A 144179-nucleotide genomic window follows, 5' to 3' on the forward strand; every position below is an offset into this window, starting at 1 on the left:
GTTCTTTCCTCCCTCTTTGAACTTTTTGAGCTTGGACGACCTCTTCCATGCGGCATTGGATTTCCTATGGCCTCTTTGTTTAGGTGGTTCAAGAGCTGCACCATCACTTTCTTCAGAAGAGGAAGAGTATGAGGACGATGGAGAAGAGGGTGACCTCTTTCTCGCCTTTTTCTTCCCTTGTTCCTCCTTGTCTGCACCATCACTTTCTTCAGAAGAGGAAGAGGATGAAGAAGATGGAGAAGAGCATGACCTCTTTCTCACCTTTTTCTTCTCTTGTTTTCTCTAATCCCTCTTTGAATTATAGTGTAGAGAAGTATGCGATGGTATTCTTTGTTTAGGGAGTGTTGGAGAGCGTTTTGCCTGCTGTCTTGGTGGAGACATCTCCGCCAAGGTGGCAGGAGACTCACTTCTCTCTCGTTCTTTCGTGGGGGCTCTGCCGTTGAAACTTGGGTTCTCCTTTGGGAAGGAGATGTGTCATCGAGTAGTAGATTTTTGAGCCCTTCGTATGGATCCTCTTCTTCTTCCCTTATCCGAGAGAGTCCTCTTTTGGAAGTCTCACTAGGAGGCTTCCTAGGTACTCTCTCTTCTTGGTGGGGAGTTTGGAGAATACCATGGGTGCGCAATGCTGCAGCACTTCACCTTGGAGGGATGGGTTGCCCAGGGCTTGTTGAAGCCTAGAAACAAGATAGTTTACAAACATAGGGGCATCATTAGTTGATCTTTCATTAGCAAAATCAAAGCTATCAACATTCTTTTCAATCTCTTTTCCTTTGCTAGCCATACTAGCAAATTTTAGGTGTAAAATTTTACTTGTACTTTGGCACCTTAAGCCCTAGTTGCTACTCCTCTTACCTTCAAAGATAAGTACTCAAGCATCTATACCCATGGCTCGAATATTATTAATTGCAAGGAATAGAAGAGAGGGTTCAACAGAGCCGAGATAGCACCGGTTCTTGTCAAGCTTCTAATAGCTCAATAATGATTAAGCCAAGAAAGCCCCATAGGACTCCATTATTAAGACCATAGCTCTGGATGGTATCCCCGATAACTGCATAAAGCAAGTGTGCTTTAAGGATGAAAAATCCCTATTCTACTTACTCTTTTGCAATTAATAACACCAACCATTTGTAGCAAGCTTGAGGACCTCTCTTCTTGAGCAAGAAAAGAGAAACCAATAGCTCTGATACCAATGTAACATGCACTAGTAACTTGTGTGTAGTGGAAATTGATAACATAGTGAGCATTTCATTAAGAACAAGTTCCTAATGAGCATAGAGAGAGTACTTAATTTGAGAAAGCAACATACCAATTTACACCTAGCTAATTTGGCATTGACAATACTTGAAAAGAGAGAGAAATAGAGCAATTGACAACAGTTGAGGACCGGATTTACATGGAGCCGGTCCCCCCTCCATAAAGGCTTTGTATTATAGCTTCTCCCATCAAAGGAGACTTTTGTACAATACAATTCTTCTGTTCCTTGACAAAACTCGTTGGTGCAATGAAGATGGAAACTTCATGCACCAAATTATGCTTGAAAAACAAACCTAGTGTCCCTATCCTCAATCCCAAGACCTCACACACCTTCAAAAATGGTGAGAGCTAGCAGGGAATGAGGATAGATTGAGAGGAAGAAGAGGTATCTTACAATAAAGAAGTATTCTCCTCACATAATCACTCTAATAGCATAGCTTAGCTTAGTAATTAGCATGCTAGAGGAGATGAGCATGCCATTGAAGCTTGGATCTTGGTTGGATTTGCATTCCATAGCAAAGAGTTGTTGGTGTAGGCCTCTACTTCTCAATGCTTGGAGAAGGAAATGGAGTTCGTCTTGCACACATGAGTTGTGTGTGTGTGTGTGTGTGTGTGTATAGCATTGTGTAAGAGTAAAATGTAGCCTTCTCTCTCATCTTGGTCGACCCCTCTTGCTAATTTCTCATGCTGGCATCTATTGGCTCCTGCATAGCTTAACCAATGACAATTTAGAAGCATAATTGCTAGCCTTGTGACATGTGTCCCCCTTTCCCCTTTTGTGAGAGCTTTAGATAATTAAATAATTCAATTAAACTCTCATTGGACCTCTAGTCTTTTGACCAATAGGAATCAGGCAAGCCATTGGGCTGCTGAATGCTCATTGGACCCCTTGGTAGATTGTACAATAGTCTTCTAGGGAGCTTAACTTCTATTGGTTCTTTTATCAAGCATTTCTAAATTGATTAAACTAAATTTACTATAGCCTAATTCTCATTGGTCCACCTCTATGACCATCCAATAGGATTTGAGGGGAGGTTGGGGGCAACTGGCCTCATGTGTCCAATATTCCCTTTGTGTAAAGGGGGAGCCTTGGAGTGTATGTGTGTGTGTGTGTCTCTCTTCCCCTACAATAAGGGATCGCCCCATCCTTCCTAGGGATGTGGAAAGACTTTTTAGTCTTCCCATGACCATCCAATTTCCCCTTGCATTGGCCATTGGATAAAATATTTAATTTTTGAAACCTTAGCCTATGGAAGTCTTAATGGAGCTTAACCTTAGGTCTTTTTAAGCCCCATTGAAGACATTGCTCTTTTGCAGGCTTACCCCCTTTGGATCCCTGACAGAGACCGGTCTAGCAACCTTACCAATATTCTAGCTTTTACTCCCTTGGTACTTCCCCATATTAAATGCTCAGTTTAACATTAGAAAATCATTTGGGAGTATTATATATTAGTTTTGATGACAGAGATTTTTAAGATACAATCCCAATGACACAACAAAGAAAAAAGATTGAGAAGGCACAAGAAGAAGAAGAGAAGCATGCCACAGGTAGAGGGACCTTCCAAAGTGTCTCTAGCAAAGCCAAGGGCTCAGAATGACCCATAATTTGTAAGAGCCAGAGAAGCCAAATTAGCTGAAAGGTAGCAAGTCTTAAGCAATAAAAAAGAAGGCAAGATTTTGGCTCAAGTAGGGCTCCGACAGGAGTAGAGAAGACTTGTTCTATTGTATTATTGGAAATTGATTTTCTTGGGATTTCTAGTTCGTGCTAATACTTTGCACTCTAGTTTTATATGTGGTAGTGTTTTTGTCCATTGGACACCTTGTTTTCCAAATATGAGCAATGAGGGTGCGGCGTTCAAAATGGTGGGAAATGGTGATTTGCCTACTATCCATATAAATGATCCTTTGCATAGTTGCATACACCAAACCTCAAAGTTCAAAGTGAACTTTGGACAGGATCCTCCACTTCTCTACTTCTCCACTTCTCTACTTCTTATGGAGCTTGGGAAAATGCTGAGATCTTAAGGTATCCACTTGTCATCTTAAGGGTGTGTCCACCCTTTTTTTTTGGGGGAAAATTACCAAAATACCCCTCCAATTTGATGAAATTCCCAAAACGCCCCTCGTATTTCAAAAATTCCCAATCTACCCAGCATATTCTATGAAAATATTTTGTCGTTGAAAAATGGCCGAAACCATCATGACGTTGCAGACACACTTCGTAGCCCTGCAAAAACGTATTGTTTCTCGCTAAGAAATGCCTGAAACCATTGCAACCCTGCAAAAACAAAACGGTGCCCTGCAAAAACAGCTACGAAGAGGACAAATGTAGCAAGGTGGGGTGTTGGGAATTTTCAAAAAATTTAAGGGTATTTTGGGAAATTTAAGGTGTATTTTGTGGGCAGATTGGGAATTTTTAAAATACGGGTAATTTTTCCTTTTTTTTTTTGCTTTGAACTTTGAAGGCAGGTAGTTTCCTATATAAAAAATCTGCCGCCTTCATGGGGGGGGGGGCGGATGGTCTGAAACCACTAGTTTATGTTGTGCCTCTCTCTCTCTCTCTCTCTCTCTCTCTCCCCCCCCCCCCCCCCCCCCACCCACAAACACACACACTCACACACACACTTTTTTTTGGTAAATCTTTGGGACTCTCTCCACACTCCTCTTGATCTTTGTCAGAACTGCCCATGCCTTGTTGACAACGAATTTGCGTAAAGTCCTGCACATGAGCTCGTTGTCTCATCTCGCACAGGTATCTCAACGCTTTGAGTGCCTTGCAGGCCATTGCTATGAAAATATTCAGTTTGCATCATGGGACTGCATGTCTTTGCAGCGCTTGGTTTCAACACGGGTGATGAGCAAAGGTCATTCGTTGTCTGAGGAGTCGTAGCCTTCGAGTTGGTGCCACTCTCTTGCATCCCAAGCTGCCGGAGCCGTGCTCGAGCCAACTTCGATGCCAACTCTGTGTCGCCGACCTGCATGACACTTCTCATGAGTTCAACAATAAGGCAAGTAGAGAACTGAGAGAGAGAGAGAGAGAGAGAGAGAGAGAGAGAGAGAGAGGGTTTTGTGTTAGTGTGTGGCAGCATTGTCTAGGTGCATATGTCTATTGTCGTCTTTATAAGAGCACATTGCGATATGTTCTGTATACTTCAGCTAATTTGATTGTAGGACCTAGGTACTTTACAGTGCTCTCTCTCTCTCTCACACACACACACACACACACACACTTTTTTTTTTTTGTAAATCAATTTGATTTAACTATATGTGGGAAACCTCAAAGAGAGGAAAACCCACCCAAAAGATGTACAAGGAAAGGAACACAACAGTGTTCAGCTGTACAAAATATCTAAAAGCGTTCATAAGAAAGTTGATGTATCTCTGCCGTGATATCACCAACTTCCAAGGAAAACCGTAGAGACTGCCGAAGGGAAATCTTGAAGAAAGGTAAAGGATCCGTGTGAATGCTATGGAACATACAGCCATTACGCTGTCGCCACAGGCTCCAATATGCCCAAAACCTGACCCACATGAAGAAGGGTGCAAAGCACTTCAACGCCGGCGAGAAGCTACCCAAAACCCAAAGCCGCTTATGGAAGACCGTCGAAGGAAAACGTAACCGCATACACGCAGATACCCGACGAAGGAATTCTCGAGTGACACTGCATTCCCACAAGAGGTGACAAACATCCTCCTCGGCAGATAAGCAACGGACACATGATGAAGGGCAGATATGGCGCTCTCGAAGAAAAGTACCCACTGGGAGCACACCAAGTAAACACCGCCAAAGAAACAGCCGCTCTTTCAACGGCAAACGACTTTCCCAAATTGTAGATATAATCCTACGCCACCAAATATCGGATTTATGCATGTGCCAAATAGCGTTGCAATGATCAGCAATCCATGGACGAGGCAGAAGAAGAGCATATGCCCGGCCAGCAGAAATATCTTGAAATGACATGTCCCCAAGCTTCCAGTCAGACATTCGATCACCATCAGCCAAAGGGGAAACAAGCAAAAAACCAGCCAACATTTGTTGTAATTCTCTCCAAAACTGGTGATAGTGCATGCCCAATCCAAAATGGCGAGCGGCAAATGGAAACTCGAAAGTAAAACCAGCTACATCCACCACATCCTCAACCACTCGAATGCCACGGCAGGAGAGAAAATACGCCTGGCGAGGCGAGCGATCGACCAAGGTAAGAGAAAAAACCCGACTCCAATGAAGGCTCTCCGCACGAAGCGAGTTTCCTTCCCTCCGAGCATTCCATGAGAGATGAATCGTAACCTGTTTCCATGCAGAAAGCAAGGTGGAAGAAAGCGGGACTGCCTCCCACATGGATGATTGCCAGTGACCAAATGAAGATGTAACCACATGCTGACTCAAGTGTGCAAACATAAGAGTCCAAGGCTGAGATTGATGCACAAGTGTAGGCAAAAGCATAGCCTTCCGAGCAATGACATGCCTACGCAGGTCCAAAATATTCAAACCCCCAAAGCGCTTTGGTGTACAAAGTTTTGCCATAGATATCAAGCGCAAACCTTTTTTGTGAGCACGCGTTCGCCACAAATGAGACAAAATGGCCGACATGAGAGAGTGAAGACAATGCCTGGGCCAATGCAACAATGGCAAAAAGAACTGAACATATGCCATGAGGATACTCTGAACAATTCGCAGGCGAACATGTAGCGGCCAGGTAGAAAGCTTCCAGTAATGCAATTTAACATTCAAGCGATCCATAACCCAATCCGCTTTCTGCTTGTGAGTAACATTCCATCCAATTGGATAACCCAAATGCCTAGTGATTACATTTGGAAGAACAATCTCTCCTGGCCACAACAGAGCATGCCAATCACAAGAACGAAGCGGTAGAAGCTTTGATTTACGGAAATTGACTTTAAGACCAGCCGCAAGCGCAAACAATTCCAAAGCATTCATAATCTCTTGAACATCATTTTGCTGATTGCGGGGCATAAATAGCGAGTCATCAGCATAAGCCTGCCCAATAAACGTATGGCCCGAAGGTAACTGCAAACCATGAAAACGCTGCGCAGAGGTCAAATGATCAAGATACATCAATAAAGGATGAGAAGCAATTGCATACAGCAAAGCACTAATAGGGCAGCCTTGCCTAACCGAACAACCAAGCGGCCACGATTCTGTCAGTTCCCCGTCCAGAATTCCCGAAGATGTACTACAGTCCTACAAAAAATGAACCACATTGGCCAACTTAGGACCAAACCCTAGGCTTCTCATTGTGGCAGCAATGAAATCCCAGTACACCGTGTCAAAAGCCTTTTCAATATCAACTTGCATGACCAGCACATCTTGTTGGGTATACTTAGCATATTCCATGCCAATCATAAGATTGGCCAAATTATCCATGATTTGACGACGAGGAATAAACCATATTGAGACTGATGAAGTCCTGTAAACAAATAGTCCTTGATGCGATGGACCAACATTTTTGCCAAAAACTTGTATATCACCGGCATCAGAGTTATGGGTCGCCAATGAGAGAACTGCTCACAAAGCGCTTGCTTGGGCAACAACTTAAGCAAGCCCTCTTTCCATGAAATTGGTAGATCCTGTTTTTCCCATGCCGCATTTATCATAAAGATGAGGGGTTGCTTAAGAGCATCCCAAAACGAGAGGAAAAATTCCACAGTAAGTCCGTCCCAACCAGGAGATCTCCACCGACCCAATGCAAGCAAGGCACCATGCAATTCAGCGACAGAGAAAGGGTCCTCAAGGCAGTGTGCCTCCTGCGAGGACAAGATCGGACGAACATAAGAAAGCAACAATTCACACGCTCGACAAGCTGCTGAAGACGGCTGAGATGGAGCAGCAAACACCATACGGTAATGTGAGACCATAGCCTCAGCAAGTTCCCTCTTTGAAGAAGTCCAAACACCCGAGGGAAGCATAACCCGCTTAATCGACTATGAGACTCTTGAATGATGCAAATGCTTAAAAAATTTCTTCGAAGCACACCCTTTATCCATAAAGGCCTGTTGACGTGCACGTGTCTGCCACTTAGCAAGCTTCTGCTTATCATTTTGCTGAATACACACTTTAGCTTCACATAACTCCGTCATGTCTGAGTCAGACAATGGGCGGAAATCAAGCAATTGTTGTAATCGTTGACTAACCTGTTTCGCATCACCGACATTCTCCCGAATTCGCTGCATATGCTGCCTACCATAGTCAGAAATCACAGTTTGTACTCTCATGACAAAACGATACCAAGCAGTATCCACATCAATATGCATATGAGCCAACAGCGGAGGAATAATATCGGCAACCATATGACGAAAAACTTCATGAGTAAGATAGGCATTATTAACATGCAACAAACGTTTCCTGTGAAGAGGCCGATCACAAATAGACTGTCCAAAATACGACGACAGCAAAAGAGGATAATGATCCGATAGCTGTAGAGCATAGTCTATCCTCATGTCACATACAAATTCTTCATACTGTTGCCCATTAAGCAAATACCAACGATCCAATCTTGCTCTATACGAGGAGTGAGCAGCATGCTGAAAGGTGAAACCAGAGGCATCAGGATACAAAGAACGCCATATATCAATCATTTGAGCGGAGGCAACAAAGTGATCCCAGTTGTGTTTCTCCGCAAGCAGCATATGCGAATTTCCTGTGGTACTGTCAAGCAAACCAGGAGTATTATTGAAATCTCCACATAGAAATGCATTCGATGTCCATGGGCGAGAGGAGAATTCCCGCCACAAAGCAGCTCTTTGCCTAGAGGCCGTATATGCATAGAATCAATATCAAGTGGAGGTGCCCATAGACACGTCTCCATCCACTGCCTCCGTACGAGGACCCATCCTCTGAGTCAGGGCAGGAAACGTGTCCACAGTATTCACATGCGATGTGGAAGCCTCACCAAGGAGTACCTCTTTGTAAGAGTGCATCGCTTTATCCCATGTATCAATCAGCGTGCGATTGTCATTACAAGGAAGTTGCTTAAACGATGCATTCTTGTTAGCATTAACAGAAGGAACGTAATTACGCGAAGAAAGTGGCGTGTGAATCTTCAGTGCTTTTTTCGGCACCACCCATGTATTGACATCAACAGGTCCAGCATTTTTGCCTTTAGCAATAGACCCAGTCCCAAGATCAGTACCTTGCTGTACCTTGCCTTTCCCTTTGTCCACATTCGAAGCCACTTTGGCAGTAGAAACTCCACTTTGCTTGGCCTCACTTGTGAATTTCCCAGCATGGATAGACAAAGGAACAATAGAGGGAGGCGGTTGCAAGACCGGCTCTGGACATTCTGATTGCATATGACCAAATTTGCCGCATCGAAAACAAGAATTCGCAAATTTTCCCCATTTAAGCTTAAAGGGACGCTTGCCTACCCACGGATCACCTGAGTCAACCATAATACCATCAGGGGTAATCTTGTCCGTGTCCCATAGAATGCAAAACCTATTGGTATTCGCATCCAATTTTGGAGGACAAATAACCTTTCCAAGCTGCGCAGCCAACAACGGCAGGAAATGTCTCCACGTGCGAGGGAAATCAACAATTTCCACCCACACCGGGCATTTGTGGCGAATAAGACTCTGGTAATCTTTAGTGAGCGCCCACGGGAGAACATGTGTCATCTGCGTATTAAAAAAGAGGGGAGACATCTCAAGCAAAAGATTTCTAGCTTCCATATCTGTGAGCAACACTTCATAAAATCCACGCGCCCCAAAGTAGACACCACGGACAACTTGCCGCTTAAGGAGAAAATCGACCCATTGGCCGACATCCTGCGTAGTAGGCATTTTCCCTGGGAAAAACAGTATAACTGCATTCATTGCGTACTGCGCAACTGGGTCCACGAGGTCCTGTACCGGAATGCGCACCTCAAGGGTAGGCGCCTGACCATTCCATGCTTGTCGAGCCTCCTCAAAGTCCTCGTACAGGCATGCCTTAATCTCAGAGGCTGCTTCCGACGCAGGTTCCATTGCTTTCCGATGCTTAAATACACAGAGCGAGTCAAACATAAATCAAATAAAAAACCCCCTTCTTCAAACTGAACCTGCTAGCGAGAAAAATTCTGCAATTTACTGCGAAGAATACCTTGCAAATGACAGACAAACCACAACTCTGTACATATTCACAGAAAGAAGCAACGAAGGCCCACAGCAATATACATTTTCGATTTTCTGCCAGAGATTCGAACCTATGTGCAAAATGCCCTGTCGGTCCACTGTGGTCACAGTTGCCGTACCAACCCTGCCTCTCTGTCTCTGACAGTAGTGCTGGGCAAAACGGTCCTCAGCAGATGAAGCAGGAGAGCGCGCTGACACACCACACACACGTGCGCGCGCACAAGCATTGTTGAGTCACTGCGCGCTGCTGCAGTAACACCTGAGGGCTGAAGGGCGTAAACGTGCAGGGCAGTCTGTTCGCGTAGAGCAGAGCATGAAGGTCGCGAGGGGGCAAGCTGTTCACACTACACAGAGACCCACAAGCTGTTCGCGCTGCACCTCAGGCATCCACGAGCTGTTCACACACACACACACACTCTCTCTCACACACACACACTCACACACATTTTTTCTTTTGTAAATATTGATTGAATTTACAAGTTGGAAACCTCAAACTGAGCAAAACCCATAATAAATAAGAGGTACAGAAGACGAAGCACCATGAGGCTCCGAAAACTAGAAACAATCAAAGTAAATCTCCCACAATAAGTGAACATTTGAAGTAAGAGAAAGGGTCAATTTCCATGGCATGAAACATTTAAGAGTTACGTTGGTGCCATACCCAACTGAAGAAGACCTCAAACAGAGATTGTGGCGTTTGGGGGATTCCAAAATTGTTTGTGAAAGATTCTGGATGGGAAATAAAGGCTGCAGAGCAGAGGACACTTGCTTGATGAAAGTCCGAGAGTAGCGGCAATCCCAAAGCAAATGCATCACAATCTCGTTAGCTCCATGACATCGAATACAACGAGAGGAGGCCGTCTCTTAGAAATCACCTATGGTCACTCTCCAAGTCTCAATTGTGTTGGCAAAGAATGTTGTCTCGCATCTAGAAGAACCATCTACCTTTCAAATAGCACATTTTCTAATGGCGATGCATGGTGGGTGCTCTACCGGTTGCATCAGATTGCAGCAAAGCACAAACTGACCAGCCGATATACGCTCCGACCTAGTGTCAGGTGCAATGGAAGTGTTTTAAGGATTTAGCTCGGATCTAGTACCCCGCACACACACAAGGGCTACTTTACTTCACTTGAAAGAAGTGATCTGAACTGAGAGAGAGAGAGAGAGAGAGAGAGAGAGAGAGAGAGAGAGAGAGAGAGAGAGAGAGAGAGAGACGACACGGCATGTCGGGTCCCAACCACCCTCAAGGGCCCCCTTGCTTTGTTGCGAGAGCAAGTACTTGCTTTATTTCTTGCACAAATGTTGATACAATGACTAGATGCTGAGATGCTAATGGGTACTTGATACAGATGCTTGGTACTGCTGAGATACTGAAGGGTACTGCGGGGGCTTGGTGCTTGGTACTGCGGATACTGATGGGTACTAAAGCTACTTGGGTGCTAAGGACATGGAGGTCTTGATGATCCCTACGCTAAGCTAGGCAAGAGCCAACCCAAAATGCAAGGGGTTCTAGATGCTAGGATACTGCGTCGACGACGACGACGACGACGACGACAGTGATGGTGACGGCAACGACGGGTACTGGTACTGTGGTGCTAATGGGTATCATTGGAGATGCTTGATACTGTGACAACGATGATGATGACGACAAGCTGATCTGCGATCGTCGAGGACGGTGATGGGCTGAAAATTGAAAACGCTGAGGGTACTGCAACGAGGATCGGGCTGAATGCTGAAAACGCTGGCCTTGCTGGTGTCAAAACGCTGGTCCTGCTGGTGCTTCTGGAGAGGCTCTATCACTGCTCCTCTGCCTTCTACTGGTGCCCAAAGGGCTGCTTTTATAGGTCCTTTACCATTTGCCCTACCTACTTTTAGTAAATGTCATGTCAAAGTCACTTATTAATAAATTACTTAAGTGATTGTTCATATGACTATATGCTTAAGCGACTTAACTGTGCAAGTGAGGGTATGCAACTATGACTTGCCCGATCATGCATGTTCTGCTAGAGGCTCACAAGGGTGCCAGGCTAGGTCCTAAGCTAAGACTGACACTAGACTGTAGCAGAAGCTTGTTGACGTGGTGCAAGTGCAATGCACACGTGACATCCCCCCCTATTAAAGGTGAGGCACAATTGCTGAACTTCTATCTTTGGATTCTTTCCGTACTTCTGATGCTTGTGGATGCATAAGCCGATGAAAACTCCTCCAAACGGGTGGATACTACGGATGTAGGTACTGCTGCGATGTAAACACCGACCAACCGAGGTACTAGGTAGCCTTACTACTATCATAGAATACCAGCCTTGATGCTGACTCTGCCTTGTGAGCAAGTGATACCACTAGAACAGTCCAGTCGTGAAAACATTGCGGGTGAAGCTGAAAGGTAAGGGTGCTTGGAGGTATTTCCAAGGGTTTCTTGTCGACGGAAGTGGATACACGCTACATGTGAATGCGAATGCAGAAGAGAATAGGGATCCTTTCTCCAACTCCTTCAATATCCGCATAGGAGGCAAGCAAATCTTGGTGTTTAAGGTCTGGATTTTTGTGGATCCGATGTCAATCTTCATTCAAGGACATAGCGATGAAGACGGGAGCGCGCCCGATGTGCGATGGACTAAGGGTGGGAGTGGCTAATAAGTCCGAAATCGGTGCACGAAGATTCCTTCAAGGACAGATGGCACTACCGTCCACCTGTGGCTTTTCCCTCCTTCCATCTCTTGATTTAGCCTCATTGTACATATGCTGTTTTTTTTTTTCATTGGGAGAGTCCCCCCCTCATGATTGTTGTAGCCCTCTCTTGTAGAGGTGGTTGTAGCCCTATGGGCAGTTTCATTAATTAATAGAAGAATCTTTTTCTCAGAAAAAAAAGTACTTGCTTTATTTCTTGCACAAATGCTGATACAATGATTAGATGCTCACCGAAGTGGGTAGGATGTAATGGGGACTCGTGAAACCGGCCCGTAGGGCGGTAGGCGTTGGCTTTCACCCGAAATTCTTTACTTTATACACACACACAGAGCACTTTGCAAAGAGAACCTGTAATGGGAATTAACACTTAGTCACACACACAGCTCGGAAGCTAGAATGCTCCGAGCAGACGCCGACAACCTGTAGGCCCCAAAATTGGCGCCCCTTTCGGTATTTCTTTATTCTTTAGGAGGGTAAACTACAAGGTAAGGTCCTGGGAATCCTTCACGTGTATCCACCTAGATACCATTTGATTTGGCCAAATTTCGGCAGCATAACAGCCCCAAAACTTGCGCGAAACCAATTCCCCTGCTGGAACTCGCTTGCACTGTCGTATACCCTCTGATTCCTGTCCAAAAACAGTAAATTCAGCACGCTGTATTTACTGGTTTTTGCCCTGTTTTCAGCCCCAAACAGTCCCCTAACTGTCCTTTGCCAATGGGGCACGATTTCCAATGATCTTGGCGTCCGTACGGCTGAAAAACAGTGAATTTACAGCGCATACACAGCGCTGATTTTGCACCTGTACGGTGAGGTTATGACCCTCACCAGTGCTTGCTTTGGAGCAGCAGTTAGCTACCCGTGTTCCTGCTCAAGGAGGCTCTTGCCTCAGCACAAAAGCATGAACCCACACAGCTGTACATCAGTCAAATGAGTAGCCCTCTTGTGGGGCATCACATAACTGCACGTAGGGGAGAGAGAGAGCAGTGTGTAGTGTGCAGGGCATCACTCCTAGCACCACACTGTACATGAGAGGGAAAGGAAGCACTCCATAGCTCTTAACCTGTGACCAATGCTGAAATGAGGCCTCTCCCAGCTTAAAAATCAGCGCCCATTTTTCTGCAAGAGGAAAGTTCACGAAAATGTGACACTTGGCGCTTTTCAAGCATTTTCCCGTTTCGGGTTCGCCGCTTAAAAATATCCCAACCGACGCGTCAGTTGACTTCGCGGCAGAGTTATAAAATGTTCCCCTAGTCATACCGGAGGTAATGATGCGAACACATTTCCCGGCCCAAAATAGCAGTTCCCTAAATTTTAGGAGATGCTTCCGTTGGGCTCCCACTGGTCTTCTGACCATCTATCCTCATTGGGACCGCATCCAAAAATGCAGTGTGGCCCAACTGTCGGATACTTTTTGTTGGTAGTCCCACCTTGACTTTACGCCTTAATTGAGTTCACTTCCTAGTATCCACCAACTTACTAAGTGCGACAGGGGGACCTATATGATCTTGCTCTGAGCCTAGACATCCTCTTACCATACGAATTCCAGTGCTGACCACTTCCCGTCTGCGGGTGAATCTACCGTTCACATTGGTCATACAATGTCCGACCGTTTGCTACTTCAAAAAGAGGGTCTTAAACAAATAAAATAAACCCCATTGGAAAGAAACCAACAACCAAGGTTAGCAGTTGCCACATCTCTGTGACATGGTTAATAACTGCCACGTCCTCGTGACATACCCCCCTCTTGAAATCGCAAACGTCCTCGATTGCATACCATAAATACACGCCACTGATGATCTTGTGCTATTAACACTCTTTTATCATCGCATGTATCCGCAAGAAAGGTCGTAACATACATAGATACAAATGACTTAATGAGGCCTTCATACTTTTGCCATTTCCATCTATGGCACTGAATTCATATGTACATTTGATGTACTAGCTCTATCATTACCCCTCCTTTGCACACGTTGGGTTGGGGCATAAGTAGGCTGTAACCCAAAGGCTTCAAGGTAAAGCTGCAATACATTTGGTGACTGACAGTTCATGCTCTTCCATCCACTTTGCATCCATAGGTGGATAGTTCTTGAACTTCACCAAATAACGTCTTGCAACTTGTCCTTTAACTTTTTTGTCCTTATGTGCCAAAACTTGCTCAGCTACCAGGATCTCATCAAGTTCCTCAACTTCTGGCTGATCCTCAACTGGCATATCTTCTGGCACATCACCCACGAAGGGTCTTAGAAGACTCACGTGAAACGCATTATGAATCTTCCACGCATCAGGCAATTTCAGCCTGTAAGCCACATCGCTGATCTTGTCAAGCACTTGAAAAGGCCCATAGTAACGCATGCTGAGCTTAGGAAATAGCCGTTCCTTGCCCTTCATCTTCTTTAACCTTGCCTTTTCGAACCTTAAGAGAACCCAATCACCAGGTGATAGTAGCAATTCACGACGGTGACGATCAGCAGCCTTTTTTTGTTTTGCCTGAGTCTTCTCCAAGGCAACTTTAATCTTCTTATACATCTCATCCATGTTCTCAACATATCGATCTGCCTCAAAGATCTTGTCCTTTGTGTGCAAAATGGGAGGAACCTTTTTGCCGCCTTCAACAGTTTCAAAAGGTGCTTTGCCAGTAGACGAATGCACCGTATTATTGTACGCATACTCAAGCATAGGCAAATGCTGTTCCCACTTGCCCTTATTATCTGACACATAGCATTTCAGCAGATCTAAGACAGTAGAATTGGCCTCTTCTGACTGTCCATCAATTTGTGGATGAAACGAAGACGAGAACTTGAGCGTAGTACCCATGTTCTCAAACAATCCTCTCCAGAACAAACTGGTCATGCGAGGATCACGATCACTGATAATCGATTGTGGCATACCATGGTACTTAAAACACATTGCACATGAACAAGCGTGTCATCTGATCAGATTTTATCTTCTTCCTGACACGGATAAAATTGGCTTGCTTGCTGAACCTGCAGATAATGGTCCATATACCATCATTCCCTGTTGGCGTCCTTGGAAGATCAAAGATAAAGTCCATAGCAATGCTTTCCCATGGCTTATCCGAAATCGGCAGTGGTTGTAACAACCCTGGTGCCTTTTGCCTGTCAAACTTGACCTTTTGGCAAACTATGCATGCTCGCACAAAGGCATCCACATCTCTCCTCAAGGTAGGCCAATAGAAGAATGTCTCTACCGCTTTAACTGTTGCATCAATGCCACGATGCCCTGCATACGGTGGGACATGACTCTCTTCCATGACCTTATGTCGCAGTGGCCTAGTGACACAAAGTCTGCCATGCATCATCATAAAACCATCTCTGAGGAGGTAGTGCTCGTGATGTTGCCCCTCTTGTAACTGTTCAAAGATCCTTGCAAAATCTTCATCAACAGTATACTGTTCCTTCATGTCATCTAACTCATGATGATAAGGAATTGACACAGCTGAAATTTGTGGCTTTCTTGATAACGCATCAGCCACAACATTCTTCTTGCCTTCCACATGCATAATCTGGAAGTGGAACATGGAAAGAATGTTTGCCCATCGCATATGCTTTTCGGATAACTTTGACTGTGTCAAGAAGTATCGCAAGGTCTGATGATCTGTTTGGACAACAAAATCAGCACCTAAGAGGTAGTGCTTCCAGCTAGAAAGTGCATGAATCACGGCCAAGAGCTCTTTCTCATAGACTTGCATAGTCCTCTCTCTCTGGCCCTTGCAAAATTTGGCTTTCATAGGCTACTACCCGTCCATCTTGCATTAGCACTGCTCCGATGCTACTGCCACACGCGTCACACTGGACCACAAATGACTTCCTAAGATCTGGCAAAACAATAACTGGATCTGAAGTCAACTTTTCCTTTAAGAGACTAAAAGCTGGAATCTCTTTTTGGGTCCATCTAAAAGTGACCTCTTTCTTTTGCAATGCGTGAAGAGGCGAGGCTATCTCTGCAAAATTTCTGATAAACCTTCTATAGTAGGAACACAATCCCAAGAAGCTTCTGACATCGTGCACAGTCTTCAAGTCTGGCCATGTCTTGATAGCTTCGACCTTTGCGGGATCCATTCTAACACCATCCTTTGAGACTATGTGGCCCAGAAAGTGGATCTCTTCAAGGAAGAATTCACTTTTCTTAGGATTGACAAGTAACCTATGATTGCGCAGCTCTTCGAACACAATGGTCAAGTGACGCCTATGCTCCTCTTCATTCTTCGAATTCACAATCATGTCATCGAAGAATGTTCCAACAAACTGTTGATGCGAGCGGAAAATCCGGTCCATCATTCTGTTGAACGTGGCAGGAGCATTTGTTAGCCCAAACAGCATCACTAGAAACTCATAAAGACCAAATGTCGTTCTAAACGCAGTCTTGTGCACATCCTCTGGGCTTATACGAATCTGATGGTACCCACTCTTAAGGTCTATCCTGCTGAAAATTGCAGCACCCTCTAAACGATCGAGAATATCATCAATGCGAGGAATAGGAAACCTATTCTTGATGGTATTCTTATTCAACGCACGATAATCAATACACATGGGCCATGAGCCATCCTTCTTCTGCACTAGGAGCAGTGGGGAGCAAAAAGGTGAAGAACTAGGTTGGATAAGCCCCTTCTCTAATAACTCCTCAATTTGGCCCATAATCTCTTTCTGCTGTGCCGCACTAACCCTGTAGGGAGGTTTATTTGGTGGGCTACACCCTGGCACCAAATCTATCCGATGGTCCTCAGGTCTCTCTGGCGGCAATTGCGACGGTAATGAATCAGAAAAACAGTCACTAAACTTTTGCAAAAATGCTGACCTTTCTTTATCTAACATAGATAAATTTGACTGATCCCTATCTGAGACATCACGTGCAAAAATCAAGTACACAGAAAGATGATTCTTTATTACAGAAGTGATAGCAGAAGCAGATACAATAGGGACTGACTCTCCTTTAAGCTTTACATCCAAGATGTGAGTTTTGCCCCTATGCTGTACAGTGATCTTTTTGTTGTAGGCATCCAAGACTCCATGCACTCGGAACATCCACGGGATCCCCAACAAGGCGTCACAACCTTCCAGCGGCATGATGTAAAACTCTTCAGTTCCACATACGACTGAATATGCAGACGCAGTTTTCCAATGATGGGAGTAACACACTCTGAGTGGCCAGGACATGCCAACCCTGCCTCTGCGGTGTACCCCATTTCTTCAGCTCTGATGCCCAGCTTCATAGCTAACTCTGGTGAGATAAAGTTGGCTTTGGCACCTGGATCAAAGAAGATGAGTGCCGTCTGATCCCTAACTTTACCCCATGCCCTGGATAACTCACTGGCATCTGTGCTGGGCCTGTCACCCACCATGTCTGGCACTAAATCTGCCGTGGGTTTAGGCTTCTTGCCTTTCTGGTCTTCTTTATCCTCTGAGTCAGCTGGCCTTTTCCTTTGTGAACAATTGATAGAAATATGACCAGGCTGCTCGCATATAAAGCATTTGTTCTCAGCCATTAGGACCTTCTTTTCCTCGAGCGACTTGCGCACAAAAGGCTTCCTTTTCTGTTTCTTTGCCTGCACTCCAGAAGTCCCAGCTGAATCCTTGTCTTTGGTGGCCTGTTCTGACCCCTGTGACGCATCAGGAGCCGTTTTCACAAAGGGCTTCTTCGCTGAATTTTTCTTTTGCTGCCCTCCTTTATCATTGCTCGGAAATCCACTGTCCTCTCCTTTCAACAGGGCAAGACCAGTGTTCGCAACTTCCATAAGCTGAGTAAGGGTAGCCACTCTATTCTTTGTACAGTAATCACGAAGCCCTTTAGGCAGCCCACAACAATACTTCTCTATCTGCTCTGTCAGTGGCACAAATCTGTAGGAGGTCACTGAGAGTAACGCTTTACAAAACCTCCTATTGTACTCCAGCAAACTCTTGCACGAAGCTGAAGTAAGCTGGTGCCAATCTGTCAGGACATCGGCTTCAAATTCATTTGATAGCCAAGCAGATGCAAACATTTGCTTGAAATAAACCCAAGTGGCCGGTGCCTGTCCTTGCATTAACAATGTCATCCACCATGTAAGCGCATTGTCCTTTAAGAAAGTGGCAGCTTTCCTAACCTTCGAGGCCTCTGTAAAATTCCCTCCCGCATAAGCTGTATCAAACTGCTGGAGGAAAGTGAGGGCCTTTGTCTTATCCTCGAAACCACTAAAGGTACTGAACTTTACTGCTGCACCACCTTCTTTGTAAGCCTTCGGCTTCTCTAGTGCCCCCAAGTTTTCATACGGAATGGTCTGCAACATGGGCACTGTACTAGGCATGATCGGCACGCCTTGGCCATTCACATTTTGCGTCAGAGGTGCGATATCTGGCTGCTGTCCAGAAAAACCAGCCATGCCAAAATGACCCTGTGGCACCCCAAATTGGCCCTGGTTGCCGTGGAAACCTTGCTGCATGCCGATAGTACCATACATGGGGTTTGGCATGATGCCTTGCATACCCCCGAACACTGTTCCTGGCATGTACAGCTGACTTCTAGACGCATAACTAGCAATACTTTGGAACACTGATCCACCCCTGAAATACCCAGGATGTACCGTGGGTGGTGGAAAAACTGAGTGCATAGCCTGGTATCCAGCTCCCTGTCCATTCAAGACAGCATGCTGGCTCTGAAAGGTGGCGGGCTGAACTGGCATAACCTGTGGAATAGGCGTTCTAGCCACCTGTTCAAGCACGGGAGGAACCTGCTTTGGAGCCCCCGACTCCGCAACATGCGAGTGTTCCCTTTCCTCCTGCGCCTCATGAAGTACCTGGGCTTGAGCTTCAACAAGCTCCGTACGCGGCGTAGGTTGCCTATTTTGCTGTTGCACTGGTGGCGCTTTCAAGAATTCCATAAACCTCGGATTCTGCACCAGCTGCGAAAAGACATTCACCGCGGCAACTAACTGAGTCTTAAACGCATCATCCTCAAGTTTCCCTGTCATAAAGCCCTGTACTACTGGAGGGACATTCACGTTGACAGGAGGTACAGACTGACGTGGCCGTGAGCTCTCGCCAATCTCAAAAACCATAGGAATCTCCTGCCTGTCCATTGGAGAGGAACCCTCTTCCATAATTCCCTTCCCCTTGTCGGCCATAGTGTAATCCCCGCGTTCTTGCACTGTGTGTCTTTACGCTGAACAATCCAGCCTCACTCTTTGAGGAAAAAGTGATTGATGTCCCGGCAACGGAACCATGAAACCGGCCCGTAGGGCGGTAGGCGTTGGCTTTCACCCGAAATTCTTTACTTTATACACACACACAGAGCACTTTGCAAAGAGAACCTGTAATGGGAATTAACACTTAATCACACACACAGCTCGGAAGCTAGAATGCTCCGAGCAAACGCCGACAACCTGTAGGCCCCAAAATTGGCGCCCCTTTCGGTATTTCTTTTTTCTTTAGGAGGGTAAACTACAAGGTAAGGTCCTGGGAATCCTTCACGTGTATCCACCTAGATACCATTTGATTTGGCCAAATTTCGGCAGCATAACAACCCCAAAACTTGCGCGAAACCAATTTCCCTGCTGGAACTCGCTTGCACTGAGGGAAAGCAAGCACTCCATAGCTCTTAACCTGTGACAGAGACTTGCAAAATGAGCCTCCCAGCTATAAATCACGTTTTTGCCTTCTCTATAAGTAGTAAACTGGCCTCAGAGTGCCAAGTGTCACTCATTTGTGCATTTTCCCGCTTTAGACCCTCGGGTCTAAAAATATCTCACCTGCAGCCTCTGTTGACTTGGCCACAGAGTAACAAAATGATCCCCATGTCAAACTGGACGTAATGATGCGAAGACGTTTTCAGGTCCCAAAATAGCAGTTCCCTAAATTTTAGGAGATGCTGCCATTGTATCTTTCTAGGTCATCCGACCCTCTTTGTACACTGCGGCCACATCCAGAACTGAAATGTAGCCTCTGTAGCAAAGGATTCCACTTTGGCTAGTCAATGACCCCACTTGGCTAACCATAGTCTTTGTCCAACCTTAGTGCTCTCTTGCCCTCAGGCCTGGACTCCCTCTGGACAGTTCCACACTAGCTATGCCATTAATGCAGGGCAGTTAGATTTCCCGAGGGGTGTTTCCAAAAAGTGAAAGTAAATAGATAATAAGAAAGAAATCAACAAAAAGGATCGATAGTAGTCACACGCTGGTGACATACCCCCCTCTTGAAATCTCAAACGTCCTCGTTTGTATCTATGTCGTACATGCTTACTGTCAACACTGATGTATTCAACACCTGTCGACACATATACGACACATACATGCTCATTGTCAACCTTGGTGTATTCAACACCTCGTCGACTCATGTATTGCCTGCGTGTGAACCCTGTCCCAATGACATAGTGGTAGCTGCGCACTCTGCCATTGCTTTGAGTCACTAACTTTCCAATGACAAAATGGTAGCTGCACATTTTGCCACTGTCTTATAGTACACGTTGGATCCCGTAACACTTTCGAGCATACCCAAACCGACAGTTTATGAATGCAGTTACACATGTACTCTTCAATAGAAGCAATCACTGTATCCTTGACAAACTGACAAGAAATACTCACTTCTATAGCACTAACCAAACTTTTGGACATTCCATAAGAGCAATTGCCAAACTGACAATCTGTACAGCTCTAACATTCATGTAACAGGTATTTCATTTGAGCTCACTCTAAATACCATGTACATCATTTGTTTCAGAAGCCATTGTCACACTGACAATCCATGTAGCTTTGAAACTCAAGGGGTCAAGGTAGGTTGCAAACCGAAGGCTTCCAGATAAAGTGATAACACAGTTGGTGACTCTGCAAGTTCACCTTCTTCCATCCACTTAGCATCCATTGGTGGATAGTTTCTGAACTTTACCAAGTAACGCCTAGCAACCTTGCCTTTCACTTTCCTTTCTTTGTGTGCCAAAATCTGTTCAGGGACCAAGATCTCGTCAAGTTCCTCGACTTCCGGCTGATCTTCAGCTGGCATATCTTCTGGCACATCACCCACATAGGGTCTGAGAAGACTCACGTGAAACGCATTGTGAATCTTCCAACTGTCGGGCAATTTCAACCTATATGCAACATCACTGATTATGTCGCACACTTGAAAAGGCCCATAGTAACACATGCTGAGCTTTGGAAACAGTCTTTCCTTGCCCTTCATCTTCTTTAACCTTGCCTTTTCAAAGCGTAAAAGCACCCAATCACCAAATGAATATACCACTTCACGACGGTGACGATCAGCTGCTTTCTTTTGCTTTGCCTGAGTCCTTTCTAAGGCCACTTTGACCTTCTTGTACATTTCATCCATGTCCTGAACCATGAAACCGGCCTGTTCAATCCAAAAAGGGCGGTAGACTTTACTTTAAACCTTGATTTAGCTTTCACCCATTATTAGTTGTCTATTTTACCTGTACTTTCAAGACACAACAAAGGGGAGAGGGATACAGGCTGCTAGATTGCACCTGTATGAGTAGACGGACACCAGATTGGCCCCTAACTTAGGCGCCCCTTTCGGTATTTCTTTATTGTTAAAAAGAGGGAATAAACGCTGTGGTTCCCTACAAGCTGCCCCGCACAAACTCGGCTGAATTTCCACTGTTCCAGCCCGATTTCGGCAGCATAACCGTACTAGAACCCTTCACAGTCAGTATTCCCACGCATTGGCTAACTTTCCCGACGCATACGGGCACTTTGCAAAACCTGGCGAGAATCTGCAGCACGCTGAATTCTCTGTTTTCAGCCCTGAAAATGCACCAAATCACCTGTACAGCGGTCCCCTTGCGTCCCCGAACCTCCTGGGGGTATTAGGGTCCGTTTAGGGCCAAAACCCTAAACCTGCAAAAATACACAGCAGGCTGTAATTCACTGTTTCGGGCTCCGTTTCGCGTGCCGGTCACATCCTTAGCAAGTCCTCGAGCTCCCGCACCTGTAGGGCTACTTGCCCTTTGAATCGGACAAGATTTCGAGCGTGAAACCTCTCCGAATTCACTTGTACCTGCGGGGGGATTAGCCGCTAGCTAATCAAGTACCTGTGCAAGAGGCTCTTGCCTCGGCAATCGCGCATGAACCCACACAACTGTACATTGGTCAAATGAAGAGCCCACTAGAGGGGCATAACATACTGCCAAAGGGGAGAGAGAGGGCAGTGCGTAGCGTGCAGGGCATCACTCCTGGCACCGCACTGTGCATAAGAGGGAAAGCAAGCACTCCATAGCTCTTAACCTGTGACAGAGACTTGCAAAATGAGCCTCCCAGCTATAAATCACGTTTTTGCCTTCTCTATAAGTAGTAAACTGGCCTCAGAGTGCCAAGTGTCACTCATTTGTGCATTTTCCCGCTTTAGACCCTCGGGTCTAAAAATATCTCACCTGCAGCCTCTGTTGACTTGGCCACAGAGTAACAAAATGATCCCCATGTCAAACTGCACGTAATGACGCGAAGACGTTTTCAGGTCCCAAAATAGCAGTTCCCTAAATTTTAGGAGATGCTGCCATTGTATCTTTCTAGGTCATCCGACCCTCTTTGTACACTGCGACCACATCCAGAACTGAAATGTAGCCTCTGTAGCAAAGGATTCCACTTTGGCTAGTCAATGACCCCACTTGGCTAACCATAGCCTTTGTCCAACCTTAGTGCTCTCTTGCCCTCAGGCCTGGACTCCCTCTGGACAGTTCCACACTAGCTATGCCATTAATGCAGGGCAGTTAGATTTCTCGAGGGGTGTTTCCAAAAAGTGAAAGTAAATAGATAATAAGAAAGAAATCAACAAAAAGGATAGATAGTAGTCACACGCTGGTGACATACCCCCCTCTTGAAATCTCAAATGTCCTCGTTTGTATCTATGTCGTACATGCTTACTGTCAACACTGATGTATTCAACACCTGTCGACACATATACGACACATACATGCTCATTGTCAACCTTGGTGTATTCAACACCTCGTCGACTCATGTATTGCCTGCGTGTGAACCCTGTCCCAATGACATAGTGGTAGCTGCGCACTCTGCCATTGCTTTGAGTCACTAACTTTCCAATGACAAAATGGTAGCTGCACATTTTGCCTCTGTCTTATAGTACACGTTGGATCCCGTAACACTTTCGAGCATACCCAAACCGACAGTTTATGAATGCAGTTACACATGTACTCTTCAATAGAAGCAATCACTGTATCCTTGACAAACTGACAAGAAATACTCACTTCTATAGCACTAACCAAACTTTTGGACATTCCATAAGAGCAATTGCCAAACTGACAATCTGTACAGCTCTAACATTCATGTAACAGGTATTTCATTTGAGCTCACTCTAAATACCATGTACATCATTTGTTTCAGAAGCCATTGTCACACTGACAATCCATGTAGCTTTGAAACTCAAGGGGTCAAGGTAGGTTGCAAACCGAAGGCTTCCAGGTAAAGTGATAACACAGTTGGTGACTCTGCAAGTTCACCTTCTTCCATCCACTTAGCATCCATTGGTGGATAGTTTCTGAACTTTACCAAGTAACGCCTAGCAACCTTGCCTTTCACTTTCCTTTCTTTGTGTGCCAAAATCTGTTCAGGGACCAAGATCTCGTCAAGTTCCTCGACTTCCGGCTGATCTTCAGCTGGCATATCTTCTGGCACATCACCCACATAGGGTCTGAGAAGACTCACGTGAAACGCATTGTGAATCTTCCAACTGTCGGGCAATTTCAACCTATATGCAACATCACTGATTATGTCGCACACTTGAAAAGGCCCATAGTAACGCATGCTGAGCTTTGGAAACAGTCTTTCCTTGCCCTTCATCTTCTTTAACCTTGCCTTTTCAAAGCGTAAAAGCACCCAATCACCAAGTGAATATACCACTTCACGACGGTGACGATCAGCTGCTTTCTTTTGCTTTGCCTGAGTCCTTTCTAAGGCCACTTTGACCTTCTTGTACATTTCATCCATGTCCTGAACCATGAAACCGGCCTGTTCAATCCAAAAAGGGCGGTAGACTTTACTTTAAACCTTGATTTAGCTTTCACCCATTATTAGTCGTCTATTTTACCTGTACTTTCAAGACACAACAAAGGGGAGAGGGATACAGGCTACTAGATTGCACCTGTATGAGTAGACGGACACCAGATTGGCCCCTAACTTAGGCGCCCCTTTCGGTATTTCTTTATTGTTAAAAAGAGGGAATAAACGCTGTGGTTCCCTACAAGCTGCCCCGCAAAAACTCGGCTGAATTTCCACTGTTCCAGCCCGATTTCGGCAGCATAACCGTACTAGAACCCTTCACAGTCAGTATTCCCACGCATTGGCTGACTTTCCCGACGCATACGGGCACTTTGCAAAACCTGGCGAGAATCTGCAGCACGCTGAATTCTCTGTTTTCAGCCCTGAAAATGCACCAAATCACCTGTACAGCGGTCCCCTTGCGTCCCCGAACCTCCTGGGGGTATTAGGGTCCGTTTAGGGCCAAAACCCTAAACCTGCAAAAATACACAGCAGGCTGTAATTCACTGTTTCGGGCTCCGTTTCGCGTGCCGGTCACATCCTTAGCAAGTCCTCGAGCTCCCGCACCTGTAGGGCTACTTGCCCTTTGAATCGGACAAGATTTCGAGCGTGAAACCTCTCCGAATTCACTTGTACCTGCGGGGGGATTAGCCGCTAGCTAATCAAGTACCTGTGCAAGAGGCTCTTGCCTCGGCAATCGCGCATGAACCCACACAACTGTACATTGGTCAAATGAAGAGCCCACTAGAGGGGCATAACATACTGCCAAAGGGGAGAGAGAGGGCAGTGCGTAGCGTGCAGGGCATCACTCCTGGCACCGCACTGTGCATAAGAGGGAAAGCAAGCACTCCATAGCTCTTAACCTGTGACAGAGACTTGCAAAATGAGCCTCCCAACTATAAATCACGTTTTTGCCTTCTCTATAAGTAGTAAACTGGCCTCAGAGTGCCAAGTGTCACTCATTTGTGCATTTTCCCGCTTTAGATCCTCGGGTCTAAAAATATCTCACCTGCAGCCTCTGTTGACTTGGCCACAGAGTAACAAAATGATCCCCATGTCAAACTGCACGTAATGACGTGAAGACGTTTTCAGGTCCCAAAATAGCAGTTCCCTAAATTTTAGGAGATGCTGCCATTGTATCTTTCTAGTTCATCCGACCCTCTTTGTACACTGTGGCCACATCCAAAACTGAAATGTAGCCTCTGTAGCAAAGGATTCCACTTTGGCTAGTCAATGACCCCACTTGGCTAACCATAGTCTTTGTCCAACCTTAGTGCTCTCTTGCCCTCAGGCCTGGACTCCCTCTAGACAGTTCCACACTAGCTATGCCATTAATGCAGGGCAGTTAGATTTCCCGAGGGGTGTTTCCAAAAAGTGAAAGTAAATAGATAATAAGAAAGAAATCAACAAAAAGGATAGATAGTAGGCACACGCTGGTGACAGCTGCCACGTCAGCACTTGCAACATAAAACACGGAATTCCGTACTGTCTGTCACGTAAGCATGTGAATGCAAATTGCGGGGGTTCTGTATAGCTACCACGTATCAGCTTCTTGCAAGCGATTGTGTGTGCGTGTGATCGTGCTTTATTTTAATGCCTTTAGGTCACTTGGCCCCATTGGACGGGGTCCCATAAGTTAGCGGGAACTCCCCTTTAGAAATAGGCCACTTAGCAAGACCTTGCAAGTCGGTAAAACTTCTTCTGCTTCTTCTTCTTAGGGTTTAGGCCCCTTTGCCGGGATCTGCAAGTTGGCTCCGTTCTTCAGTGGCTCGACACGTCAGCAATTTGTGACATCCCCCCTTCTTGAAAGAAAGTAATCGTCGAAAGTAATCGTCCCACGATTACAACATATCTGCAAAACAACTCAAGTTAGCTCAAAAATTTTCGAGGGACAATGAGTTTTCTCAATCCAGATTGGAGCTCTTGATATCCTAGGTCGTTGGCTTCCCAGAAAAATCTCATCCAATAAGGAATCTCATTCCAGATTGGAGCTCTTGATATCCGGAGTCGTTGGTTTCCTAGAAGTATCTCATCCATTAAGGAATATTAAGTGGTTGGCACATCACAATGCCACACAAATGCTCACATATGCATATTACAAGACATCGAAACATAGAGTCGCCGATGAACACCCCCCCCTCCCCCCCCGCAAATAACCATCCAGGTCCGGGCCATGAGCTATTCAACGACTCCCTCATCACTCCTCCCGCAAATAACCTAAAAAGGTTCGGGCCATGAGATATAGAGGCCTGTTACAACCAAACGCCCCTGAGACCGTAGCCATCGTCGTTTGGAGGATTAAGCATACAACGGAATGCTCCCCAGACATCTCGTCTGCTACGTTCCGAGGTTTTCAAGCTTACAACGAAACACTCCCCAGACATCTCGACTGCGTTGTTTCGATGCTCGGACATACCAAAACAACATTTCTCACTAGTCCACAATCACCAAGCATTGAAACCAGTATTAAAGAATCGGCACCAAGACAGGTTTAAAACAGATACCATTCATTTCAAACAAACTCCAAACAGGATCACCAAACAAGTTCTCAAAAAAAAAATCAAACTTAAATAGTAATCTCGACATCAGTCAAGCTCGAAAAGACGATTGGCTTTCCATCTTGCTTGAAAACTTGCACCAAGATTAGGTTTAGAATTCTTCCATAAGGTTGTAGCCGACCGCAACATGGTTCACAAACTCTTGAATAGTCGAAACAAGCCTCCACAAGTAATGTTCCTATGGCCGTGATGGTAGCTCCAAGATATAGCAATTACACTGGGCCTTCAAGGTTATCAGCTTGAGAAGAGACACCTGATTAGGTGTCGAGAAATTTCATGCCATAATCTGCAAGGGTTTCCGTGGCAAGCATTGTTAAGACTTACACCACTCTGCTGCTTCACATAGGTCTAGGGCATATTTGTAAGGTTGTAGCCGACGGCAGCATGGTTCACAAACTCTTGAATAGTCGAAACAAGCCTCAACAAGTAATGTTCCTGTGGCGGTGATGGTAGCCCCAAGATATAGCAATCACACTGGGCCTTCAAGGTTATCAGCTCGAGAAGAGACACCTGATTAAGTGTCGAGAAATTTCAAGTCATAATCTGCAAGGGTTTCCGTGGCAAGCATTGTTAGACTTACACCACTCTGCTGCTTCACATAGGTCTAGGGCATACTTGTACGGCTAGTATGTCTCCGGGCTGGCCACCCTTAGTCTAGGTTGTACCTGGTCCGTTGTACCTGGTCCGGATGCCTGAGTTTGGGGCCGACCTCCCACTTTTGTCCGGGTGCCCACATATATTTCCATATATCTTTGTTCTGTTGGATCGTGGGGATTTTTATTAGGTCTTGCCCTACCTCCCCTTGGGCACCTATTTATAGGGCCAGGGGGGTACCCACTTCCATCATACTGATTGTACTGAGGGTCTTTTGCTCATGGTAGTCATGGGGGGCTGATCGCCCCCTCTTCACCATATCTTGCGTTTGTTGTCTACTCTCTTGTCACGTGACACATCCAACCCTATGTGTCCATGAACAAAGCTACAACATGACTAGGGTTCAGTCCAGTTCAGTCAGTCTAGGATAGGAAGTGATCTGGCACTTTTGTGAGTCTGTTCACAGACCGTGCATATTCTCTGGTTGCACATAGCATGATCATCAGATTTCGATTAGAACCCATCAGGAGCATTTTTACAATGCATAGACCTATTTTCCCTATTTTTGACATTTTTCACTTATTATTTTTAAGTGACTTTTGTTAGAAACTAGGTAGGGCAATTTTGCTAAGTTTGTATATATAGAAACTTAGCGCTAGCACTTTCTGGCAGAAGAGGCAGCAGGAGCACCTTGCTCAACAGACAACTTCTCAGCAAGACCCCCCATAGAGGCCTAGCGTTTTTGCAAGAGACAGCAAAACCTAGCGTTTTTGCATCAAATCAGCCAGCGTTTTTGCACTTGCAAATTCTCGACGATAGTAGACAGCAGATCAGCCCTGGCGTTAGCAGATTCCCCACAAAAGACGTCAGATTCCCAGCGTTAGCAGATTTCCACCGCAGGAACCAAAATCAGCCCTAGCGTTTTTGGTTTGCAGATCAGCCTCGGCGTTTTGCAATTCCATCGCGACAAAGTCAGCCTTAGAACGAGTGTTTTCAATTTTCAGCAGTCAGTTACCGCAGAAGAAGTCCCAAACCTCGCAGATCTCACCTTCTCGCAGCAGATCCTCGCCCCACGGTGAGATTCATCAAGGTTTACAGTTTCAGCCCGGAAAACGCAGATTTTCAGCATCTACGTTTTCAGCGCGTCGTCGTAGCATCGTCGTCATCGACATAGAGTCAGAATTCAGCAGATAAAGATTTGCAGATTTCAGCCTTTAGCATTTTCAGATTTCAGCCCGTCTCGTCGTCTTCCTCATTGTCGTCGACATCGTCGGCAAGTCCAAAGCATTGTAGAGATTTGTGCAATCATAAGTAGACCGCTCTCGCCATAAAGAGTGGGGCCTTCGGAGGAGGGTTTGACAACACTCTGGTGTCGTATTCTTCTTTCTCTATCTCTCAGTCTCAACACCTTCATTCACAGTGTTCACCACTTTGTTTGTGTCCATTGCACTCTCTCATTAAAGGAACGGAAGGCTCTCCCTTCCGTAAGTAAAAGGAACCTTGAGCACAGTTCGGAGCACTCATCTTGAGCAAAGTTCAACATTCACTTCCGCTGCATCTTACATCTCTCTCTCTCTCTCTCTCTCTCTCTCTCTCTCTCTCTCTCTCTCTCTCTCTCGCGCGCGCTTCCGTACACTCGCACTCACATGGTATCAGTCGCTAGTTGAGTCCAAGGCGCATGTCAGGTTCTCCTCCCAAGGGATCACATCAGTGAGCGTTCTTGGAAAGCTTGATCTGCTAGCGTTTTTGCATCAGCTAGGCCAGCACTGGAGTTTGGAGCACTACTGTTGCGGAGAACTCAGTTTCCGCCTGCGTTTTTGCATTACACAGGACGATCACCTCCTGGCTGCCTAGCGCTGCCCTTTTGGGCACCATCCGTCGCTGGAAAACTCCTCCCTCCATCAGCGTTTTTGCAGCCCATCTGCGTTTTTGGGGAGCACCTTCGTTTTTGGTGGAAAATCTTGCCTTTTCAGCGAAGGGGGGGCAGCGCCAGCATCAGCCCACTTAGATCTTTGCCCCACCGGCTCAGCATCCGGTGCCTTGCTGGTGGGATTCCTCTTCAGCTCATCAGAATGCAGCCATTAACCCCTGCTGTTTTCTCTGTTTTCAGCCCAGCAGGGGTTGTGACATTGATTCCCCACCCTCCCTACACCCTTTGTCACTGCTCCGGACTTTGCCGGGGGCATACGAGCACGCCTAAAATTGCTGGACAGCAGCGTTTTCATCACCTTGCTGTTGCGTTTTTGGGTGGACAGCAGCCTCTTGGCTTTTGTTTTTCACAGAGGATGAAGTTACCTCCTGCCAGAACACCATTCGATGGTGGTTTGTGCGGTCTCTCAGTGACTATTGTAGTACACGACATCGGCTTGATCATCTACGGGCGTACGATCCTTGGAAGATCCATTCATTCCAGCCATCATTCGGCGGTTGCGCACTTCAAAGGGGGTGGTGACTTGTGGTTTGTTGTGAACACACCTATGCATTCATCAGAGGAGTTCACACGAGATATGGCCATGCTCATGGCATATGGGATTCCAACATTTCCAGAGAAGACACCACCATCTTGGGTGGACAGACACTTACAAGTTGACCTCGACACGTTGGATTACTTGCTTACACAGGAGCATCTACATGGACTTATGGAGAGGATCTTGGATCTCTTCCTGGACAAGTTCATTGCTTGGATCTACAGACTAGAGTGGGACTTCAGTGCTTTGGACTCTCTTGGAGAGTTTAGCCGCGAGATGCGAGAGATCAGGCATCACTACGCGACTACATGTGGAGTCACCTGGAGATTGGCTTGGATGGTAGTGCAGTTGCTCTTCTATACTCTTGATCATTTGGATTGCTACCTTCAGAGTCGCTTACACTCACCCTCGGTAACCTTACAACTGACTTATCCTCCGACTTGGGCAGTAGGTCACTCCCAGCTCATTCACATTGAAAGCCACACCGAGATGCGGTTTGGTGGTGTTGTTGGCGTGGATTCTGTTTTGGTTGACATCGGAGGATTGGAGGCAAGAGATACAGGCAAGACGATGGAGACAGATTGGTCTGGCCTTTCCTCTTCTTAGAGGATCTTCACAGTGTAGACTTCTCAGTCGGGCTTCCCTTCTTTATACAGGATGATCATGGTGCAGACAGCTTGGTTTGACCACACCACTTCTCAGAGGCCCTACACAACGCAGATTGTTGAGTGGCTTCCCATTCATCTTGGATTACCCTAACCTACTGACAGGACACCATCCGGTGGTGGTCCGTGCGATCTCTTGGTGACTGCTGCAGCTTACGGTAGCTTCTACAGTACGGAGTGCTTAGTTTGGCTTTCCTTGATTCGGAGGACGTTGACGGCGCAAATTTCTACATCTGGCCTTCTTGGAGTTTTTCACAGCTTAGCCACTTGGCCACATTGGGTTACAGGTTCATGCGTTGACAGGTTTCTAGTCATTCTCATGATGGTTCTTGGGCTTCCTCATTTTCTCCAGACGGTTTGACTACAGACACCACAAATCCTATTGGGCAAGACACTTGCAGGTCTATTGGCACTTCTTTTATGACAAGGAGTTGTTTTCACACTCAATTTGGGACCTTCACACAGAATCTTCCCCCTGTATCGGTGGAGTACAGCAGTTTGCTCCATTGCTTGTGACGGCACTTTACCACGGAGATCTCTCTCTCTCTCTCTCTCTCTCTCACGCTTCCGCACGCGTGCACTCTCACAAGCATTTCAGGATACCCCACTCTGCCAGAAGCCGCACTTCGAAGAAAGATGTCTGAAGGCATATAACTTCGGGCAAAATTTTTTCTTGAAAGCTTGCCAAGTCCTTGGGAATGTGTGTCTTGGTAGCTTAGACATCCACCACTGCATGTCACTGCCTCTGAGAAAAACAACGGCTTGAAAAATCCTCGATCCTTCTCTTGCAGGTGATGTTTATGGCTTATGCCCTGTAAGACAGAGCGATGAAGATGGAAGCGTGCCCAATGTACGATGAAGTAAGGGTGGGAGTGGCTAATAAGTCCGTGGTCGGTCGGGGCACGAAGATTCTTTCATAATATTTTCCTGGAAACTTCAAAGCGCCATCTTGCTCTGTCTACTCTTTGGTAGGACCGGTATGCTTTCAGAAAAGCACACGCCTGAAGCTTTGATACCGCGGGGGATGCGCACCACGTGTGCCAATGGAAAAGAACAGGCTGAACAACTTTGTGCACTTCAAATAACAACTGAAATGAAAGAGATGCGTGACACGAGATGGGGAGTGGCGGACTTCCACCCCAAGAGAGCACTGGCCTCAAACCTTGGCGCCCCTTTCGATATTTGTTTATATTGCTTGAACTCAGTTCAACTCCCATGGCTCTGCAGTGCATCCCCCGCGGGTAGACTGCCAGAGTGAGAGCCCATGGTCATATTTAAAGGCCCTTGGCAGTCTACATGAAAAGCAGTCAAACTCAAAAGCTTATTGTCCAAAAGCAGCCATTGCCAATTGTGGAAATTTGTACAACTGCCATGTCAGCACCTGTAGCGTAAAACGGGGAATTTTGTACTGTCTGCCACTTTGGGTGCTCCCCTTTCCCCCTATCCAACGTCAGCATGTCAGTCCAAATTGTGGGGGTTCCGTACAATTGCCACATCATCAACTTCTACACAAGAGATGTATGTGCATGGGACCGTGCTTTATTTTAATGCCTTTTGGTCATTTGGGCCCCATCGGGCGAGGTCCCATAAGTTAGCGGGCACTCCTCTTAAAAAATAGGCCACTCGGCAAGACTTTGCAAGTTGGTAAAACTTCTTTTGCTGCTTCTGTTTCTTCTTCTTAGGGTTTAGGCCCCTCGGCTGGCATGTGCAAGTTAGCTCCGTTCTTTAGTGGCTTGACACGTCAACAATTTTTGACATACAATCATTGATGTGCAGACTCTCGGGAGAGGTTATTACCAGATAGGGTTTGAGTCTCCAGAGATGGCAGCCAAAGTGATATCGATGAGCTTGCTAGGCATTCGAGTGGCTCGAGCTTACTTCCTTTCTATCTCAGTTTGCTTCCGAGGCTTGAGATGGGAGTATCTCCCCTTACTGTCCAGGATTGGTTTGATGATTGGGACCATCTTGGAGACCGTACACACTTCAACATCAGTTGTGGCCAATGGCGCAAGGTTACCCCTTGTGTGGGTTCTTGTTTGAGACACACATACACTTCCGAAGGTGGTTATATTTCCTCGGGAGAGTGGTGGTTGGATAAGACAAAGTGTGAAGTATTCGGGCCTCCCGAACGAGTGTTTCATTTGTAAACAAATGGGCCATCTGGCATCGTGCCAAGGCCTGTCCACGCAGGAGAGCTCGGCCAGCTCCACAGCCACATGCCCCTAGGGGTAACCCCCCTTCGAGTTCTGAGGTTCCCCCTACCAGGGCTTCAAGGGCCCCCAGAGATCCAGCTCCTGTTAGATTTGCACCACTTTGTTGCTTCACACAAGTCTAGGGCACTTCCTTGTACGGCTATTGTCTCCGGGCTGGCTACCCATAGCATAGGTTGTACCTTGTCCGGCCGCCCACTTGATTTGGGGACCCACCTTGGGCACTCATATATATGGGGCCAAGGGGGTACACATTTCATTATTACATACAGATTAATCATTGTACTGGTCTTCTTGTTCTGGTACTCAGGAGGGTACTGATCGCCCCCGCTTCCCCAGATCTAGCATCTCTCTCTCTCTCTCTCTCTCTCTCTCTCTCTCTCTCTCTCTCTCTCTCTCTCTCTCTCTCTCTCTCGTTTCCGCACACGCGCACTCTCACATGGTATCAGAGCTTAGGCATCTCATGGTATCAGCAGCTTCAGGCTCTCCATGGTCTGCACCTTTTGTAGCATGTTCTTCTCCCAAAGGATCAGACCAGCCAGCGTTTTCTTCAACAGCCAGGGTTTCTGCAAATGGACCAAAAATATGCCAGCGTTTTGCAAAAGCCAGGCAAGCGATGAAATTTGGAGAGTTTTCATTACCTTCGGAATGACAAGGGGAACATTTTAGAACTCTGTCGCGAAGTCAATTGGGCAACCAGTCGGGAGATTTTTAGGTGGAAACCCCGAAACGGGAAATGGCCTGTAAAGGCGCCAAGTGGCACATTTTTGTGCACTTTCCTCATGCAAGAAGAAGTGGCGCTGAATTTGTAGCTGGGAGGCTCATTTGCAAGTTTCCTGTCACATGTTAAGAGCTATGGAGTGCATGCTTTCCACTGTATGTATAGTGGTGCTAGGAGTGATGACCTGCACACTACACACTGCTCTCTCTTCTCCCCTACGTGCAGTTATGTGATGCCCCACAAGAGGGCTCTTCATTTGACTGATGTACAGTTGTGTGGTTTCATGCTTTTTTGATGAGGCAAGAGCCCCTTTGAGCAGGAACAGGAGTAGCTAATTGCTACTCCAAAAGCAGGCACCGGTGAGGGTGATAAGCTCACCGTACAGGTGCAATTTCAGCGCTGATTATGCGCTGTGTTTTGACTGTTTTTCAGCCATACGGACACCAGAACCCTTAAGAATAGTGCCCCACTGCTAGAGGGTAGTTTGGGGACTGTTTAGGGCTGAAAACAGGGCAAAAACCAGGAAATACAGCGAGCTGAATTTACTGTTTTTGGGCCGGAATCAAAGGGTTTACGCTAGTGGAAGTGAGTTCCAGCATGGGAATGGTTTCGGGCAAGTTTTGGGACTGTTATGCTACCGAAATTTTGCCAAAACAGGCGGTATCTAGCTGGATACAAGTAAAGAATTCCCAAGACTCTACTTTGTAATCTACCCTCTTTAAGAATAAAGAAATACTCAAAGGGGCGCCAATTTTGGGGCCTACAGGTTGTCGGCGTCTGCTCGGAGCATTCTAGCTCCCGAGCCATGTGTGTGCTTAAGTGTTCATTCCGTCGCAGGTTCTTTTGCAAAGTACTCTTGTGTGTGTGTGTGTCTAAAGTAAAGTAAAGAATTTCAAGTGAAAGCCAAAGCCTACCGCCCCACGGGCCGGTTTCAGTAGGTACTGGAGATGGATAATAGGGATAGGCATACGGGCTTCAATTGTGAAACATAGGTGGTGGTGGGGGAGGTGGTTGCAAAGGAGGCGTCATAGGTGGTGCAAAATCGGACGGTGCAACTGTAACAAACTTGGGCACCCCAAGTCAAGAACGACACATCAGAGATTCACTTTAAAACGGTTCACAAAAGATGACACGGCCCGGCGTAGTTCTGTGCCAAGAGGTATTGTCCCCAAAGACTGGCGCCCCTTTCGGTATTTCTTTTTATATTAATCTGTGTGCAAAGTACAAGAGAGTTCGCAGGTACTCACTCTCAGATTCTGCGTCCAGATGCTTTGAGGAGTGAGTCCCAAAGGACTTATTTATTGTAAGGTGCAGCGGAATGAATGTTTGAACTTTGCTCAAGATGAGTGCTCCGAACTGTGCTCAAGGTTCCTTTTTCTTACGGAAGGGAGAGCCTTCCGTTCCTTTAGTGAGAGAGTGCAATGGACACAAACAAAGTGAATGGACACTGTGAATGGAAGCGCATGAGACTGAGAGATAGAGAGAGGAAAATACGACACCAGAGACGTAAAACCCTCCTCCGAATGCCCCACTCTCTATGGCGAGAGCGGTCTACTTATGATTGCACAAATCTCTACAATGCTTGGACTTGCCGATGATGTCGACGACGACGAGACGGGCCGAAATCCTGAAAACTCTAATGGCTGAAATCTGCAAATCTTTATCTGCTGAATTCTGACTCTATGTCGGTGACGATGTCGATGACGACGGTATGACGACGACGCGCTAAAAACGCAGATGCTGAAATCTGCGTTTTCCGGGCTGAATCTGTAAACCTTGCGGAAACTGACTGTGCGGCGAGGAATTGCTGCGGGAAGGTGAGATTTGCGAGGTTCGGGGATTCTTTTGCGAGTGCTAAGGCTGAAAACTGAAAACACTGATGCTACTGTGGATTCCGTCGCGAAGATCTGCAAAAACGCTGGCTTGTCTGGCAGATCCAAAAACACTAGGGCTGATCTTTGTGTTGATGCAAAAATGCGGGGGTTCTGCGGTGGGAAACTGGTAACCTAGGGCTGATCTGTTCCTTGCTATCGCTGGGTTGATGCAGATGCAAAAACGCTAGCCGATCCTTGTTCTTGTCCAAAAAACGCTAGCTTGCTGAAGTGATGCAAAAACGCTAGGCCTCTTGGGTTCTGCTGAGAAGTTTTCTGTTGAGCTTGTGCTCATGTTGCCTCTTCTGCCAATTAGTGCTAGCCTAGGTTTGCTTATATATAAACTTAGCAAAATTGCCCTATCTACTTCCCAACAAAAGTCACTTAAAAATAATAAGTGAAAAATGTCAAAAATATGGAAAATAGGTAAAATGCACTGGAAAATTCCCCTGAAGAATTATGATGGATTCTAATGGGAATGCTTATGATCATGCTGTGTGCAACCAGAGGATATGCATCTACACTAAGTGTCTGGACATGCACGGTCTGCCAACAGACTCACAAAAGTGCCAGAACACTTCTAAATCTAGACTGACTGGACTGAACTGAATCCTGATCATGCTGTAGCTTGTCCACGGACACATAGGGTTGGATGTGTCACGTGACATCCCCTTTGAGGTACTGGTACCGAACTGTATGGCGTCAAGGGAGATCGCCAATAACATTCAGAATCCTGGAAAGGACTCTTCGCTGGTCCACTATGAGGTGTGGGTCGTGCAATACTTGAACTTCATAAAGGTCTGCAACGCTTGCTTCTTTGGGCCGCGCCGAAAGCGACACAAAATCTTGTGTGGCTCCTTCAATGCTTCAACTTCGTCGAGTGTCATGCTTCTTTCTTCTTCAAGAATCTCCATGGCTGAAAATTCTTGAAACCATTTCCAACACAAAACCATGAACATACCTATTCCATGTAAAGTGATTGGAAAAAATCCTGTCGTCCTAATAGATTGTGCATGCAATGTAGATGAACAAAGAAACGGAGTGCCAAACTGTTCACCACACACACGCAAACAATGAGATCGAATCTTTCTCTTATGATCTAAAGCAATCAACTGTGGCAATTCACAACGGAAATGCCCATGCTTGGTGCTCATACTTTCATGTGCTCTTTCTACAACTGTGTCGTGCCAAGGAAGAGACACGGAATGTGACTTCCTTGAATGCATACTTTTAAGCTTTTCATGAAAAATCTGCATACATCCGTGCTCATTCATGAGTGAAACGTGCTCAACGTACAATATGTCATGCCTAGGAAAAGGGATCACATAAAGACGTTGACGAAAATATTGGAAACGATCACGAATGAAACACTCGTACAATGCATGCGTATGAATCATGCGAACACATAATACTTCCTGTGAGGGTTCTTTGGATCTAGGCGAATCTGCAACGAGGTTAGCTTCGCTAGAAAAAGCATCAACTAACTCATCATCCTTGTGAACAATCACGTCATCTTCATGCAAATCATCATGCTTGTGAGAAATCACATCTTGATCATGCAAATCATCATGCTTGTCATTGTCATCCAAATCAACATGCTTATCATTGTCATTCAAGTCATCATGCAAATCATGTGTGTCTTGCTTTGGAGATGTAGAGACTGAGAGAGTCTCCTTTTCCTGATTCTGTGCAAAGTGTGCCTGCACACTTGAAAAGAGTCGCAAGAACTCTTTCATGTGTTGGTCGCTCTTCTCTTTTCTTGCTTTGTTTTCGCGATCAAATTCAGCTTGTCTTTCTTTGGCTTCCAATCGTGCTTCACGCCTTATGGCTGCCATTCCTTCTTCGTATTCACGATCTATGTCTGCCCTTTGTCCTTTGTAGGCCTTTCTTTCTGCTTCTCTTTCTGCTTTTCGTGCTTCGTGTTCTAACTTCATGTCCATCACCATCTTGTCGAAAGCCTCCATAGGAGTTAGTACAATCATTGGCGTAGATGGGGAAGGGGGAGGGTCGGAAAAACCTCCTGGTGGGGAAAATTCTTCTTCGCCTCTCTCATGCTCATCACCTTCGCATCCATTCCGCTTCAAGTGATGAACATCCTTTGAAGTCGTGGGTTCTTGTGGGTTCTTGGGGTCTTGGGTTCTTAAGTTCACGAGGAACTTGGGTCCTTGGGGGTCTTGGTTCTTGGGGTTCTTGAGGGTCTTGAGGGTCTTCTTCTGCTTGCAATCTGTGTTTGAGAAGGATCTTCTCTTCACCCAAGTTCTGCTCTTTTCCGTGGGCGCACCCCTTGGCGGCCTCGCGCTCACACCAAGGTTGCTTTTTCCCACCTCACGTCGGTTGGCCGGCCGCTAAGTGCACGGTCCGCTCTCAATGAGTGAAAAGAGGCACAAGGGGAGGCTGGACAAGCCCTTCTTTCCTGGGATTCCTGTCACTCTTCAAAAGCACGATTAGGAATCGACACGCCCAAGCGAACTTGGGTTCGTGCGAACCGCAACAAGCAAAAAAATTCTTGTGATTCTTGTGGTTCTTTCCTTGAGTGATATAGAACACTGCCAAAGCTTTGATACCAATGTTAGGTGCAACGGAATGGATGTTTGAACTTTGCTCAAGATGAGTGCTCCGAACTGTGCTCAAGGTTCCTTTTTCTTACGGAAGGGAGAGCCTTCTGTTCCTTTAGTGAGAGAGTGCAATGGACACAAACAAAGTGAATGGACACTGTGAATGGAAGTGCATGAGACTGAGAGATAGAGAGAAGAAAATACGACACTAGAGACGTATTAAAACCCTCCTCCGACGGCCCCACTCTCTATGGCGAGAGCGGTCTACTTATGATTGCACAAATCTCTACAATGCTTGGACTTGCCGACGATGTCGACGACGATGAGGACGACGACGAGACGGGCTGAAATTTGAAAACTCTAATGGCTGAAATCTGCAAATCTTTATCTGCCGAATTCTAACTCTATGTCGGTGATGATGTCGATGACGACGGTACGACGACGACGCGCTGAAAACGCAGATGCTGAAATCTGCGTTTTCTGGGCTGAATCTGTAAACCTTGCGGAAACTGACCGTGCGGCGAGGAACTGCTGCGGGAAGGTGAGATCTGTGAGGTTCGGGGGTTCTTCTGCGAGTGCTAAGGCTGAAAACTGAAAACGCTGATGCTACCGTGGATTCCATCGCGAAGATTTGCAAAAACGCTGGCTTGTCTGACAGATCCAAAAACTCTAGGGCTGATCTTTGTGTTGATGCAAAAACGCTGGGGTTCTGCGGTGGGAAACTGCTAACGCTAGGGCTGATCTGTTCCTTGCTGTCGCCGGGTTGATGCAGATGCAAAAACGTTGGCTGATCCTTGTTCTTGTCCAAAAAATGCTAGCTTGCTGCAGTGATCCAAAAACGCTAGGCCTCTTGGGTTCTGTTGAGAAGTTGCCTGTTGAGCTTGTGCTCATGCTGTTCTGCCAATTAGTGCTAGCCTAGGTTTGCTTATATACAAACTTAGCAAAATTGCCCTACCTACTTCCCAACAAAAGTCACTTAAAAATAATAAGTGAAAAATGTCATAAATAGGGAAAATAGGTAAAATGCACTGGAAAATTCCCTTGAAGGATTCTAATGGATTCTGATGGGAATGCTTATGATCACGCTGTGTGCAACCAGAGAATATGCATCTACACTAAGTGTCTGGACATGCACGGTCTGCGAACAGACTCACAAAAGTGCCAGAACACTTCTAAATCTAGACTGACCGGAGTGAATTGAACCCTGATCATGTTGTAGCTTGTCCACGGACACATAGGGTTGGATGTATCACATGACATTTATTCTTACAAGGGATGCCCAAAAGCAGAGCGTCAAAAGTTAAACTCAAAAGCTTCTCGAACTCAAAAGCAATTGTAACCAAAAGCTGCCAAATTCAGCCAACGCAATTTCTGTACGCTGCCACGTCAGCATGTCAGCGGAGTTTGCTGAGATTCGTACAGTACTACCACGTCAGCCTGTCGGTGCGTTTCTGGGGCCTGTATTGCTGCCACTTGACATTTCTGTCTTAGGGTATGTGTGAGTGTTTATGTCCGGGGGCCTGCCACATCAACAGTTTGTGACATACCCCCCTCTTGAAAGAATTGTGATCGCCCTCGATTACGCTTGCAAAACAGACAGAGGCCATAAACTGTCCTAGTAGACATCGACTGTTAGTACCGACGCACTAGACATGACACATCTAGCACTTGTACAAGACATTCATATCATTGGACATCACTTGACATCATAGGACATCACATGACAAATCACAGACAAATTCATTCCAAATCTCAAACCATGACCAATCGGCAACGTATTTAGTAATCGCATCTACATCCATTCCGGACCTCACGGATGCACGATCAACTAATCCTTACTGCAATCATATCTATAGAGATTTATGAGACCGAAATGCTGCAGTCATTTCGTCTTTCAGTTCCGGCACTCAAACAAGTCAAGTAAAAATCAATCATTTTCATTTTCGGGAATTCCAGTTATAAAGTCTTACAGCAGAATACTACTCAGCCCTTTATTATCCCTGAGACCCAAAGGGGACATCCGTGACTCTATTCTCCCCTCTTGTGCAAACCTGCTCCACTAGATTCACCCTCACTGAAGTCGGGGTTCTATCAGAGTAGACGATTCTAAACCGAATGCTTCAAGGTAAAGTTCCAAAATCTGAGGAGTATTTGCTAGGTGCTCCTCCTCCATCCACTTCGCATCTGATGTAGGATAGTTCTTGAATTTAACCAAGAGCTGCCTAATCACTTTATCTTTTCCTTGTGTGCCAAAATCTGTTCTGGAACGAGTATCTCCTCGCTTTCCTCCACTTCGGGTTGCTCATCAGGCTTCCCATCATCGGGCACATCGCCTTTGAAAGGCTTCGATACTCACATGAAATGCATTGTGAATCTTCCAAGTATCGAGCAGCTTCAGTCTAAAGGAGACATCATTTATCTTTTCTTTTATCTGGAAAGGGCCATAATACCGCATGCTAAGCTCTGGAAAAAGCCGCTCCTTTCCCTTTTTCTTTCTTAGGCGTGCCTTCTCAAAACGTAAGAGCACCCAATCGTCTTCCTTTAATTTCAAATCGCGACAGTGTCGATCTGTTGCCTTCTTATGTCATTCTTGAGATTTCGCTAAAGCCTCCCGGACCTTGGCAAATGCAGTGTCCAAGTCCCTCATGTACTGGTGGGCTTCAAAAATCTTATCTTTCGTGCTAAGGAAGGGTGGAACCTTCATAGCACCTTCAATGATCTCAAATGACGCCTTCCTTGTCGAAGAGTGGATCGTGTTATTGTAGGCAAATTCCACCAAGGTAATTTTTTTTTCCCATTGAGTCTTCTGATCAGAAATGTAAGACTTCAATAAATCCAGATCTCAGATTGCCCATCTATTTGTGGGTGGAAAGATGACGAGAACTGCAACCGTGTGATGAGCGCGCGGCGGTGTGTGCAAGTGAAAGAGCACGCGATGAAGTGCAGTGTGTGTCCAGAGAGGGGAGGCGAAGAGCAGCAGGAGAGGAAGCGCTAGGCAGAAGAAGAGGGAGAGAGAGAGAGCTCACGTTTTTGGGGAAAACTCAATAAGTGAGTTTTTGGTTTTCCCACTTTTATTATAAGTGACCTTTAAAAAATGTGTCCAGGTTCATATTTGAACCTGGACAAAGTATAAAAATGTACAAAAAGGGGTTATTTAGGCCTTTAACCCAACAACCTCCCACTTAAAGGCATAAATGGCGCCTTTAAGCTACGTGACTCCCACCATCTCTATGCATAGATGATGTTGTGCTTTGGGTAAGCACTTAGTGAGAGCATCGGCTGGATTTTGTGATGTATGGACCTTAACCAATGTAATAAAGCCATCCTCAAGCACTTCTCGTATGAAGTGATACCGCACATCAATATGCTTTGTGCGTGCATGAAACATGGCGTTCTTTGCCAGACATATGGCACTCTGGCTATCACAACTAAGCATAGGTGCCTTGGCAGGCAAACCAAACTCACTGCATAGGCGTGCTAACCAAATAGCTTCTTTGGAAGCCTCAGTGGCTGAAATATATTCAGCCTCTGTCGTAGACAATGAAACAATCTTTTGCAATCTAGAACACCATGAAACAGCACCTCCCGCAAGAGTAAATACATAGCCACTTGTAGATTTCCGTGTATCCACATCACCAGCCATGTCAGAGTCACAAAATCATGTTAGAGTCACAAAATCCCTTCAACTCCATTGGTCCTTTACCATAGCAGAGGCATTTGTTTTTAGTCCCTTTCAAGTACCTCATAATGGACTTCACTGCATCCCTATGCAACTTGCCTGGATTAGCCATAAACGGGCTCACAACTCCCACTGCATGGGCTATGTCAGGTGAAACCGGCCTGTTCAATCCAAAAAGGGCGGTAGACTTTACTTTAAACCTTGATTTAGCTTTCACCCATTATTAGTCGTCTATTTTACCTGTACTTTCAAGACACAACAAAGGGGAGAGGGATACAGGCTGCTAGATTGCACCTGTATGAGTGGACAGACACCAGATTGGCCCCTAACTTAGGCGCCCCTTTCGGTATTTCTTTATTGTTCAAAAGAGGGAATAAACGCTGTGGTTCCTACAAGCTGCCCCGCACAAACTCGGCTGAATTTCCACTGTTCCAGCCCGATTTCGGCAGCATAACTGTACTAGAACCCTTCACGGTCAATATTCCCACGCATTGACCGACTTTCCCGACGCATACGGGCACTTTGCACAACCTGGCGAGAATCTGCAGCACGCTGAATTCTCTGTTTTCAGCCCTGAAAATGCGCCAGATCGCCTGTACAGCGGTCCCCTTGCGTCCCCGAACCTCCTGGGGGTATTAGGGTCCGTTTAGGGCCAAAACCCTAAACCTGCAAAAATACACAGCAGGCTGTAATTCACTGTTTCGGGCTCCGTTTCGCGTGCCGGTCGCATCCCTAGCAAGTCCTCGAGCTCCCGCACCTGTAGGGCTACTTGCCCTTTGAATTGGACGAGATTTCTGGCGTGAAACCTCTCCGAATTCACCTGTACCTGCGGGGGGATTAGCCGCTAGCTAATCCAGTACCTGTGCAAGAGGCTCTTGCCTCGGCAATCGCGCATGAACCCACACAACTGTACATTGGTCAAATGAAGAGCCCACTAGAGGGGCATAACATACTGCCAAAGGGGAGAGAGAGGGCAGTGCGTAGCGTGCAGGGCATCACTCCTGGCACCGCACTGTGCATAAGAGGGAAAGCAAGCACTCCATAGCTCTTAACCTGTGACAGAGACTTGCAAAATGAGCCTCCCAACTATAAATCACGTTTTTGCCTTCTCTATAAGTAGTAAACTGGCCTCAAAGTGCCAAGTGTCACTCATTTGTGCATTTTCCCGCTTTAGACCCTCGGGTCTAAAAATATCTCACCTGCAGCCTCTGTTGACTTGGCCACAGAGTAACAAAATGATCCCCATGTCAAACTGCACGTAATGACGCGAAGACATTTTCAGGTCCCAAAATAGCAGTTCCCTAAATTTTAGGAGATGCTGCCATTGTATCTTTCTAGGTCATCCGACCCTCTTTGTACACTGCGGCCACATCCAAAACTGAAATGTAGCCTCTGTAGCAAAGGATTCCACTTTGGCTAGTCAATGACCCCACTTGGCTAACCATAGTCCTTGTCCAACCTTAGTGCTCTCTTGCCCTCAGGCCTGGACTCCCTCTGGACAGTTCCACACTAGCTATGCAATGCAGGGCAGTTAGATTTCCCGAGGGGTGTTTCCAAAAAGTGAAAGTAAATAGATAATAAGAAAGAAATCAACAAAAAGGATAGATAGTAGTCACACGCTGGTGACATACCCCCCTCCTGAAATCTCAAACGTCCTCGTTTGCATCTATGTCGTACATGCTTACTGTCAACACTGATGTATTCAACACCTGTCGACACATATACGACACATACATGCTCATTGTCAACCCTGGTGTATTCAACACCTCGTCGACTCATGTATTGCCTGCGTGTGAACCCTGTCCCAATGACATAGTGGTAGCTTCGCACTCTGCCATTGCTTTGAGTCACTAACTTTCCAATGACAAAATGGTAGCTGCACATTTTGCCACTGTCTTATAGTACACGTTGGATCCCGTAACACTTTCGAGCATACCCAAACCGACAGTTTAAGAATGCAGTTACACATGTACTCCTGAATAGAAGCAATCATTGTATCCTTGACAAACTGACAAGAAATACTCACTTCTATAGCACTAACCAAACTTTTGGACATTCCATAAGAGCAATTGCCAAACTGACAATCTGTACAGCTCTAACATTCATGTAACAGGTATTTGATTTGAGCTCACTTTAAATACCATGTACATCATTTGTTTCAGAAGCCATTGTCACACTGACAATCCATGTAGCTTTGAAACTCAAGGGGTCAAGGTAGGTTGCAAATCGAAGGCTTCCAGGTAAAGTGATAACACAGTTGGTGACTCTGCAAGTTCACCTTCTTCCATCCACTTAGCATCCATTGGTGGATAGTTTCTGAACTTTACCAAGTAACGCCTAGCAACCTTGCCTTTCACTTTCCTTTCTTTGTGTGCCAAAATCTGTTCAGGGACCAAGATCTCGTCAAGTTCCTCGACTTCCGGCTGATCTTCAGCTGGCATATCTTCTGGCACATCACCCACATAGGGTCTGAGAAGACTCACATGAAACGCATTGTGAATCTTCCAACTGTCAGGCAATTTCAGCCTATATGCAACATCACTGATTATGTCGCATACTTGAAAAGGCCCATAGTAACGCATGCTGAGCTTTGGAAAGAGTCTTTCCTTGCCCTTCATCTTCTTTAACCTTGCCTTTTCAAAGCGTAAAAGCACCCAATCACCAAGTGAATATACCACTTCACGACGGTGACGATCAGCTGCTTTCTTTTGCTTTGCCTGAGTCCTTTCTAAGGCCACTTTGACCTTCTTGTACATTTCATCCATGTCTTGAACATACTTATCTGCTTCAAATATCTTGTCCTTTGTATGCAGTATGGGAGGAACTTTGTTGCCACCTTCAACTATCTCAAAGGGTGCCTTGCCAGTTGATGAATGCACTGTATTATTGTATGCATACTCCACCAATGGCAAATACTGCTCCCACCTTCCTTTATGCTCTGACACATAGCACTTCAGCAGATCTAGGACAGTAGAATTTGCCTCTTCTGACTGCCCATCTGTTTGAGGATGAAATGACGAAGAGAATTTGAGCGTGGTACCCATATTCTCAAACAAGCCTCTCCAGAACAAACTAGTCATGCGTGGATCACGGTCGCTAACAATCGACTGTGGCATGCCATGATACTTGAAAATATTGCTCATAAACAAGCGTGCCATCTGATCTGGCTTTATCTTCTTCCTGACAGGAATAAAATGAGCCTGTTTGCTGAATCTGCAAATAATGGTCCAAATACCATCATTTCCTGTCTGCGTTCTTGGAAGATCAAAGATAAAATCCATAGCAATACTTTCCCATGGTTTATCTGGAATAGGTAGTGGTTGCAATAACCCTGGTGCCTTTTGCCTGTCAAACTTGACCTTTTGGCATATTAGGCATTCTCGCACAAAGGCATCCACATCCCTTCTCAATGTAGGCCAATAGAAGAATGTCTCAACCGCTTTAACTGTAGCATCGATACCACGATGCCCTGCATACGGTGGGACATGACTCTCTTCCATAACTTTGCGTCGCAATGGCTTTGTGACACACAATCTGCCATGCATCATCATGAACCCGTCTTTAAGAAGATAGTGTTCATGACGTTGTCCATCCATTAGTTGCTCGAAGACCCTTGCAAAATCTTCATCATTTGCATACTGTTCTCTCATATCATCAAGTTCATGATGATAAGGAATCGACACAGCTGAAATTTGTGGCTTTCTTGACAAGGCATCAGCCACAACGTTCTTCTTGCCTTCCACATGCACAATCTGAAAATGGAACATGGACAAGATATTTGCCCATCGCATATGCTTCTCAGATAACTTTGTTTGTGTCAAGAAGTATCGCAAGGTCTGATGGTCCGTTTGGACAACGAAATCTGCACCTAGCAGGTAGTGTTTCCAACTTAAGAGCGCATGAATCACAGCCAGTAACTCTTTCTCATAGACCTGCATGGTCATCTCTGGCCCTTGCAAAATTCTGCTCTCATAGGCTACTACCCTGCCATCTTGCATTAGCACAGCACCAATGCTACTACCGCAGGCATCACACTGGACAACAAATGACTTCCTAAGATCTGGCAACACAATGACTGGATCTGAAGTCATCTTTTCCTTTAAGAGATTAAAAGCTGAAATCTCTTTTTGTGTCCATCTAAAGGTGACTGCCTTCTTTTGAAGAGCATGTAAAGGTGAAGCAATCTCAGCGAAATTTCGAATAAACCTTCTGTAATAGGAGCATAGTCCCAAAAAGCTTCGGACATCATGCACCGTCTTCAAATTTGGCCATGACTTGATCGCTTCGACTTTTGCAGGATCCATTCTGACACCATCCTTTGAGACAATGTGTCCCAGAAAGTGAATCTCTTCCAGAAAAAACTCACTTTTCTTTGCATTGATGAGCAACCTATGACTGCGTAGCTCTTTGAACACAATGGCCAAGTGATGCCTATGCTCCTCTTCATTCTTTGAGTAGACTATCATGTCATCAAAGAATGTACCAACAAACTGCTGGTGTGGACGGAAAATTCTGTCCATCATCCTATTGAACGTAGCAGGAGCATTTGTGAGACCAAAGGGCATCACTAAAAATTCGTAAAGGCCAAACGTTGTTCTAAAAGCAGTCTTGTGCACATCCTCTGATCTAATGCGGATCTGATGGTACCCACTCTTTAGATCTATCCTGCTAAACATAGCTGCTCGTTCTAATTTGTCCATAATATCATCAATTCTAGGTATAGGGAACCTATTCTTGATGGTATTCTTGTTCAGTGCACGGTAGTCGATGCACATACGCCATGAGCCATCCTTTTTCTGCACCAACAACACTGGAGAACAGAATGGAGATGAACTGGGCTGAATCAGCCCCTTTTCTAACAACTCCTGTACTTGGCCCATTATCTCTTTCTGCTGAGCCGCACTAACCCTGTACGGAGGCTTATTTGGTGGGCTACTGCCTGGCACCAAATCTATCGCATGGTCCTCGGGTCTCTCTGGCAGTAATTGAGACGGTAATGAATCGGAAAAGCAGTCACTATACTGTTGTAAAAACATTGACCTTTCTTTATCTAGCACAGATAAATTTGATTCATCACAATCTGACACTTCACGTGCAAAAACCAAGTACGCAGAAAGATGCTTTTTCATTACAGAAGTAATAACAGAAGCTGATACAGTAGGAATAGACTCCCCTTTAAGCTTTACATCCAGAATATGAGTCTTTCCCCTGCTCTGTACAGTGATCTTTTTGTTGTAGGCATCCATGATTCCCTGTACACGAAATAACCAAGGAATACCTAACAACACATCACATCCGTCCAGTGGCATGATGTAAAATTCTTCAGCATCTACATAGGACTGGATATGTAGACGCAACTTTCCGATGATGGGTGTCACAGCCTCTGTATGGCCAGGACATGCCAAACCTGCCTCTGCTGTATTACCCATCTCTTCAGGTCTGATTCCCAACTTTGAAGCCAATTCTGGGGAAATGAAGTTGGCTTTGGCACCTGGATCAAAGAAGATAAGCACTGTTTGATCCCTAACCTTTCCCCATGCTCTGCAAAGCTCACTTGCATCTGAATTTGGCTTGTCGCCCACCATATCTGGCACTAGACCAGCCATGGGCTTCTTTCCTTTCTTGTCTTCCTTGTCTTCAGAATCAACTGGCCTTTTCTTTGTAGGACAGTTGTAAGCAATGTGGCCAGGCTGCTCACATATAAAGCATTTGTTCTCTGTCCTCAGGACCTTCTTTTGCTCTTCTGACTTGCGAGGAAAACGTCTTTTCCATTTCTTTGCTGGTCCTTTTTCTGATTCAGCCGTAGCTTTGTCTTTCCCTGCGTTGGCTGACTCCTGAGTCCCTTTAGGAGCCTCATTGGGAACGTGCTTCTTGGCTGAATTTTTATTGCCTGATCCTACCTTGACGCCAGTGTTAAATTCACAATCTTCTCCCTTGAGCAAACCATTGCCAGTGTTTGCTACCTCGATGAGCTGCGTCAAAGTAGTGACTTTTGTCTTCGTACAGTACTTTCTCAATCCTTTAGGTAGGCCACAACAGTATTTTTCAATCTGTTCTGTCAATGGCACAAACCTATAGGAAGTTACTGGAAGTAGAGCTTTCCAAAACTTCCGATTGTAATCATCCAGATTTCTGCAAGTGGCAGCATTAAGCTGGTGCCATTCTGTCATGACATCTGCTTCGAAATCATCAGATAACCATGCTGCTGCAAAAATCTGCTTAAAGTAAATCCATGTGGACGGAGCTTGCCCTTGAAGCAATAAAGTTGTCCACCATTGTCCCGCATTCCCTGTCAAGAAAGTGGCTGCCTTGCGGACCTTTGAAGCCTCTGTAAAGTTTCCCCCTGCATAGGCCTTGTCAAACTGCTGGAGGAATGAAAGAGCCTTCTTCCTGTCATCAAACCCTGTAAAGGTCGTGAATGACACTCCTTTGCCACCTTCTTTGTACGGAGTTGGCCTCTCCAGCGGCGTTAAATTGTCATATGGAAGTGACTGAAACATGGGAACACTATTAGGGTTCATCTGTGTTCCTTGGCCGCTATTAACTTGACCTGGAAATGCCATATTTGGCTGCTGATTTGTAATTCCAGCCATACCAAAACTTGCTTGTGGCATCCCAAATTGTCCCTGAGTGCTTTGAAACCCTGGTTGCATACCCATGACACTGTACATGGGGTTAGGCATCATCGTTTGAGCACCCGCAAACACTGTTCCTGGCGTATAAAACTGATTTCCAGGTGCATGACCAGCCATGCTTTGGAATACGGATCCACCTCCAAAATAGCCAGGGTGTACTGAAGGTGGTGGGAAGACCTGTTGCATAGCCTGTAAGTTGCTTCCCTGCCCATTAGAACCAGCTATAGGCTGCTGAAAGGTGGCGGGCTGAATTGATACAGCTTGAAAAATTGGCATCTCAGCCACTTGTTCTTGCACCTTAGGCATAGGTTGTGGAGACTGCATGTTCTCCGTTAAGTGTACAGGTGTTTCCATTGACTGTGCGGTATGAATCACCTGTGCTCGAGCCTTAACAGGCTTTTGAATATGATCCAATGACCCAACTTGCTGAGACAGAACCGGAGGTTGCAGAAAGGCTAAAAACCTCGGATTCTGCATTACTTGTGTGAACATAGCCACAGCAGTAACCAACTGGGTCCTGAATATATCATCATCAGTCTGTGGTGGTCTTGAGGACTCACCCACTTCATGTGTCTGTTGACCCTGTGAAGAGGAAACCTCTTCAGTCACATCATCTGGTCTGTCAGCCATAATTACAATTCCCTGTGTCTCGTCTATGATCCCCTGTGTCTTCAAGCCCAAAACTGACCAAGGCTCACTTCTATGGGAAAAAGTGATTTAATCCCGTCGATGGAACCATGAAACCGGCCTGTTCAATCCAAAAAGGGCGGTAGACTTTACTTTAAACCTTGATTTAGCTTTCACCCATTATTAGTCGTCTATTTTACCTGTACTTTCAAGACACAACAAAGGGGAGAGGGATACAGGCTGCTAGATTGCACCTGTATGAGTGGACAGACACCAGATTGGCCCCTAACTTAGGCGCCCCTTTCGGTATTTCTTTATTGTTCAAAAGAGGGAATAAACGCTGTGGTTCCTACAAGCTGCCCCGCACAAACTCGGCTGAATTTCCACTGTTCCAGCCCGATTTCGGCAGCATAACTGTACTAGAACCCTTCACGGTCAGTATTCCCACGCATTGACCGACTTTCCCGACGCATACGGGCACTTTGCACAACCTGGCGAGAATCTGCAGCACGCTGAATTCTCTGTTTTCAGCCCTGAAAATGCGCCAGATCGCCTGTACAGCGGTCCCCTTGCGTCCCCGAACCTCCTGGGGGTATTAGGGTCCGTTTAGGGCCAAAACCCTAAACCTGCAAAAATACACAGCAGGCTGTAATTCACTGTTTCGGGCTCCGTTTCGCGTGCCGGTCGCATCCCTAGCAAGTCCTCGAGCTCCCGCACCTGTAGGGCTACTTGCCCTTTGAATTGGACGAGATTTCTGGCGTGAAACCTCTCCGAATTCACCTGTACCTGCGGGGGGATTAGCCGCTAGCTAATCCAGTACCTGTGCAAGAGGCTCTTGCCTCGGCAATCGCGCATGAACCCACACAACTGTACATTGGTCAAATGAAGAGCCCACTAGAGGGGCATAACATACTGCCAAAGGGGAGAGAGAGGGCAGTGCGTAGCGTGCAGGGCATCACTCCTGGCACCGCACTGTGCATAAGAGGGAAAGCAAGCACTCCATAGCTCTTAACCTGTGACAGAGACTTGCAAAATGAGCCTCCCAACTATAAATCACGTTTTTGCCTTCTCTATAAGTAGTAAACTGGCCTCAAAGTGCCAAGTGTCACTCATTTGTGCATTTTCCCGCTTTAGACCCTCGGGTCTAAAAATATCTCACCTGCAGCCTCTGTTGACTTGGCCACAGAGTAACAAAATGATCCCCATGTCAAACTGCACGTAATGACGCGAAGACATTTTCAGGTCCCAAAATAGCAGTTCCCTAAATTTTAGGAGATGCTGCCATTGTATCTTTCTAGGTCATCCGACCCTCTTTGTACACTGCGGCCACATCCAAAACTGAAATGTAGCCTCTGTAGCAAAGGATTCCACTTTGGCTAGTCAATGACCCCACTTGGCTAACCATAGTCCTTGTCCAACCTTAGTGCTCTCTTGCCCTCAGGCCTGGACTCCCTCTGGACAGTTCCACACTAGCTATGCAATGCAGGGCAGTTAGATTTCCCGAGGGGTGTTTCCAAAAAGTGAAAGTAAATAGATAATAAGAAAGAAATCAACAAAAAGGATAGATAGTAGTCACACGCTGGTGACATCAGGCCTAGTAGCAACCATAGCATACATAAGTGAACCACAAGCTGAAGCATAAGGCACACTTTGCATGTCATTGGCTTCTTCCTTTGACTTGGGACAATCATCCTTGGAGATTTTAACATATGGCTGTAATGGCACACCAAGAGGCTTTGCTTCAGCCATGTTAAATCTGTCCAACACCTTTTCAATGTACTTTTCTTGCGACAAATACAATAGGCGCTTGTCTCTTTGCCGTGTAACACGCACTCCAAGTATATGTTCAGCTGTCCCAAGGTCTTTCATTGAAAACGCAGATTTCAGCTGCCCTTTAAGAGCATCAACAGTGCTTCTTTTCTTTGCATCTATCAACATATCATCTACATAGAGCACAAGAATGATAGGGCTGTCATCCTCATCACATTTGGTATACAAACAATGGTCTGCATGGCTTCTTTTGTAACCATGTTTAAGCATGAAGCGATCAAACTTCTTGTACCACTGTCTACATGATTGTTTCAGCCTATACAAGCTTCTATTGAGCATACATACCAAATGTTCCTTGCCAGGGATAACAAAACCCTCGGGTTGCTTCATGTAAAGCTCTTCTTCCACATCACCATGCAAGAAAGCGGTATGTACATCCATTTGGTCCATTTCCAAATCAAGAGCAGCCACTATGGCAAACAGTACACGCAAAGTGGTCATCTTCACAACAGGAGAGAACACCTCCTGAAAGTCTATGCCCTTGGTTTGAACATATCCCTTTGCCACAAGCCTTGCCTTATACTTGGGTTTTGCATCAACAGTCTTGATTTTATACACCCATTTGTTAGGAATAGCCTTCCTTCCTTTGGGCAATTCAACCAAATCCCAAGTATGATTAGCATGCAAAGCTTTAATCTCTTCCTGCATAGCAAGCTCCCACTTGTCGCTGTGCTCACATGTCTTTGCCTCTTTATACGTAAGAGGCTCTCCCTCATCTGTCAACATAATGTAATGCAAAGAGGGGTCATATCGACTCACAGGCAGTCTTTGACGAGTAGACCGCCTCACCCAATGATCCACATTATCCGGCAATGGGTTTACATCAGGTGGCACTACAAAATCATCAACAATGGGCTAATGTACATCATTTTCAGCACCATTTTCAGCATTGTTTCTTGGCTGCAAATGCCCTTCAGGAGCCTCAATTTGCTGTCCAACATCATCCGGCTCAAACACCAGTGGATCGTCTACATTTTCAGCCATTTGTGGTGCATCCTGAGGGTCAAAAATAGGCCTAACAGGTGGCTGGTCATGCTGAAATTTCACCCTTTTATGGTCATGCTTTGAGGCACAATTGTTTTGAAGCAGCTTTGCCTCATTAAAAACAACATCCCGGCTGCGCACAACCCTTTTGAGCTGAGGTAACCAAATCCTGTAACCCATTTCGCCTTCTTCACCATATCCCATGAAGAGGCCTTTAATGGACTTCGCATCTAGTTTACTCCTCAACTCCGGTCTTACATGCACAAAAGCTTCACAACCAGAAATGCGCAAGTGATCATATGAAGCAGGCTTGCCAGACCAAACCTCTTCAGGGATGTCACCTTTCAAAGACATGTGAGGGGATCGATTGCATATATGCACTGCAGTTTTCAAAGCTTCTCTCCAAAATCCATGAGAGAGATTAGCTGTGGACAGCATGCATCTCACACTCTCACAAAGTGTCCTATTGAATCTTTCAGCCACACCATTAGAAGAGGGGCTGTATGGCACAGTAAGCTCCCTCTTAATGCCCAAATTTTCACAAAACTTGTTAAATTCAGCACTTGTGTACTCCCCCCCATTGTCTGTACGCAAGCATTTTAGCTTTCTACCAGTTTAGGTGGTCACAAATGCATGAAATCTCTTAAATGCAGCAAAGGCTTCATCCTTAGACTTAAGCAAATAAACCCAAATTTTCCTAGAATGATCATCAACAAAGGAGACAAAATAACATGCACCACCCATAGACTTAGTAGGCATGCTACATACATCGGAATGTACAAGATCAAGCACACAAGATTTACGAGAGACACCAGAGTAATAAGAACGCTTTACTTGCTTGCCATATTGACATTCATTACAAAAGTCAAGCTTTGTGCCTTTAGCATCAAGCTTGTTCAAAGACAAAGCTTTAGAAAGACCCTTTTGGCTCATATGGCCAAGCCTCTTGTGCCACAACTCCATGTGAGAGTTAATTTCAGCCAATGCAATAAACTTTCCCAACACGGCCTTTCCATGCATGCGGTAAAGTGTCTCTTTCTTTGTGCCCTTTACAATCAGCCTTGAGCCTTTAGTCATTTTCCATGACCCTCTCTCAAACAAGATGCTGTAACCATGCATATCCATCTGACTAACAAAGCAGACTCTTCTTGATTCTCGGCACATATCGAACATCATGCAAGACAAGCTTATTTGTACCATCTATGGAGAGATGCACAGTGCCAATACCCTCAATGGAACATGCATGATTGTTTCCAAGGTATACATGGCCACGCTTGCTCGCATCAAAAGTAGAGAAACACTCCTTGATAGGAGTCACATGAAATGAAGCACCGGAATCAACAATCCAAGTCTAGGACATGCATCATTCACAGTTAACAAAGCATCAATAAGATCACTCTTAGTGATCTGCATGTCGTGTGTATGAACATAGAGAGAGACATCAAACTCATGAGCATCATCAGCTGACAAAGTAGCACATAGGATGTCCTCTACATCTGACAACTCCTCAATAACAACACTAGAGGCCACATTGGCCTTCTCCTTGTCCTTAGAGCCATCCTGTGCATCTGTCTTGACTTCCTTCTTCTCTTTCTTTTTGTCTCCGCCATTCTTCTTTCTTTCTAACTCTGCCTTATAATACTTGCAATCGGGCTTCTTGTGACCTTTCCTACCACATTGATAGCATGTCACATCACCCTTGCCTTTGCTGGCATTTCCCCTTTCCTTGCTCTTACTCTTACTCCTCTGTGCATAGTTATTCTTCTTCTCTGTCCTGCCTCTAACGATGTTGGCTGAGCTGCCTCCCTCTCCACCTGCTTTCCTCCTGATTTCCTCATTGAGAATAGAACCCCTAACACCATCAAAGGTCAGATTGGGGTTATTAGACAGTGAAACCACCAATGTCTCCCAAGAATCAGGTAGGGTCATAAGCAAGAAGATAGCTTTCAGCTTATCATCAAAGGAAGGCATGCCTGAATCCTGCAACTACGACAAAGTACCTGTAAACGATGACAAGTGCTCTGCAGTGTTCTTTGACTCATCCAATTGCATGCCAACAAGTTTTCGCATCAAATGCACTTGATTGACCGGCATTGTATTTTCATACGTTGCCTTCAACTTTGCCCACAAACTAAAAGCACTCATAAGACCTTTGAGATCTACCAAGATCTCGTCAGAAACGGCCATCTTTATGTAAGTAATGGCCTTCTTGTTCAAAGTGGCCCATGCATCATCAGACATGTCCTCTGGCTTGTGTTCCTCTAATGCCTCACAGTTTTTAAGGAAGAGAATTCCTTGAATTCTTTCCTTCCATAGGTCAAAACCTGTACCTTCGAAGCGCCGGATCTCAAAGAGATTCTTCACGTCCGAGGAGGATGATGCCATAGTTGCACAAAAGGAGAGCTAACTTGCTGAAATTTTGGGCAAAACGCACCAAAAACGAAGTATAGCCTCACAGGAGTGTGTACAACAACTCCAAATAGTCACAGGAGCAATTCGAGGCAAAACGGGTCAGTTTAGGCACAAAAATCGAGTTCTGAATTTTCTGCGCAGAAAATTTCAGCGAGCTAATTAGTGCCCAAAAACAACAATTTTGGTTGTTTTTACCCTCATAGGACATACATAAGGCTAAAACACAGCCTTTAGAAGCATGTATGAGCAAAAGCCCCAATTTGTTGCATCAATTTTGCATGAAATTGGCCCACAGATGGTCATGCATAGGCAAGACGAGGTCAATGTGCATAAATTAGAGCGATTTGCACTTTCCCCATTGTATATACATCGAAATACACTTGCAAAAAACCTGAGCAAATCTGAAATTTGTTGGAAACACCTGTTTTGACGACCTGTTTTCGGCAATTTCAGTGTTTTCGGGCAGTGGGGACCGAGGGAATGCGAACGCACACCTTAATACATGCTTTGCAATACCTGCGTTTTGCTGTAATGGCCTGTAATTTGCTGATTTTTAACCTAATTTCAGCCTGTTTTAGGTCAATTTGGGTTGCCGGGAGCTCTCTAGTGTCCGGGGACGAGTCCTTTGGCGACGAAATTGCAAAATCTCGCGATAAAGTTGACCTTCTTGGCGGAAATTCAGCGTTTGCAGGTTTGGGGGCAAACCCTAATCGGGCTCTGATACCAGTTGATGAGCGCGCGGCGGTGTGTGCAAGTGAAAGAGCACGCTAGGAAGTGCAGTGTGTGTGCAGAGAGGGGAGGCGAAGAGCAGCAAGAGAGGAAGCACTAGCAGAAGAAGAGGGAGAGAGAGAGAGCTCACGTTTTTGGGGAAAACTCAATAAGTGAGTTTTGGGTTTTCCCACTTTTATTATAAGTGATCTTTAAAAAATGTGTCCAGGTTCATATTGAACCTAGACAAAGTATAAAAATGTACAAAAAGGGGTTATTTAGGCCTTTAACCCAACACCGTGTGCCAATGTTCTCCCAAATAGCCTTCCAAAACAAACTCGTGAATCGAGGATCTCTGTTAGAGACTATTGTCTCAGGCATGCCATGTAGTCTGAAAATCTGTGCAATGAACAGTATCGCTAAATGATCCGGCTTGATTGTTTTCAGTGGAATGAAGTGAGCTTACTTGCTAAATCTGTCGATGATAGTTCAAATGCCATCATGCCCACTCTGTGTCTTTGGGAGATCAAAAATGAAATCCATTGCAATACTTTCCCATGGGCGGGTTGGAATGGGTAAAGGCTATAACAATCCCTGTGCCTTATGCCTGTCAAACTTGAACTTTTGGCATACTAAGCAACTGCGTACAAAGTCGTCCACATCCTTCTTGAATCTCGGCCAAAAGAAGTAACGCTCCGTACCTCTCAAGGTGGTGTTGATGCCGCGGTGACCCATAAAAGGTGGACAATGGCACTCTGTCAGAACCTTTTCTCTCAACGGCTGTGTGATGCACAACATCATTTTCTTCATCAAGTAGCCATCCCGTATGGAATATCCCGCTACTACCTTCCCATTCTGTATTCGAGTGAATACATTGGAAAAATCCAAATCTGTGGCGTATTGATCAACCATGTGCTCGAAGCTTCTATGATGAATCGCTGAAATAGCCAAGAATAGCGGCTTCCGAGACACAACATCTGCCACCAAGTTTTTTTGTCCCTGTACATGGACAATTTGGAAGTGAAACTATGACAAGATGTTAGCACACTGCATCTGCTTTTCCGAAAGCTACTTCTGTGACAAGAAGTAGTATAAACTCTGATGATCAGCGAAGACCGTGAAGTCGGCTCCAAGTAGGTAATGTCGCCACTGAGTAAGAGCATGGATCACTGCCGAAAGCTCTTTCTCATAAATCTGTGTTGTCATTTTTGGCCTTGAAAACAATTGGCTTTCATAGGCAATCACATGGCCTTCTTGCATTAAGACCGCTCCCAGACTACGACCACAAGCATCACAATATACTTCAAATGACTTTTGCAAATTCGGCAAAGCAATACTGGTCCAGTAGTCAATTTTTCTTCCAGTGTCTGAAAGGCAGTCACCTTTGTGGGTCCCCACGAGAAAGGGACTTCTATGTCAGAATGTGCAAAGGGGAAGCTACCTCTGCAAACTTTTGAATGAACTGCCGATAGTAAGAACACAAGCCCGAGAAGCTTCTAACTTGCATGAACATTCTTCAAATCGGGCCAATCATGTATAGTCTCAATCTTGGCCTGGTGGTTTTGTACTCCTGCTGCTGAGAGTTGAGACGATGTGTCCCAAGAAGTGTATCTCCTGTCACGTGCGCACTTTACTTGCGCCACGTGGACATGCTTCTACCATAGTCTAGCATGAGTCTTAGCTTAGGATTGAGCCTGACACCTTTGTGAGCCTCTAGCAGGACGTGCATGTCTAGGCCAACCACACTTGCATACCCTCTCTTGCACAAGAACAATCATTTCATCATGCAGGCATTTTACTGCGTGAACCACCTCTTATAAGTCATTTTATTAAAAGTGACTATTGGAATTCTTTTTGTAAGTTTGTTGGAAAAGTAGGTAGGGCAAATTGCTAAAGATCTATAAAAGAAACCCATTGGACACTGAGTAAAAGCAGAAGAAGCAGGAACACAAGGAGGCACACACCCAGCAGGCAGGTAGCACCTCAACAGGAGCCCTAGCGTTTTCTCAAGAAGAAGAAGACCCAGATCAGCTTGGCGTTTTCAGATTTCAGCAGACAGTCTAGTGTTTTCATTTTTCAGTCTTAACGCCGTCGTCGTCGTCGCCACCGTCATCGTCATCGCAGATCCCTATCTCGACGACGACACCATCGCCATTGTCATCGTCATCGCAGATCCCTATCTTGACGACGACACCTTCGTCGTCGTCATCGCAGTCTCGGACTCGACGACGACACCATCGTCGTCATCGTCACAATCACCATCGTCGTCGTGGTTGACATCATCGTCGTCGACATAGACCAGCAGTACCTGTCGTCGACATCATCGTCTTCGATGTAGACCCTGTCGTCCACATCACCGTCTTCGACACAGAACCGTCGTCGCTTCATCGTCATCGACACAGAACCGTTGTCGACTTCACCGTCTTTAACAGAGTATCGTCCTCGATTTCATCGTCGTCGACAAAGACCCTTAGTACCTCGTCGTCGACTTCATCATCTTCGACATAGACCTCGTCGTCAATCTCCACATAGAACCTCAATACCTCAGTACCCCTTCAGTACCTCAGTACCCAGCATCAGTACCCATTAGCATCAGCATCTCAACATTTAGTCATTGTAGCAGCGTTGTGCAAGAATAAAGAAAGTACTTGCTCTGGCAATAGAGCAAGGTGGCCCTAGAGGTTGGGACCCGACATCCCTGTGCTGTCTCTTTTCTCTCTCTCTTGTCTCTCTCTTTCTTTCAGTACAGTTCAGTTCTTTCAAGTGAAGTAAAGTGTCCCTTGTAAATCCTTATTCTCTTCCGTAGCACCTCCCTTTTCCAGAAGGTCTTTCACTTGGTTCATGATCTCTTCATTCTGGGCTCGGCTAACGCGATAAGGTGGCCGGTTCGGTGGTGTGCTTCCAGGAATCAGAGCAATGGTGTGATCCTCAGGTGGAGATGGGGGCAAGTTGCAACTCGCGTGGCAAGCCCTCAGAGAAACAATTAGCATGTCTGTGGAGAAAATCTTGGCGTTCTTTATCAAGTTCAAACATGTTCGTTCTGTGTTCATCATTTAACTCTTCCAAGTAGATCGAGTAAACAAAGAGACTGGATTTCATTAATTTGGAAATGGCTGAAGCCGATACAATAGGGACGGCGGACTCGCCCTTCAATTTTACATCAAGTACAATTTCGGCCCTTTTTATTCGTCAAAGTTGCTTTCTTTGCCCGATAATCGACCACGGCGTTGTTCTTATGGTACCAAGGGACTCCTAGGAGGATGTCACAACCTTCCAAGGGCATTATGTAGAACTCCTTGTGCCCTAAATACCCCTGACAATGCAACCGAAGTTTGCCAATGACAGGCATAATGGCTATGTCCCGTCCGGGTGCCGCTAGAACTGCTTCTGCTAGTGGTCCCATCCTGTCGGGTGTAATCTCGAGCCGCGCCGCCAATTCAAGTGAAAGGAAGTTGGCCTTGGCTCCTCCATCGTAGAAAATCAGGGCTTCTTGATCTTTCACTTTGCCCCAAGCTCGCCAAAGTTCTGTACTTTCATCAATCAGGCTTGGGTCAGTACCCATGCAATCCGGTTTCATCTTGCCTTATTTGCCATGCTCCTTTGCTGTCTAGAATTCTCTGGCCTCTCTTCAGTTTGTTCTTGTTGTGCTTTTTAGGGGCACTTCGCGGAGATGTGCCCATGTTCCCCGCAACCAAAACACTTCCCCTCTCTGATATAATTGGCCCTCTCTCAAGGAGTGAGCCGGGGTCGTGTATCCTTATCCTTCTTTTCTTGGGAACTCTTTTTCTTTCTACTTTTATTGTTGGAGGTCTGTCGAGTTCTTTGAGTCAGAATTCTCTGAGTTAGAATTTCATCAGTGGGGTAAGTCAAATTTCCTGAATGTATCAAAAAACCTTGTTTTGCATGACCCATTAATTCTTGAATAGAATTTGACTTTTGTTCAAGGCAGTAGTCTCGGATCTCTGTAGGGAGTCCGCAACAAAACTGCTCAATCTGTTCCTTAAAAGAGACCTTAAATGAAGAGGTTGGTAGAAAAGAGTCCCAAAACCTCTCGCAATAAGCGTCCAAAGAATCTACGTTGGTCATCCAAAGATGGTTCCAAGCAGTTTGTATATCCCGTTCGTACTCCCGGGTCAGCCAAGAAGAAATAAAGAGCCTTTTGAATTTCAACCACTTCAATGGAGCTTCTTTCCTAATCTTGGAGTGCTTTGAGTAATGCCCTCCAGAGAAGGCTATGTCAAACTACTGGATGAAGGCCAAAGTCCTCAAAGCATCTCGGAATCCAGAAAAGAATTCAAATTTTATCGACTGTCCGCCTTATTTAAATTCTTTTGCTTTCTTGCTTTTGTCTTCGAGGAAGTCATATTGGTTGGCTCTGTAGAAGTGCTTCTTCTTTGCATATAACATATGGTCCAAACTGTCAGAGCATGACTCCTCTGTAGAGCTATCAGAAACTGGGCGAAATCTGGGTTTCTTGGCCTTTTTCTTGCCCTTTCCGAAGCTTTGCTTTTTGCTTCGCTTTTTGCCCTTTCTGTCCTCCTCCCTCGAGTCAGAAGAGCTAGAAGAACTGTCAGAAGAAGAATTGGGTAGTCCTTCAAATCGTACACGCTTCTTCTGCTTTCTTACAGATGCAAAAGAAAATTGATAGCCCAAATAACCAGGGTAGTCAGTCTCCTTCTTGCGCTTTCTCACTTGCTTTTTGGATTGATTGTTCGCGTCTAAAAGCCGATTGATCTGAGTCTGAACCACCTCTTGAAGTTCTTGTTCTGTAAACATCCTCAGAGAAGGAGGTTTCTTGATTGCCGGTTTGATGGGTGGTTCGGTGGCTTTCTGCCACTGAGTGTGCACTTTAGCGATGGATTGCTGAGACAAAAATTTTGCAAACTGAGGGTTCTTCGCAAATTTAATCATCTGCTTTGTGCACTCGTCAACCTGCTATTTCGACGTTCCATCTCTTGAAGTTCGTACTGAGTAGGCCGAGGTGGTCCGTACTCTTCCTCTGTTAATTCGGTTGAATCTTCTTCGTGATCTCCTCTCGCATCAGTAGATGCAGAAGAAGTCGATTGATTCTTGTTGGAATCTATAAGTGTCGCGAGAAAAGGGTCGGATTTCCCGGTAGAAGAGATATCGGCCGCGCTCTGATACCATTGTAACAAACTTGGACACCCCAACTCAAGATTCTACCGCGACACAGCAGAGATTCACTTTAAATCAGTCCACAAAAGATGACACGGCTCGACATAGTTCCGTGCCAAGAGGTATTGGCCCCAAAGACTAGTGCCCCTTTCGGTATTTATTTTTATATTAATCTGTGTGCAAAGTACAAGAGAGTCCGCGGGCACTCTCAGACTTTGCGTCCAGATGCTCTGAGGAGTGAGTCCCAAAGGACTTATTTATTCTTACAAGGGATGCCCAAAGCAGAGCCCCAAAAGTTAAACTCAAAAGCTTCTCAAACTCAAAAGCAAGTGTAACCAAAAGCTGCCAAATTCAGCCAATGCAATTTTCGTACGCTGCCAGCACATCAGCGGAGTTTGCGGAGATCCGTACGGCACTGCCACATCAGCCTGTCGGCGCGTTTTGTGGGGCCTGTATTGCTGCCACGTGACATTTCCGCCGCAGGTTGTGTGTGAGTGTTTACGTGCGGGGGCTTGCCACGTCACCAGTTTGTGACAACAACTATTTGTCGGAAAACTCCCCCATGAGGAATATAAGCTTTTGTGGGCTGTTTCACTCCAATAGTGGAGTGCTCTAAATTAGATATCCCCTCTAGAGTGCATACATGTCCCACCACTTATCTGTATAGAGCCATGATCCCCCAAATTAACTCATTGGGCACTCCCATCGCCTGTAGTCTGCGCATCAATCTAGCTCTGGGCACCCTGTCAAATGCTTTGCGGAAATCCACAAAGCTACAATAAATCCGTCTACCCTACCCTCCTCAATGATGGCTCTTAGTGTCAAAATATGGTCAAGAGTAGAGAAGCCTCTCCTGAAACCGGCTTTTCCTGTTGCCCGTACGCCCTCACTCTTTGCCCATTTGCTCAATTGCTGCTCAAGGACAGATGCATACAATTGTGCCAATGTGTGTTCAATCATAATAGTATGGTAATTTCCAAGCTCCGTAGGATCACCTGCCTTGAAGATAGGCACAATAATAGATAGTCTCCAAGTCTCAGGAGACCCTCACACATGACACGATTGAACAGAACTGCAAGAACCTTTGTTAGCATATCTCTCGCATGTATAAAGTGTTATGATATTGGACCATCATGATCATATGCCCTCCTTGTCCTCATCCTGTCAATGGCTGTCTTTACCATCTTAGTGGTAAAGAAGGGATTCATAGATGGGCATGGCTCAGAAGGATCTGGCAGGGGAGTATGTCCAGGGACCGTATATAAGGATGTTGCATATTGACTCCTCACATCAGGGGAAGTAATCATTGAGGGAGGGGAGTGCTCATGAAAGAGTCGACATGCCTCTCTTGAGTCTCTACTCAAGGACAATTGGTATAAGTCTCCCTCCATGTAAGCTAGGAACGCTCGCTTCTTTCGTCGCACAAGGTGCCGGAAGGCTATCTGAGACTGTTTGTGATTGATGACCCCTAGAAGAAGATCCCTCGAAAGTTGTGCTCGTCTCTCTACACTCCTTGTCGTATTAACTAATCTGAGGCATGGTCCAAGGACGGGGTGTCTGATCAGATTGACTGTGTGGGTATGCCTCTGCTGCTGCATCATGCAATGTCTTAGTCAGTAAAGTGGTGATCTCCTCCACTGAGAGTCTTGGCCTGGTTGCTGTACATAGACGATCATAGATCTCCTATTTATAAACAGAGTTAGTCTTTGGTGTAAATGTATAGCACGTATGTGTTCTCCTTCCTGACACTTGACTTGTAGTGTACTGAAAGGAGACTAAAAGTGTCAAAAGAGCATGATCCATTTCTACATCCACTGGTCTCGGTCCTATTGTGAAACCTTGAATGCAAGGGATGAAGCTCGGTTGTGCCATGACATAGTCCAGTGTGCTGGCCCCATGCCTATGTGGGAAGCAAGTAAACCCAGCTGCTGCGGGAAATTGCTGTAGGCCATTAAGTATGGCCAATCCCTGTGAGGCCCCCATTTCCATCGCATATCTCTCGTACTCATTGTCCTCGTCCTGTGAGCGTTTGTCGAGCCCCATATCACTAGTATCTAGCTCTATCAGTGTTTGAGGTATCGTAAAAACTTGTTTGATGATTTCTTGTGCAGGCATTAAAGTCCCCCAAGAGAATGATGTCACCATCTCTAGAAAACTCCCATGTGTCCTTGTCTAATGCAGAGAAAGGGGACCGTCCTCTAGGTGCGGCATACACTGATGTGTTGGGAGCAAAGTAACATATAGTACAAGAATCTGCCTGTCTCAGCCTTCAATCTTACCCACATGTATCAGGCCTGATCATCTCTCCGAACAATGTGCACAAGCGGTTGTAACTCCTCTCTGAATAGGACTCCTACTCCTCCAAACCCTCTGCTTCTCTGCTCTGATCTCGTCTCTGCTCGACAAGTTTTCTCCCACATATATCCATTCACATGTGGCATAAGCTGTCCCAGTGCTGCGTGTGTCTCTGAGTAAAAGACGACGTCTCTCCCCATAAAGCTGTCCTCCAAGTGCTCCTACATCAAGACGAAGGGACCCATTACAATTCCATGCTGCCATGACCCATCACAATTCCATGTTGCCATCTTCAGTGTGGTCCCATAGGTCTCGCACTATCATGCAGAGCGTCGCTCCAATATCACCAAGCTTCCATCTTGGTAAAAAGAAATCTTACCTTTTTCCCTTGCCGCTCTAACATCCGGCATTATCTCCTGCATATGAGCAATCTGCGAGTGTGAGGTCATCTCCAAGAAAGATGCCCGTCTTCTTAAGAGTTGGTCTGTCACAAACTGCTGACGTGTCAAAGCCCTGAAGAATGGAGCCAACTTACAGTTGCCGGTCGAGGGGCCTAAACCCTAAGAAGAACAGAAGAAGTCCTACCAACTTATGGGGACCCCGTCCGGCCCCAAGTGACATAAAGGATTAAAATAAAGCAGGACCCACACACACAGAGAAAGAAGCGTAGGAGCTGATGATGTGGTAGATTTTCGGAAATTCCGCAAACTGCTGACGTGGCAGAACTGTACGGATTTCTGCTTTTCATGCTGGCAGTGCTGACGTGGCAGGATTGTACGGATTTTCGTAAATTACGCTGGCAGTGTTTTGGCATTGCTTTTGGACCAGAAGCTTTTGAGTTTGAAGGCTTTTCATGTAAAACTGCTTTTGGGGCCTAGGGCCTTTAAATATGAGGCTAGGGCTCATTCTCTGGCATGCTTCCTGGAGAAGGTACAGAGTGTGGAGTTCCGGCTTGTACTGTGTTGATGCAATATAAAGGAATACCGAAAGGGGCGCCAAGGTTTGGGGCTAATACTCTCTGGGGTGGAATTCCGCCACTCTGTGTCGCGTGCTCTCTCTCTCTCTCTCTCTCTCTCTCTCTCTCTCTCTCTCTCTCTCTCAGTTCAGTTGTTATTGTAGTGCTAAAAGTCTGTTCAGTCTGTTCTTTTCTATTGGCACGTGGTGCCCGTCTTGTGACAGTGGTATTAGAGCATTAGGTGTGTGCTTTTGTGAAAGCATACTGGTCCTACCAAGGAGCAGACAGAGCAAGATTGCACTTTCAAAAGTTCATTGGAAATTTTAGCTTTGTGCTCCGACCCTGGACTTATTAGCCACTCCCACCCTTATTTCATCGCGCAACGGGCGCCCTCCTGTCTTCACCGCTCATGTCTTATAGGGCATAAGCCATAAAGATCACTTACAAGAGAAGGATCCAAGATTTGTTTCGAGTTGCTGTTTTTCTCAGAGGCAGTGCCATGCAGATATTGATAGCTACCAAGCAGCATACTCCATGTACTTGGCAAGCTTTCAAGAAATTTTTTGCCCGAAGTTATATGGTTTCTGACATCTTCCTTCGGAGTGCAACTTCTGGCAGAGTGGGGTATCTTGAAATGCTTGCCATGGAAACCCTAGCAGATTATATCTTAAAACTTCTCGACATCTCTCAATAGATGTCTCTTCTCGAGCTGATAACCTTGGAGGTCCAGTGCGATTGCTATCTTGGGACTACCATCGCTGCCAAAGAGACACTGTCTGTCCAGGAGCTGATGGACCATGTTGTGCTCGGCTACGACCTTATGGAATGAACCTTGGAGGTCCAGTGCGATTGCTATCTTGGGACTACCATCGCCGCCAAAGAGACAGTGTCCGTCCAGGAGCTGATGGACCATGCTGTGCTCGGCTACGACCTTATGGAATGAACCTAACCTTAATTTTTGGTGCAGGTTTCAGGATGGAAAGTCAGTCGACTTTTCGAGCTCGACAAGTGTCGAGGTTGATTTTTAAGTTTTAAATCTGTTTGAGAACTTGTTTGGTGATCCTGTTTGGAAATTGTTTGAAATGGGTGGTATCTGTTTTGAACTTGTCGTGGTGCCAATTTGAATTGTTTGACTCTGGTTTTAATACTGGTTTCAATGATTGGTGATTTTACTATCGGGTGGAGTAGTGAGAAATGATGTTTGAGATGCTTGTTCATACTCATGGCCCGGACCCTTGTGGTTATTTGGGGGGGGGGAGTATTGAATGATTGAAAAGTGTTGTTTTTACTCATTGCCCAAACCCTTGTGGTTATTTACGAGGGGAGTATTGTTGTTGCTACTCATGGCCCGGACCCTTGTGTTTGTTTACGGGGGGAGTATTAAGAAGTCTGAGCAGTGGTTACTCTCAGCACCTCCAAACGACGCAGGCTGCGGTCTAGGGGGCGTTTGGTTGTAAAAGTTCTTTATATCTCATGGCCCGGACCTTTTTAGGTTATTTGCGGGAGGAGTGATGAGGGAGTCGTTGAACAGCTCATGGCCCGGACCTGGATGGTTATTTGCGGGGTCCTTAAGAAAAAGAGCAAACTGATCGTCCCTCGAAATGATCCTCAGAAATTTTTAAGCTAACTTGAGTTGTTTTGCAGATATGTTGTAATCACGGACGATTACTCTCTTTCAAGAAGGGGAGGTGTCACAAACTGCTGACGTGTCAAAGCCCTGAAGAATGGAGCCAACTTATAGATGCCGGTTGAGGGCCCTAAACCGTAAGAAGAACAAGTAACAGTAGAAGAAGTCCTACCAACTTATGGGGACCCCGTCTGATGGGGCTCTGAGTGTGTCACGTGACACATCCAACCCTATGTGTCCGTGGACAAGCTACAACACGACAAGGGTTCAGTCAGTCTAGTCAGTCTAGATTTAGAAGTGTTCTGGCACTTTTGTGAGTCTGTTCGTCGCAGACCGTGCATGCTCAGGCACTTAGTGTAGATGCATATCCTCTGGTTGCACACAGCATGATCATAAGCATTCCCATCAAAATCCTTCAGGGGAATTTTCCAGTGAATTTAGCCTATTTTCCCTATTTTTGACATTTTTCACTTAATTAATTTAAGAGACTTTTGTTGGGAACTGAGTAGGGCAAATTGGGTAAGTTAATATATAAGCAAACCTAGGCTAGCACTATTTGGCAGAAGAGGCAGCAGGAGCACCATCATTCAACAAGCAACTTCTCAACAAGAACCCCTTGGTGGCGTTTTCCCTCCAAGCAAAGACTCCCCTAGACCTAGCGTTTCCATCAGCAAGACATCATCGCCATAGACCTTCAACAACTGGCATTTTTCAGCAAGAACACCATCGCCATAAGATCCAACATGCTAGCGTTTTTACACCTGCATACTCAGCCCTTTTGCATGGCGTTTTCAGCAAACAAAGCAACAATAGTTTTCAGCCTCTGACCACCTAAATGGACAGCAATTTTCAGCCATCAGAGACCCTGCCATATCAGCGTTTTTGGTTCCAATGATTTGCAGCCATTAGCGCTTTTGGGACAGCAGCCAATCAGTGTCAGATTTCAGCCAGTAGCGTTTTTGGATAGCAGTACAAGAACAACAGATTTCAGCCCTTAGATCGGTCTCGCCATCCCCGTCGTCGACATTGATTTAGCCTAGACTTGCATCAGTCACCTGCATCCACTTTGTACCAGTTTGTGCAATCTATAGTAGACCACTCTCGCCAACGAGAGTGGGGCCTTCGGAGGAGGGTTTTACGTCTCTGGTGTCGTATTTCTCTTCTCTCTCTATCTCTCAGTCTCATACACTTTCACGCACAATGTCCATTTATTTTGTTAGTGATCATTGCACTCTCTCATTAAGAACGGAAGGCTCTCCCTTCCATAAGAATAGAAGGAACCTTGAGCACTGTTCGGAGCACTCATCTTGAGCAAAGTTCAAACATTCATTCTGCTGCACCTAACATTGGTATCAGAGCTTTGGCAGTATTCTGTATCACTCAAGGAAAGAACCACAAGAATCACAAGATTTTTTTTTTGCTTGTTGCGGTCGCACGAACCCAAGTTCGCTTGGGCGTGTCGATTCCTAATCGTGTTTTTGAAGAGTGACAGGAATCCTAGGAAAGAAGGGCTTTTCCAGCCTCCCCTTGTGCCTCTTTTCACTCATTAAGAGCGGACCGTGCACTTAGCGGCTGGCCAATCAACGTGAGGTGGAAAAAAGCAACCTTGGTGTGAGCGCAAGGCCGCCAAGGGGTCTGTCCGCGGAAAAGAGCAGAACTCGGGTGAAGAGAAGATCCTTCTCTAACACAGATTGCAAGCGAAAGAAGAACCTCAAGACCCTCAAGAAAAGAAGACCCTCAAGAACCTCAAGAATCTCAAGCACTCAAGACCCTCAAGAACCCAAGAACCCAAGATCCGCAAGAACCCAAGTTCCTCGTGAACTTAAGAACCAAAGATCATAGTGCATGGTCATCATCCGAAGCGGAATGGATACTTCACATACAGGTGATGAGCATGAGAGAGGCGACGAAGAATTTTTCCCACCAGGAGGTTTTTCCGACCCTCCTGCTTCCCCATCTACGCCACGAATTGTACCAAATCCTATGGAGGCGATGGTCAAGTCGATGTTGGACATGATGGCACCACAAGAAGCGACTCGCATTGCCTTGGAACGCGAGCGCGATGAACGAAAAGAAAGAAAATCACAAAGAAAGCAGGAAGCCGAAGCAAGACGAGCAGCCTTGGAGGCCGAGCGTGAGGTTCAAAGGGACCTCCGGACTCAAGAATTAGTTCGACAAGTACTTGCCTCGAAGTCCGAACGAGCCAAAGATGTTGGGAGTTCATCAAGTGGCGCAAGCCGAGATTCGGACTCCAACAGCCCAGTCACAGAGAAGTTGACTTTCAATAAGTATGATGGTAAGATGGATGCTACGGCTATTCATTCTTGGTTGCATCAATTTAATGCTTATTTTGCGACAACTAAGAAGACAGGAAATAGCAAGGTTTTGACGGTAGCTATGTACCTTGCCGGTGATGCCATCAATTGATACCACGCATGGCAAGAGGCACAGTTAGCCGCGCACCTAGAGGAAGCCGACGAATTCACGTCCCTTTCCTTCAATTGGGCTGATTTTCAAGACAAGCTCAAGGCGTGGTTTATGCCACCTCAGTACCTTGTACGATTGAAGGACGATTGGTGCGCTCTCAAGCAAAATGGTATGTCAATTATGTCTTTCTCTAATCGTGTTTTGCAGCTAGGTACCCAATTACGCAAGTCGGATGATGAACGCAAAGAGGCATTCCTGTATGGATTGGACGAGTATATCAAGTATGATGTCGAGGTGCTCGATCCAATCGATCTCAACAAGGCGGTAGCGATTGCTCTCGCGATGGAGATGAAGCACAACAAGGGAAAGCCTAAGGAGAACAAGACTTCCACAAGTACCTCGCAGACTTCTCAGAATGGTAAGAACGGTAAGAATGGTAAGAACGGTAACTCTTCTAACCAATCTTCCAACAGTCTCTCAGAAAAGAACTCTCCCAATGAACCTAAGGGTAAGGCGAACACAATTGCTAAACTGAGAGAGAAAGAGAGAAGCGAGATAGGTGGACAAATTGCTAGTGAGTCATTAACTCCATATGGCAAACTTTGTGAATGATACAAGACAAAGGACGGAGAGCCCAATCCCCTATGGCAAATATATAGTGAGCCAAGACAAGGTCGGGCAAATAAGTTGGCACCAAAAAAACAGTTTCCTAAAATTTCGGGGTTTCCCTAAAAATCTGCCTCGAATTCTAGGATGTCCACACAGGTGCCACGTCATCATATTTTGAGGTTACAAACTTGTCCGACTTCGTCTCGGCCAATTTCGGGCGCTTAAACAGGTCCTCTTTCACCGGAATGCCATGTCATCACATTTGTGACAGCATCACCTTAAAAATGGTCCACTAGGCATAAACATGCCATTGGGCACATCATCTAGGTGAAACACAAATGAAACTTGCAGTGTACAGAGACTCTGACCTCGTGGAAACCCCCTAGAAAGAAGGGTCCCACCTCATGCCAGCCTATTGGGTGGGCACATACATAGCTCATATGGTCGGGAAAGGTACGTTCACCTCAAATACGGTTGGGCATAGCCACAAAACAGTCTTCATTCCTTAATCTGCTCTTGGGAGATATTGCAGCCACCACCGGACAAAAGATGAAACTCTACCAAAAGAATTTTAAAGTCATCACCTTCCACAAACTAAGCATTCTGGTTCGAATTGTAATTCTCGTACCGAGTTGACAAAAATACTCACGATCCATGGAATTTGAGAAGGGAATTTCTTCATTTTGATGATTTTGGGATCCTCTTGAGGTTTCTTTTCTGGTGGTCTGATTTGATTCTGACTCCATTGTGTTTAGATGATAGCTCCTCTTGTGAGATCAAACGAAGGTCTGGCCTTTGATAGTATTGTAACTTTCCCACACAACATGCTAGGCAGTGAATTACTGGAACTAACTTCAATCACCATAGAAACTGTCAAACACTGCAGCCGTGGGAATCTGCAAGGGATATGTTGACAAAGTTCCTCTTAAAGAAGATTTGACTCCCAAATAGATGTCCTTGGTGGTATTTCTTTATTTGTATTAATTCATGCAACATGCACAAGACTCTTTGCTGGGAGTGACCTTCTCTCAGAATGTGGGCTACAACTAGCACAATCTTAGTTGCAAAAAGAAACTCACAAAGCACATTGCTAAAAACAACTCAAATCAGTAAAAGTAGCTTGTTGACTTATTCACTTAAGCCTTCAAAAAGCATCACGTAGCTGTTGCCATGTCATCATGCCAGCGTCCATACGATTTATCTTGTAATCACGCCACCTCAGATTTCGTTCCGGACCCTGCATAGGTGTATCATGTTAGTATCTAGTCCGTATAGTCTGTCCGGTCCGTATCGTGCCTATTTGTACAAGCAACCGTCACGCCATCACTTTTGTGACGGGAGGAGCTAGCTCAGATCTATAGGCAGCCATTGCAGATTCTTTGTATGTCACCACCCCAGACATGCAACTAAGTTGAGAAGCTGCTTGGTCAAGTGGTTTTTAGAAGTGCTATGTTTGTGCTTTTAGCAACAAGCCCTATATGAAGTGAGGCCAAAGTGCCTTCTGTAACTAGACTGTGAGAGTGGCTTCTCCAAGTGAGAGAACTTTTGTACACAATTTGTTTGAAATCAATAAAGATACAGAAATACTGCCAGGGATCTGCGTCAATAGGAACTCCGGCCCTCTTGATACAGAGGGTCAAGTTCTTTGAGTTTGTGGTGTTTGAAGTCTGCTGTTAGTTCACTGCCTCGTCTAGAAGGACCAGCCGGTTTTAATGATTTTGGACTTGGAGCAGTGTTCCTTCATTGAAATGTTGGTTGGTGGGTGAGTTAGGAGTCAGCCCCAAAAATCTTTGACTAGTCTACAGGTGATTCTTGAAAACTCATTGCCAACAGGATTAAATATACTGTGGATTGGGTTGATTAGTGCATCCAACTCATAGAAGGTACTTAAATCTCACTTTTGTGTGTGCACATGAGTGCGTTAATCACGTATATATGATATCCATGTACATGTATACAGATGTGTACATATGCATGTTCTATCTAGTCATTAGCAGTACATGAAGGTGAACTTTGGGCTTTCCGCTGTAGTCTAATGGTACGGTAACTTGTAAGAGCCTTATGAGTGAGATGTGGCGGGTTCAAGTCCTTGGGGGACAATGGGTTCTGTAAATTTGTTTTATCCTCAAAACAATCGGACGGCCCACATCATATGAGGATCGTGGGCTGTTGATCCCTGCTGAAGAAGTGGGTGTTCGTGCATGAGCTCTATGTGAACATGGTCTGTAACTTACGATGCAACATGTGAGGAATCTTTGAGGGGTCAAAAGATAGATAGCTACCTTGTTTGAAGCTGCCAATTCTACATCTCTTGAGGTGACAGTTGTTTTTATTCGTTCCCTTACTTGAGACCTTTTTTGTGCTTTAAGCTCTTCTTCCAAAGCAACTTTTTCTCCTTTGAGCTTATTTATTTCACCCAAAAGCTGGTTCACTGTGTTCATTAGATCCATCTTTTCTACCGGTATACGGCCGCTGCGAGGTTGCCTCACAAGAAACTACAAAAGGAAAAGTTAAGGACTGTTGATTCACTTTTAACAAATGAGGTTGTGTGTTTTGGCTTAATGAATAAAATAGAACACTGAAGAACATAAGAGATCGTCACCTTTTGACTAAGTTTCAAAGTTTCTAGCTCTGTCTTTGTCTTCTCATTATCCTGAAAAATTGATACAAGTTTACAAACTGGTCCTAGAAGTTACCATAAAGTAAAGAATTAGAGAATTGAGGACATCTATAGAAGGACCTATGCTTTGGAGCTAATTTATTATTCTTTATACTATTTCCTTACACCGGGAATGTTGTTGTTATTGTGCAATCCTCGTGGGCTATATCATCTTATGTTTGCAAATATTTGTGCTCAATTCTTAGTAACGCGTGTAATATTGACACCCCCCCCCCCCCCCCCCCCCCCCCACTTGTCCCCTCTTGCGTTGCCCCCTTCCTCCATTTCCCCCGCTCGCATTGTCCCCTCCATCAGCCCCTCTCTCCATTGCACTGCCTTCTCCCGCCCCCTGTTTGCCGCTACACACCCCACCCCTATCCCCAACGCGCTACTCTGTTCCCCTTTCTCCTGAAGGAGCGTCGGGCTGTTCTTTGTTCTCCGACACACCTTCGTAGTCGATGCATCCTCCTCCCCCTCAAGAACAACAAACACAAATGGAAGATTTTGCTCCTCCCTAGAGGGACTCGACTGAAGCCCCCTCGCCCAACATCGTAGAACGTACCATCCGACTTGCTCTTTCGCCGACAGAGCAAGCGAGCTTAGAAGCAGAGGTGGAGCGCCTTCATGCCACCTCTATTATCTGCAAGATAATCGGCACCCGACCTAGCAGAGGAGAGGTCCGCTACCCGCCTTCTATTTGAGGTGGGAAAAATCATCGACGTTTAGTTTCTCGGGCGCAGCTACTACCAGATTGAGTTTGAGACTCCCTAGATAGCGTCCAAGGTCATTGTGATGAGCCCCTTGGCCATCCGAGCAATCAGAGCTCATTTTCGACAGTGGTGCCATGGCTTCGATCCGGCTACCGATGCTCGTCTAGAAAGCAGATTTACCCATTTCAGTTTGCTTCCTTGGCCTGAGAAGAGAGTACCTCCCGCTACTTTTCAAGATAGGTTCCGAGATTGGGACGGTTTTGGAGACACCGCACACGACAGCTTCATTACTACCAAGGGCATACCTACGGTACATGTTTTGGTTTGAGACACCTACACCCTTCCGAAGATAGTTCTACTATCTTGGGTGAGTGGTGTTTGGCTCCATCAGAGCATGGAGTATTTGGGGCTCCCAAATCAGTACTTCAATTGCAGACACATAGGCCATTTTGCAAAGCCCTGTCCACGGAGGAGCCCTCGACACTCGACACAGCCCCAGCCTACCAAGGCTGGCCAGGCTTAGTAGATACAGACGCTGGGAGCACAGGCGGGTTGTGCCTAGGCAGATGAGGGCTAGCAACAGGTTTGTGGCTATCGTCATTAGGGACACGCATGCCAATTTGGCGCTCTTGGTGGTCGGCCTGCACAAGGCCAACAGCAGCAGCAGGCGCCAAGTTCCCACAAGGAGCGGTTTCGACCCTCTACAGCAAGATGAGCCGTCGGATACCCCCTCCACCTCAGCAACACCACCTACAGCCCCCTCCTCCCCCCCCCGGTCCCCACTTCTTCGCCTCCACCTTCTCCTCCTCCACCCGCCCCCTCCACCTCTCCCATCCCCCCCGCTAGTCCTTCCGCCTCGTCTTTTGGCTCCTCCCATGCATCGCTACCGGCCCAGGGGACTCTCTATTCTTCAGCAGCTTGGAGGTCTCTTGGCAGTGTATTTGCCATGAGCCGCCTGGCGTGAGAGCAACAACTCTACCTGCAGACGGCCCTCCTGGTGCAGGCACCGCTCTTTGCAGCAGTCCCTCGCGAGCTGACCAGTTTTGACACCCGTCGCCGTTGGGACTTCTTCTACTCCGACTTTATACGTTTTCTTGGCGACTCTTCTCTTGACCTCGAGGTGGCTTGTTTTAGAATACATGTTCTGTTTCTAGTAGCCTGAGGGGCAGAGGCCTTGGACATAGCGGTTGGTTTCTCCTTCTCGTTGTGTGGCAGGGAACAAACAGAGTGGACCACGCATACGCTGATGGACTGGCTCCATGTTCAGGCTCTGGAGTTCTCTTACCACACGGGAGGCTTGGGGGTGACAGACTTGATACAGATTTTGTGGCCGTCGGCCAAGTTCTTTGTGACACCACCATATGGAGCAGGATTTAGACACATTGTGGTAAACTTCTTTGCAGATACTCAGAGTGCACCTTGTCATGTATATGTTCACGGGGACTCTTGGATAGAGGATGTAGCTCTACAGATTGCACGCCCCGCTTGGGTATGGGTTAGACAAATACTCTAGACACCGCTGTCGCGAGGTTAGGCAAATACTCGAGACACCACTATCTCGAGGTCGTTGCGATGCGGATTACTCCCCATCCAAGCCTGCCTCGAAGATTGTGAGGCTGTGGCAGCATCAATTTTCTCTCATTGACCCCATGAGGATTGTCTCATGAAATGTGCAGGGGCTAGGCAAAGATGCCTTGTGGGTGGAGCGATAGATATGCTTATGCTACAGGAGCATTATTTGTGTGAGAGGTGTTGTCAAGTACAGCGGAAGTGTGTAAGGATTTAGCTCAAATCTAGTATTCCGCACAAACACAAGGTTATTGCACTTCACTTGAAAAAAAAGAAATTGAACTGAACACAATGAAGGAGAGAAACGCAAAGAGAGAGAAAAAAGAGAGACAACACCGCATGTTGGGTCCCAACCACCCTCAAGGGTCCCCTTGCTCTGTTGCCAAAGCAAGTACTTGCTTTATTACTTGCACAAATGATGATACAATGACTAAATGCTGAGATGCTAATGGGTACTTGATGTATATGCTTGGTATTGCTGAGATACTAAAGGGTATTGCGGTAGATGCTGAGGGGTACTGCTGTGGATGCTTGGTACTTGAGAGGCTAAGTGCTAGGTACTGCGGGTACTCTTGGTTACTTAAGGTGCTTGGTACTAATGGCTCTATTGAGGTGCTAATTGGTGCTGCTTGATACTACAACGACGACGACGAGGCTGTGGGTTGATCTGCTATCGCCGAGGACGGCGATGGGTTGAAAAACTGAAAAGCTGCTGATCCACAAGGGCTGATTGCTGAATTTAGTGGTGTTTAGGGCTGAAAAACGCTGGTGGAAGAGGCTGAGGGAAAATGCCAAACGTTGGGTATTGCTGAGAAGAGGTACTCCGGGATGAGGTACTGCCGGTACTACTTCTTTCTCCTCCTCCTCTCTCTCTGCCCTTCACTAGCGCCAAGGGCGTGCATATATATAGATTCTCACAAACTGATGACGTGGCATGATCAACAAGTTGTTCCAACTTATGGACACTGTCGAGGGGACAACTTATGGACACTAGGCTTTAAAAAAAGCGTAAGAACCTGTTGACGTGATTGTTGTACGGACGGCTGCGATTTGCACTAACTGCTGTATGGATTGCCGCAAAACGCGTTGACTACTGACACGGTAGGTCCGTACAGAAATTATATGGAAATTCCGCTTTTGGTGTTGCTGGCTATTACTGGAAGCTTTTGGTTCAGGTTGCTTTTGAGTTTACATGCTTTTGGGGCTCTGCTTTTGGTATCCCTTGTAAGAATAAATAAACCCAAGGAGGGTCTCACTTCTCAGAGCATTTGGACACAGAGTCTAAGAGCGAGCACCCGTGGGAGTTGTACTTTGCTCAAAGATTAATATAAAAGAAATACCGAAAGGGGCGCCAATCTTTGGGGCCAATCTCTCTAGGCACGGACTACGCCGCGGGCCGTGTCGACTCTTGATTTGTGAAGTATTTTGAAGTGACTCTCTTTTGTGTCACGATAGAATCTAGACTTGGGGTGTTCGAGTTTGTTACATAGATCTAAAGTTGGGTCGAGCAGTGGCCAAATCTGCCCCACGACTTTATTAAAAGGCTAAAAGTCACTTTTTTAATAAGTGGCTTAAGAGGCGGTTCACACGCGGTAAAATTCCTATATGTTGCGCACGTGACAGTTGTATTAGGCGATGTGGATAGATCTTGCGTGGTCGGTATGAGACCTTTTGGTTAGCTTCCTTTTGGCTTGGTCGCATTCAGGGAGGTGTATGTATGAGTATTGCGCATTCATGGTAGCAGGTCATTGTGGGCAAAGTCATCAGTGTGCCAGGCAGGGCCCAATGGGTCACTATGCATGTCCATGGTTGCCTTGTGGTTTTTTTGAACATTTACGTGTCCAACCATGCGAGTGCACATGCTGAGTTTTGGTTACACTTGGTGGAGTCCTTACCTCATGCAGAGCAGTGGTGCATTGGGGGGATTTCAACATGCTTGAGGACCCTTTGGATAGGATTGGGGGCAGCCATGCTACGGTACATGGGGCTGAGTTGGCTGCTTGGGAACGTCTATGTATGGCTTTGAGATCTCGGATGTATGGCAACATGTTGGCTTTGCACGGCCCTCAGATATCCTCTCATTTTCTCGGTTTGACTGCAAAGTAGGAGTAAATCTATCCAGGATAGATCGATTCTATGCTAGTGACCACATATGTGACTTGGGTGGTACATTATACAGTTTAGCAAGGACAACTTTTTTTGATCAAGTGCCGTCGATGCTTACTCTGTTTGACAAGCAGAGAAGTGGTAGTGTTATGTTGCGCATCCCAAAGAGGATTTTGCTAGATACAAAGCTCAGAGAGCAAGTCGTTGCACTTTGGACCAAGAGTCTGGACACTGCTAAAGTGGCCGATGGCCATAGGGAGCTCAGTCGCTTCTTTCTCCCGGAGTTGACAACACGATTGGTTGCGGCCCAAGAGAAGGAGAAGTGGCTCCGTCAGGGCATTGCCTCCTTATAGAGGATGCAGGAGCGGCGCCATGAGTCTACCTACCACCGTCAGGCATCTCAGTGGACCCAGTGGGCAACAGAAGTATTGGAGAGTTTTTTGAGATGATGGGTCTTCGCCATGCGCATACTAGTGTGTTTGCCTACCACCGTCAGGCATCTTAGTGGACTCAGGTGGGCGACAGAGTTACTGGAGAGAGATGGTGGGTTCGTGCCATGTGCATACCAGTGTTCAACAGTTGAGGAGACGAGATGGGCCGGTTGCCATAGGACTTTTACTTTGAGCTGCTCTTACCTGAGCCGCCGTCAGAGCGCAAGGATGCATGCATAGAGCAAGTGTGGGCACAGATGCCTTGCCTCGTCAATGAGAAGATGTGGCAAATGCTTGAGAGCCCTCTCTTGCTAGAGGAGCTAGGAGCTTGAGGAGGCTCTTAGGGCACTCTGTCGTGGTATTTTCCCAGGAGAGGATGGTTCGACTCCCAGCTTTTTCTTGGGAGGTGCTTGGACAGGACCTATGTAGTGCACACCATCACATTTTGCGCACTGGGGAGATGCCTGATAGCTTGAACGAGGGTTTGATCTATCTCATCCCCAAGGAGGGGGGCTCCCCATATGAGATTCGGCAGTGGTGGCCTAGCACCGTTCTCAACTCAGCCTACAAAATTCTTGTAAAGGCTCCGAGTTTGAGAATTCAGCCATTACTTTAGAGCATCTTACATGAGACTTAGACGGATACATGAGACTTAGAGGGGCTTTGTCAGGGAGCGTAGTATCCTTGACTATCTACACTTTCCAGGAGGCGATTTCCTTCTCTTGCCTTCGAGGAGAGGATCTTGTGGCGTTCCTTCTCGACTTTGAGAGGGCCTACGACAAAGTTGACTGGGACCTTTTTGAGGGCACTATGCGCAAGAGGGGTTTCTTAGATGCTTGGATCAAAGGGGTGTCTTCGCTTTACAGATGTGCTCACAGTCAGGTGTTGCTGCAGGAGGTTGGGGGGCAACGTTTCATGCTTGTGCTTTAGGTACGGCTTCCTATTTCTTTCCTATGCAGAGGCGATGAGCAGATTTCTGGCTTCAAAGGAGGTTGGTTTTTGTGGCCTACAATAACCCGTTCGAGGAGAGGAGCTTTTGGACGCTATGTTTGCTGATGACTCAAGCATGTTTCTGGAGGGCTGTGAGCCAATTTTCACAGGTGTGACCAGTCCCTGGAGGTGTGTTGCTGTGCGTTGGGAGCATTGACCAATTGGTGAAAGACAGTGACTTTTTGGGTTGGTGATGCTCCCACGCCAGACTGGTCGCCTGGCGAGGGGTTTCGTTGGATCTCTCCAAGGACGCCAATTTGCTAGTTGGGCTGCCAAGTTGGCTTGGACTTGGTACCAGAGTAGCAGACTGCCCCCCTCCTCCTAGCCATGAGGAGGAAACTGCTTCATTGGAGCTCAACACGGTTATCTCTTGCTGGCAGGGCTGTTGTGGCCAACCAGGTGCTCTTGGCCACCATGTGGTACATCACTTCTTGCTGGATTTTCTTGAGTCCTTGCATCAGCCAGCTCGAGAGGCTGGTTAGAAACTTTCTGTGGACAGGGAGAGACATGCAGTCTGCTCGGGCCAAAGTCTCTTGGTAGGTCATCACCCTACCCTACTCTCAAGGAGGGTTGGGGATCATTGAGCCATCACGACAGAGTAGAGCCCTCCATGGGAAGCTCATAGTCAAAGGTCTTGTTCCAGGTGAGGAGCCATGGAAGGAGCCCTTGTTGCACCGGCCGAGTTCCACAAATGGGTGGCCCTTGGAGCCCCTCCACTCGTTGGATTTTCATAGAGAAGCGCAGAGTGGGCCTAAGCAGGAGATGGGAGGACTGTTTCGTGTTGAGCTTGCTTCGGTCTTGGGAGCAGTTGAAGGGGTGACACGGGACTCGAGCAGCATCAACCCACATGCATTGAGGAGTGCTTGAGGCGGCCTCTTACATGGAACTCGTTGGTCAGTATACAGCGAGGTCACATGGTTGGCAGTAGACCCCAAGTCTCATGGGGTCCCATGGCAGAGGGTCGAACCCGCACCCTGGGAGATTGCTTGCAGTTTACAACACTTCCTGAGGAGATTCCAAACATCGAGCTGCGCGGCATGAGGGGGGTACAAAGCATGTGTCAGGACATCGTCGAGGCTCTACCAGCAGAGTGACCGACACCTATTGAGTTGGCAGCTCCCAACTGGATGGGGGCCTTCACTCTCCTTGAGGTCCTCATCGCAGCTGGGGCTTGCTCAGACTTAGACCTTTGCATGCTCTTTGAGGTTCAGCGAGAGGGTTGCCTCAATAGTAACTTCGCCTCCACAAAGTTACTATTGAGGCACTAGAGGTAGCAGAGTGTTGTTTGTGAAGCTATGGTGCATACACTCAAGAACCATTCATGGGTGAAAATAACATAGTAGAGCTTGATTATTAGAGATGAAAAATGGCTACATGAGTACCTCTTATATAGGCATAAGCTAGAGCTTTTGATTACATCATAGATGAGGTGTTGAGAGAGCTCAAGGATCAGCCCAAAAGAGGATAAACAAGTGGAGAACTCGTATGCACCTTCTTAGGGACTGTATTGACCTCCTTTTTGGCTTCTAATGCACTTGGAAAGATGTTAGAAAGGTCCATAGGTCATGCGTACATTTGGGATGTGTACCTCGTCATGGAGAGCTAGGGAAAGGCTCCATAAGCTAAGATACGCTAAGCTTACCCTAACACACGCCCTCCTAAGCCTAGATTATTTATATGCCTCTGGGAATCTCTTTGATACATTTGCAAGGTTCACATGATTGATACTGGTGGTTCTCAATTGGATTCATCACCAGGTTCACTAGGATACATCATATAGGCTCACAAATAGAGATCCTAGGGTTTGATTACATGTTAGAGCACATCTGTGTAGGTAATGAGAGAGTGCCCAGGAGTATCTTCATCTGCATGATCACGTTCTTCAATTAGGTTTACCTTTGCTTTGAATTGATCTTTGTATATGTTCTCCATGGTCCTTTCGTTGCTGTGGTTCCGTTCTTGATTGTTGTTCCTGTAGAAGAGACGGAATGGTCGATGTCCAATCCCATCCTTCCACATTGTTGGCATTCTTTGACTTCAAAGTAATCCTTAGACTCATGGTTGGTTCTCAATGCGTGCATTTTTCTTTGAAGAGATTACATCATATGCTCGATTTGATGTTGATTCTTTGTTGCTTTTTATTGATCCTTTTATCTTCTTCCTGTAAAGGATTGATGACGCTTCGGAGTGAGGATATTGGTTCCTTTTCTTTGAGCACAATTACAATTTGATCATGCTCTTCAGGAAGGGCCTTTTCAAAGCATAGCTACTTGGTCTTCTTCTTCAACTGACGACTCTATGTATACCAATTGTGTGCAGATGCTTTTAAGCCTATCAATGAAACGAAAGAGGTCCTCATCACTCCATCATGAGTCCATACAATTGCATTTTCAATGAGATTTTTGAGTGCTTTCCTTTTGCTGCAAATAGTCTTTCTAAGGTTTTCCATGCACTGAGAGCAGTAGTGGCTTCACCTAAGTAGTACACATAGTTATCATGAAGTGTTGTGAGGATGATGCCAAGTGCTTGTTTCGTCACAGCTTTGGAATTGTGATATGTAGCTCTAGTTTGAATAGTCTCTCTATCATTTGTTGGCCTCACTACACTCCATAACCCCTTTTTCATGAGATATCACCTTGAATTTCACTTGCCAAGTGTGAAATCCCGTGCCATTGAACTTGCTTAGATCGCCTTTCCCCATGATGCACCCCTTTGTCTGTGTGTGGAGAAGGTCTTACCTCTTTCGATGTAGAAAGGGATAGTGTCTAGTCTCCGAATATAATACAATTCAAGAAAACAATCACTTCATGTAAGGGTAGTCACGTACAACTCAAAGTGGTGATGTGCACGGATGGTTGTCTAAGATCCAGCTTTGAAGAGAGTTTTCCTTGTCGAAGTGAAGCACCTCTTCACCAAGTGGTGAAGTCACTCTTCACGACTTTCAAGGTTGTTTGCCGTGAGAAATACTCCAAGTAGGGGAAGTTTTGTTCTTAGAAAACACCCTTAGTAGGGGCTTGACTTCTAGGGGCCCCAAGGCAGGCCAGGGCTGTGAGAACTATAGCTTGAGAAGAGTCAACTAGCCAGTGGGCAGTGAGGTGAGCGTGGGAAGGGGAGCCACCGTGTGGCGGATCTGGAAAAAAAACTTGTGAAGGAGATTTGATGGCGCGTTGTGTCCGGATGGCTCAAAGGCAGCGTGGCGTGGGGCCTTCCTCTTGCGGGTCCTCCCAGTTCAATAGGGTTAATTCAAATGTGCAAATTGCAGCTGGCAGCAAGCTTTACTTAAAGTAGCCAATGGGGGTCGATCTCAGCACATATCATATCCGACAACCCTATTTGAGGGTAGGGTAACCACGAGCTCACGAGGCTTTGGATGCTTTGACCCTAGAAATTAGGGGTGTTAAGCTTACACACACAGACAAGACAGAGGAAAAGCACCCGAGCTTGATCAAGGGGATAGAAGGGCCAAATGGGCTCCAAATGTGGGGCTCTACAGAAAGCTCTCGACAAGGGCTTGCAGCACACACAAATCGCGGAAGCATATGAAAGCTAGAGAGAGAGATAACATGCTTGTGCAAAAAATGCAAAAATTGAGTGAAATGAGGTGCAAGAATCGACCTAATTAATGATGCAAGGGACTCTAATTGCTTCCGTTTTTTCTTATTCCATCAATGTGGAAGTGGCACTTCAATAGTACGTATCCCATCGTTAATAGAGTTCAAAAGAAGAGAATTAGTGTATGCAATTAGTATTGAGCATGGTGTGCAATGCAAAGAACCTTTTGATACGATTACAATTGCTAAGAGTGAGCACCAATGTAATCTAGCATAGAGATTAATGCTTAGGAGTGAACCATTAGCTTTGATATCAATTGTGAAGCTATAGTGGATACACAATAACCATTCATGGGTGAAATGACATAGTAGAGCTTGATTATGAGAGATGGAAAATGGCTACATGAGTGACTCTTATATAGGCATAGGCTAGATCTTTTGATTACATCATAGATGAGGTGTTGAGAGAGCTCAAGGATCAGCCAAAAAGAGGATAAATAAGTGGAGAACCTGTATGCACCTATTAAAGTCTGTTTTGGCCTCTTATGTACTTGGAAAGATGCTAGAAAGGTCCATGGGTCATGTATAAATATATGGGCATCATTTGGGATGTGTACATGGTCATGGGGAGCTAGGGAAAGGCTCCATAAGCTAGGATAAGCCACGCTTACCTCAACATTGTTTCTAGCGGATTTGAGTTGTGGGTATTAGAGGGAGGACCTGTGTGCTTGATCCTGACCCGTCAGATCTTGAGATTAGACATTGGAGGCTTTGGGCTTGAGAGAGTCGTCCTTTGTTGTGATAGTGGGACCGAAGGGAGTGGTTTTGGGGGGATCCTTTTACTTCAGCTGATCATCGAGGGATCCCTTTCTTTCAGTACACAACATGACTAGGGCGTCACATACTGGCTGCTTGGAGAGAGGCCCACCTTGCTGCAACAGGACATTGTCAGGAGGAGGTCCTCATGTCACAGGACGGGCACCAAGTGCCAATAGAAAAGAGCAGGCTGAACAGACTTCTAGCACGTCGATAACAACTGAATTGAGAGAGAGACGACACGCGACACGGAGTGGCGGAATTCCACCCCAGAGAGTATTGGCCCCAAACCTTGGCACCCCTTTCGGTATTTCTTTATATTGCATCAACACAGTACAAGCCAGTACTCTAGACTCTGCACCTTCTCCAGGAAGCATGCTAGAGAATGAGCCCTAACCTCATATTTAAAGGCCCTTGGCCTAAACGGCAGTTGACAGTAAAAAGCCTTCAACCTTAAAAGCATCTGGTCCAAAAGCAAAGCAAAAAAGCTGCCAGTGTAAATCACGGAAATTCGTACAACGTGACACGTCATCAATCAGCACAAAACGTGGAAATCCGTACAACCTGCCACGTCATCATGCTAGCGCAATTTTCGAAAATCTGCCACGTCATCAATTTTTGCGTGTGTGCGGGTTCTGCTTTATTTTAATCCTTTATGTCACTTGGGGCCCCATCGGACGGGGCCCCCATAAGTTGGTAGGACTTCTTCTTCTGTTACTTGTTCTTCTTAGGGTTTAGGCCCCTCGGCCGGCATCTGCAAGTTGACTCCATTCTTCAGGGCTTTGACACGTCAGCAGTTTGTTACACCTCATAACTGAGTTCTTGACAGACTTGAGGGAGCGCTTGTGGGACGACAGACAGCCGAGGAGAGTCACCATGTTCTAGTGGCTAGTCGCCCATCGAGCTACCGCAGTTGGGAGTCGGTTGGTCTAGATTGGCCATCCGGGGGGCTGTGCCGCTTGCGACCACCCACTTGAGTCACAGAGGCATTGTCTATGGGACTGCCCCATGGCACAGCAGGTCTGGCTTCATATTTTACGGCTGATGCAAGCCTTGTCGTCAGCTAGGCACCACCCTCACTTCGCTTTGAGCTGTCTTCAGCTAGCAGGATGATTGTGATACAGGAGGGCCGGCCTACACTCCAGCCTGCCACAGAGCTTACGCCTCAGGAGTGGAGCAATGATAGAGAGCTTTGTTGGGAGCTTATATACAGCCTGACTCTTTGGTTCATTTGGAGAGCCCGCTGCTTTCGCATCTTCGAGGCCCACCCCATTCCACCAGTGAAGACTGTACGAGATATTTGGCTGGAGCCGATCCATACACTTCGAGGTCAGTTCGAGAGGCTTCAGAGCAGCTCCGACCGTATGCGGGAGGGCCGCGAGGCATTTCTACGACTTTGGCGTCCATGGCCTTTCTACACCATGATCCACGGGGCTCCTAGATGGCACTACTGGCCACCTGTGTGGTTGTTTCCTCCTCCAATTTCCCGATTTAGCCGTCATTGTGCATCTCATTTTTCATTGGGAGAGTCTCCCCTCATGGTGATGTAGCCCCCTCTTGTTGGGGCAGTTTGTAGCCCGCTGGGCAGTTCTCTTTTTCTAGCAATTTTTTTTTTCAGTAGCATATATAGCGATTTTTTGACCTTTACCCTATGAAATCACGAGTATTAATGTAAGCCAAAAATTGCTCAACGGATTATCATCCTCACGCGTTGGCTGCAAGGATGATTTTCTGGAGCTGGGTGCTGGTTTATAGTTGTGCTCAACATTAAGAGTCACAAGTTAGGAACTCAGAAGCTATCAGATCCTTAACACAAGACAGAAATGTGCTTCAAGTTTGGGTGTGCAGCTTATAATACCATTGTTATACTTTCTCTTGAAGGTGTTAACATCAAAACAAGAAGCTCTTTTCATTGACAGTGGAATTTTGGAGGCCAGGCTATGTTTATGTAACCTCACCTGTGCAATGTACATGTTGCATACTGGGTGATGAATTCCCATCTTAAACTAATGATAGTTTCTTGTTAAGTGAAGGAGTCCTTCACAATTCCCTCGTTTTACCTCTCTGGTCAATTTTTATCTAAAGAGAGCAGATTGCACTCTTCAGGCTCTCTTTTTCTAATCTGATGTTGAGGGAAGGATCATGTTCTTCAAAGACCTCAAGGTTTTCATTATGGTAGCCTGTGGGCATGCTTGGAGATTTTTCAACAATTCTTGGAACAATCAATGCATCGTCTTTTGTGGAAGGCCCCTTTTTTTATGGCATGGCATTGTCGCTGTTATGTTAATTCACAGAATTTATATACTTTCTTTTTCCTTCTATTGAAGAGTTGTCAGTTTCTCATTATTGTCTGAAGGGTTCTTGCTTCATCGTATCTATAGAAATAACCTTTAACTTTAGAACAAAGGTTGTTGGAGTCCAGAGGTAATTGAAATTGTTCCATACATGGGTTTCAAGTGCCACTTAAATTACTTTTAAGCTTTGAGTCAGAGTTTCAGCCTTTTGTTTACCTGCAAACGCTCTTTTAATGACTGCTGTTTTCCATGTTCTATTGATCCGGGAGAAAAAGGAAGAGACTTTCATTGTTCTTTTTCAAGGTCTGGTAACCTCTTAGAGAACAGTTTAACCTTACAGTTCATTTGTTCTAGAATGAAGGAGTGTAGTTAGATTTGCACGTACGCAACGACTGGTCTATCTTTCAAAAGGCAGCCTGGCAGACCAAGGCATGACTTGGAAGGGTGCAGAGGTACGAGAGATTCTGTGTCTTTTCCAGCTTAAAGAGATGGTTTGTGGAAAGTGAGTATGCACAGGTAGGGTCCTTGCTTCATGCAGATGGAAATTTGCTTTAAAAAAGTGCAATGCATGCCCAGGTGCTATGTTCTCTTGTACTTATAATTTTAAAGCATTTCTATGTGGTACTCTGGTCCATTTAGTTTTTTGCCTATCCAAATCAACAATCATCCTGTTCAATTTGCCTACGGAAGAAGAGGATTGAAAACGCAGGAGCAGTGTGTCACGCTTTACTTGATACAATTGAGGTCAAGGCCCATAAACACGTCTACTCTTGTAAAGTTAGGTCCTCTTGGTACTACTACAAGACGGACAAGACGCAGGCTAAAAGTTTATTTCTGCTCAATGAAATCTTTATTATGAAATCACAGCACACTTCACCTTACGTAATGTAAACAGTTGAGAAATAAGCTGAGACCGTGCAGCCGTCTCCTCCTTGAGGCTAGCCTCCAGTAGAGCCCTTGATGCTTCAACTGACCCCAACTTGTTTTGTAAAGCCGCAAGCTCTTTTTGAACCTCGAAGAGGCATCCTTGACCTTGCTGCTCCTCAGATTCATACATTTTCAGCTTCGATTTCAACTGTGTGACTTCATCGTTAAACACATTCTGTAAAGTCGAGAGTTTTTTTCAAGATACTGTTTGCAATTAGTTGCTGTGGAGCCACTACTCTGACACAGATCACGGGGAAAAGTCGACATACTTGCAAGGATTGCAGCTCTTGTCGAACCAGATTCTTTTCACTACATGTGCTGTCAAAGGAAGGTGGGGTAGTTCGGTCAGGTTGGGGCTGCGAGCCTTGCGTTGCCTCTCGTGCTACCTGTAGCTCTGCTTTGAGTTCTTCGTTCTCTTGTTTCAGCTGCAGAGATTGTAGATTATCTTTATTCCAGTTGGCAGCCAAATACACAAAATGAACACAAGCTGCTATACAGTAGAGCGCCACATCCTTAGTGACTACAGTGCAAGATACATGTACTATGACGAACCTTGCCACGAATTAAGACAAGGGTGTCGTTCTTGGCATCGACAATTACCCTTAGCAATGCCAGGCCATTTTCCAACCTTGTCAACTGCAAATGACACCACAGAAATCAACCAACAGTCAAGGTTTCTATTCGCTATCCCTTACAGGTGTTTTTGGTTACTGATCTGACAAAAGTTAGAGGTCGAGGTCATACCCAGAGGTAGAGTCTATTTAATTTGCAGAGAAAAAAAGAGATTGATAACAAGGTCCAACAGTATCTTCTAAATGAGTTTCTGGGAGTTGTTCATTCTTAGACTTGAAAAAGCGAGTTAAAAAAACTTCAAATGCGTGGAAAATGCCATAAAATGGGGAAAGCTCACCTGTTCCATTAAGGACTTTCCCTCAACTGCGCCGCTAGGAGCTAATGCTTTAAGGGAACCCTTGCTGGTTTCAAATTCTGAGGGTTTGAATGTTGGTAGCACATGCCTCTGGAAAGCATCCACAGAGTCTGCCAAGTTAGCAACAGCGTTAACGCCGCTTGTAAAAGCCTCCTCAAGCGACTGCAAACGCTGCTGCAACTGATGTTCTTGGGCAGAGGATGTTCTCCTAAGCTCTTCAAGAGCTCTTGCACATTGCTCCTTTTGACCCCTTGCCTGCTCGCGCTCACTTAGAGTCTGCAGAAGCTGCTCAGATGTGCTCTGCAGCATGTTTTGCAGCTGCTTGACCTCTGCTTTCAACTGGAAAGTGCCCGAGTTGACCATTGAGGTAACCTCCGAATCCCTGTGCTGCCTTAGCCTCTGCAGCTCTATTCTCTGCAACAACCATTTTCGTTCCATGACGCAATATGTGATTCACATCTCTACTAAAGACATGAAACCGGTAGCGGTCTCTGCCAAGAGATTATGAAGTAGGCTGTAACAGTGCATTAGCAATGAGTGTAGGTGTGTGGACACCGGGAACGTGGGGTGTCCTCATGTGTTTTGACTGCAAAATCTAACCTGTGTTTTCTCACGATGTATAAGGTCGTTGAGCTGACATCGCAGCAAATCATTTTCATTGCGTAGAGACCGGTTCAAAACGCTTTCCACCTCCATGATGCCCATCTGCCTCCTCTGTAGTGCACACAAGATTTTGCATTAAGGCATATTTTTTCATGTTTGATGATGACAAGGTTTGTGCACAAATGTGAATGATCCTAAGGAAAGAGGAACCGATTGGCCATGGTTGGAGTTGATTGGCTGTGCCAATACATTGTACAATAGCACGATCATTGTTGAGCATTCAACCAAAAAGAGGGCTTCACCCACATGGCAATAGGTTTAGCTGTCACGCTTTCTTATCAAACTCCAAATTGCATCAATAGATTCACCTAAGCCATTTGAGAGAGTTTGCACTCTTTGGCACCATGTCTTCCCTCCAACTACGTTATCTTCAAAAAAGGGAGTACAATAATTGGCAACCCGCAATGTTGACTAGGCAAGATGGTAACATTGGACCAAAGGCAACTGACACATATAAGGACTCCATTCAAGCATTGCAACCACATCAATTGTGATCCTTTAGTAGCAAATTAATCCACCTATATTAACTCTCGACGCATGGTTTAGTACATAAGACTCTAATTTTGTTTTGTCGATGCAGCTATAATTGTCATGATCACCTTGAAATACGAGGTGATGCCCTCTCACCTTCGTTTTTTAATCACGAGTATATTGCCATTGAAAGTCTTTGAACTTGTCCTACATTTCAATTGTTTGCTGCTTGCTTGCTGTACAGCCATATTACAAACAAGCCTGTTTTTTGGACCTTGAAATGCAATATTGGAAACCACAATGAGAGGTATTTTGGGAATTTCCCCAAATTTCAGGGGTATCTTGGTTTCCAGCATTGCATATTAGACCCAGCATTGATCTCCTTAGAGCTAGCATCAGACCTAGTCATTTTATAAGCCCAAGGTGTTTGGATTGGCCAAGTGAGTTAAAAAGATATTCTTCCATAGCAAAACTAAAACAAGCACGGGCCTCGCACTATGCACACCGCATATGTAAAAACCAAAGCCATTACACGGCCTCCCCCTTCAATTGCGTTGCTGGGGAAACTGATCTTTTTTGGTAGCTTATGTGCTTATGGTTGCTGTCTCCTCATTTGTGCATTACTAGTGCTGAGCAATTCATAACCTCCTGAGTATAAGGACAACCTCTCAGATGACATGAAAACCTGGAGAATGTCTAGCATTTCTTAAGCGTGTCTGATACAGAAACAGTGCTGCTTGAATCCACAAAATCAGAATCTTGAATCCTTGATTCAACCTTAAAAAGCTACCATGTCATGACTTGCTAGCTAATTTGCCTAGAAATCTATTCCATGCGGGAGGCATGCGACAGCCTTCATCATACATGCAGTTTCTGTTAGGTGATGAGCTCATATAGCTATTTCCCTATGGCATGACCTTACAACTTGGCGATGGGAATAATCAATAACCTGTTGCTCATAGCATCTGCTTTCATGATGGAAACAGCAAGATGTACATATGAATCTCGAACGCAGGAAAGATTTGTCCTTTGTGTTCTCATGTTCAGTGTACACACACACACACACACACACACACACACACACACGTGTGAACATGAAACAGAAATATTGTATGCCTTTCACAGGTCTGCTCACAAGAATCCCAAACACTGAGATAAGGAGTACCTCAGGAGAGCTGGCCATGTCCCCTCCATTTCTGCTTCGATTTTTGTCTGTAAAGCAGGAAAGTGGGAGCATTAATATGTGAAGTTTTGTCCAGAGTTGGGCAGAGAATAGTGCAGCAATACCAACTTCTGGGTATTCTTCAAAACCCAATGCAGGACACATGCCAAAAAACATAGTAATGTAGAAGGGGAGGAGCAAGATTTACAGATTATAGAGGTTGAGAGGGCAGAGGTGGTTAGATTGGCAGCCGTGGCCGCCGCCATTGCGCTTCTTACAAGGGCGTTTAGGGGAGCATTGAGGGCAATCAGGGGTGGCAGGGGATGCTGGAAATAGAGGCCAAGTCAGCTCCGCACAGAGAGAGAGAGAGAGAGAGAGAGAGAGAGAGAGAAATTCGAGTAAGCTTTCTCTGTAACTGTCGTTTCCCATCGCCCGGACGCCCGGACATTGGAATTAGGCTGCTGGCTTCACACAGGTCCTCCGCGCGAACAAATGGCTTAATGTCGGGAGCATTTGTGAACCAGCTGTTGGCAGGAACTGTCGACCATTGGATCAAGCTCGCCTTTTTAGGAGGGTTGCACACCCTCCACTATATCTTCCACGAGCATGGGCGGGTGGGATCTACTATGGAATGAATGAGCACCATAGATCTCTGGCAAGGAAAAGGTAATCTCGGGTACCCGAGACTCTACTTTTGTTCCCCCTGCCCTCCCACCTTTGAGGATTAAACCCACAACATGCCCTAACCACGCCGCTTGTGCATGTCTTATTAAATGTAGGTGTCCATGTCAGTTTAAACGTGTTGCCAATGCTCACATATCCCGGTTTATAGTGTAAATTTCTTGGTTGATATTGAAAAATCCCGGTTATGGCTGTGAAACCTTGATTTTGAAGGACACAGGTTGGGCATTTAAGTTATAAAACACGGTAAATGCATTAGATTTTTGTATAACGCCGATCTATCTAGTTAGCTTGCATTGAAAAACAAGGTTGAAAAAGAGGTTTTTGTTGAGCAATGTGTGTCACAAGGCAAAAGTAATATTGGGTACCTAAGGTTAGTTTCGCGAACAACAAGATTTACGACACCCGATTGATGTCGGGGCCTTAAATGGGTATGGGGCTTGGCCCCATCTCATTATGCCCGTGTTAATTATAGTTGAGGGTAGAGGAGGGCCGTAGATACTCTCAATCTCTTGTTTAGTGTTTAAGAGGGCTTAGGGGCCACACACTCTCCCATCCTTTCACATTGGCCATTGTGACTATTCACATTGTTTTTATTTTTTTTGGTAATGTGCGTTCTTGGGTTATTTTGCATGTGTCTGTTCACTTTTTTAAAAACTTTTATTGGTAATGTGTGTCCTTGGATTATTTTACATACATTGTTTGTCCCTTACAACTTAGGATATGGTCATACGAAGCATATTTATTAGTAAGATGTTACTAATGCAACTATGCCAAAATCGGCATAGTTACAAAAGGCCTTGTATAGTTGCATATAAGACAAATATCTAGTGCACCGTTTGAGCATGCATGAGACACAAAGTAATTGAAAATATGCATCGTGTGACCACTGCTTTAGTTTCTTATATATGTACACACATGCGTGTCTATGTGTTGTCGATGTTATAGAAGGTGATGTCAGCTACATTCTTTATGTCTTGAACAAATCAAGGAACTGGTGTTGTTTTGGTAGAGCTAGTTGATGTTGTTTCCATTGGTTCATATCTTTCCATGTGCAATAGAACTTGAGACTCTTCATCTATTCTGATTCACATGAATCGTTATCATCATCAACTTTGAAATCCAATGGAGGAAATGGGATATACTTAGGAATGTCTTCTACAAGGAGACCATTTTAAATTGATTCTTCATATAAATAACCGTATTGTTGTTGTTGAGTGTCTATCTTATTGTAAATATAGCGAGAATCACATACATAATTGTCAATCTTTGAGATGCACTTGACATGACTAGTGCGTGGAGGCTACAAGAGGTTGTCAATCTTTAAAAACACACTCAATTCTTACCTACTCAAATGTAACACTTAGTTGTATGTCAGATAACAAAAGCTAGTCGTCACAAATCGACAATGGCAAATCATGATAGTTCACTAAGCTACCAAGCTCTAGTGCACTTAACTTATAGGATAAGTAGAGAGAGTTTAGGCTCACATACTTAGGGTCTCAAATCACTTTTTGGCCACTTGAAACAAAAAGACGATTATTATCAGTAGGGGTAAATCATGTTCGGTCCACAATGCACCTAACACTTAGCCTTGATGCCTCAATACGCCTCCTATAACTAAAATGCAATTTTTATGCTTAAATCTTGAGTTATGAGTTGATTAGCAAGAGGATTAACGATAACAAATTCACATAACTATCGTGAGAGACTTACATTATTATGAGGAGGTTTCACTTGTGGACAAGTAAAAGCAATCGACACTGCAAACAAATAATCTACAAGAGAGATACGACCATGAGAGATAGAGGGAGATGGGAGTACACAGTGCTTAGAGGTAGCGACATACGATTCAATATCAAAAAACTTAAAGGGTTTCTTTAAAAAATGGCTTTTATATTGGGGTAAAATGGAACTGGAGATCACATATGGATGAGAAGGATTTACAGTATGGAAGCTTATGGCTCCAATTACCAACTATACATTTCCCTAGGAATAAAACAATGTAGTAGGTTTGGACTTGACATGATTTGCATTTATCAATAATGTTAGAATTACAATGTTTGGGCTCAAAATAATAGGTAGTAGTCGCTTTGTTAGCATCAGAAGGTAGAGGGAGAGCACACAATTTTCAAAGATAGCGATATATGATTCATTATCCAAAAACTTAATTTTCTTACAAAAAACGACTTTTATACTTTAGTCAAGGTTTAGATATGACAAGTTGACTTAGACTTGAAGTAAAATGGGACTTGAGATTACATATATGTGATAAACACTTACAATTTAGAAGCTCATCGCCCCAATTACCAACTATACATTTTTGTATGAATAAAAGAAAGTACAAGGTATGGACTTATGTGATTTTCATTCATGAATAAAGTTGAAATTAAAACCTTGGTTCAAAAATGGTAGGCAATTTTGCTATGTTAGCTTGTGTGCTAACAATATATGAAACAAACACTCAAAGAGGTATGGACAACGGAGATGGAATTAGGAATTGATAAGGAGAGACGTCGGCAGTGTTGCATCTCATTATAAAAATACACACTCTAAAACAGGAAGATCGTGGTGTAACAGCCAATGTGGAAGCTAAGGAACTAAGAAAATCCTATGATGGATTGAAAACGCAAAACAGAGTGACCTAGATCTTGACAACGGTGCCAAATGTTAGGTGGGCTACCAAGTCTCACTCTATCGCATTGCAGATATAGTGTGAACCACGTACATAATTGTCAATTATGTACGTGTAACTGACACGATCAGTGCATGGAGGCTACAAGAAGTTGTCAATCTCTTGAAAACACATTCAATGCCAAACTATTCAAATGCAACACTCAGTTGTATGCAAGACAACGAAAGCTACTAATCACATTGATAAGCAAATCATAACAGTTCACAAGCTACCAAGCTCCAAAGTGGCCCAACCTGATAGGATAAGTAGGCAGAATCTAAACGCACATGCATAGTCTCAAAACTACTTTTTGACCACTTGGAAACTAAACAATTATTATCGGCATGGCAAATTTGATCTAGTTTTCATTTTAGAATGCACCTAAAAGCTTAGCTTTAATACCCCAATAACCCTCCTATATTTGAAATATTGTTTTTATGATAAATGCTTGAGTTATGAGCTAATTAGCAACAAGATTAACAACAAAAATTTCACAGAACCATCGGAAGAGACTTACGTTGTTGCATATAGTTTTCACCTATGGATGTGTAGAAGAAGACGACACTCGAAACAGACATTCCACGAGGAAGATACAAGCATCAAAAGGCAGAGAGAGAGTACCCAATGTTCAGAGACAATGAGGTATGATTCATTATCCAAAAACTTATAAGGTTTTCACAAAAATTGATTTTTAAATCTTAGCCAATGTTTGAAAATGACAATTTGACTCGTATTTTGGGTACAATGGGACTTAAGATCACGTCTGTGTGATAAACACTTATAATCTGGAAGGTCTTGGCCCCAATTACAGACTATACATTCTATATGAATAAAAGAAAGTACAAGGTTCGGACTCGAAGATATTTGCATTCATCAATAAAGTTGAAATTACAACCCTTGGATTAAAAAATGGTCGGCAGTAGTCACTCTGGTAGCTCGTGTGTTAACAATTTGTGGAATGTAGTTGATACGACTAGTGCATGGAGGATAGAAGAGGTTCAATCGCTTAGAAAACACACTCAATCCCAAATTATTCGAATGCAACACTCAGTTGTATGTCAGTCAACGAAAGCTACTGGTCACTTTGGCAAGAAAATCATTAGATTTTACTAAGCTACCAAGCTTCAAACTACACTAAACTTATAAAAAAGTATACATAGTCTAAATGCACATGCCTAGGTCTCAAATCCACTTTTTGACCATTGTAGAAAAGAAAACAATTATTATTAGCAGGGTAGATTTCACCTAGTTGGTCAATTGAGAATGCACCTAGAAGCTTACCTTTGATACCCCAATAACTTCCTATAGCTAAAATGTTTTTTTAAAAAAGTTATGAGCTCGTTAGTAAGATGATTAGTGACAAGAACTTCATAGAATTATTGCAAGAGACTTACATTGTTGTGTAGAGCTTTCACATGTGGACGCGTAGAAGTAGATGACACTCTAAGCAGACATCCACAATGAAGATACAAGCATCAGAAGGTAGAGGGAAATTACACAGTGCTCAGAGATAACGACGTACAATGCATTATCCAAAAACTTAAAAGGTTTTTACAAAAATAGGCTTTTATACCTTAGCCAAGGTTAAGAAATGACAGACTATTTGTTTGCCTTTGATCAATTATTGGGCTTTTTGTAAATCCCTTTGAAGCTGTGCTATCTACTTTTGATACTCTTCCTCTTTGTCCATGAAACTCAATGAGAGCCTTGCTCTCTAGTTTCTTCAAGTGTTTGGTTTTTTTCTTGGTCTTATTTGCTGTAATCCTCTTTGTTTGTGTCTTCTTTAAACTCTCTATTTGTAGCCATTTGCTCTAGAGACGTTTCTTTGGGGAGAATTCCTTCTTGAGGTTCTTCAAGGATAGGTGACAATGTGGTATATTGGGTTGAAAAACCTTTAACGTGGGTGTAGTTTCCACTGTCATTGAATTAACTTGGGCTTCTTTTTTCTCTGCATTTCCTTCCTAGGCTCTTTGTTTCTCCTGTAGATCATATTAAAACTCCAATCCCGCTAGCAAATCTTCTCTTTGTAAGAACATTGGGTTCTTTGTCTTGAGTCATTGTTGGGGACGAAGTGACCTAAATTAGGGAAAACCTCCGTGTTTGGATATCATTGTTCATCACTTCCTCTAGGTTTACCTGGAGAAAAACATAATCTTTTAGACACCGCATAGTTCAGTATTATCGTCTTCAACCATGTAGAGGTGACTTGGGAGTAATCATACTTGTGGAGGACCTTTTAAGCACCCCTTCCCAACCTTCCCCTCTCGCGTTGCCCCATTTCCCTTGCTCATGTTGCCCCCTCCATCTCTCCCGCTCATGTTCCCCCTCCCCATGGTGATGCCTTCTATCGCCCCTTGTCTATCACAATCCCTCTTTCTCCCCTTTTCTATCGCACACCCCCCCCCCCCCTCGGCGCATCGCTCTATCTATTTTGTTCTACTTTCTCTTGAAGGTGTTGTCGAGCTGTTCGTTCTTCGACTCACCTCCCTCGCAGTCGAACCGTCCTCCACCTTCACAGCAGTAGCAGACACAGATGGAAGATTCTACTCTGTCCCAGAGTAAAAGGGCAAGGGAACTGGAACATGCTCATCACCACCCAGCCATGCCCTATATACGCCCTCGGCCTTCTAAATATAGGGACCCCCTTGACTGCATGTCCATCGTGGCCCTTGGCCGTGCCTGGTCATGACATTACTCCCCCCTTGGAGAAGCGTTTTCGTCCTCGAAAACAAGAGTGATGATACACTAATGTTTTCTATAGTGGAATCCTTCATGGATCCAACTGTTTGGTTGACCAAAACACGGTCGAGTAGGAGGTTCAATGAAACCAAGAGTAACATCTTGCTTTTTTACATTGTTGTCCATTTTCAACCGTCTTGTGTTGCCGATTCCTCTCCAATCATAGTGTGTAGACTCCATTTAGAATGCACATGAGCATGCTTAAACGAGTTATCACAACAAAGATGTACCTGAAAGAGTACCGCTTTTCACTTTTCGTGAAAGTAACTTGCTGACATAACCCATCAGCCAAGTATAAGTCCTTGACTTGTTCTCAAATTTCATCAGTAAACAACCCAACCATAACTAGTGTTCAAGGTTGAGAACCTGATCTAAACATGAAGAGACTAAACCTAATCGCAAACATGCTTTATTTGATGGTAAGCAAACTCCAAGTAGAGCAATAAATGCTTATTAATTGGATTGCTTGGTGCTAATGTACGCACTTTGCATATCTTTTAGCACAAGATTACACTTTGTAATTTGCCTATCCCCTTGGATAACTGACAGTACTGAGGTGTGTTTCCCTTACGGTTTACAAACAGGCTTCCCAGATGACTGGTAAATGGGAATCACAATATTGTATAACATTGTTGAGGAATCAACAATGTCCGAAATAACCATCGTGGTTAACTTGAAAAATCCACAAACACCCAAACGGAGCCATGACCTCTATTGGTGATTAGTAGACCCAAAAAATCTTATAGAGATATTGTACACAGAGTGCTAAATGCTTCATAAGTAACAACTTGATGAAGACACATGCCATTCCAAATCATCCTTTGCTAAACACTAGGGCCCATAACACCTAGTGTGCATGCAGTTAGCAAAAAACAAATCCGAACATGTATATCCATGATTATCCTTGCCAATACTTATGGCAAATGTGATGCACGTAGCACACAATAAAGAGAAATGTAAATAGTTTTGAAAAGAAACTAAATACTTTTAGTTGCAAGCTTTGTTGAAACGTCGGAACCATAATAGAAGGTGAAACAATGATCACTTCTAGGTACAAACAATGAAACTTTTTCATTAGCAACTCATAGCCTTTCTATATGTAAAACAACCATCTGTAATGTTGTTTAGCAGCACTTGTACTTTAACAAGTCATTCTAAGTATCCGACAATTTTTGGCCACTGAAATTGCTCCTGATACGTCGTGCTGAAAATGGTCTAGAAAACAGATTGGACCAGCACTTAGGGACTTTGTCGTGACACATACTTGAAATAGTGGGTGCCAGTGTCAGTCCCAGAGACTCATATCCTCCACATGTGGAATATGGCTCATGTAAGAATGTCTGAAAAAAGAACATTCTTCAAGTATAAGATGTACTTGTGCGTGGAGGTAACTGCAAACACTCTACAACGGGAGTGAGAGGGACCCTCATTAGCCTTGCTCCACACTGGCTAAACCGAACTCCTTGAGTCCCTAGACCATGTTGTATCCCATGTGACAACATGTGCCAAATCGAATCCGACCAGTGGATTCATCAGCATAATATACATTGGACACTACGGCCCCAAAATACTTGTTCCGACTTGCCCTGGGAATTGAAATGAAAGTTCAGTTACCCATATGCAAATGCACAAGAGTATGTCCCCCACCTGTGAAAAACCCTGGGTGTTGCCTTCGCAATCCAAACCCGTTGGGTAGAAGCAACGTAGTTAACCCTAGGTGTTTCCTTCGCAATCCAAACCCGTTGGGTAGAAGCAACATAGTTAACCCTTTGGAAAGACCCTTTGTAGAAATTGCTCAACTAGTAGGTGATGGTAAATAACATAGCCAATAGTGTACAGAATGATGAGAATCTACTTGAAAAGTTGCAGTAAGCACCTGCGTGGTCTTACCCAAAACAATGCGTCCATAGATACTCGTAGTGCTATAGAGAGAAAGAACAAGAGCATAAGGATACACATGCATGTAAAGCCTAGCTCTTATGGACAGCCATGCTTTCTCAACTGATTGCTGCATCGATACTTCCTTGTAGAGATCAGCTGCTGTGAGTTGAAGATGATAAAAAAGTCAACTTGAGTGTCGCACTGAAAACATGTAGTGCAAAAATGACACCCTAGACATCCGTAATGACAAGACTCTTGCTTGTCTAGTAACGTCGATGTGTACTTCCCGGGGTAGATCTGTTCGATCTTGAAAACAATCACCCAAAGAATGCCAATAGTTAGGTCTTACCTTTGGCCTGACAATGGCTCTTAGCCAGTGTGGCTCATAGCCATTATGCAAATTAGTGTTCAATGGACAAACCGATGAAGACTAATTTGAGTAGCATCTTATTCACGTGTTAGCTCAGAGTTAGAGCACCTCAGCTCATGTTGACTTACGAGCAAAACATGTATCAAAAGCTTCTTAGAAGATTTTCATTATTTCCTTAAAGAGAGAGAGAGAAAGAGAACAAGAGCATGTTGGGCTGAGGAACTTTCCTTAAGTTTTTAGAGTGTGTACCCAAGCTGTGTGCTCTTACACATCTTATGCCTAAATTGCAGCTTATCGTATAAGCATTCCACAGTTTTCTGGTATGACTCTCTCATCGAGAGAGGTAACAGAAAACAGAAACTCATTCCGACCCACCCAACATGTAGGGGTCGTGCTTGTTTGAGGACGACTTAGTATTGGCACTTTGCCCGTGAAATAAGTCCTAAATTTAGGTTCCTTCTAGTGTGGTTGTGTGTTGATAGCAACCAACAATCATATTAAACAATCCATCACTTAGTCTGTCCTTGATAGAGTTGCGAGTGTGATAGCGGAAGCGTAATGCATGAAGCGGTAGAATTGAATCCTCCGCATTAGCATGCCTTGCATGCAGAATTGTAAGCCCTTGCGGAGAGTAATGGCCTCAACCGTGAGAACCAAAACCATATGTGCCTTGCACAGTTTAGACTGGTAGAGATTCTATGAGCTGATTTTCCCATTTTGCTAGTTCCCCAAACTTGTGTGCCACTGCCCGTGATGCCAAGTTATTGGACAGTACCTGGTCGTTGTTGCTACAACTAGTTGTCATGCAATTTGGAAGGAAAAACTCATTCCAAAATGGCTCATAGCCATATCTGCACAGACGCCCTCGTATATCCTATACCCCTGTCTGGTACATAATGAAATATCCTGCAATAGGAAATAACCTGCAAACATATTGCCAATTTCCACGCCAATTTTGTATGCTCATAGCATAGGCCAAACATGGAAGTTTTTGTCGTTGCATGATAATTTTCTGTTAACCCTCACGGCTCACGGACACCATATCACCTACGACGGACGTTGTATTATTTACTTGGTAGAGTCAGGTACCGGGCTTGTCGGTCCAATAGGAAAAGGGTAAGAGTGATCGCCGATGAGAGGCGCACTTTAGCTGGAACATTCAAGGGATTAGTTGGCTAATCATGGGCGCCCAAGTGTGAATGGGGTGAGCTCATATAAAAGTCAACTAAACCTAAAATTCACTGATTCTACCATTTGTACAATAGAAGAGTGCTCTTGCTCCATCTCCATCTTCTTCTTCTTCATCTCCTTGTGTGTGTGTATGCGTGAGAGAGAGAGAGAGAGAGTGTGTGTGTGTGTACGATCAAGCATTGCGACGGCACGGCGGCGGTGAAGCGGTTGAGCGCGGCGTAGCGGCGTCTCCCTCTTCTTCGCGGCGAGGAATCCTCCACAACACGAAGCGTAGAGCGGTGAGTGGCACACCAACTCCATCTTTGACCTTACTAGTTTAGGATTGTGTGCTTGGAGCCATTTGTGGCTCGCACACGGTGTATCGGCAAGTTCCTTGCATTGACACGTGCGACATACGCGCACATTTTTGGCGCCATTGCCGGGGATTGCATACACTAAGCTTGAATGGCACTCTGTGCTTCTTTTGTGGTGTAATTTCAATTGTAGGAAAGGTAAGGAAGGAGGGTGTGTTTGTTGAGAAGAGGGATTTGGTGTTATACTATGTGTTTTTTTTGTTAATGGAGTTTTCAAAGATACTGTGTTTATTCTCTGTGTATTAAGGTTGTTAGTTTTCTTTGTTAATGGAGTTTTCAAAGGTACTGTGTTTATTCTCTGTTTACTAAGGTTGTTAGTTTTCTGTGTACAGTAAGTAGGAAGTAGATCTGTGAGAGTTAATAGAGTGTGTTAGTGTGTAACAATATGTGTATTAGTTAGAAGTAGGTAGATAGAGTGTGTGTGTGTGTGTGCTCTCGCGCAGGCCGCGACGACCTTATCCTTTAAAAATAAAAAAATAGAAAAAATTAAAGGTAGGACTGGGATTGGGAATATCTCCCAGACCCAAGCCCAAGCTCACGCTCAAGCGTAGGCCTCAGTCGCCTTTTAAAATTACAAATTTTAGCTTCACACGTAGCTAAAAATCGATTTTTTAGGACCAACAAAATTTCAAATGCCCGAAAATTGTGTTGTAAAGCACATAGAGACCCTCTAAGTGATACACTTGTTTCGAGCTATCACACACTTTAATAAAAACGTAAAAAACACGAGTGAAAACGGACGCTTAAAAAAGGTAAGAGGTTAACCTTCAAGGTTATTTGCCGACGCTTGTAGGGAGCCAAAGGCACATGCATCTGCGCTCTGGTCATGTGCTAGAGACGGAGCAACTAGAGAGAATTTTGACTTAGGCGAGTTCTCAATATCCACCTACTTTAGGTTTTGGGCCCTCGGCGGGGACCCAAGGTAGTACAAACCAAGACCCGAACATAGCGGCTAGTGACTCTTCCTCTGACTACGACGTCACGGAGGGTTTCCCAATGCCTAATCCCGATAGCTCAAGCCAAGACATGCATGCCATGGACCCACGGTCCGGGCAGAGCGTGCTTAGCCGCTTGAAGGAAACCTTTAGTAGAGCCACTCGCTCCGAACATGGAGCTAATGATGTATGAGGGGGGTGGGGAAGTAAATTCTCCATTCGTGACCAACGTACACCCTATACACTTAGAGAATGTGCACATGAATACTTCATTCACTACACCTCCTGACTCTTCAGAGTTATTTCCCTCAGAGGTCATATTACTCGATGGTAGACGCCTTGCCGAAGTGCAAAAGGTTGAGCGATGTATCCTTGCAGCGAGGGAAAAGGACATTGAGAGCTTACGCAAGGCAGAGCAAGGAAGAGAGTTAAAAGCGAAAGACCCTATGTCAATATCCTTGCTAAGAGAGCAATCAAGTTCTCCTGACTTAGCAACTGCTAAAGGGAAACCTCTAAAAAGCAACATTGCATCTAGCTCAAAGGACACCCCTAGCACCTCAATCCTAGATGGAGTGTTCTTAAATGAGAACTAGGAGTACGAACTACAAACGAAAACTCTGACCGACCTATACACAGGTCACACATATCACGTGGGTTGATTAGATGTCCTACAATCCACAATGGGTGCTACTAGTGTGGATGATTAACAACAAAGAGTTTGTGAGGTCATCCATAGGGTCATTGAGTTTGAGAGACGAAAACTCTGACCGACCTATACACAGGTCACACATATCACGTGGGTTGATTAGATGTCCTACAATCCACAATGGGTGCTACTAGTGTGGATGATTAACAACAAAGAGTTTGTGAGGTCATCCATAGGGTCATTGAGTTTGAGAGACAGAACAAGGGGATCAACATGCCTTCAACGGATCTCATGAGATTCTTAAATACAGGAAAGGCTAAACAACCGACCTTATCGCAAATGGAGACTCCCTCGGTAAGTCCGACCTACAAGTGTGTACCAATCGTATACACCCATGGGTCCTCGTACTCATGTAGTCTCTACTCTTCCCATGTTTCAACAACCTATGCTCCACAACCACAATACCCAATTTCTTATTTCCATGGGACTATACCGGCTAGCATTAGCATGTCACATCCGACGCCTGCTATGCCTAGGGCCACACATATGAACTTTGGACCACCACATGGCACAACACCGTACCCAACGTGAAACCCAAGGGCTTCCTATGTGCCAAGCCCAATGCCAATACCTACTCCACATGTAGCCTCTAGAGCACCTTCACCCACGGTGCCTGCTCACTTAGGTGACTTGGCAACATTTGCTCAAGCTATTGGTCGATCTATCACTGAGAATATGCGTAACACGCCTGATAGAGAACCTAGAAGTAAGGCAGTACAAATAGCCAAGCTCACACAAAAATTTAGTGGAGACGGGGATGTGAGAAAGCATATCGAAGTGTTTGAACAAATATGCGATTCTCTAGGAGAACACAATGACCTGCATAAGAGCAATGCTTTAAGCCTAACCTTAAGTGGAAAGGCTGGGGATTGGTATAGAACCCTAAGGGTGGAAGAAAAAACGAATTACCCTACTCTTAGGAGACTGTTCTTAAAAGAATACATACGAGAGGGAGTACTTTGGGGTGTAGCCTCTCAGCTCCAGAAAGCCCAACGAGAGGAAGGAGAGTCGGTGAGAGACTTTATAAGTAGATTGAAGCATTTGAATTCTCATTGTAATCCAAATGAGCGCTTCAACAATAACCAATTTCTTGATAGATTCATTAGGGGATTACGACATGAGGATATCTACAATGGCTTAGTCATTAGAGGTATCACCACTTGGGAAGCCGAGTGTCCTATTAGGCTACAAAAGAACTCCACACTAATGCAAACCAATCAAGCGAGCACATCTACAATGCCGATACTCATGTGTAATCGATGTGGCATAGATAATTTGATTGCCCAATGTCCAAATAATCCAAATGCACCAAAGATCACGCCGTTTAACTTGATGGAAGTTACCGAGGAGCCATCACAAAGTACACATGTGGTACCTGTAAACGTACTCACACGATCGATGCTCCAAAAACAAAACTATATTCTTGAGGAAAGAAACACGGCATCAATTGCCCAGAAAACGAAGAAAACACGAAGGAAGAGATCGCAAAAAGCAGTGAAGTCAGACCCCAATTCAAAGACCAACATAGGGACTGGTGACGACCCCGTATATATGAATGACGCTGAAGAGGATTCTGATCAGGAGAAACCATGGAGACCAAAACAACCACTAAGATAGAAACCAATAAGGAAGATCTTCATGAGCCACAATGGCAAGGATCGAAGAAGAAGATAAGAACTTATCCAAACCCTACAGAGGAGATTGAGCGAGTCAAGCAATTAAGGAGTTTGGTAGAAGATACCCAAAGGGATCTAGAACCAGCACCTAGGCAGATCCAGATTACAGACACCGTGTTCCCTACGCAACAACAACCTCACCAAGACCATAGACCCTTAGCCATACCTAGTGTCATCCAAGAAGAAAGTAACTTAAAGTCATGGAAAAGTGGGCGTACTCACTTCTTGATGAAAAGAATGTTTACAGAGGGAGTACTTGATCCCATCGAAGAAATGGAGATCCCATCTTCCCCACTTCAAGGGAGTGAAGTCCAAAAGGTGTCGTTAAACATTGCCAAATTGATGGATTTCATGTCTTCAGAAGTTAGAACCACCATCATGTCCAAACTATATAAAGACCCTGAGCTAGTCTCAGCTCTTCGAGCCTTCCTCAATGGAGAACTAAAGTTTGGGCTACCACAATTTACACAGATGGATGGAGTTGGGGAGATGCCAATAGAGGAGGAACACTTAGATCAACAACCCAACCTAGATGAGAACCTTGTTATAGAAATACATGTTAACAAGTTGGGACAATACTTTGAGGGTGATGAATCCAATGCGACCATACCAATCACTACTAAGGGATTAACTGTGAAGGGAATCCTTGATGGTGGCGCTGGGGTTAGCATTGTGACTAAAAATTGATGGGAAACTATGGGAAGACCTCACCTTGCGACCACAACCATAGTAGTGAAGATGGCCAACGGGTCTATTGTTAAACCTATTGGGATGCTAGAAGATCTCAAGATCAAGGTCTTTGGACATAAAATAAGGATTACCTTCATTGTTATGGATTTCTCCAAACACACTATGGCATCGGAGATGATCTTAGGACGTCCTTTCATGAGGGAAGCAAAATGGTGCATGACTCGTCTAAAAACCATGTCTACCTGCAGTTCCAAGATTCTGTCATTAGAGTGGATCTTGTGACGGGTTGAGCACATCCTCTAGGAAACAGGTTTATAATTGATCATAGATCTGACACCCCAGTTCACTCGGCCCTATTGCAGTATTGTTACACGTGTAAAGCAGACACTGATGTTGGGGAAGATTCTCCTTATATGGATGTACTACCTGGGATGACTGAGTCGGACAATGTGGATTGGGTCCACTTAGCAGCAACCATAGACACTTGGGGAAATAGGGGGACAACCTGGGTAACACCGGAGGGGGATGAAATGCCCGTACCCTTAAATATGCTACAAGCAATGCATATAGATTCTGACAAGACTCATCCTAATGTAACAAAGAAAACATACAAGTGGGTCCCTAAAGCTTCTTTAGCAACCATGGCTAGTACTAAAAAACAGAAGCCTTGTAAGAAACGTACCACTCGCCCCAAAAAATGTAAGGAAACGCGGCGTTGGATTCCTAAACGATTATTGGAAGCCCAAGGCTACTATCAAGGAAATGATCAAATCTGGGTGCCAAAACATAGATTGTGTTCTTACTTGTCACCTGACCTATGTGAGCCCAATCCCGTAGCTCCAAAACGAATTGACGATTGTGGAAAGAAAAAAATCACAGAATGCTACACACCTGCTCCAGAGTTAGTTTGGGTACCAAAGAAAAAACAATTTGTTCCACCTAGCTTAGGAAGGGGGGAGTCCCATGAAGCTTCCAGTTCCTCATGTAATGCATCCATAGAGGTAAAAGCTTCACCACAGCCTCCACCTACAATAGTGAACCTCCATGAAGCTACAAAGCAATCCACACCTCCCAATGTTCAAGAATCACCTGATGAACCACTTCAAGTTCGATCCTGGGAGAGTACCTTACCACCCTTGCAACTCAACGAGGCATCTAAGGTAATAGAAAACTACTGGCAAAAATACTCACCTATTACCAACTGGAACAATTGGTTTCAAATGGTGGCAAGCACATTTCAAACTGTATGATCTACCCAAGGAAGGGGGGAAGTCTTGAAGTCGCGGAGCGGAGCGTGGGTCGACTCTCTCTCACACACACACACACAGTGAGCTTACACAGTACAGTACGCAGAGAACTGTTAGAAGGGTTATCTACCAATTCCTTAGTATTCACAAAGTATAAGTTATTATATACAAAGAGTCAGAGGGAAGTGAGTTAGGCGGGCGGCCAGCCATATCCGCATAAGAGGCCACTTGGGCTTTAATCCCAACAACCTCCCACTTAAAGTCCAATGTGGCACTTTAAGTAACTGTAAATCTACGAACATAAATGTACAAAGATTTACATGGCTGCCATCTATCCAATGCCCAATAACTCACGACAATGCACAAAGCCCTCTCCTGGAAGTCCCTTTGTGAGTAGATCAGCAGGATTGTCCTTGGTGTGGATCTTCAGCAGTTGTATCTGCTTGTCTTCAAGTACTTCCCTAATGAAGTGATATTTGACATCAATATGCTTAGTCTTCGAATGGAACACTGGATTCTTTGCCAATTGTATAGCACTTTGACTATCACAATATAACTCTGGCATATCTACTTTGATTCCCAAGTCTGCAACCAATCTACCAAGCCAAATAGCTTCTTTGCATGCCTCATTTGCTGCAACATACACAGCTTCTGTAGTAGACTGCGTAACACAATCTTGTAATCGAGATCGCCATGATATGGCACCTCCAGCCAATGTAAAGACATAGCCTGATGTAGATCTCCTCTTATCCAAGTCTCCTGCATAATCTGAGTCAGTGTATCCTCTGACACTCAAATCCTGACTACCATAGCATATGCGCATACTCTTTGTATGTTTTAAGTATCTCATGATACCTTTCACTGCCTCCCAATGTTTCTTGCCGGGATTTGACATATATCTGCTAACCACTCCCACTGCAAATGCAATATCTGGACGTGTAGCAATCATTGCATACATCAAACTACCCACTGCATACGCATATGGAATCTTATCCATTTCAGCCTTTTCTTCCTCAGACATAGGACAATCTTGTTTGCTAAGTTTCACATATGGTGGCAATGGAACACTCAATGCCTTTCCCTTCTCCATATTGAAACGTTGCAAAACCTTGTCAATATACTCTGTTTGAGATAACCAAATCAACTTCTTTGATCTGTCTCTCTCAATGCGCATACCAAGTATATGACTTGCCTCACCCATGTCTTTCATGTCAAACGATTTTGCCATCTTTGACTTCAAAGCTGAAATTTCTTCCAAGTGTTTGCCACCAATCAACATGTCATCCACATACAAAATAAGGATCAGCCAAATGCCATCCTTAGCCTTCTTTGTATATAGACAGTGATCGAACTCACTACGTTTGTAGCCTTGAGAAAGCATAAACTGGTGGAACTTATGGTACCATGCCCTCGGTGATTGTTTTAAGCCATAAAGACTCTTTAACAACTGGCATACCAAATCTTCCTTGCCTTTCTCAACAAACCCTTCTGACTGCTGCATGTAAATTTCCACATCTAAATCACCATGCAAGAACGCTGTCTTGACATCCATTTCGTGCAACACCAAATCCAATATGGAAACCAATGCAAGAAAGCATCTCAATGTAGTCATCTTGACCATTGGAGAGAAGACTTCATCAAAGTCAATGCCTTGTTCTTGCTTAAAGCCCTTGGCAACAAGCCTTGCTTTGTACTTTGGCTGACTATCATGAGCAGTGATCTTATACCTGTAAACCCATTTACAAGGTAGAGCCTTTTTTCCCTGTGGTAATTTAACTAGCTTCCATGTCTGGTTTTTATGCAGAGTTGTCATCTTTGACTACATGACCAACTGCCATTTTTTTGGAGTCAACCACTTGTAATTCTTCCTTGTAACAAGATGGTTCTCCGCAATATGTGAGCATGACATAATTTAGAGATGGCACATAACGATCAGGTGGTTTGGAGACATGCTCATAACGTCTCACCACAACTGATTCTGCCTCTCTAGCCACTATAGGCTGTTCCTAAGCCTGACCATGCTGCCTTGATGTGCTAGCACTAGGTCCATCTTCCCTGAAGACAACTCTTCTGATCTCCTCTGTCTTCTCTGGCTTAGCGTGAAACTTGGCTTCATTGAAATGCACATCATTGCTACGAATAAGCTTTCTAGACTCAAGATCCCAAAGCCGGTAACCCATCTCGCCCGATTCTCCGTAGCCAAGAAATATACACTTCTTGCTCTTTGGTTCTAACTTATTTCTGAACTCCTTAGGAATATGGCTATAAGCTTCACAACCAAAGACTCTGAGATGCTTATACGAAGGTGCCTTGCCTGTCCATAGCATCTCGGCCACTGCACTCTTATCCAGAACCCTACTAGGAGACCTGTTGATCAAATGGACTGCTGTAGCCACTGATTCCGCCCAAAATCCATCAGGCAACTCAACATTTGACAACATGCTTTTGACCTTCTCTTGTATGGTCCTATTCATATGTTCTACAACCCCATTCTGTGAAGGATTATATGGTGCAGTAAGTTCCCGCTTAATCCCTTTTGCTTCACAAAAGTCTTGAAAAGCTTTGGAAACGTACTCTCCACCATTGTCAGTTCTCAAGCACTTCAGCTTCTGACCACTCTAATTCTCCACAAGCTGCAAGAATGTCTTAAAGACCTTGAGCACCTCATCCTTGTGCTTCAAGAAATAAACCCATACTTTGCCAGAATAGTCATCTATGAATGTACAAAAGTACGCTGGAGCCCTAGTGGCAAACTAGGCATTGGTCTGCATAGATCACTGTGCACAAGAGCTAACCGTTCGTCCCTACGATTCCTCTTTGATCTGTGCGGTTCCTGTGTTTGCTTACCATAAACACAATGCTCACAAAACTTGAAATCTTGAAATGAAAAGCCAGGCAAATAACCATAATGAGAAAGTATTTCCATTCCTCTTTTTGACATATGTCCCAACCTACGATGCCACAGTGACACACTTGGCTGCTCCATCACATTAATTACATGGTTTTTAACCTCTGAAACATGTAAAGTGTACAGAGTTCCTGACTTGCTTCCATGTGCTACAGTCATCGAACCTTTGGAGATCTTCCAAGCGTTGTTCCCAAAAACTGTCACATAACCCGCATCATCCAACTTCCCTGTACTAATCAAGCTCTTTCGGATTGCTGGAACATGTCTGACATTCTTGAGCCATAAAGAAGAGCCATTCTGAAACTTCAACTGCACATCTCCCACTCCAAGTATGTCACAAACCTGCTCATTGCGAAGTCTGACATAATCTTTAGTAGCCACATATGATGTAAACCACTCTTTGTGCGGAGAAACATGTAAAGATGCCCCTGAGTCGATAATCCAATCACTCATAGCATGTCCATCCTCTGCAGTCAAGAAAACAGAATCAAGATTGCTTGTAAGGAAGATGTCACCAGCTGTTATACTAGAATCACTATCTGAACCAGATCCTGTGACATTCACCTCTTCAATCTTCACTGAACTCTTCTTTTCATCTTGCTCAGAACTCTTTGTTTTTCCTTTTTCTTGTTTCCACTTCGTACAGTCTCGCTTCATGTGACCCTTCTTGCCACAATGGTAGCATTCTATGTCATCCTTTGACTTCGAATCACGAGACTTACTTCGGTTTTGTGCCTTCTTACCCTTCTTCTCTTTAAACTGTTGTCTCCCTCGAACGACCAAAGCACTATTGCCTTTGCCTTTGTCAATGTTCTTCCTGTTCACTTCCTCTGTGAGCAAGCTGCCTTCTACATTGGCACTTGTAAGACCTTCTGGCGTGACAGAATTACTTAACGTTGTACGAAAAGTATCCCAACTGTCTGGCAAAGTGATTAAGAGAAAAATAGCCTTCACTGAATCTGGAAAGACTATCTCCTGTGCTGTTAACTGGCTGAAAATTGTGTGAAATTCATTCAGATGATTTGACATGGCTGTCCCTTCCTTCATCTTCAAATCCACCAATTTCTTGAGCCAGTAAATCTGAGAAGCAGCACTTTGTTTCTCGTACATACCACATAGCTTTTGCCATACGCCATACGCTGTAGTCTCTTCTGGTACGTTGAAGTAAACATTTTCTGCCAGTGTCAGCATGATTGTGGAACAAGCTAACTCGTCAAGCTCTTCCCACTCATCTTCAGCCATACCTTCTGGTCTCTCCCCTTTGAGCTTTAGTGGCTTCACTTGTTTTTTCTGCACCAAAACCTGCCAAATCTGCTTCTTCCAGAATGGAAAGTTTGTGCCATCCAGCTTCTTTATGTTGTAAAGAGTCTCACTTTGAGAAGATGCCATATCTGCCAAACTGCTTACTCCTGAGAAAAATCCGGCAGAGTTTCCCCTGTAAACTGGCCTCTGTACACAGTAAACATGCTGTAATCAACAAGCTGAACACCTCTCCTCAAGAACTGTCAGTATTTTGAAAATTTTTGACAGAGTCTCCCCTGTAAACTGAGCTCTGGGAACCAAAAGATATCTCAAAAAACAATCATAAATAGCTGACCAGTGACAAATCTAAAAAATCTCTGTAATATGCTGTCTTGTAAGCATACACTGTCTCCTCTCTGGGCGATGACAGAACCTGTATCTGTCTCAAGACTGAACCCTGAACAATGCCTCAACGGCCTGACGCATAAGATGCAATCCAGTGTCTACACAAATTCATACATCATAAGGGATAAAAGTCGCCGAAGAGGATGCGTGTAGAGGGGAACTCTAGCAACCTAATCCACCTCACACTGGGTAACCCAACCCCCAGTGCTTGGCTTCAAAAAACCTCACACACGACCCTCTCAGATGGCTCAGCAAACTGCCCAGAACTAGCATACATCCTATAATAGACCAATCACTGTCCTATGACCGCTGCGGCGGTCTGTCTGCTAGCGTGACTCACAACTAGCAGATCCACAATCACAGTACATCAATCTGCAATACATGCCAGTGGTGTCAAGTCGTATGGCCACACCTCCCCTGGAACCTGGAAAGCACAAGAAGTAACAATGCAGACTGCAATATATATATATGTGTACCTGGTCTATAGATGATGCTCTGAAGACTAATGAGTGATGTATGTCGATGCCGATATTGATGTCGGCCACCTCCTGCTTACCAATCTACACAAAACGGATTTCTTTGCGGCTGAAATCTATCTTCTGTTGTAGTGCTCAGAACGAAATTCTGAGGGCATAAATGGCTTCGAAAGGGGGGTAAAACGCTAGGTCACCTAGTGGAAACGCTCCCAGAACGCCGAGTGTGAATTTTCGAACTCCGGATCCAGAATCTGCCGGAAAAGTGTGCGCGCGCGCGATTGCGCAAAATTGCACTGAACCAAGGCTCTGATACCAATTGAAGTCGCGGAGCGGAGCGTGGGTCGACTCTCTCACACACACACAGTGAGCTTACATAGTACAGTACGCAGAGAACTGTCAAAAGGGTTATCTACCAATTCCTTAGTATTCACAAAGTATAAGTTAGTATATACAAAGAGTCAGAGGGAAGTGAGTTAGGCGGGCGGCCAGCCATATCCGCATAAGAGGCCAATTGGGCTTTAATCCCAACAAGTCTTCATTCACGTCAGACTGTTGAATTATTTCCCTCTTACCCTTGTTTCCCTGACCTCTCAATCACCAATCTTAGGGAATGTACATATAAAGCCTTATACTCACAAAAAAAAAAAAGAGCAAGAGCAATTAGCAAACGAGTATGCACAATAAAAGTCAAAACATTGACCCAGACCTACACATTCACATCCGGTACACTGAAACAGAGACCTATGTCATTAAACACCTTTGATCCTCATCACTCGCGTGATGGAGGGTAGGTAAGATTAGTATGATAGGAGTGTTTTTGTTTTAGAGTTTAGTGATTAGCAAAGTACCTTTTCCCACTTATGTGCCTCCTAGAGGTATTGTGTGTGTTTCCTAGTGTGTACAGGAACGTGTTGCTGTTGTTAAGACTTGGACCTTCATGGAATCTTTATCTCGACTCACTCTTCAAATCAAGCGCGACCATCAACACAAACACGTGTTTCTTGTCCATTAGCATTGCCCCTTATCTTTTTTGCATCTATGTTTGTCTGCTTTGATTGTGATTGGTAGCATAATATTTAGTGCCTTTGTTTAGTACCGAACATTAAACTCAATGTAATTTTTTGTCATAATCACTTGTCTAAGTTTAAAAATCAAGCAGTCCGACTAAGCTAGTTTGACCAAGCTAAGTGTTAGAGATCTTCTCTTAATACCATAGGGAATGCCTTCATAATTATCAATGGTTACTTAGGTTCTTGATCCGATTTAAGAAGCATTGTGTGAAATGTACTTCTAGTGGGCTTAGTCCCTATTGACCTTTAGCTTAAGTATTATAAAGGGAGTTTACTAGTGTGATGAGCTTGGGGAGGGTAACAATGTTATATGACCCTCCAAAGTTACAAAATTAAAATGCTGAAAATGAACAAACAAAAAATCAAAGTGCCACAATGTAAAATCTTAAGCTTGAAGAGAAATCAGCTTGATCTGGTACTTCACTCACATGTATCGCCTATGGCACTAGAGCCCTAGAGGTTCCCAGTGTGGGCGCTTTTTCTTGAAAAGCAAAAAACCCAAGGCATACAAAATAAGCATACACATCAAAAGTAAATCAATGAGAAAAGACTTTTGGGGGGTCAAAGAAAAGGTAATCAGTCAGGCGATGATTTCCTGAGAAATTCCTTTTATCGTAGCTTAACTACAAGGTCTTCTAGGTATAGCCTCTAGTCAGCCCTCGAACATGAAATACTTGGCTCTCGCGATTAAACAACTTAATTGACCAGAGACAATTAAGAAGCTTACCCATGGTATTAATAGTCGCTCTTTAGTACCTTTCAATCGTTAAATTAGCGATCCCAGACTTGTTTAATTGTTTACCTTTACATTTGTTTATGCATTTGATTATATTGCAGTTTAATGTTTATTGCTGACAAATGGTTTAAAATTTTGTTACCAATCACATTGTCTGCCTACAAGTGCATATGCTTTTTAATTATATATGAGAATGCAATTACTGTGGCAATGTTGTTTGATTTTGCAGTGACTGAAGAAGGCTAAGGACATTCATCTCAAATGCTCTTCCACCTCGACGAACGAGCTTCAACTCAATAGCTTCCGAGGACGGAATCTACATCAGGAAGGGGGGCATGTTAACCCTCACGGCTCACAGACACCATGTCACCTACGACAAACGTTGTATTATTTACTTGGTAGAGTCAGGTACCGGGCTTGTCGGTCCAATAGGAAAAGGGTAAGAGTGATCGCCGATGAGAGGCGCACTCTAACTGGAACATTCAAGGGATTAGTTGGCTAAGCATGGGCGCCCAAGTGTGAATGGGGTGAGCTCATACAAAAGTCAACTAAACCTAAAATTCACTGATTCTCTCATTTGTGCAATTGAAGAGTGCTCTCCGTCTTCATCTTCTTCTTCTTCATCTTCTTGTGTGTGTGTCTATACATAAGAGAGAGAGAGAGAGTGCGATCGAGCATTGCGGCGGCACGATGGCGGCGAGACGATTGAGTGCGGCGTAGCAGCATCTCCCTCTTCTTCGCGGCGAGGAATCCTCCACGACAAGAAGCGTAGAGCGGTGAGTGGCACACCAACGCCATCTTTGAGCTTGCTAGTTTAGGCTTGTTGTGTGCTTGGAGCCATTTGTGGCCCGCACACGGTGTATCGGCAAGTTCCTTGCATTGACACGTGCGACATATGCGCACATTTTCAGTAGACCCACTTTGGATGCTACCATGCCTCAAAGCTACAGATACTCTTGCTCATCGACAAATGTCCTAGTAAAAGAAAGTCAACCTTGTTGAGCAGTCACAAATAATCTACCTTGTCGAAATTGTGCAATCTATTGAAAAACAAAACATAAAAATATAAATTTCTTGCAAATTATGTACCTTGTACCGGCTTGGCTTGATTACAGAGACGAAGCCTTGCTCTAGTGATGTCTAGAAAACAGGCCCTAACAATTTGCTTGACAGCTTCTTGAAATGGTCGTTAATGGTTGGTCATGTTGAGCACCTGCTGCCTCCTTCATCAAGATTAGCAACAGGCTGTGCTGATCTCCATGATATTCTCCAGCACTACCATGCCCTAACCTTTACCAGGCATGGACAGAAGCCTTGCTGTGAAACGAGATCATGTCTTACTCAAACCTTGCTTGATTTTGGTCGTCATTGGTCTTCGGACAACCGAAGTTTGCTAAACCCAACCCTCGACATGATCCAACTGTGCGAGGTTTTTATGCCCCGGATAAGCCATGCGTGCAAGCAATTTGATAACCACAATGCGGTTCGTACAAGCCTTTCTCATGTCTTGATGCAACATGTTCTTGAGGAAAGCAAAGCGGTATTAAAATCTTTTATTTACCTCTTGTTGTGTATCTGCGAAATGCCTTCGAGAAATTTGTCGTATCAGCCATAGTGCCCGCGTTTGCGAGCATCCCTGAACCTCGAAACTTGAGTCAAAGCCTTGCTCAAATACTGACGATCATATCAGTGCCTTGCCAATACCTTCGTACCGAAAGTGCTCTATATCAAAAGATATGGCTTTAGCATTGGCAGGTTTTCGGATGTCCTTGAGTTTGTTGGTAGTCTTGCATGCCGTGCATGCATAATGTGATTGCATGTTGAATCCCGGCTTCAACCGATGCATGAAAACTCTACCGATCATGCTCGTATGCATGGTTGTGTTCCTTGGTCATCTTGAAGCTTGCAACGAGGGTGGAAAAATTTGCAGACTCAAACTATAACGGGACCATGCCAAATCTTCCATGCTAACCATCGAGCTATGTACGGCCTCTGTAAATCTCCCATGTTAATGTGTATGGTAACCTTTGACAAGCCGTGCTTGCTATTGAATTGCTTAAGAATCGGCAACTTGACATGCCCTGTTGTCGATATCCTGCATATGGCATGACCATGCATGCCAAGATTTTTCGTATCCGCATCCGTGCAAAAGTGCACGTCCCTACCGTGCTTCGCCGCCTCTGACAGGATTCCTCTCTTGCTTCGCACGATCCTCATGCTGCTTCTTAGCTTGGCCAGTGCGCCAACTACTGCCCGGCTTAAGAATCGCATGGGGCGCACCGATTAGGAGGGAAGGTTGTCCAAATTAGGGCACCGTATGAACACAAGGGGAAAAAAACACAAACAATGGCGGCCCGCTGCAGACTCGCAGGGAAGAGAAGGGGGTAGGGAACCCGTTGCATGGCGATTCGGGGGGAGGCAAAGTGTCGAAAAACGCTCCACCGATCAGGGCGACCCCAGCGAGTCCATCCCGTCGCGGTTTCATGCAGGTCGAGGATAGGGCTCTAGCCATGCTTAGCAGGCTTGCACACGGTCGGCCTCGATCTTCCCTCCTCCTTGCAAGCAGGCGTTCCCGCAACCTTCTCCTATCGGCTCTGCAGGGGACAGTGCCCACGGCCATGCGTCGTCCTTGCTCCTCCGCATGCAAGACATGCAAAAAGACCCCCAAACATGAGAGCCACGCCCTCCATAGAGAGAGAGAGAGAGAGAGAGAGAGAGAGAGAGAGAGAGAGAGAGAGAGAGAGAGAGAGAGAGAGAGAGAGAGAGAGAGAGTCCTTTCCCCTCCTCCATGGCTCTCCCCTCCCCTGAGCTCTGATACCAGTGAAAGGGCATCACCACCCAGCCATGCCCTATATAGGCCCTTGGCCTTCTAAATATAGGGACCCCCTTGACTGCATGTCCATCTTGGCCCTTGGCAGTGCATGGTCCTACCCTTGGCATGACATAGAGGGGCTTGGTTGAAGTCCCCTCGCTTGACACCGTAGAGCCTACCATCTGACTTGCTCTTTTGCGGGCAAAGTAAGCAAGTTTAGAAGCAAAGGTGGAGCACCTTCAGGCTACCGCTGTTATTTTGCAAGATAATTGGCACCCCACATAGGAGAGGAGTGGTGCACAACCTCCTCCAAGCTCGCCTTCTATCGAAAGTGGAAAAGATCCATCGACGTTGAGCTTCTCAGGTTCGGCTACTACCAAATTTGCTTTGAGACTCCCGAGATGGCGTCCAAGGTTATTGTGATGAGCCCCCTGGCCATTCGATAAGTCAGAGCTCATTTTCAACAGTGACGCCATGGTTTTGATCTGACTACCGATGTTCTTATCGAGGAGGCAGACTTGCCCATTTCGGTATGCTTCCCCAGTGTGAGGAGAGAGTACCTCTCACTACTTTCCAAGATAGGATTCAAGATTGGGACTGCTTAGGAGACACCAAGCATGGGAGATTTAGTTGTTGCTAGGGTAGCAGGCATACCTGTAGTACCTGTTTTGGTTCGAGACACCCACACCCTCTCGAAGGTAGTTCTACTACCTTGGGTGAGTGGTGGTTGGCTCTGTCGGAGCGTGGATTATTTGGGGCTCCAGAATCAGTGCTTCATTTTTAGACGGATGGACCACAACCCTCGACATAGACCCAACCTAGCAAGGCTGGCCATGCTCAATAGGCAAAGACGTACGGAGCACAAGCGGGTACCTCTTCTAACACAGGTGCCGAGGTTGATGAGGACTGACAATAGATTCGTGGTCGTCATCGTCAACGACAAGCAGGACCTGTGATTCTTGTGTGTGTTGTAATATGTGTTTTTGATCATTACAATACAAATGAGAGTCATAGAATCTCTTTTGCTTGAGCATGGAGCATTTGTGATTTTTAGCTTGGCCAGTTAGAGATTTGCAATAGCCAAACAACCCATTCTCTCAATCACCAGCAAAGGTCAATAAACCAATAGGATTTGTAAATGCATGGGCATTAGACTTAGGATTATGAGGATATGGAAACCATGTGTCCCAATGTCTACTTGTTTTGTTCTCTCCCCTCTAAGTCTCTCTTTCTCTGCTTTTGTCACTTGTGTGTTGGTTTTGCTTCGCTTACATTAAGGCCCATATTGAGGATCCAAGTCAATGTGGAGATGATATTTATGACGTTTGACGAGGAGGTTTGAGGGTGTGGAGGATAGGGCCATTAATGCTTAGTGCAAAGAAGACGTCAAATCCATTACTACTCAGTGCAAGAGGGCCATTACTACTTAGTGCAAGGAAGACGAGAAAGCTATTACTACTTAGTGCAAGAAACTTACGAAGAGAGGAAAGCTGAGTTGTTGAATATCCCTCCAAGATGACGAGGTGCAATAGCTGTAATTGAAAAGAGACATTCCCTCAATTATCACGATTGTTATGACATTGTGGAAAGAATCTACTTGAAAGTACACTTTTTGAATGGTTGTATGAGGACAAATTTTCTTTTACCACATATTTTCTAGAGAGAGAGAAGGCTAAAAATTCTATTTTCTTAGAAGGCCCTCCAAATGACCTCCATCATGATGCTCCTTTTCCCTTTACTTCTCAAAAAACTGGGGCTCGATGGCTGGGCACGAGATCAACCTCTTACGGGGGTGCCATGTCACCACTATACCATGATGCCATTTGACGGTAGCAAATGAAACCTTTGCCAACGCACACCCACAAAGTCCAATAAAACCCTTCTAGGGCCGCCCAACTGGGCGCTACGCGACACACCATAGCTATAGACGGGGATCTCTCTCTCTCTCTCTCTCTCTCTCTCTCTCTCTCTCTCTCTCTCTCTCTCTCTCTCTCTCTCTCTCTCTCTCTCTCTCTCTCTCTCTCTCTCTCTCTCTCTCTCTCTAGGAGGACCAACAGCCCATCCCTTATACCCCAGCCTTTCCTGGACCAGCTACGCATGCGGGATCTCTCTGCCACCGCGTGGTGTTCCTAGAGCAAGCCAAAATTCCCAAGCTTTAAAAAAAAAAAACTTTAAGATAGCCCTGAAAAACTTCTCTCATCACAACTTTCAAAGCTCTATTATTTTTTTGCCCACTGGCCCAGTGCCTAAGCCGCAAAGCCCCATCAAAACTTCATATTTTCAACTTCAAGACCTCCAGCCCTTGCCGCATTTTGAGGCTCCCAAGCTCGCAAACCAAGACCGCAAAAAAACAGGTAAAATTAATTTGACATTTTCCTTCGGGCAAAAGCACCCAACTTCCAACTGAAATATATTTTCGATCGGGGTTCCGCTTGATGAGCTGTCAGTTCCTACTGACTTCACATGACATAAACTACCTTATGAAGCTTTGGTGAGTCCCAAAAACCACCAGATGGCATGCCTTCCAATGTGGTCAATTTGGCCATGACTGGTCCTCGACAAACTTTCAACTAGCCATATCTTGCCCGTTCTAGCTCTGATTCACAATCTGGAAAAACCAAGATGCTCCACAACTAGAGTACTTCACAACTATCCACTCACACAAGCTTCGGCGACCTATCTCCACTTGCCCTATCCGTCGGGGATCTACAAACCACTACAACTTTGAACCACCATATCTTTCACCCTGTAGCTCCATTTGAGGAGCCGTTTGGACTGGCATCTAAAGCATCTCAAACACTACTTTTCATGACACAAAATCAGCACTTTGGACATCTAGACCTACCACCCCACTTGGCCCCTTTTGGCCTAAGAATCCTCATCAAGTATACATCTCCACTACCACTTGCATGTCTAGGGTCTTTGTACCTGCTTTAGCCCTCTGTCATGCACCTGTAGATGCCCATCGCCTTGCCTTGTAGAGTTCTTAGCATCGACCAACTCTGGCTGCACCCCAACGCTTGGCACACTGCCCCACATTTTGGCGCCGCTATTGGGGACGAGGTAAAGTAAACTAGGAAACACAATCACTTACTAAATCCTTTACTTCCTCTAGTTATATCTAAACTATTTGTTGTGTTAATTTTGCATTTTTAGGGGGCAAGTCACTGACTGTGTAGGGTATTGGGAGGTAGGGAGACTTACCAGGGAGTTGACAACTATAAAGGAGTTAGGAAAAGGGTTGGTGGATAGTCCTTGAGACTAGAGACAAGTTAATAAGGATAACGATGCTAAATTTTAGAGACCAATTGTTTCTTTGTCATCCTTTGCAATTTTTTAGCTAGAGTAGGAGTAGGGTAAGTAAGGTATAGTCAAGGTTACATATGTGCTTAAAGAAACAGCATCTGGTCACACTTTGTCAAATTCCACAATAGGCGTTCTTGTTTTGTTTAACAAGCTTGAACCACTAAATAAACCATCACCATTTTTATCTAAAATATTCAATTATAAAAGTTGGAGCAGTGAAGCAACCAACCGGTGATTGTTGCATCAAAATATGTACGGTAACAAATTAATCTTGCAATTTTTTTATTACATTGCTATTCTTTGATTTGAATGAGCTTGAGATTTGGTAGAATGTTGGAAAATCTTGGCACCATTGGTGAAACTTTAATATAGCATTGGCCAAAGAGAGTGAATCAAGGAGACAAACTACCCACTATTCCGAAAGAATTATACGATAAATACTCAGACACCAACTCAAAAATGTCTTCAATGTCCTTGGGAACTGTTTCGGAGATTAGAGGTTCAAACTTGCCCCTTAAGTATTATTATATCTTGACTTTTTTGAATCTAAATTATCATGGAGCATGTATCTATTCAAATGCCAAAGATAAACCTTGTGTAAGGATAGATGGTCGTGAGATAGAGTTTGAACAAAAAGTGTAACATACCCAAGATTTATCAATAAGAACTATTTCAGTTACTTTGCAAAAGTATTTGAGGTTCACATTTTTGTTACATCATAGAGAGTTTTAACAAAAAAATCGGATTAGAAATTGCACTCCGGAACTATTAATTATGGCCCTTACTCACTTGGGAACAATAGGTTTCTATGGAAAAATTAAGTATGAAAACTATGTTTAAAGAGAAGAGTTGACTCTTAAGAAAGAAAGAGAAACTTTTGGCTAAGTTTTAGGAAAGGAGGAGTACTTTTAGGAAGGAAGAGTATTTTTTGGAAAGAAAGAGTGTTTTTAGGAAAGGAGTATTTCTAGCAAAGAAAGAGTATTTTTAGAGAAATAAAAGAGGTAAGTCAAAATTAGAGCTTCTTTTCTTCTAAACAAGCTTCTCTTAAAATTAGAGTCTCCAAATCATGCAACAGAACTCGTATGCGTGCACACGCAAATATATGTACACACACACACACACACACACATATATATATATATGTGTGTGTGTGTGTGTGTGTGTGTTTCTATGTGTGTGTATATATATACACATACACACACACACACACACATATATACATATATAATATTGTTTTTTTTTAGCTGCGAATGTACGCAAACTTATGTGCCTACTTTTTACCATTCTTAGCTTCTGCTTTTGCCTTTGAGAGCCTATATAAAGGCCCCTTTTTCCATTTTCAACATACACGTAGAAGCTCTCAGAAGTGGAAGCTCTCTTGCCTTGACACTCGAGGTATCTTCTCTCCCTCAAGCTCTCACCCTCAATCCATCTCCATCTCTATCTCCAACTCCATCTCTACCAATGGTTGTATTGTCCTTTGTATTCTAGAACTCTCTTTCCTCTCTCCCTCTTCTCTATCTCAAGGTGATGGCTCCAAATGGAGTGACAAGAAGCTCTAAGGACGCTCCTACCATTCCACCTCCAAGGTAGGTACAAAGGAAGGTATAAAATACTCCAATTGTAGCTCAAGTGGAGGTATCAGATGTGGAAGAAGTTGAAGCCGTCCAACCTCCAACAAGAGAGATAGTCAAACAATTCACTAATCCGATAAACAAATTTATAATGTTTTATTGTTATATATGCCGACGTGCTAAGTCAAGCATAGGAATCCCCTTAAACCATCTGAGAAACCTGATTGTCATACAAGAAACACACATATGATTCGTAGAATTAGGGCTAAAAACAACTTAAAAAAGACTATGTAAGGAATTGGTTAACTTGCTAATTAGCAGAGCCGTTGACAATCAAAATGGCTCCAAATTTGGCCGTTTTGGTTATTTAAAGCATACCTATGCTATTTAAAGCGTATCTAGGTACATATCTCTGAATATTCAAAAAGATATCATTTTAAACCATTCCTTCGCGGTTCACCTTGAAGAAATACCCAAACATTTTGGAGAATACTGTCATATAGAGGGAACGATGCGATTAAAAAAAATAGAAGATGAAATTTCTTTTGAGTATAATGTTTTTTATAACATTTGGATGAGTATAAAAAAAAGTTCAATCTGCTATGGTGAGATACTATAAAATGCGAGAAGTAGATTGTGAAGGAAAACTTATATTTGTTATCAAATTGGATAAGGCTCAAATTCAGAAATGTCAAACAGTGGAAAGATGTATATATATCCCTAATGAATAGAGCATTTGGCTATAGGCGGGGTAAGCTAGATTCTCCGTAACACAAAACTCAATCAGAAATGGAGCTATAGTGGATTGGAGCAGCTCAAATACCAGTAGAAAACCACGATACATTGAAATGGCTCTTTTTGCAGACCACATCCCTTCTGTTATACAGACCAAAATACATGTGAACATGTAAATGACATGCGTGACTTCATTGTAGAATGGTACTTGAGTGCCGACCTCAAGGTACTCAAGTGCTATCTTTTGCAACTCATCCTCGGGAATGAATTTGTCTTGAAGGAGATTGCATGATCCAGTCATCTCTCTTTTGTCAAGATCCTTTTCTACCTCCTTTGAAATTTATGCCAAAAGGTTGGATACCAAGCTCAACAAGCTTTTCCTCAAAATCCTTATCTTTAACAGTAGGTTTCTCCTCTTCCACTCTTTTCATGCATAGAGAAAGTGCATCAAGAGCAGGAAGAAATAAGTTATCCAATGTCTGCAATCAAGTACCAAAAACTCCTCCTTTGACACTTCTTCTATAGAAATGAAGCTTTTGGCCACCTTAGAAGCTTTAGAAATGGTTGCAATACATTAGTCCTCCTTGATATTAAGGTGGCATTGCATATGGTGGAGAGGGATATACTCTTTTCCGTTGATATAAAATAAGGAAAGGCTTAGAACAATAAGGGAGGCCTTGGATAACTCTACCTCCTCTGTGGGCTCATCAATGACAGTACTAGCACTAAATTGAGCAACATCAAAAGTTGAACTCTCCTGCTCCTCAGCTACAACATCAATCCACTCCTCCTCTAGAACTTCACTTTTCTCAAGTTGCAGGACTGTGGAAACATTTGTATTTGTTCCCTCTTTGTCTGTATCTTTCACTTCATCTTGACCTTTGCCTTGCATGTCAACTTTAAGGAACAAATAGAAAATAAAAGCAACTTCCTTTGGAACAAGGTTGCAAGGATTTGAATGGACAGGACAAGATATGCTCGGTGGGCAAACAAAAGAAGACTTCTTGGAAAATCTTCTTAATCTCCTTGTTACTTTGCCTTTCTCGATTGGCTTGGCAACAAATTCAGTTAGATGAAATAACTCTTTCCATCCAATACAATGGCAACATTATCTTCTTGGAAGGTGATTTGAATTATACAATCCATTCTACAAAATATTTATTGAACTTGCCTAATCGTACAAAGAAGAAAGAGAGACAAATTAAAGCTTCCACATTGAAGACAATTATTTGTACTTCAACAGCCATCTTTGTATGCCAAATAACAGCAAAATCAAACTTCAAATATTACAAGAAGCCCACGATATACCTATTGCAGGACATCTAGGCTACATTAAAACCTATTCTACTACAAGTAAAAGCTTCTTTTGGCTAGGATTAAAATGCAATTATTTAAGCTATGTTACAAGATGCTTGACATGTCAGCTTATTAAAGCTAAGTGAGTTCAATACCTTTGTAAGATTCATCCAATTGATGCACCGCAAATGAAATGGGAATGCATATCCATGGATTTCATTATAGAACTCCCTGCATCTCTAGGATATGATTCTATTTTTGTGATCGTTGATATGCTTATATATATGACCCATTTATTTATCATCGAGAAAACATTTATAACTAAAATAGCTCAATTGTTTGTGAAAGGTGTCTTTATGTGTTACGGTTTACCTTGCGTATAATTTCAAACTGTGATGCAAAGTTCACTTCAAACTTTTAGAAAGATTTATTCTGAGTCATATGAAACCAATTGGCCTTTATTATTTCTTATCATCCTCAAACCAATGGGCAAATAGAGAGAATTAATCAAATCATTGAGGATATGTTACGAGCTTATTTTATGCATGAACAGAGTAAGTGGACTATATATTTATATTTGGTTGAATCTTCATATAACCCTTCATTCCAATGTGTAATTGGGACACTCCATTAAAGTGGACCACTTCAAGAAACATCCAAAGATATGCTGAATGAGATGTAATTGCACACAGACCTCATGTGGAAGGATATAAAAACTGCTCAGGATAGACAAAAGAGCTATGTTGATCATAAACGATCTATTTGTCTCTTTAAAGCAGGAGATATGGTATTTTAAGAGTGAAACTCAAACTTGATTCTTTATCAACGGGTAAGTGCAAGAAGGTTATGGAAGATATTGTGGACCCTTTGTCATCACAAAAAGAATCAATAACCAAGATTACAGACTTTTGTTACCACCACATATCAAGGTACATGATGTTTTCACATCGGATTACTTAAAAGATATGTACTTTTGATCCAAATCACATTCTTGATGATTCTCTATTATCTACTTCCATAGATGGAACTTTTGATATACACCATGAATCTATTCTTCAAAGTAGGAGTAAACCTCTTTGTAACCGGACCATCACTAAACACCTTATCAAATCATCAACTTACTGTGGGAGTATATAAGATTCTTGTTTTTTGGATTTCTTTAAAAAAATAAGAAAAATAGATTCCAATGTTACTTCTTAAATTTTTAGTCCAGAATGCTTGTTAGGCAAGGTCGTTTTCTTGTTTCGGTAGGTTAGACAGACGTTTGGTTCAGTTTTAGAAAAAATTATTTTTTTGAGCTTTTCTTGCTTTTTGTGTCTTTTGGTGTTTTTTTTTGTGAAAAACACAGCCGGATTCTTAATCTATGAGTCCTGGGGATGTTATGGTTTAATTTTGCAAAAATTAGCTTCTTGAGCACTTTCCACCTTATTTTTAGCTTTTCATGATTTTCAATGCTTTTAGGTGAAAAGTGAGTTCGCTTTCTTGTTTGGGTGGACTCATGGTTCATTTAAGAAAAAAAATTTAAACGTTATTTTTAGCTTTTCGTGCTTTTCGTGCTTTTCGAAAAACAATGTGTTTTTTAGAATGACCTAAGCCTAAAAATATTATTTTTAATCACCATTGGATATAAAACGGCCATACGATGACATAACAAGATTAAATAAGTTTTTTACGGGGATTTTATAAAAAAGACATACCGTATACTTCGTTTTAGTACAAGAAAGTCGTAATTACACCAGAGGATCACAGTGCAACATAGTTCTAACCTACCGAAACGTCTGTCTAATCAGTTTGCTATAAAAAATTGAAGGGAAAGGGGTGAGAGTTGACCATCAAAAGCAAAGGCTTGTTTTTAGCAAAGTTCTAAAAGGCTAGGAGCTATTCCAAGCTGAGCGAGGATGCTAGTAGTTGGCTTGAACAACACTCCGGCTTGGTAGAGAGCCTATAAAAGCATCATTAGTGCTCAGTTTTCAGTGCCGACAGTTGCCTCTACTATCGGAAGTCTATACATACATATTATAAGGAGTGGTGCAAGCTCATTAACACCATCTCCATAAGAGCTTATCTCTTGTTTGTGGGAAGAAGAAGAAGAAGAACACACTTTCTCTACTTGCTTACTATATTCTCTTCTCTTTTCATGTGTACGCGCTCTTCATCAACTTCATGGTGAAAACCTTTATATAGCTATCAACACCGCTCTCTTGTAGCAAAGCGAGAAGCCTTCACTTCTCAATCACGGTAAGAAGATCTTAACTGCATAGCCATCATCTCTTTCTCTTTCTACTTTTTTTCTCAATCATGGTAAGAAGCTCTAAAGTCCATCATCTCTTTCTCTCTCTACTTTGTTTCTGAGTAACTACCCTCTCGGTGGTTTATTTTTCATATACGTAGACATGTATGGGCTTTTTGGATGTATACAAGGATGGTCCATGCTTGTTTTATCATGTTTATGCATATAGTCTGTTTATAATTATGTAGGTGCATAAAAATCGCTTTTTGTTTCACGTACGTAGGCGATAGGGACATTGTTTTAGTCATATCTCCTAAATTTCAATGAATTAGATTAAACCCATTGAACCAAAGATAAAAAAATCATGTAGATCATTATTTATCTTGTGTGTTATGTAAAAATGCCACATGAGAAAGAGTTGTGGTCAAAATATAGTTCATCGTCCATTGCACAATCAATATTTAGTACCCCAGGCTCCTTGAAGAACCACTATATAGATTCATTGGATGAACCAATCCACTTAACTAAATCAAGACGTTGATTATACTTAATGATGAATGTATTTAAATCACCAGCATCACTTTGTGAGTGCAAGTTATTAACCATTCCTTGTACGGGATTACCTATGCGTGTAGGCATGCTACCGAGTCGGAGTATCGTATAAAGTCATGAGTTGGCTGAGTGGTTCATATATGTTTTATGGTTTGTTTTGGCGAGTTGAACTCAATTGTTTGATGTCCATAAACTTATATGGGGGTACATGGTTAGTCAAACCGAACCGCATGGGCAAATACGGATAACGTGGCTTTCTTTTGCATCATGGTTGTTTGCATAAGTCTCATATCGACAAAGTGATTTGATAAGGTGTTATGGGGTTGATCTTCATGCATTGGTTTGAGGTCAAATACCTTCTTCTGCATGTCATGTATGCGTCCATAAACAAGACAAAGTTGTTTTTCCATATATGAGATGTTGTGGCATATACCTGGCCAAAGTAGTAGGGTTGGTTTGCATCATGAGATGTGATGTTATCACATGATGTAAGGACTCTCATGGATAGATGTGGATGTGTCATGTGCATGCATATATTGCTTTCCATCCTTCTAGGTCAAAACTAGCTCTATGTGCAAGGAGGGTGAAGTGCGGTCATAGTATACCACTTATGTATCGTTAAAAAGTATCAAAATAAGACTTTGAAGTTATTTTTAGTCACTAGTCAGAATTATTTACTCATGAAAAGTTCATTCTTTAAGGCCCATGTGTGTTGGCTTGGTTTGATCGCAGCTATGGTCAAACTCTAAGTGTGGGAGTTTCTTCAGTAAGGAGCATGGTATGTAGTAAAGGGCTCAGATCCTCATGGATTATGATTGTGATTTTTGATGGTGGAAGTCGATGTGGCTCTTGGATAAATTTTTTTAGTTAGGACTGTGCTTCCAACATTTTTGTAGCCATGTTATGTGCTAACATGGTTTTGCAGATTGGATGTGCATCACCCTGAGTTGGGTAGAGTTCTCACCCATGTGGTGGGATTGGATTATTGTTTACTATATTGGGTTCGATTATGAAGTGGTTATGATGATTTTATGGTGGAAATATAAGGGTAGAGACCCTATACAGTCTGACTACTTAGAAAGGATTGTTTGTGCATATGTAAGATGCTATTTTGATTGGACTCATGTGTTATCTTTCCATGACAGTGACATTACAAGATTAGAATCACCCACATTGCTTAGTCTTAGATGAAAGGGTCATTAACCTGAGGCTTTGCTAGATCGGAGGTGTTGCCTAGATCTTCTTCTTTTGCTAGGCTCGTCTACACATTTAGTGCATCGGAGGTTACACGACCTACATGGCTAATGTGTCATGAATCTTGCCTTGGCTTTGTCTAAACACCTGGTGCTGGTGGGCACCGAAGAGGGATGGCGTCTAATTGGTAAGATTGGTGTTGATTTCCTACCACCTGGTGGTATTTGGAATCCTTTTAGAGCTTGGGTTCATGGAGGGAGGCGAAGCGGCCTCAGCTTATGTATGGCTTAAGTAAGTTGGAGGTGTTCTGGCTTGCTCCTTTGCGAAGTGAAATTTTCTATGTCCATAGTAGGAGTGGAAGTGGATGGGTGGACTAGTCAATCCTTACACATACTCATGTGCTTTTACTAGTCATTTATATTTTTCAAGTTATGGTATGCCCAGCTTTTGTATAATTCATGGTTTGCCTATTTCATTTAGATGGGGCATTTAAACATTCTCTTTTCCATTCTCATGTGTCTCTATGTACTCTATTTCACCCTCTAATCTCTTTCTCTCTCTCTCTCTCTCTCTCTCTCTCTCTCTCTCTCTCTCTCTCTCTCTCTCTCTCTCTCTGCAAAGCGATGTACACATATATTAACCCTACACCTTGTCATTTTCTTTACATTGTTATATTTCACAGGAAGAGTTGTGTTTCCTTTCTTTCCCTTCAGTAATCTCCCACTTTGTTTATTGGAACGAATTTGACAAGTTTACTTTGAGATTCTTCTAAGCGCAACTCTTTGGATTTTTGTTTTGTTAATTCTTTTATCCCCACTTTCTCCAAAGTGGTTTGGAGATATTTCCATAGGTCTGGTCTAATCTTCAACAACTCACCCAATGTTATGGTGCATTGAACTGTGTTGACATGATTGATTGTAGGTTATCTACCTCCAAAGTCTTCTTTGCACGATTTAGGTTCGTGGTGTTACCAATGATGTTTTTAAATGTTATCTCCCAAGTATCAGGGTAAGGTTTTGAGTGTTAGGGATTTTGAAAAGCTTGACCACTTTGATATGAAATCTCCATATGTAGATTGTCCATCCAATTCTATGGGTGGTTGGTCTAGCCAAACTTCTTGGATTGGAGTCGATTTCAGAGTTAGGCTTCCATAGATTACCTCTCCAACTCTTTTCAACGAGTGATTCGACCAATCGTCCTCTACTAAGGAGATTCCATTTAGCCTATCCTTAGTGTTTGATACTATGATTTTAAATTTATTATTTTCAACTAAACAATACCTCAATTCTTTAGTGTCATTAACTTCCACTCGTTCAAGTTGTGTTTTGTCCTTTGCTAGATTCCCAATGGTTTCCAACTTTTGTTTCTGTGCTTCCAACATTGACTGTGTGATTTGTACCAAGTTTTTGTAAGCTTCTAGTTGTACTACTTCCATATCAAATGTTGGGTAGTTCTTCCATTTTTGTTTCCATTGTCTCACCCACTTGAAAAGCTTCCAAGGCTACATTGATGGGTTCATAAATCTTATCTACCAAGAGGACAAGGTGGTAGCGTGTAGGGATGGACAGGGGGTAGCACACTGAGGACAAGCGTGCAGGATAGTAGTGCAAAGGAGATGGGGGAGGGAGAAAATCTATGTGAGGGAGGGGGGGTTTCAATGATGGTGAAGGGGATCCAGGTAGCAACAATGAGAATTCAAATAAGCTAGAGCTTGGGGTATGTTTCATCAAAGATGTTGTTTTCCAAGAACATTTCTCTATGTATTTTTCACAGTGCTCTCTTCGCTAAAGATTTTGCAGTTCTCCCCCAAGTCTATAGCATCCAAAATGTATGCTTTTAGGGTGGTATGTTTCTTGCTATACAATATAGCATGTTGAGTAAGACTTCTAAAGCTATAGATTTGTGCTATTGTATTGTGCTTGATTTTCATCTTTGAACAAGCAAAAAAACAAATCTTTTAGCCAATGTTGGTAGACAGTGTAATACATCCAGTTGGTATGGTCTGAAACCATGTCAAATCCTTATCCTCTAGGGTCATTCTAAATCCTCAAACTATGTCAGATGCTTTACTCTAGAGCTATAATAGCCTTATCCTCTAGGTTCATTCTAAATCCTCGCTTATTTTGGCTCATAATTACATAATCACTTACATGTTTGGCTCAAAATATCAAAGGATAAGGGAATCTCTATTGATGCCAAGTGTCATCTATTTTCTTTGGAGTCAACTGAGCCGCATTAATTGAGTGTAAAATTTGCTCTTCAGAATCCATGGCATCTTTCCAAATTTCCTCTATTTCCTATGCTATATTTACCTTTAGTAAAAAAAAATTGCTTTGATGGATAAAGTTGCAAGGGGTCCGCAAAGTCTATTTTCAATTCCAATCAAGCTATCTTTAACAAAGAGGATGTTCCCCCACTTTCTTCTAATCACTCAAGGAATTCCAAGGCTTCCTTGTCTTGCATTGCTGGTTCTATTATATCAGCTTCAATAGTCATTTTCTTCCCTTGGTTCTTTTCTTAAGCTTTTTATAGAGCCTCTTTTAATTGGGCTATCTCTTTGAGATAGTCATCTATTGAGAGAGAGAGAGAGAGAGAGAGAGAGAGAGAGAGAGAGAGAGAGAGAGAGAAAGAGAGAGAGATCTTGCAAGCACACAAACACAGAAATATGGAGGCAGTACCATGTTCTTCTTCTTCTTCACTAGCTCGCAAGATAAGAGGTCTACATAACATAGGGAACAATAACAACATAAAAGGAAACTAATATAACGCTCTAGTATGAACTGCTAGTGAGTGAGGTGAATGGAGAAGTGTGCCATCACTCCAATACGTAGACCAAATTTGGTGTAGTACAACTGTAGTATCAGAAGGTGAAGATATGTGTATCTACCAAGGCGCGCTAGTGATGATAACTATCAATGATAGTCAAAAAAGCATTGTAAATGTTGAGTTTGACATCTCAACACTCCCTCTCAAGCTCGATGCCATCTTCCATATGCCAAGCATCGCTTAAAATTGTGGTAGCTTCTTCTCTCCAAGGGCCTTTGTGAAGATATCTGGAACGTGCTTATCCGTCACCACGTGTTGAAGGTTGATGTTGCCTACTATGACCCTCTCTTTGATGAAGTGATAGTGCACCTCAGTGTGCTTGTTTCTGGCAAGAAACACTCAATTTTGTGCCAATTGTATGATGATGAGGTTGTCATAATATATGACAATGAGCTTGTGTACATGTATTCCAAAGTCCTAAAGTAGCAATCCCAACCCTGCTACCTCACATGATGCCATTGCACCTCCTCTTGTTTATGCCTCTATACTTAAAAGAGCAATCATAGGCTACTTCTTACTGCTCCATGTGATAGTAGCACTTCCAAGTGAAAACATGATTCATTGGTAGACCTGCAATTGTAAGTGCTAATAGCCCAATCCGCATCTGTGTAACCATAGAGATGCAAGTCCAAATTAGACCTATAAAAGAGTGAAAGTAGCACTCACATGGTGCAATGTGCACCTCACTGCATCCAAGTGTGGTTTTTGGGGAGAGTGCATAAACTGACTCACCAATCCAACTGTATAGAGTTCAAGCAAGGACGTGAGATAGTCAATAGATCAAGCTACACACAATCTTCCTATACACGGTAGCATTCTCAAGTACTTGACCTACATCATTGCCCAAGTTCAAATTCTTATTTAAGGGAACCACAACTGGCTTACAATCAGACATACCATAATTTTTCAACATGCCCAAAGCATATTGTCTTTGCTAAAGCCATATACCGTCTCCAGTACAAACAATTTCAATGCCCAAGAAATACCATAAGTCTCCCCAGTCTTTCATCTCAAAATTTTGCATAAGTAGAGCCTGTATACCCTCTACTTTAGCCACATTATCACCTCCAACAATCAGGTCATTCACATAGATGCATATCATCACAATTTCTGCCTCATTCTTTCGCACATACAATGAATGATCTACATGAGACATCTCAAAGCCAAATGGTGAATGCGAAAATTCTCTCATACCAGGCTCTAGGTGCTTGCTTCAGCCCATACAATGCTTTCTTTAACCTGCATAGAAGGTCACATACACTCATATTTGCATAACCTTGTGGCTGCTTCATATACACAAATTCCTCTAAGTCTCCATTCACAAAGGCATACTTTACATCTATTTGTTTCAACACCCATTTTAAAGCTGTTGCCACTGCAATAAACACACAAACGATAGCCATCTTGGCTACGAGGCTGAATGCCTCCTCACAATCAATCCCATAAGTTTGTGCATAATCTTTGGCAACAAACCTGGCCTTGTACGCATTCACACTACCATCAACATTTTGCTTTATTTTGTAAACCCACTTACAGTCAATTGCCTTCTTTCCCCTTGGTAATGGCACTAACTCCAATATTCCATTTGCATCAAGGGCAACCATTTCTTCATCCATAGATTTTTGCCATTTTTCTTCTTTGTAATCTTTGCCATATATGCACAATGACAAGCCACATAACTATCATAAGTCAATCTTTGCACAAGATGTCTTACTCTTTTAGACCCGCATGGTTCAGGATCACTTCTAGGTGCCTTGGTTCCCGCTTGCATTTTTCTTGCACCCGGGGTTTTCACAGAGGGTAGCCAAACTCTTAATCTAAGTTCTACTCAGAACCATTGCTATCGCTAATAACACTCAAATTTGGCAGCTTAGGGACATCATCAACTTTTTATTTCCTTTTTCTTAATACGTTTGAAGAGTTCACTCTTTCAGAAAACCTGTCACTCCATGTCTTCTCACCATGACCTATGCTAGGTGACCCTTGCGACCCACTCAACACTTGCAATTGTGCACCTAATTTTTATGCAACCACATTCTCTCTTACATTAGTCCCTAGACCATCTTTCACATCAACATACCAACTTGCCATTTCATAAAAAACAATGCCTTCGTAGCCTCTTTTGCCTTAACTTTTAGACACTGCTTGATCAAGTGATCATTGGCCTTGCAATATTGGCAATGCATCTTCTTTTTTTGCCTTTCACCAAAATTTCCAAAATAACTGTTGCTAGCTAGAGCATTAGGAACAGGTGCCTTTCCACTCGCATAAGAACCATGAGAAGTGGCTATATTGTTGTTACCACTTTTTCTTTGAGCAACAATAAAGGCCTGTTCCAATGCATGTTGTCTAGCCCTATTTTTCCTAGGAAGTGACTCTTGTAACAGCAATGTGCATGATGCATCAAGCTTAACAACTTCACAATTTCCTTGGGTCATAAGTCTCCAAGTGCTAGCAAAAGTCTGGTAAGAATCTGGCAAAGCATCAAGAACAATCTGTACAAAGGAACTATAAGAAATGACTTCGCCTATTAATAATTTTCTCATTAATATCCTTGATACAAGTAAGGAAAGTGTACATTTTGTCTTCCTCATGCATAATCTTTGACTCCAACTCTTTACGTAGCAATGCAATTTTAGCCTCATTGCAACTTGCATAAAGACCAGCTAGAATATCCCAAACTTGTTTTGCATATTTAGCTGAACGAATGTGAGGAGTAATAGTGTGCTTCATAGATAATGCAATCAATGCATGAGCCTAAACATCTCTATCCCAATGATCTTGCTCAGCTATAGGCAAAACAGCTCTAGCGGCATCAATTTTGACACCAAAACCTGCAACATCCTCAACGTCGTCTATATCTATAGAACCAAATGTACATCAATGCCGTGCACAAGATTCCAAATTCCCTGTGATACAAGAACATGTTGCATCATGTAGGCCCACATTGCAATTGTCCCCATCCAAATTATCCTCAGCAGCAAACATCTTGAACACATCTGTGTTATTGTCAGCCATGGCGAATGATTGCACTTGATGTGAAAAATGTTCAAAAAGAAGAGAAATAAAGTGGGACTAATGTGTGCTATATAGCACAATCTAAAGAATACTGTAAAGGGACTTGTTATGCAAAAAATGATACTGGCAAAAAATTTACACAAAATGACAAAATAGCATGTGCAGCACTTCTTGTAGTGGAAACGAAGGCCGAAATGAGCCCAAATGAAAATCTGAGCAGACCTAGCTCTATGAGCTATCCCAAAGTATTTGTCGACTTGCTGACACTCACCAAAGCTCACAAAAATCGGAGAAAGTGAGCAAGTGTATGTTGGCAATGCTGGCAACGAAGCTTGAGAGGATGCAACCTGCTTTAATACCAAATGTTAAAAATGGGGTTGCAGGGAAACACACACATCTTGGAGAAGATGAAGGAAGCTCGAGGCACACAACAAAGAGTTGTATTACTTAGTGTGCAATGGAAAGATAAGTTAGCCCTAGAGTGATGGGCATATATACAATGCAGGGGGGGGGAAACCTCCTAATGAGGAAAAAAATGCCCCGACGGTCCTAAGTGTGTTCACACACATCACTACCACATGTATATGGTAACACTTTTGATGAAGAACCAAGATGGGAAGATTGGAAAGCCACGAAGTGGCTTATGAGGACTAAGTTGCCTTGTTTTGAGTTTGAAGAGGGGAGAGATTTATATACAATGGCTCTTTGTCAGTAAAACCACAACAAACTTATCGACAACATAGGTAGGACTCTCTCCAAGATTCCTAATAGTGTACCATTTGAATCAATCGATTATGCATAGGAAGAAAACTCAAATGAACCTAGATGGGATATGAAAAATGTAAAAGCCATAGAAAGAATCAAACACTGGTTTGCTTCTATAATGGAAACTGGAAACACTATTGTCACTTCTAGAAATAATTCATTTATAATGGCCTCTAAGTAGAATAAATACCTAAATATATCCCATCTCCTCCACTAGATTACGAAGCTGATCATGATAATGATCCATCTGAATCAAAAATAGGTGAAGAACCTCAAGTTCCTCTACACATGGAGAAAGATGAGCCATTGGAAAAGGCATCAACCAACTCTGCCAAAGCACCTCTACTTCCTCAAATCATGCAAGGTTTAAAGAAGGATGGCAACATTGCCTTCTACTACATTGACAACATGGAATAGGAAGATATTTTCTTGTGCTTGAGTACATGCACAATTGGATATACCAACAAATTCTTTTTGCAAAATGAGGTAGCATACAACAATGAAGCTGTTATCAATGGATTTACAAGAATTCTTAAAAGATGGTGGGAATTCCTTCCCGATCAATTAAAAAATTCAATTAAAATCTCCTCTTCTTTATCCAAGAAAATGCATCTGCAAAGAATTCATGAGATATCAACAAGATCGATCACTGCTAGTGTTACAAGACTTCCTTGAAGCACAAAGATGTAAGTTCTCTTCTAGTTGGGACTTATATATTCACTGAAGAAACTTAATCTATAAAATAGGAAAATACCACTCTACAAAAATCAAAGCAAAATTTGTCTATAAGCTCTCAAAATCCATCACACCAAAGGTGATTTTAGAAAAATTGGATTATTAAAATCTGGATTTCCAATCAGCAACATTGGGAGATATTATCCAAGCTTTACAGGTGGTAATAAAGGAACTCTCCATACAAAAATAGGCATGAAAAGACTTCAAAAACTCTAAACTTTCATGTGTGTGTGTGTTAACTGAAGACTGGCAGCCACACTCAACCGAAGACTGACGAAATGAGAAAAAAAGGAAATCCTATGTAGTCATTCTCTGATTAACAAAAACCTGTAATTTCACTTGTAAATATTGGGGGCTTGCAGTAGTTTCCAATGTTGTAAATTATTTTTTGCCATTAGACTGAGTAGGATTTCACTTTGGAACATGAGGATTTGTATTTGGAAGGTATATATAGAAAATTTTAACCTTAATGAAAAGAAAACCCATGTTCATTCTATGAAGTGTCTGTGAGAAGCGTATTCTGTGTATGAGAGAGAGTGAGAGCTTATCTTGACGCTACGCGCACACTAGTGGTCAAAATCGAATACCGAGAAGTGTTGTGTGCTGTCCCGGGAGAGAGCTACGCGCCAATACCCACATTGCACGTGTACGACCCGGCTTCGCGAGATTGACCTACAAGCTATTTCTAGGGATTCGGTAAGCAAACGGTGTGTGTTTTCGCATTTCAGCATATCCACGTGTTCGTATTGAGTAGAGCTACACATTCGGCACCTTAGTTTTTAGAAGCATCGACCTGCAAAAAACTATCATACATCCTACATGATTCTGCACCGAGTGTTTTTGGGTAGGGTTTTGGGTCACGGACCTTAGGGAGAGTGGCCTATTGGTGTAATAGGATATCCCTTAAGTTCGTAACGTTTCGAGAACGTCTAATGGGTATTTGGCTCATGGAAGCGTTGTAGGAAATCTACTCCTGTGCACAATAGTAGGCTGTAACTTAGACATTGGGTAGAGACCTCTGTAGGAGGTAATTGATAGTTGGTCGAGTGTAGGTTGACACCCTATGCTTGCTTCCACGCGCTTACAGGTCGAGCTTCATCCTTAGCTGACAATTCTTGTTAGGTGAGTTCTCGCTGTGCTGACGTCCGTCGCGGCGTATCCGCCAACATTGGCGTCGCTGCCGGGGACGAAAACCCTAGGTAGGTGAGCGAGACTTATCCTTGAGGATAGAGATTCTCTGGCTGGCCAAAGTCTTATTTTACATTTAGATAGGATCAGAGGATGGTGGACTCTCTAGGTCTTAGGAGGAGTCTAGGGAGCGTATGGCTGGCCTAGATCATCCGTCTTAGGTAGTGTTAGATAGGAGTTAGGTTGTGGAGTCGAGAGTAGGAGTTGGAGTGGTAGATGCGGTGAGAAGATAGCTTGAGAGTCTATGGGAGGCCAGGAAGCAACCGAGACACCAAAATCACCATCTCACATGATGAGTAGGAGTAGGGTAAGTAGGACATCATGATTTATGATTTGGAGCACTTCATGCATGTTATATTTGTTGTTAGGCTCATCGAAGAACTATAAAAGTCAGTGACTTGTGTCTAGAAGCTGAATTGAAGTCCAAAAGATTATGTGATTATTGCTGAGAGATAGATCTACAGAGCATAGGGAAGCCCACAAGCAAAGAAAAATTAAATTCTAAGACAATAGACATCCTACATGTAGTATGTCTACAGGGTGATCTTGCAAGAATTTTGAGGATCTGAGTTGACCAGAGTGTTTAGAAGGTAGGTTTTACCCTATTGTCACCTGGAAAGTGGAAGATTGACCATACCTTGACAAACTGTGGCCAAAAGATAGAAATTGCCAGACATCCTACCCAAATTGTGCCAAGGCATAATTTTGAGACCAAGACCATAGGATGTCTTCATGTGCATGATCTACATGATCATGTAGATCATGTGCATGATCTACATGATTTATTGAGTGCATGTGAAAGGTTTCATCTCAATTGGGTGAGAAAATTGGGGTTTAAGTAGACTTTAGCATTTTTGACAGAAAAAAAAGGCCAGAATAGCTAAGTTTGGGGTCTTTTGACATTCAAACACAAATCTAAACACACCGGGGAGCTCAGCACATCAAGGAAAAGTTGTGGGCCAAGTTGGGTTAAATTCTGATGCAAAAGACATCCTACACATAGTATGTCTAATGCATGATTACAAGGCCAAAAATTATATTTGAGACATACCAGGCTCTGATATAGCCTTGGACAAACCTCCTAGTCAAGTTTGGTCCAATTTGGAGTTGATTTGATTGGTGAATTCATCAGAACAGACATTAGGCTTCTAGAACAGATTTCTAATCAGTTGACCAGCTTATAGGTGTCCAAACCAAAAACTGAGAACAGCAGTGAGCTCAGCACATCAAGGGAAAGCTACCTTGCACATTTTATCTGGAATAGAGCAAAAAGACATCCTACGCGTAGGATGTCTACAGGGTCATTTTAGGACAATATTAAACTGTGGACATACAAGGAGGTTTTAATTGACTTAAGGGTTCCAAAATTTCTTCTAGAAGTGAAATTGGACTTTGTTTGACCTATTTACGAAGCAAAGACGAGAATTAAGACGTTACCTCTAGACTGACAAACATGTAGGTGGTGTATAGTTCAAGATTAGTGGACCTAATCAAGAACATCAGAAGTGTATAGAGTACAGTAGTGGTTGGGACTAACACTCCAGTTATACCAATCAGTACTAAGACCACCTCTAGCGGTTAAATTCTTTGATTCAATTGCCAAAATTAAATGCTTGTGTACAGGTATATTCGGCAGCAAAGCAAGAAGTTATGCAAAAGCTGATCCTTTGCCAGGTGAGTGGTTGGATTTGTGATAAATTGCATTGCTAAGTTTGATGAATTTAAGATCAGGAAGACACATCTCGAGAGACCAAAAAGTGGCATATGATCAGGGTAGCTTAGTATCCACTGAGGAGAGTGTAACTCAGGCAAGACTAGATCCATTAGCCCCAATCATTGAGGAAGGTAGTGATACTGACATTTAATCAGACAAGTCCTTCTTCATGATGGGTAATCAATAGCCAGGAGGCTTCTGTAGTGAAGGACCGATGCTAGGAGGAAGTACCTCGCAAAACCCTTTGAACAAGGCCAAGTTCACTATAATCTTCTTAAAAGGAATAAACTCTCGGGGAGCCCTAGTTTATTCTAACTATCGGGGACGCAAGTGTATTTATATAGAGGAACGGCCTTCTCAGAGATTGGAGATAATTCAAGTCTATGATGATGGAGATAGATTCCGAGATGAAAAGGGGAACCACTATCTGATAGTTAGGAACCCTGAGGATTACAACAGGTATGGAGATAATGTGGCAAAAGGAAAAATGGTCTCAGAAACTCAAGAGCCGCCTCCTAAAATTGATCGACCTGGAGCTCATTTTATGTATGATAAAAAAACAACCAAAATCTCTAACTATAATGAGAATGTGGGAATTTACAAGCATGAGAGCGAGGGAGTAGTCTCTTATTTTCGATGCAAAGAACCCTACCCAAATGAATTAAGCTTATGAAATTGCTATGGGGAAGGATATCATTTTTGTTGACAAGTACGGATGAGAATACAAACGAATTCTGCTAAAGGAGGTAGATAAGGCAACAGTTACAAAAACATCAACATATGTCCCCTAAAGAAGTACCAAGGTCCACCTATACCCCTAGCAAGTCTACAAATCCATTTTCAGAAGAGTACGACGCAACATCACATTCTAATCAGTAGCAGACTTTCAACAATCAGAACCAGCAGGCAACCCAACCATCATTGCAGGCATGGCTTCAACAAAATGCAACATCCGAACAAGACCTAAACAGAGGTGGTTATCCAGCCACACGAGGGCTAAAAGATTTTCAAGAACCACCACTCCATTCACATTACCAAGGTGAGAGTAATCCAAAAACTCAAGAGTCGGCAGAGCCCGGAAGACAACCCATAGAACGAGAACAAAGAGAAATAGTTCGAAGAGATGAACCACCTCTTACAAGAACCGTCAGAAATTATGGCTTAGGAGCACCTCTGGGAGAGGAACCCTCCCACTATCGAAGGCCAGAAGAGGCATATTGAGGAGGATGAGGAGAACCAATGATGAGATTTGTAGACCATCATAGAATTAGACCTTCTCAGGTGCAAAAATGGGTAAACAAGAAATACTCGGAAAACAGAGATCCTAGGGATCATGTAGCAGCCTTCATGCATGTAATTAGAGCTGAAGAAGTTTTGGATTTTTCTACTCAATTTGCAGGGTTTGGACTTACCCTAGAAGAGGATGCAACCACTTGGTTTGATTCTGTGGAGCGTAGAGATTTTGAGTCTATGGAGGAGGTTTTTGACGAGTTTATTGAGGAATTCTCACAAAGGGGAATAGCTCATAATACAGTCTCACAAATCCATAAATTCAAACAGAAGGAAGGAGAATCTGTTCGAAAGGTATCCCTATGACTAAAGAGATATGTGAAGTTCTGCCCTGAGGAAAAGCTACCAACCCAGTCCAGACTTATGCTTATATTTATTCAAGGACTGAGAAACGCAAATCTCCAAAAGGACTTACATATGAAGAGAAGCACAACGTTAAATGAGTTAACTAAGGAAGCTCTTTACCTTGTAGACAATTGTGTGGTCTACAAGGAGGGTGAATTCAAGGATCTTGATGACGATTCATCCTCCCAACAAAGTGGAAGCAAGTCCACTAAGTCAGTACAGAAAGGAGAAGTAGCTGTAAGCCAAGAGTAGCTGGTGGAAGAAGTGCTAAAAAAAATTAATATGTATGCCAAACCTCAAGCTAAGCAGCCAAAGTGGTGTGCAATTGAACAAAAATGGACAAACCATGTGACAGAGGAATGTTATTGTAACAAGGGATATGTGAGAGAGCGACCTTATGCTCCCCAAGCTCAAGTACCATCTCCTCAGATGCCTAGGTATCCAGTGGGTAACCTACCAGGACCTGTAGGAGTTGAAAGACCCCAACCAGTATTGGGGAAACAACCACCCCTACCAGGAGCAAGACCGGTTGGCATAAGGTATGCACCAACGGTAAACGAACCAGAAGAGAAGGCTTTGGTGCCCATGCATGCATATTACGAAGATCCCAATGAATATGCAGCAAATCCTGTCTATTATCCACCTGAAGAACCTAGGATGCAAGAACCTTGGAGCATGATTGGAAGTGCGGGACCACCAACAGCTACCCAGGCTACAGGAGAAGGAAGATACAGCTTGGATGAATGAACACTATTGTTCATAGCCAACGGAGGCATGGGCGGGTAGAGGCATGCTTACCAGCAGATAGGAGCTCAAGGAGCACCTCAACAGCCAAAGGGACCTTGCTACAAGTGTGGCGGAGATCATTGGCTAAGGGACTGTCCTCACGATGAAATCATTAGAGTCAATGCGTATTGCACCGAGTGTGGAATTACTCACTTGATTCCTGATTGCCCTAAGAACCCGAGCAAAGGAGCAAAAACTACTTTAAACATGCTGGAAGCCATCCAGTGGGGGGTCAAAAAATGAAACAATAATACCTATTCAGGTAGTCACACGGGCACAAGCTCAAAGAAGGACAAACAAACCCATAATTGAAGAGCCAAAGACCGATGCCCCTAGTGCACAAATGAAAAATCAACGAATCACTTGGAAAGCTAGAAAGGCTCGTTTGAAAGCCAGGAAGGAACAAGAGAAAACGGCTCTATCCGAGGAGCTAAAACACACAAAGGATAGATTGGAGCGATTAGAGGATCTAACTAGTTTAAGTTCACACACTGCTGCAACCATAGGGCCCAAGGAAATAGTGGAACCCAAAAGAGCAGGATCGGGAGGATCAATACTGGTAGAAAAAGTAAATGAGCAGCTTGACGCATTTTTAAGAGCATACGAAGCCAGACTCAAAAACAACCAAAACCAAGAGCAACGATGGATGCCTTATCCATATGCGGAACTAGAAAAACAGAGGTTGGAAATGTGTAGGAAGATGATTGAAACAACCCAATCTTTGATAGAAAACCCACCTAGTAAACCTGCAAGTTGGCACGAGGTGCCAGCTCCAACCCCTATCACACCAACTCTAGAGAAACAAGTGGACACAATGGAGGGACTCACGACTGCCTCAGAGTCTAAGCGAGAACCTATCATAGTGACAAATACAACTGATGAGACATTTGATGGTTTCCAACCTAAAACATCTGCGGGGATGGATAAAGAGTGTGACAGTCTAGATGACCCGTGGAAGCAAATCCGGGAAGCAAATGAAGCTAACAGGGTGAACCACCAACTAAATCGCGCTGAGAAAAAATGAGATCTTACCTCCCATTGAAGAATTTGAGACAAGATCACAAATGAACTGTGATATGCATTCACAAGAGGGGGACCATGGGTCAATTAGCTAGGGGCATAGCCAACCTAACTCGCTAAAAACTCTACCCTCTTACCTAGGGGAGTATGAAGCTAAGACTGAAGTGAGAGCAATCCCATCTCAAAGACTTTCTCCCAAAAGAATAATGGATTCACAAGGATTGATTGAGTTATTGTCCACCCCGATGGCATGCACAATCATGTTAGCCAAATCCTGAGGTTACGACCAAACATGTGGACCACAGTAGGCAAATGCTTAGAAAAATTTGGAGTAAAAGACCCTACCTCGAGAATTCAAGAAGGGATCACAGAATTGGACAAGCCTCAACTGAACACTAGGCTTGTACCTTTAAACAAGGTTGGAGAATATTGTGAAGGAGAAGATGGAAATACCACACTACCAGTGGAATTCCAGGGAGTAGTATCCAAGGCTATTCTCGACAGTGGAGCGGGAGTCGCTATTGCCACAAAAGAAATCTGGAAAAAATGGGAAAAACCGGCTTTGAGAGCAACCAGAATGAAATTACAACTGGCATATGGGTTCATGGAAAAGCCTCTACGACTTTTAGAAAAAGTAATTGTCACCTCTTGCAAAATCGAGTATGAGCATACATTTGCAATAGCTGATTTCGGCAAAAAGAACAATTACGAGATCATCTTGGGAAGACCGTTCATGAGACAATTAAAGATGGTACAGGATTGGGGTTATGACCACATATACCTCAGGCGTGGGGAGACTACAACCAAAATATACCTAAAAGACCATAGTTACAAAGATGTAAACCAGACACCAGTGGAAGAGTTTGATTCAGCTACGTTGGCAGGGTCCGAACTCCCAGCATGGTTAAGGCAGAAAAAAGAGCTATGGATGTGTGGAGCTTCACATTGTGGGAGTTTGAAAAGAGAGGAATGCATATTAGAAAGAGCTATTGAAGACAAGGATTATATTCCGGAACCTTTTCCCGAAGATGCATTAGAACCTATGGAATGGGAACACATACTAGCAATGTTGGACGTCTGTGCCATTACAGATAGCGCATCAACAAAATTTTGTGATAAGGACGGTTATGATGTGCTACCCTATTACATGGTAAACCTTGTACCTGTAGGAGATGGGAATGTAGACTCACCAGAACAAGAAGAGTTTTATGACCCCTCTGCGCATCTGGAATTAAGTAACGATACAGATAATGAGTGTTCAGACAACTCAAGCGAGAGTAGGGAAACAACCACAGATATCAAGTTTTATGATTTTGCAAATCAACACCCTAGACGACAGGAACGCTATAGAAAAAAAAGAGCAGAAAACAAGGTTAGAGAAAACCTGATGTCCAGGATAAAAGACAAAACGCACTATCTAATGCTAGCCAAGGCAAAGGATTGTGTAAAAGACAAAATATCAGGGAGATTCTCAAGAGTTCGAGGGAAAAGGACACATGCGGACATAAAACAATCACGAAAAACTAAAATGGAAACAAATTCAAGAAAATCTCAACAATCAAAACGTGAAAAGATAAAAGATCCCAAGTGGACCAAAATGGAGCGTAAGAAGAAATACCAAGAACTTAAACGGTCGTTACAAGAGGTATGGGCTACTGAGGCAGAAAATAAAGATAAGGAGGATTCAGAAAAAGAAAACATAGATGTACCACCCCACTATCAAAAATTCACCATCCAAGACAGAAAAATCATAATGACACCACCAATAAGGGAAAGAATAAACCAAGAATCTTACGATGGACCGGAAAATGCAAAACGAATTGACCACGCTACTCCAGGCGAAGAGCCTCAGCCTGTCTATATAGCAACTGATTTAGGGCCTGAAGAAGAAGAAATGCTAACACAGCTTCTCAAGAAGTATAAAGATGTGTTTGCATGGTCTTACAAAGACCTCAAGGGAGTTGATCCATCGATATGCCAACATACAATTCTGTTAAAGTCAGATGCCAAACCAAGCAAACAGCGTTCTTACACATATAATGACACATTTGCTAAACGAATCAAAGAAGAGATTGACAAGCTCAAGGATGCAGAATTCATCTATGAAATCGAGCATACAGATTGGATGTCACCCATTATGGTTGTCCCCAAAAAGAACGGAAAGTTGCGGGTGTGTGTGAACCTCAAAAAGGTAAACGCAGCAACAATAAGGGATAATTATCCCTTGCCAATCATAGAACATATGCTTGAGACGGTAGCGGGAAAACAAGCCTATTCATTTCTAGATGGGTTTTCAGGGTACAACCAATTTGCAATTGCAATAGAGGATCAACACAAAACTGCATTTGCCACAGAATGGGGCATATATGCTTATGGAGTTATGCCTTTTGGCCTAACCAATGCCCTAGCCACCTTCCAAAGGTTAATGACTCATGCATTCAAAGAATACCTAAGAATATTCTAGAAATATATATGGATGATCTCTGTGTCCACTCTCTTATTTGAGAAGAACACATTGACCATTTACAAAAGGTATTTGAGAAGTGCAGAACATATCGAATTTGTCTCAACCCGAAAAAGTGCATTTTTATGGTAAGGCAAGGTCGCATCTTAGGACATATTGTCTCAAGAAATGGCATAACTACTGACCTATACAAAATTAGAGTCATAGTAGACTTGCACAAGCCTACTAATGCCAAACAAGTACAATCTTTCATGGGACACTGCGGATATTATCGAAGATTTATATATATGTATGTGGTCATTGCACAACCACTATATCGCTTATTAGTCAATTTCGACTGGACTGAGGAGTGTGAAACTTCATTTAAAAAGCTTAAGGAAAACCTTTTATCAGCACCTGTACTTAAAGCACCAGATTGGGAAAAGATATTCCATGTTCACATTGATGCCTCTGCATATGCAATTGGGAGTATTCTGGCTCAACCAGGAGACGGAACAATGGATTTCCCAATTTGTTATGCGGGCCGACAGCTAAATAGTGTAGAAAAGAACTACACCACCACTGAAAGAGAGGGATTAGGAATGATATATGCTGTAAAGAAATTTTGGCATTATCTGCTTGCAAACAAATTTGTGTTCTTCACAGATCATCAAGCTCTTCTATATCTACTAAATAAACCATGCAATATTGGGAGAATTGTGCGCTGGTTTATTATATTGCTAGAGTTTGACTTCACAGTGGTAGTTAAAAAGGGTAAAATGCATCTACGAGTGGATCATCTTTCAAGGCTACACAACGGGGAAGCTCCTAAAGGAATCGATGATGACATACCTTATGCTTATCTTTTCAATATTGAAATGATACCCAAATGGTCTCAGAAAATTGTTAGCATTCTTTCCTTTGGAGGTAAATTTGATAAAAAGGAAGAAGAATCCACACAACAAACATTTCGGAAAACAAAAAACTTTCAATTGATTGCGGGACGAGTATACCATCTAGGCTCGGACAAAGTTCTATGCTTATGTATAAATCCAGAGGAATTCGAGTGTTATCTTGAGGAAGCACACATCCAGGACTGTGCATTTCATTGTTCAACAATGAAAACACACCAAAGGTTGAAACGCTTAGGAGTATATTGGCCAACTATGTATGTTGACACACATACTTATGTTAACAAATGTATTATATGTAGTGCCAAACAACCAGTGGATCACGCGACATTGTTTCAGGTAACCATTGCACCTGCATGGAGTCAATATATCATTGATTTCTTAACAACAAGGATATTTCCTGAAAAAACAACAAAAGCACGACAAAGGGCTATAGAGTTGGAGGCTCGAGACTTTAGTTTAATTGAAAATCAACTCTATAAGCGAGGAAAGGACAATCAACTTAGAATCTGTGCAAGTGAAAGTGAATACCTGCAGATTCTAGAATACGCACATGGAGGAATAAGTGGAGGCCATTTTTCAGGCGATAAGACGGAAAAAATTGTCTTAACCGCGGGGATATGGTGGCCTACATTGCACATGGATGCTGAGGAATTTGTAAAGTGTTGTGACGCATGTTAGCGCAATAAAGTGCCGATAAAAAGAGATGAGATGCCACTACAGCACGGGCATTTGCAAAATGGAGAATTGATTTTGTGGGGCCTATTTTACCCCCTGCGTATTGCACCCATACCCAATATATTATCGTGGCTACGAACTATCTCACAAAATGGGTTGAAGCCAAAGCGACACAAAAAGCAGATACAAGGACCACTGCATAATTTTTGTATGAGAATGTCTTTGTAAGATACGGATTACCAATAGAAATTGTTAGTGATCGAGGAACACATTTTCTTAATGAAGTCATTGAATACCTGCTAGAGGAATTCATGGCCATACATAAAAATATGCTCCATATCATCCACAAGCAAATGGACAGGCTGAGGCCACAAATAAAACCCTATGCACCGTTTTGACTAAAATTGTATCAAAATCAAGGGCAGGCTGGGATCAATAATTACACTCAACACTATGGGCATACAAGGTAGCTTATAAAACATCGATTGGAACAACACCGTACAACATGGTGTTTGGTCTAAATGCTATATTGCCCATAGAGTTTTTGATTCCAACTCTATGAGTGGCGACACGCTTAGAATGGACAAGACATGAACTCTCTTCAAGAATAGATGATCTTGAAAAGCTAGATGAACTTCAATTGAGATCTGTAGCTTTGATCTATGCTCAGAAGAGAAGACGAAAGGAGTTTTTTGACAAGCATGTGTGCAAGAGTTTAAAACGGGTGATTATGTATTTGTTTACACTGTGAAGCAACATGCCAAAAAACTTAAAAAGCGAGGGATGGGACCCTTTGTGATTAGTGACTTATCACAAAGCGGAGCCGTCAAACTTGCGACATTGAAAGGTGAAGAAATGCCAAATTGGATTAGTGGTGTCAGTTAAAAAAGTATCAATTACCACTAACACAGGATATGCTTCAACAAATCTATCATGAAAAACAATGAACAAAGGAGAAACAGAGGGTAAGAGAAGAAGCACAAGCAAAAGCAAAAGAAGGCATTGAAAAAAGAATACTTCTACGACAACAACAACAAATGAGATCACCGTTGTGAATAAATGCTATTCGATTAACGAATTTTAAGGACGACACAGTGGATCCCATAATCGCAGTCAAAGTGGGTAGCAACCAAGTTGAATCGACGGCATTGCTTGATTCAGGAGCTCAAGCAAATCTGATTTCTTGCAAATTATATAAACAGCTCAAGCTTGAAGAACAACTCCATCCTACTCAACAAGCGTTGTAAATCAGTACATCACATTCATTAAGCATGTTGGGCTGGACGATATTGCATGTACAAATACATCAATATGTTTATCCCCATAAGTTTTATGTGGTTGAGGATTCGAGCACACTACATCTAATGATGTTGGGACAACCATGGCAAAAAGAGTATAATGTGCAGATAGATTGGAGGTTGAATACGATCAAAATTCAACAAGCACAACAACACCAGGTGGTAGCATTTTCTCAGACAACCTGGAAGAACCAGATAATGGTGCTACAATCACTTGATAAAGAGCAAAAAAGATAGGTGCCACTTAATGAGCAAAAGATACCTATGAAGGATAACCAGGAAACCGCCCACGTACTCAATCAAAAGCTGGGACACCACAGGCGACAATGAATAGATCAAGGTCAGCGATACGCAAATAACAAGTATGGGTACGTAAGGATGGAAGTGAACGAGCCTACAAACCACATTGCAGTAGACGACCTCCGAAAAACAATGTTAAACAAACACCAAACAGGGCCATAAAACAGATCTGCATACCGAAAAACATGCTCAATCGCCAACTACATGAGACACGCATTTGGATCCCCAAAGCGATGCTACAGGAACTCCCTTTAGTACAAGCAACACAAGCAGCGAGATAATCCCTAAATCCGACATCGACAAATCGATCTATGTGGGTGCCGATCAAAAGAACCGCAAAAACAACCAAAGAAGAAGCCATAAACCTCCAAACGCCTCCAAATCAAAGCTACAAATGGCAATCAAAAGAGAAAAATATTATGGACACATCGGACAAGACACTCCCATCTAAGGAGATCACAACGGCAATATCTACAGTAGCGGCAAACCAAGCCACTTTCCCAAAGAAGACGATCAAACAACGAGCGGCAGAATTACAACTTTTAATTGCAAAGAAAATCTGTCAACCAAACTAGGAACAAACAGGAAACCTCAACGTCGAATGCCAATAAGCATCTTGCTTATACCCTCCTCTCGCACCGCACTAATTTTACCATGCATTGACTGAGTATGCATCAGTTAGGGCCACGTTACAAGGCCGCACATTAGCACGATTTTTAACCCATGCACTGCACATACCCCGAGGCGATACCTTGTCGTCTGGGAGGACTCCGATTAGGAGGGGGGGACACCTAACGGCTAACCCAATACCAACAAGACTTCATAGGAGGTTTACCTTAGCCTAGGAGACCAATCTTGGATGCCCAAAGGAGGCAAGAACGCAACGGAAAAAACCCTAACATCTCAAGCCCTACAAGAGGCCACAAAGAGGAAAATCCGGCAAAAGTGACCCGAATGATACCAAAACTCATGGGTAGGAGCTTCTCGACAAGCTCTACAAGGCTACATATGCCACATGGCCATAAGGCAACTCAAAGCTGGCCTAAGCTTCAGAAACGCAAAGCGTCACTTGACTCTCACAGCCAAGCAAGACGTCCGTTTGCCACCAAACTTAACGAGCGGCTTACCAAGGCCTTCAACAACCAAGTCCTATAGTGGTAGACCACTACAAATCATCGAGGGTATGCAAACGCAATCATGGGCGCTTCCAGAGCGACAAATCGCCAAACTAATCTTAGGTGAAGCCAAAGCCAACAAGAACCACATGGCAAGGTTCCCCAAGTTTTTATGAAGCTATATTGGTCATCATTAAGAAATTTCATCGCGGAAAAGCGCTCCAAGAGTTAGAAATTGCCTCTGAGGCTCTGAAAGCCAAGAAGGGAGTTTCTAACTAACCATTTGACTTTTTAATTGAAATAAGGCACAAAGGGGACTTAGGAAGCTCATATGCACATAGTAGTAGGACTTGCTCCAAAAAAAAAATGCACAGGAGACATCCTACCTGTAGGATATCTCAAGGCCACTTTTGGGCACCCAACTCATCATTCAGCCATAGACATAGCCTCTACATGTCATTCACATCTAATCCCTCAAGTTTCACTCCATTTGGACCAAGTTTGACCTCTTATGCATCACAAAACACAAAGTCAGAGCATAGAGGCAAGAAATGGTCATAGACCTATCAAAAATGATCCAAATCAAGTGAAACTTCAACCACTGTTGAAAGGACGCCCTTTCAACAATGTTTCCACAAAGATTCCATTAAGATTCCTCAAAGATTTTGTAAAGATTCCACATGAAGATGGTGCTGAAGTAATGAAGATGAAGATGGATGCTGCAACATGAAGATACGAGTTCATGGACGTCATCAAATATCCCGTTATTATTATTTTGAGCCATTACGGCCACTTTTGTAATGTTTACGGGAACCTCATATTTTAAATCGGCACTTGTATTTTGGCCGCAGATGCTTGTATCACGAGTAAAGCCAACTCAGTTTCTTGTAATTAAGCTCTGTAGAAGCCTAGGGACAATTCAGGTCATTTGGCCGGACATTAGGTTTGAATGCTTTGTATATAAGCTGAAACCTAAGGCTTTGTAAAAGACATATTACGTTATCTCAATTAATATACAGTCGTGGGTTCTGCAGCACACAGTAGTTATTGAGCTTCACGCACACTAATCACATTGCAGATATGAGAGTAGGAGCGTGTTAGCATCGAGGAGCTCTTCGCATCGACGCAAGCAATGCAAGCCGAGGACCACATCGC

At 43.9% G+C, this 144179-nt stretch overlaps 1 protein-coding gene and 1 long non-coding RNA gene across 3 annotated transcripts; one reads left to right on the forward strand and one right to left on the reverse strand.

The window, feature by feature from the left end:
* Positions 1-3814: 3814 nt before the first annotated feature.
* On the reverse strand, positions 3815-87816 carry LOC147465177 (uncharacterized). 2 transcript variants are annotated; one of them, XM_086518634.1, is made up of 10 exons: positions 87122-87814; positions 86917-86963; positions 85218-85331; positions 84600-85031; positions 84242-84325; positions 83959-84114; positions 83640-83864; positions 70239-70289; positions 69919-70131; positions 3815-4229 (listed from the first exon to the last, which is right to left on the reverse strand). In XM_086518634.1, exons 1-10 carry the CDS (start codon positions 87177-87179, stop codon positions 3930-3932), a joined length of 1680 nt encoding a protein of 559 aa, XP_086374760.1. In that variant the 5' UTR covers positions 87180-87814; the 3' UTR covers positions 3815-3929. The 2 variants fall into 2 exon arrangements, with proteins under 2 accessions (XP_086374760.1, XP_086374770.1); XM_086518644.1 differs by lacking the exon at positions 3815-4229 and adding an exon at positions 68648-68873 and having other exon boundaries at positions 87122-87816.
* A 2965-nt stretch (positions 87817-90781) lies between these two features.
* Positions 90782-109508, forward strand: LOC147465178 (uncharacterized). Its single transcript, XR_015187937.1, has 2 exons — positions 90782-90910; positions 109123-109508. It is a non-coding gene; the product is annotated as an uncharacterized LOC147465178 (long non-coding RNA).
* The last annotated feature ends 34671 nt before the right edge of the window (positions 109509-144179 follow it).

The sequence above is a fragment of the Adiantum capillus-veneris genome, chromosome 1 (assembly GCF_014529385.1).
Source record: "Adiantum capillus-veneris isolate H3 chromosome 1, ASM1452938v2, whole genome shotgun sequence".
Taxonomy (NCBI): domain Eukaryota; kingdom Viridiplantae; phylum Streptophyta; class Polypodiopsida; order Polypodiales; family Pteridaceae; genus Adiantum; species Adiantum capillus-veneris.

Coding starts and splice junctions, on each gene's coding strand:
- LOC147465177 (XM_086518634.1), bottom strand. CDS start 87,179: ATGGCGGCGGCCACGGCTGCCAATCTAACCACCTCTGCCCTCTCAACC. Junction 85,332..86,916: donor ACATGGCCAGCTCTCCTGAG/GTACTCCTTATC, acceptor TGTGCACTACAG/AGGAGGCAGATGGGCATCAT. Junction 85,032..85,217: donor TACATCGTGAGAAAACACAG/GTTAGATTTTGC, acceptor TGGTTGTTGCAG/AGAATAGAGCTGCAGAGGCT.